Below are 141,880 nucleotides of genomic sequence, written 5' to 3' on the forward strand. Positions count from 1 at the left end.
ATTATTGACCAATCAAGGCTGAAGATCTTTTCTGTCTGAAATTAAACAAGAAAGATTACAGAAATTGATAGGGACAGGTTGGTACTCCGTTTGACCATTCGTTCCTTTATCTCAGTAGCTGATCCGTAAATGTGTTCACAGCTTACCATCGAAATGTGAGCTTTCAAATCCACGTGTGTCCAGAATTATCTTGGAAGGAAGTTAATAAAACGACTCGTCATTCTTGAAACTATAACATGCAGGAAAGAGCAATTGTTTTAGGTAGTTTGAAGGAGTTATACGATTTTCAAATATTTCTAGTACTAGTATTCAAAACCCCGATCAACTTTGAAAATGGCGAACCTGGTTCTGATGCACAATATAACTTAAAACATAACATCAAGTTGCCTTACCATCCCGTCTAACCAAATATAGCCATTGAAAGATGGTAGGATCATTATCATGGATCACAGAAATTCCCACGATCAGATAGATGAAAAATACCGGTCTGTTCAATTATAAACCTTAAGGCGAAAAACAATATAGATACATTTTTATTGTTTATTTAGAAAATCTTGGATTCCATGATATTATCGATGTTTTCTTCATTATCAATATTGTTTGCTCGTTGCATGAAATTCTATCAATGAAAAAACCTTTTGGTATATCCGTGAGTGCAGTAACTTGGTTGAGATATAATATTTACCCTGCACCACAATATGGCATTATCATCACTAGCACCAAGCATATATATTACATCATATTAATCATTCTAGCAATGGGATAATAATAATAAGCATATTTTACATCATGAGATATCTTAAGGTGAATAATTTGCATTTTATTCAAGTTATCTCTAGACTATGAATTAAGATTAATTACACCACCAGTCACACAGTCACATAAAACTTATCTTTTATAATAGTGAAGACCCATTTCACAACTCAAACACATCAGAAAAGGACGATGACAAAGATATATCAGAAAATAATGACAGCCAGAAAGCTACAGATTCAGAGAAGTCTACAGCGGTCGAGAAAACAAAAAACACCGAAGAATCGAAATATCAAGAGAAAACTAAAAAAAAGTCTAAAGATAAATCTAAAACCGGCGAGAAATCTAAAGGCAAATCTAAAAACATAGCGGAAACTAAAGATGGTGATAAATCTAAAGATAACGAGACATCTGAAGGAGGTGAAAAATCTGAAGGCGATGATAAATCTAAAGACATAGAGAAATCTATTGATGATGAAGTAGAAAGATTATTTAAAGCTATGGATGGTTTAGGTACTGATGAACAAACTATTATTGATGTTATTGTAACCAAGAAAAACCAACAAAGACAAGAAATAAGACAAAAATATAAAGAAAGATACAATAAGGTAAGATCTTTGATTTGTATCAAACAAAACAAGAAGATTCTAATCCAATTTTTAATCCCATTATTTTAAAACGACGTTTCTCATAATCTTTCAACAGGGTCATACTTATCTACATGATGCTTGCTCCTTTGGCAAAGAGGATTGACGATATTATCTATTGCATCGTTCCCATTTTCGATCAGACGTCTGGGGCTCCTGCAAATCCACTAAACCTAAGTGTCTTTTATGAGGTCACTAATCGAGATATACGCTTCATAAGATCCTTCGCGATTAGTGACATCATCAAACACTTTGTTTTAGTGGAATTGCATGGAAATGGCGTCTGATTGACAATTGACCAAAATGGTCAAAGGTACAAATTGACCTCTTTACAATCCCTTAAAGCAATTATTTTTTTGCTGATCTCTCCTTTTATCCAGATGATAAATCGCGGAGATACACAGTAATTCATTATTTTTTTTTCCTATCAGGATGTGATGTTAGATCTTAAATCAGAATTAAGTGGAGATTTACAAGAAGTAATATTAGGATTAATGATGACTCCATCAGAATATGATGTAGATTGTTTACATGAAGCTATGAGTGGTATGAGAACTGATGAATCTATGTTAATTGATATCTTAGCAACACGAACACCAGAGGTAAAAGATATCATCTATAATCAACAATCTAAAGTACCCTGAAGTAACAGACTGACACGTGAGATGTAGGATCCGCTTTATGCGCTTTAGATCGTCTCGTTTGGACGACATGTATATAATTTGTTATAATTATGTTTGATATGTGACAGAAATTTATACTCACTCCTTTTCAGGAACTAAGGAAAATAATAGAACTGTACAGAACTGGTTAAGTATATTATACAAATACTTTGAGAAGAGGGGGGGGGGGGTGAAGTCATATTTTAGTATTTGTTTTAAAAAAAGGATTTTTAAATAAATTTATTATAAGTTATATTATTATTATAGAATATAAACAAAAGATTTAGAGAAGGATAAAAAAGAGTTATACTATTTTATTGTCGAATATAAGAAAGATTTAGAGAAGGATATTTGAAGTTGTATTATTTTATTGTAGAATATAGAGAAATATATTAAAGTTATATTATCTTGTTGTAGAATATAAGAAAGATTTAGAGAAACATATTAAAACTGAAACTTCCGGTGATTTTAAAGAATTATTATTAGAATTGGTAAAAGGTCAACGACCTCAAGGTGACAAAGTTGATGACAAAATAACTGATGATGAGGCCAAAAAGTTGAATAAGGTTTGTATCTTGAGACTTAATGCAAGTAATGAGTTAGTGAAAGAAAATTATAAAATGTCACTATCAAACATACAGATAACTGTATTATCTTACAGTTTCTTGTAAATTTATATATGCTCTTGTAACAAAGTTTAAATCTAGAGATAATTTAACCATGGACACCAAACGTTCATCTATTGACCCAAATTAGAACTTATTATGAATATTATGACGTCATAAAATATTAAGCACTGTAATCGACTGAAATCCACTCTCCTCCATTCTGTCTAATGATGGCAATCATTGTGTCAAGCACCATCTGCAAGTGAAATTATAATGATTGACGGTTGTAATCAGCTATTTTCTGTACAGTAGACCTGTCTCTAAAGTCTATGAAATTAACACATTTACATCTTTACGTCTCACAACCATATTTATGTTTCAGAATGGTAAAGGAAAGTTCGATAAGAAACATTTTAAATCAATTTTCACAAAATATAATAATAAACAGGTTCCAGCAATATTTGAAGTGTATAAAAAGGTATGACTGTCATCTCTCTTTCTCAATTGTTTAATGATATCATGCATAAATTAAAGCCAAGTTTCATCAATTTAACAATATTCAACCGCGGTTGACCATAGGTGTGTCATCTTTTCTACTAGTACCCTCCATACATGAAGAAATTTGGTCACTAATATTTGGTCCATTTTTTTAGATATCAGATAAAGATGTACTTGAATTGATTGAAGAGAATATGAAAGGTGATGTGAAAAATGGTTATATCTGTTTAGGTATGGTTTTTATTTCATTTTTAAACTGTTGATATTAATTGCCAGAAACCGAAATGTATATTAATTTTAGAGAAGGTTTGACCCTTTCTTAAAACTTATGATAGTAGAGATTATATACTTGCAGTAAAATCGTATGAAGATCCAGTAGATTATTATGTAGAAAGATTACATGGTGCTTTTGATGGGATTGGTACCAATGATTCCAGATTAATAAGAATATTAGTTTCTAGATCGGAGGTTCGTATAAGCTCCTGATATTGGATTAATAAACTAATTTTAGATAAATATTCCGTTATACTTGACCCCTTCTCACACCTAAGTCAATGTGTTTTTTTTTTTGGGCCAGCTTGGCATATAGGTACATTTGGGAAGATACGTTTTGCGCTTTTACGACAATGACGCACATTGCGAGAACTTGTGTATGGTACTTTTACCAACCGATATTACTTTAGCTTTCTCAGAGTACTTAAGTTATCATAGAGAACTTTAATTTAATTAGATCGATCTACCTGTTATCAAAGAGAAATATAAAGAAAGTTATGGTAAAAGTTTAAATGAAGAAATAAAATCAGAATGTAGTGGAGATTATAAAACAGCTTTATTGTTATTAATTGATGAAGAGTAAGTTACTTTTATATATTCAACAATTATTTGACTGGTCCGATCATGCCACTTCACAATAGAGTAACTCTTTTGTCATTTTCAGTTGAAATTTTATCTTCAACTGTGGAGACAATCAAATAAACGATCAGCATAACTGGATATTTAGTATTTTTGGATAAATCTATATCACTTTATTATTTAATATAATACTATTTCAAACAAAATGTGATTTTAAGTGAAAAGAAAGCTGAAGATGATGACATCAAACAAACTGAGATGAAGAAAGCAGAAAACAAGGACGATAGTAACAGTCACACTGGTGTTAAAACCGAGAAAGATGAATCTCAGGAAAAATCAATTGATACTAAAACAGAAGGTTCCGAAGTAGATAGTAGAGAAGTAGAGGTCTTTGAGGATCTTCCAGATGAAGTAGATAGGTTATATAAGGCTATGGATGGGATAGGAACTGACGAAAGATCAATCATATACGTTCTTGTGACAAAAACAAACCAACAGCGCCAAGATATAAGGCAAAAGTACAAAGAACGATACAAAAAGGTAAACAACTTTGTTGGTAACCTTCAAATCTCTAAGTCGAATAAATACTTACTTCTTTGGCTCAAGCAACGCATAGATTATCTTTGGTTGAATTTCAAGAAACACCCTTTTGCCTATATATACATTGCTTCTTTTGCATAGAGGAATGAAAACGCTTGTGTGATACAAAGTAATTTAACCATCTTTACTTCTTTATCATTCAGGATGTGATGTCTGATCTTAAATCAGAATTAAGTGGAGATTTACAAGAAGTAATATTAGGATTAATGATGACTCCATCAGAATATGATGTAGATTGTTTACATGAAGCTATGAGTGGTATGGGAACAGATGAATCTATGTTAATTGGTATCTTAGCAACACGAATACAGAACGTAAGATATAATATTGCTTTTTAGCACTTTTATGATCATTATATTCGAATTTTGAATAATTCATTAGAATCCGAGTAAAGAGTTTTTAATCAGGATTTCTAATCATTTCAGGAAATGAAGAAAATAAAAGAATTGTACAAGAAAAGTGAGTTATTATTTATTAAAGAAACAATAAAATTATTTCACAGATTGCAAAAAAAGGAAAACAATATTTCAAATTCCTTTCTTTTTTGTAGCATACAAAAAAGATTCAACGTAAGATATTAAGATTGATTTTATGTAGAATATAAATATTTATAGAAATAATAATAAATTTCATTAGATATACTATTTTCTTCGAAAATATAAGAAAGAGGTTAGAGGAAGATATTTAAAGTTATATTATTTTTTTTTATAGAATATTGCAAAATTTAGAGATGAATGTTTAAAATTATATTATTTAAATCTAGAATACAGAGAAAGATATTAAAGTTAAATTATTTTATTGTAGAATATAAGAAAGATTAAGAGAAAGATATGAAAAGTTATATTATCTTGTTGTAGAATATAAGAAAGATTAAGAGAAAGATATTAAAAGTTATATTATCCTGTTGTAGAATATAAGAAAGATTTAGAGAAAGATATTAAAGTTATATTATCTTGTTGTAGAATATAAGAAAGATTTAGAGAAAGATATTCAAAGTTATATTATCTTGTTGTAGAATATAAGAAAGATTTAGAGAAAGATATTCAAAGTTATATTATCTTGTTGTAGAATATAAGAAAGATTTAGAGAAAGATATTCAAAGTTATATTATCTTGTTGTAGAATATAAGAAAGATTTAGAGAAAGATATTCAAAGTTATATTATCTTGTTGTAGAATATAAGAAAGATTTGGAGAAAGATATTAAAGTTATATTATCTTGTTGTAGAATATAAGAAAGATTTAGAAAAAGATATTAAAAGTTATATTATCTTGTTGTAGAATATAAGAAAGATTTAGAGAAAGATATTAAAGTTATATTATCTTGGATTTAGAGGAAAAGATTAAAAGTTATATTATCTTGTTGTAGAATATAAGAAAGATTTAGAGAAAGATATTAAAAGTGAAACTTCTGGTGATTTTAAAGAATTATTATTAGAATTGGTAAAAGGTCAACGACCTCAAGGTGACAAAGTTGATGAAACGATTTCTGAAACGGAAGCAATGAAATTATATAAGGTTTGCTCTAAAGTGGTATTTAATCAATATTGTATTCAAGTAACGAGCTCTTATTTATTACGACGAGATTTGATTTTGTTGGGACATGGGGTTAAAGGTGTACTACCTCTTAGGATGACCAAAATGAACAGAATCGTTCTATAATCAAATAAATTCATAAAACTAAGAAATAATCCATTAAACTATGTAATTTTGTTTAATTTAGTTTAATGGATATATCGAATTATATAGAGATTCTGTTCTTTTGTCATAACACCTTTTAAGTCCGACTGCTGAATATATAAAGTTATTAACCAAGTTTGAGACTTTATATATTATGCCTATTCTGACAGGTAGTATTCCTTTAAGCAGTTTAAGATACTTCAGCTTACTTTGAGAAACAATATCACTAAGGCGGAAAATTCACGCATTCTGCTGTAGTAGGAAGAGATGGTTCTTTCGAATGCTTATGTTACTCCCGCCACAGTCTATAGCTTTTAGTTGTTTGTAATGGTAGGAACCATGTATATTATATTTTTCATTCAGAACAGTAAAACCAAACTTGACATCAAGCAATTCAAGAATATTTTCACTAAGCACAATGGATCACAGGTCAAAGCAATATTTGATGAATACGAAAAGGTCGGTGATAATTATTCAAATGTTCAGAATTTAGCATTTTGTCAAGTGATCATCGCCGATATTTTACTACAATTTGCCTACAATTCAGAATTTCCGAGTGTGACGTTTGCAATCAATGAAAACGAATAATTATCCCCCTATACACTTAAAATAAACAACAAACAAACCGGGTAATCTTATAGAAAGTCTATAAAGACGAGTTTCTTTCCCAAATGTTTTCGAATGTAGAACTACGTCCCATTACATCAAATAATGGTGATGCTGCGCATTATATATCAAATTCTGACCACTAACACGGTGCAACCAGACAATGGTTAAAATATTCTTGTTAAAATCTTGATAAATGTTTTCCTTTTCAGCTATATGAGAAAACTTGCATACAATTGATAGACGAAAATATGAAGAGTGATTCAAAATCTGGTTATAATTGTCTGGGTAAACAATTTGCGTTTTTCCTTTATTTTCCAATTCTTTGTCTTTTCTAACGTTCTTGAATTGAAATGCTTCATCTTTAAGTCGACACTATTGTTTTTCTTTTTCAGTAACGTTTCTGTTCGAAGATCCAGTAGATTATTATGTAGAAAGATTACATGGGGCTTTTGATGGAATTGGTACCAATGATTCCAGATTAATAAGAATAGTAGTTTCTAGATCGGAGGTATTTTTGGCCTTAAACACTGAATTATTGATAAATGGGAGATAAATTCTCTTTTCCCGTTTGATTAACCAAAGAGAAGCTCAACAAAGCTATGTAGGCCTACATTTTTATTTACGCAAACTATTTGATTCAATCCTTGTAAGACATTTAGACGTATCACAGCACATTAAGTAACAACAGTTTTATTGATATAGACTTATATTTAATATATATGTTTTTCGATTGTGTCTCATCTCCATATTGATGTCGAATATACATCAATAAAACTGTTGTTTATTAAAGTATTTAATTATTTTTTATACTGAACGGTTTTTTTTTCAGATTGATCTTGCCGGTATCAAAGAGAAATATAAAGAAAGTTATGGTAAAAGTTTAAATGAAGAAATAAAATCAGAATGTAGTGGAGATTATAAAACAGCTTTATTGTTATTAGTTGGTGAAGAGTAAGTGTCGTGTTACTTATTAAAGTACCTTCACGTTCCTGGCGTTATGAAGTTTTGGTTTTCTTATACGCCCACATTATAATGTGGTCGTATATTGTCGTCGCCCCTGTCCGTCGGCCCGTCGGACTACAGTGTTCATCAGATTTAAATGAAATTTTGTGTGATCTTTTATTACGATGAGATCTTAGAAAAAGTCGAATTTGACGATCTTTCGATGAATGGTTTTTGAGTTATTAACCTTTACTTACGAAAGGTGCGCCATGTTTATAAATATTCTGTCACGTTTTATGCATTATATAAGTGTTTTGATCATTATATTGTTTTATTTAGTACAACTACTGAATACCAGAAGCCAGCAGCTGTCGATAGTTCGTTGGAAGATTTGTCCTCTGAAAAGAAACAGGTTAGTTTGTGTATTTCCCTATCATTATGATCACATTTGTTAATTTCATCGAACATAAAAATAGATATACAGTGGCTGAACTTATAATAGGGACTGGTTGAACCAAGTCCACGGGCCCCCGTTCAAGACACAAAAAATCAATATATAAAATGTACTAAAGTAAGTATCTAAAAGGTTAACACACAATATAAAATGGTTAACAAACTTATGTTTTGACGTACCACGGCCAATATTAGGTCCTTATTTCCTGCTGAAGAGCTCCAATTTACTCCAACCTAACTCCTTCAATTGAACCACTTTGTATGTACATGCCAATATCCAAATTTACGGTCAAATCTTGTTACTTAGTATATATTTGGCTAGATTTTCAGCATTTATTTTAGAAATCACACAAAAGTCAATAATTAACCCAAACTTCAAAATCTAGTCATAAATGATTCCGAAAATTTTTGATTTAGACTGCTGATGAAAAAGATGAATATGATGCTATGGATGACTGTAGAATACTGTGGAAGGCGATGGATGGCTTTGGTTAGTTGTATTTGTTCCATTTACCATATACAATACGAGTTCAATGATGTTTCATACAAACAAATTGATACTTGAGTTTTTAAAAGCCTGATATAAAAAGACAAACTAAAATGTTAAGACTGATCATCTTAAAATGTGCCTTGTGATAACAGAAATATCACCCAGATATATTACACTAGTAAGATGACAAGGACAAAGAGATAAACTGAAATGTCGTGGGTCGGTATAATCTTGTTAAAGCTGATTAATTGAATTCTTCTCTAGGAACAAACGAAGATGACATTATCAAGATTCTTGGGAACACAAATAAACATCAAAGGCAGGAAATAATCAAAACCTTTAAAAGTAAATATAAAAAGGTAAATACTTGTCTAATACATTATGTTTACGTATTGAAAATCTGTATAAAATTCTTATGATATAAAGATTTAAAATTAAGCTTTGCCTTGGGTTGTTATTTTTCAGATAACAATTCGTGTCAAGTGCATAGAATTGGAATTTTAAAGCTACGTTCCACTCATTTCTAGGTTTCTTTTCTGTATAAAAAGGCTGAGCTATAAGTTGATCTGCATAGATATGTTCACCGTTAGGTTACTAATGCTGTGCATGGTTATCTTTATATTAAGGATCTAATGAAAGAATTAAAAAGTGAATTAAGTGGTAAATTATTAGACACAGTACTGGCTTTAATGACCGACCCTTTACAATATGACGTCAGAACACTCCACACGGCATTTAGCGGATTCAGCACTGACAACAGAATGGTTTTTCATATTATTGGAACGAAATCCAAGGCTGTAAGTAACTGTTGAAATAACTAAATAATTCTTATCAGAAATATTCTTACATGAGTTATGATATTTGAAGAAAAAATAAATGCGATGATGGAATCTGCTCGACTTGTTCCGTCAAAAAACTCTTAGTATCTATCACTCTCCATTATCTCCCGACCATCTATATTTACAGCTTATCAGAGCAGTTGCACTTAACAACGAAATATTAAGGTCGCGGAAACTTATAATTAGGAGCAATTATTTTACGATAGACACATGATTATTACTTTCCAGAAACATTTTTAAACTTGTAACAAAATAATTGCGTCTGACATTCAACGTGATTCTTAAATGTTATTTGCACATTATATCGTCTTTTTAGTTTTTAGACATAACAACCTGCTGATGAGGTGGCTGATGACAGAAATCATACTTTATGTCACACCAATTATTGACAAGATATATACCACACTATTTTTCTAGTTACTTTTTATGATAATCTGATATAGCCATATTAATAGTGTCTGGGGCAAAAAGTAACTTCAGTTTCAGTTTTCTTACGACTTTCATGTAATATAAAGTATGTTATTAAGCCTTGCCTTCACATTTGACTTTCATTACTGTTAAAATTACCTTACTGAATTTAGGCTTCATTTATTAAAATTGAATTATCTTCTGATTTAAATAAAAAGTAATGTCTTGATTGACTCGAATATAGAATAGGTCGATTAAGATTATGGTCTAGGAATTGAGATAGATTCATTTTTGCAAAATTGCTTTGTATAGGTTCCTGAAAAGTGAGCTGTATCTCTTTAAGATACAATTTGATATTGATTGATTGCATTTTTGAAGCGAAAAGAACTGCAATTTATATATTTTCCGTTTCAAGAAAGTTATGAATATCTCTCAGCATATTATTCTAGTATTGATTTCCTATCACATGCAGAGTTTAATGTTTCTGACTTGTATTGATCAAGCATTATCACTTTTACATCTGTTATAGGATCTAATTGATATGGACAAGGCATATAAAGCAGGTATGTTTAAGATAATCCAGAATCAACTACCAAAATTCTCTGTTCCTGAAATACAATAGGGTATAACCATAAATAATACACTGTTCGCTTGTGTTGCCTGTAAGAAATAATATAGAACATTTTCACGAGGGTGTTCTTCATTCTGGCAGTCTGATTAAAACGCCACTGGTTATCATCTCACACCTTATCTGGAATATGTATTACTGCACATTAACTTGGTTGATGTACATCATATCAATCATGAACGGTGAAGTAAAGAGTTTAGGACGAGCCAAGATATATCAAACTCCACTTTAATCAGTTTGTCATCGTGTTCAAAGCATTTGAAATCACGGAGGGTATTGCGTGGTCGTAGAAAACAAAACATTCAGGATATTAATGAGTAGCAAATCAATTAAGTTAGGGTTAACTGAAAAGTTACAAGCCAAAATTTGAAAGACCAGTAGCAAGTTTTCAATTTATCTCTGCACAGTCCCTTTTCAAGTCTATATACTGTTTTGTAAGGGGTGCTGCAAGACCTGGATATCAGTTACAGCATCATCATTACTTGAAAAATAGCGATCGGCGAATTCCTTTTTCGTTCTAGGTCTCACCATGGCTACAAAAAATTCATCGGGATCTGTTTCAAAACAAATTAAACTGTCAGGAATACAGGAATCTGACAGGTTTCTGATCGGCCTGTCAAGAACTTGGCACCCATCTCACCCACATTACAAGGATCTCTTCGTCATGCTTAATTCCACAGCCCACTTATTTACAATAAGAAAAGAAGGAGCATCATCCATAAGGTGGAAACAATGTCATCACGTATCATCTGTGTTTGAGTTAGCCCTTTCCACAAGATGGTCTGGTACAAAGACAATAATAAAATGACGTTCCTATGTCTATTATTCATTAAAATAGTACAAGGTGGCATTTAGGCTTAGAACTTTTCAGCCAACCCTAGCAGGTTGAAAAAAAACTATAGCTTGGTCAAAGACCATCATTAAATCGGCATTATAACTATACTAGATATCTCATTGATCTAATTCTAAAACAACAATCTATATAAATAATTTTAGCCCACAAGAAAACACTGAAGGACCATGTTACGAAAGAATGTAAAGGTGTTGTACAGAAACTGCTTTTGGAGATTTTAACCAGTGATGATAATGATGTATACCAAAATAAATCGCTCACAGAAATAGTAACAATATTATATAATGTAAGTTCTTAACAAAATAATATAATTTTCAATAGACAATAGAAAAACGAAGGTTAATTTCAGTATTTTAATATTTTCAGCAGGTTCATCTTAAATCTTAAACTCTGCTAAAAATGTTCATATTGCAGGATGGTAAACCAATATTTAAAGCTAACCCTGAAGTAGTGTACAACATTCTTAGCAGCCTGGATGATCCTACCTCTTTGTTTGAAGAGTTTTCAAGACAAACCGATAAAACATTTATAGAAAGTTTAAAACAGACGCTCTCTGGAGATGATGAATGTGTGATGCTAGCCTTTGGTACGTTACTTATGTTTATATTTTTCTCCGTATGGATGTTATTGTCTGCTATAAATCCAGTAATGAAAATAAGAAATAATCACAAGACCATTGTATTAAAACCACGCTCCAGTTCGTTTTATATTTATATATATATATCTTTATATAACCTGTTTAAATGACTCGATGATCTGATGCAAGTTGGTATACATGTACATTTAACATGCAAATTACCATTTCTATGTTAATTTTACAGATAGCCAAGTACATTTGATATTGGTTTGGCCTATTCCATTGCTTTTGTAGTTCTGAAAGCCCTTCCAGTCTCGACTTTCCACCCTTATGACCACAACCCCCTGGCCATGCAGTTGATGTATCTTGTAATATTTCGCTGAACTTTGCTATACCTTTGATTAATGATGCTGAAAATCGGGTTTACTGTGTAATATTTTGCAGTCAATTGGTTAAATGGTCCAGTGAAGTATTATTCAACAAGTTTATATGAATCTATGGCTGGACTGGGTACTAATAATAGTTTATTGATACATATATTGATTTCCAGATCAGAGGTAAGAGTAGTGCTTTAAATTTTAATCTAAATAGGTTGCCCTCGATTTTGTACTGATCCCAGAAAGTTATATCATGCCAGACTTATCTCATGATTCTTTGTATGTGTATTTATTTCGAATGGGCCCAATCTGCACAATATTCTAACCTCCTTCAGGGTTTGTCACAAATTAAGTTATTTTGTAGATTGATTTGAAAGATATTAAAGAGGAATTCAGAGAAACTAATGGTAAAAATTTAGAAGATTGTATTGAGAAAGAATGTAGTGGAGATTTTAAAAAGATGTTATTGACAATAATGAATAGACAATAGACTGATATATTGACTTATAACATCGTTTATATTAATATCAATGTGTGTCTCCCTAACTAACTACGCGAATATCAAATGTGTGCCACTCTCATTTTATGAATAGTCATGTGTGTCACTCTCATTATATGAATAGTTATGTGTGCCACTCTCATTATATGAATAACAATGTGTGCCACTCTCATTATATGAATAACAATGTGTTCCACTCTCATTATATGAATAACAATCTGTGACACTCTCATTTTATGAATAGTCATGTGTGTCACTCTCGTTATATGAATAGTAACGTGTACCAATCTCATTATATGACTAACAATGTGTGCCACTCTCATTATATGAATAACAATGTGTTCCACTCTCATTATATGAATAACAATCTGTGTCACTCTCATTATATGAATAGTCATGTGTGTCACTCTCATTATATGAATAGTAACGTGTGCCACTCTCATTATATGAATAGTAACGTGTGCCACTCTCATTATATGAATAACAATCTGTGACACTCTCATTATATCAATAGTAATGTGTGCCACTCTCATTATATGAATAGTAACGTGTGCCACTCTCATTATATGAATAGTAATGTGTGCCACTCTCATTATATGAATAGTAATGTGTGTCACTCTCATTATATGAATAACAAAGTGTGCCACTCTCATTATATCAATAGTAATGTGTGCCACTCTCATTATATGAATAACAATGTGTGCCACTCTCATTATATGAATAACAATGTGTGCCACTCTCATTATATGAATAACAATCTGTGACACTCTCATTATATGAAAAACAATCTGTGACACTCTCATTATATGAATAGGCATGTGTGTCACTCTCGTTATATCAATAGTAACGTGTGTCACTCTCATTATATGAATAGCAATGTGTGCAACTCTCATTATATCAATAGTAACGTGTGCCACTCTCATTATATGAATAACAATGTGTGCCACTCTCATTATATGAATAGTAACGTGTGCCACTCTCATTATATGAATAACAATCTGTGACACTCTCATTATATGAATAACAATGTGTGCCACTCTCATTATATGAATAACAATGTGTGCCACTCTCATTATATCAATAGTAACGTGTGCCACTCTCATTATATCAATAGTAATGTGTGCCGCTCTTATTATGTCAGTATCAAATGAGTTTCATTCAATTGTGTGATTAAATAATATGCGCCACTCTTTTAACGTCTATTTCAAATGAGTATTACTCTTATAACGTCAATATCAAATGGGCGCCACTCTTATAACGTCAATATCAAATAGGTGCCACTCTTATTACGTCAATATCAAATGGGTGCCACTCTAACTATGTAAATTTCAAAAATTTGCTCCTATTATGCGAATGTCATTATATCTTTCACTCACATTATGTTTATATTAAATATATTTGCGTATTTCGTTTTGTAATGTTAATGCTTCATTATGTACATAGTTCATTTGTAATTCGTATGCATTATTATATAATACGTTGTTGGCATAAAAATGCTCTACTGTTTAAAGGGACATTCCACTTTTTTTAGTAAAATAAACGCCTAATTGTAGAGAAATATGTCTCCTATGTATTCTTAATATATCGAACTGCTTAATTAACAATTAGTACTCTGTTTTTAATTAACCTTTTTGAAATATATTCAGTTTGATCAAGAAGATACATAGATATAGCATACTTTACAGTCATTGTCATGAAAACTTTTTACAAAAAGCGGAATACACCTTTAATTCATGTAATTGGTTATAAACTGAGTCAAATAATGTAAGTTATCGTCACACTATATTATTAACGAAATATGAAATTGCAACAAGAAAATACAATTTTGAACTTTATACTGTTTTAAAGAAAATACATAATTGAAAATTGCTTTTTTCTACTGTGGATTTTGATATGAAACTGATACTTTTAAATACATGAAAACCTGTTTTAATCGGAAACTCTGGAATATGATAGCCAGAATTGATTTCTCAATGACGTCCTTCAAGAGTATTTATAGCCGTCTTTTGTCATATAGATTATTATATAGACATAAAAATATGATGATTTGATTACCTATAGTTGAAATCTCTTGGTAATGATTATTCTTTGTATAATTATAGATTTTATATTGGTCTAGTATATAATATTTCAATAAATTCTATATACTCCTCAAGATATGGTTCTTCTTTTCTTACTGTTCTGAGTTTAACTCTATTGGTATGCATTGATTTGTATTTTTCTGTAATTTATTGGTTGTGTCAACAGTTTTGGTTTCTTTCAACATAATCAAATGAGAATTATCCTTCGCCATTCCATTGCACATATTGTGAAATATATAGTTCATCATTTATAAAAGGCATGAAGAGTACGTTTTACCATTATTTCTAATCTTTTATCTGATCAAAACAAAATACATATTTTAACTGATAGAAACCCGTTCGTCAATCAATTGCTGTAAAGGCATTAAATATCAGGACTTTTCGACAAAATTGTTTGTTATCTATTATAACAAGTTCGTATGATTTCTAATTAAACATCCAATATATCGACGAGTATTATCGGAAAGGTACAACAACTCGAAAAGATTTGTATCCTGATAATTTCCAGATAAATAATTTAATAATATTGTTGAATATAATGATTTAATAATTGGTTGAATATTTAGCTGATCAATTAACATTCTTGATACTATACTATACGTTCATAATTTTCCGAAAACAGACCTCAGACACATTTTATAAGCAATAGTACGTTTCTAAATAACAAAAAATTAAAGACAGTTTGTGAACCAAGGTTCTTTTTTTATTTTCAAACCAACTAAAAGCAGGTTTAACAATAAGACTAGATCAGATCAAACAAAGAAAGGTGAAAGGAAGAACATAACATTTCTAAAAGTTCTGTAGAAGAGTAAACTAATTGAAAGTGGCTTCAATTACTAAAACAGATAATTGAAAACAATGCTATATACTGATGTACTGCTTCTATTTGCAAAGCAAATTGGAAATACAATAGTGATTATTTAGTACAAAAATATATCTCATATATGATCGGCCACTATCGGCCAAGTTTTTTACAGATTAGAATTAGGAATGAAAGACACAGAAAATGATAGTCAAATAAACCCTTCTGCCAATTGCAGATTTAATTGTTTAAAATGTAATATTAGGATTGAAATAATTAAGCAGGTTCAAATCTAACATTGTGTTTCAATATAGTCATTATTGGCCTTAATTGATTTTCGGATAAAAAGTATATAGTTTTTAAGAGTTCCCGTCTTAAAATACTATGGCACTTTGGAACGGGGCCTGATGATGTTTCAAAGAAAGAATTCTAAGTACAGTGGTGCTTTATAAGACAAAATCAATTAATCAATCAACAAGACAAAGATTATTAAAACTCAACCAGTTTCAACATTAATATTGTAATATTTAAAATAACAATAAACAAGTTTAATGATAAAAGATTTTTAAGTAGACAACATGATCACAGCTTTCCTTACATGAAATAAAAACAATTTAAAGTTTATTGCCAACAATGCTTTTAAATGCTCCAATAATTAGTATATTTCTCTTATATATTTTACACCATTACTTTCAAAATGTCAGTTCTTATGATTTGAAAGGTCAAATATGCCCAAATGTCAATATGTAATTTCTTGTTTCTGATATTTAAAATACTTTTGAAATACTGTCGTTTCTTTTTTAAAAAAAACAGGACCATTTCAGGAGCATAAATGATAACTAAGCTTAGTTATTAGGGCACATAACAGTGCTTCATTTATGCTTACAAAACGGTCAGAAGTTCAAAGGAAATCAAATAAGTAAGAGATTTTTCAATGAATTACAAATCTGATTTCCCTATCATAACCAACATTGGTTACTTTATTATAGAACAGTAGTTCTATGAGTTCTGGTGGTCTACTCGAATACCACACCAGCTTCGTGATGTTTCTTCACCATGAACAGCTTCTCGTGACGATCCTTACTAGCTGGTTGGTCCTTGTAGGGAGCTTCCTTTGTACCATGAAGTACGAGTGTCCATTCCTTAAATACACCAGTCTCCATGTTGGATTTCAATCCAAGGATAGGCTCCATGACTACCTCCAATGTCCATCGGCCACGTGGTACTTCAGCCCAAGTGTGGGTTGTCATGAAGGGCCATCTGGTAAAACCATTTTTGCTGTCATCATCCTTTGGTCTTTGGCTCAGGATCATTGATCTGTAATAGAAGCATATAGAACAAATAAGCATATAACTTGTTAGAGTGTATAACGTTATCTTATGATACTTTGATTATCATTTTACACACTAGAAGGACTAGGTTGAAATATAATTTTTCATTGTGCTTTCAATTACGTTCATTGCAAGCCATAATATGAAAACAAAGCTGGGTACAATATCATAGGAAACAAAAAAGATCCCTTCCAACCATACTGGTACAGCTTCGAATTGATACAAAGTACGCATGAATGGAAGAGTGCAATTTAAGATCTCAAATTCGTGACAGGCAGTAACGGACCATAGATGTCCAAGGTATGAAAAACGTACAACTCCAAATATCAATTGTTATTGACACTCCGGGTAGACCTCAATAGATTTTTCTTTGGATTATAAATTATCCAAAATATCATCTTACGTTGTGTTCATTGGTGAAGTCAAGTAGAAAGTTACACAGCCACGGAATGTTGAGGTAACAGTAATGAATGATTGAACATGTTCCAAATAATTTACTTCGTTCTCACTTCCGGCGCAAGCAGATGTATCAATGGTCATTCTCAGCGATTTGTTGAAACTGAAAGATCTGAAATCGAGACAATAATTTGATAATGATACTTTATCTTTTAAATAAATGTCGCTAAAGGATTATTATCTTTTAAGTACTACGTTGAACAAGTTAAGAGGTGCAATTTATACAGTATGCTATGAGAGAAGCCCGAGCAGCACCAGAGACTAATTTTTATTTGATAATAGTTAGAGAAGATGGATAGTTCTAAAAGGCGAGATGAGAGATTCCGATAAGTAAACTTAACAATTCATGACACTATATCATGTGTACTTGTTCATCTAATATGTAAATTACCTAGTCTCAGCAACAGTACCAGCTGTACAATGGAAGCGTTCTGGTAAACCTTTCCAGGTACTGGCAAGATCAACCATGGCAGCAGCATCCAAAACACCATATCCAAACAGATGATTGAATTCTAAACGAGCTCCATTTAGTTTCCACTTGTGGATGTTGTTGGAATCGTGTAAAGAGTTCTTCTTTGATGTCAGAACTGTTAAATGTTGGATATCTCTCCACGTCAAATTTCGACTGAAACGAAAGAAAACATTGAAAAGTTTTATTAACGGATAATATATTTTTTATGAAACGAATAGACACATAGCAAAGTACATCTCTGTAAAGAGTTTTTCGAAACCCAGACTGAAGTTTTAATTAAATCTTGAATACATGTACTGCAGATATTTAATTAGCGCTAATCTAATTTATATATAAGAAAACGGCATTGGAAGCTTTCAATATGCAAAAGTGGTGTCTATATTGAATACTAATTCTGAGAATCATGTCTGGGACAGATATAGATTGCCTTGAACTTTTGTCACATAATCAAAGAATATTCAATTCCAGCGAAATAGTTGTAGACGCAGGGTACTTGTTGATCATGTTCTAATACAGTTACGTATGCTAGTCACGTTTGAATTATACTGTCAAACACCCACGCCGCTTTTATTTCAGACACGTGTTGGGAATTGGAAGAAAGCCATTAAGCACAGATCGACATGATGTCATGATATACTACTCACTTGGCTTCAAGGGCTAGGGCGAATACACCTGCGGCTTCTGGTGCAGCCGCAGAGGTACCAGAATGACTTGCAGTGCAGTTATTGTACAGATCGGTGGTGGCCTGAAAGTAAATATGCAATATTCATATAATCAACCTTCAATGTTATTATAATTTCCTTATGCTTATAAGAGATTATCTCACAAAAGACACAAAATATACATTTAACATGAGATTGGAATCATAGATTAGGAATTACTAATAACAAGCTAGTGGTTGCATTTATTACAATTTATTTCTTGTCAATTTTTCAATAGATAATATAGTTTGTTTCAGGAAATAACGCATCAATTCATTCAGACAGACAATCTCCGTTATGTCAGAAGAAAACAGCCAGTTTTAATGAGAGAATCCCCAGAATGCCATCCGCTTTCCTTTAAAATCAATATTTTAAATTTCATAGATAAATCTTGCATTATGAACATTATAGGTTACCAATATTTTCTGTAAAATGCCAAATGCAAAACGAACAACACTGACTGAATATCCTTTTAAGGATGGCTTACATTAAAATTAATAAAGCCAATAGCATACCTACGACGAAAATCATCGTTAAGAGTAAATTGATATTTTATTATGTATATTTCCATGTTAAGAGATAAATCCATTTGATAAGGTGCTTGGTTTCATCGTAGCCTATTGGTATGTTAATGGAAATCTCCTGATTTGTGTTTCCTAGTCACATATCAGGTTACACCTTTCCATAAATCAGCGTAAATGTAGTCTTGTATGGATCTAAGATCTGGGTTTACTATGTTTTTGTAATTATTCTGACATACAGTAAATCAACCAAGTCCCATACAAATTAGTCGTGAAAACCATAAGACATTGTCTCATTCAATTATCGTTAAAAATTCTCATTATTTCTGATCGTCATTATATCCAAGCTGATAATTATAGTGATAATTATTTCCAATATCCCTTGACGACAAATAACGTGTATGTTAATGGAATATTTCCATGTAATCCTCCAAAATACTGTGTGGTACTATTGTCTCCGGATATTTTTCAACCGGAATGGAATGGTCACCGCAGTACCGACTATGATCACAACTCTTTAACAACATACTTCAAACATCCTGGTTAAATATCAATACAAGTTTATCAACAACTCTTGAACAACACTCCTAAAAACATCCGAGTTAAATATTAATACCAGTAAACCAACAACTCTTGAACAACACTCCTTAAAACATCCTGGTTAAATATCAATACAAGTTTATCAACAACTCTTGAACAACACTCCTAAAAACATCCGAGTTAAATATTAATACCAGTAAACCAACAACTCTTGAACAACACTCCTAAAAACATCCGAGTTAAATATTAATACCAGTAAACCAACAACTCTTGAACAACGCTCCTTAAAACATCCGAGTTAAATATCAATACCAGTATATGAACAACTCTCCTAAAAACATCCGAGTTAAATATTAATACCAGTATATGAACAACTCTCCTAAATTCATCCGAGTTAAATAAAGATTTTAATACCAAATCACCAACTTTCCTATAACATCTATCCTCAAAACATCTTAGTTTAATATTAATATAGCACAACAACTCTGCTCGATATCTACTAGTTCAGTACATAAGCTCTATTGAAGCCATTGTCATAAAATATATAGGCATAATCATTTATAAACCCAAGAGAGCAACAAAATACAAAAATGTAAATACTACAACTGTTCTCGGAACTTCTTAGTCTTTTATGTCTTAAAGACCACCTCAATTTAATGATAACAGATGAGTATATCAATACCCTTTCGTCTGTATAGTCGAATAATTCAATAAGTTTATCAACATTATTCAATCTATCTGGATACTATTTATATGTCTAGACAGTATTCTTTAAACCCTTATGATGAAACACAGGCGATAGTATTATATTGTTGAGGTGATGAATTCAAAAACACTTCAGGCAATAAGGGATCGTTACTTTATATAAAAAAATATATTACAAATTGCATTCTTCTCCAAAACGCTGTTAATAAATTGAAGTAGTAAATCTAAATCAAAGAAGAAAACAAGAAACGCTGACATTTGTGTTTGGAATCGATACTTTTGAAAATAAATACGTGTCAAATACGAGACAAATTAGGTAAAATGTTAAAAGACAATGAAGGGAAACAGTAATCAGATTACTAGCTGGATCAATAGTAAAGTTGAGAAACCCGATAAAAACGAACGACCGTACAAATCCCACGTTCTTTAGGTAATCCCGAGACACATAAATAGTTTTCCTTATCAAATCAATAAATTTTTAATGTAGTGTTTTGTTGTCAGGCAAGAACAAGAAATGTACGATATGCGCGGAATAAATAATACATTTCAGTTTGTCACGATTACAATTAAAACTCGGCAATAAAAATAGAAATAATTTCCAATTCATTCTATTTGAATGAATAAAATCGCATGTTATCATTATTTTATATACAACATTAAAATATTATTTGTATTCATATTAAACCTACCACACCAGCATCCCTTGAGGAACTCTTGCCATTACTGAAAGTAGAAGCAATGGTCGAGGAGCAGGACTCGTCGTAACCTGCTGTTTGTCCATCATTGGTAGCTGAGTTGATGGATATTGTCCACATACTGGCTGCATAACCATCACAGTTACAGTCATCATTCGGTCCACCATCTCCAGATGCCCATACATAAATATTACCTAGTCCATTACGTCCCTACAATATAAAATTATAATGTAATGTACAATTTTTTTACGACAAATATTTCAGGTAAAAAGGTTTTTCTTATAAATTTGAACTCTATAATTTTACTTAATATAGTACGGTAATGTAATGTAATATAATGTTATTGTAATGTTATGTTATGTTATGTTATATAATATATACAATAAGGAAAGCATTTGGCAGGAGGAGAATTTCATCTTATGAATAAGACGCCTATTACCCTTCGATATCCCAATGTACACTGCGTTTATTTTATGTACGTTTCCAGTTCTTTATATCATGTACTTAAATTTTCCACCAAATTAGATTGCATCCCAGACTATCCCAGCATTAAGTGTGTCACAAACACTTTTATCTACAGACCGCAATATATTTACTTTGTGTTACAACAGCAATCGAGATTCAAAGTCTTTTTAAAAATCGATAATTTCTCAATTAAATTCACTGATTGAAATGTCAAGTTCTGATAGATGATCCTTATAGCATGTATTTTAAAGGGAATTCTATAGAAAGCATCAATATAAAATGTTTTGTTGGCTTCATTCTGTGTAAATGTCAAAGTATGATGTTGGTGACGATCAATACTTGATTTTTATTTTATTTACATTAGCACATTTTCTGACGACCATTACTTCTCTTACCTATTACATTGATATTTTATATGATCCAAAAGTATTCAACCAATGTTTTATACAAAATAATTAATTTGATTTAGTTTACGATTGAGTGGATTATCTAAATAAATCAATTCGTTATATCGATATTTGAATACCTAAATAGTATTTATTGTATCATAAAATAAGAAAATGAAATTACTAAGGTAATTCTAATTTTAGTTTATTAAATATATAACCAGCACTATAAAAATTATCTAAATTTCCTTCATTTGCCGAAACATTAAAACCTTTCTTTGTGCTTCAAGTTTTATACCTGAATATTTCCCTACAAGTCACGTTTACGTTACCACAGTTCCCCTTATTCGCCCACTTTCTTCAGTTGTCTCGAGACATACCTATTATACAAGTCGGGGAACTATCAGCTTGATATAGGATTTCGTGCTGTTTCCAAATTGGTTGTTGCACGTCATAAAATTGTCAAGGGATCATCATAAACTTCATCTTGTGAAAATGTCGATATTTTGGCTTTTGTTACAACAAGTCCTTTCGATGTTCAATGTCCTCTGAAAGTCATTGGGAATGTCAAATAGACTTATTAAAGAAAGTTTATACTTCTGCTAATGATCTTCATTCCCTTGAGAATTATTTAACCAAATCTATATTTTACCACTGGAAACTTACTGATTTCGTGCAGGGCGATATTTGGATTGTAATTGACTGTCGTATATCCTATTTATCAGTGTCAGTGATATTCCAATGGGATATTAATCACCATTAACCTACACTGGTATATTCTTATTCGTGAGCGCTTCCGTGTTTAAGGTAAAATAGCTTCAATTTTTAAGAAAATAGTGAACAGGTATGTTTTGGTTACTTACTTCATTGACGCCCTTGACAATGGCCCTCATGGTCAAGTTTCGTGGTCCATCAACAGTCTTCCCATCATCAGTTGGTCCCCAGCTAGCACTGTAGATATCTATCAAATCTGGTTTGTGACCCATGGCATTAGCTTCAATTAAATCAGTCATAAACGGTTGATCCAACATTCTCAGACCTGCAATAGAAAGTTCAACAAAATAAAATGCAGACATTTAGTTGCTTCTGTTGCTTCTTCTGTTAGTGTAAAGATTAAGAGAAACATACTAAGTTTGGAATTTGCAGCGGCGATATAAATCGTAATTTTCATTATGTCGTGTTTAGTTTTTATCCGACCACGGTTCCTAGTTATTAATGTGGTATCGATGGATTTGCTAGTCTTGATCAATATTCCTCTATAACTTATCAAATAGTTTCCAATTATCAGATCTGCCTAATGTCATATATGTCAATTAAGTTTCGGATACGTTTATATTTTGTAGTCTGGTTGACTAACAAGAAAAAATCATTAAAGAAAGTGCCAGGTCTATATTGTCAAAGAAACAGAATAAAAACCATTTTTTTATGACCAACACTAAACTATTTCAGAACTAGTGGCGTGATAGATTCCATATTGTTACGAAAAATTCCATGATAAAATAAGACATTAAAACATTGCCTTTCATTTGTAAAGGGATTAAAACTTTCTAAAACCGAATGAAATGTAGAATTAGATTGGTCATTTCCTTTAAATCTAGTTATTTTTATATAGATTCTGTCTGAGAGGTAACGGTAGTGTTAAATTATATGTTTTCTTTCTAATGGAAATTCGTCGGAATAATTGTACATTATTCTTGTCACTGTGGGTGGTATATTTGTCACAGAATAATCTGATTTCGAAAGTTCCTAAAATGTTTCTGGTAACTTATTTCCTTGTTGAAAAGTTTATCATTATTAATGATCTTGTTGTATGTTTGTTTTTGTATATACACTTTGCACGTTGGAAGTCTTGTCAACCACTTTATATAATCGCTTTTTCTCAAGTTCGGAAAATCTATAACTTTCACAACTTGTAGTAGGTAGCATTCGCCTTTCTTTCCATCAGCATCCTTTGGAAATACATCACTGAATATACAATGATGCATTGGAAATACATCACTGAGTATACAATGATGCAGTGGAAATACATCAGTGAGTATACAATGATGCATTGGAAATACATCACTGAGTATACAATGATGAATTGGAAATACATCACTGAGTATACAATGATGCATTGGAAATACATCACTGAGTATACAATGATGCATTGGAAATACATCACTGAGTATACAATGATGCATTGGAAATACATCACTGAGTATACAATGATGGAAATACATCACTGAGTATACAATGATCGAAATACATCACTGAGTATACAATGATCGAAATACATCACTGAGTATACAATGATGCATTGGAAATACATCACTGAGTATACAATGATGCATTGGAAATACATCACTGAGTATAAAATGATGCATTAGAAATACATCACTGAGTATACAATGATACATTCTTCCTTTCTTGTAGATAAAACCTTGTTGAGCACTGCTATTTATAGTATTCGGAGACAATGCTATTTATAGTTTTCAGAGACGTCAAGAACATTGGAAAGATGAAAAGAAATCTCCTCGCTAATTGGTGGTAAAGCTTGGAGTGGACCTTTAACTTTCATCTTGAACTTTTCAATGACAATAATAATGATTCAAAGAAATCCAATTAAGTTACAATTTTAGGTTAATTATTGAACAAATTTTCGAGTATCCGTTGACAAAGCTACAGGTCACGTAATTTTAGGTAGTAACTATAGATAGGCATTTTGAATGTCTATTCAAAGTCTGAAGCATACTTTCTAAAATTCATGCTTACAGTTTGTGTTTATGTTAAAAAAAAATTATTTTTATAATGTCGTCTGTATATATAGTTTTATGGCCTAATTTGAAAAAATAGTAAGGATATTTTAAGCACTTAATCAAACTGTTTTGATCAGATTTGTTAAAATACAGATTGACATTTAAGCCTTGGATTTCAGGTTTCTTAAAAGGTTTGTCTTACAGCTATTTGAGAACATGATAAAACACATTAAGTTAGATCCGGGGCATTATTTGATATGCTGCTGTGCCACATCACCCTGGTGCTTCGTCTTGGAATTGTTACCGGTCGAATGAAATAACGACTATATTACATTCAGGATCACAGAAATTTCATTCGCCAAAAGAACTAAAAAGTGACAAAAGCATTGGCCAATCTTGTAATTTGAAACAACATCATAAAGAGTATCTATCCACATCAAGTTTCCCCTTGGGGTGGTGCAGTCGGTGCAAGATGAAGGGACTGGCATACAGACGATGGCATTGAAAGAATTGAAACCCCATATGAGAAGGAAACAGACGACCCAATAACTTACCTGCTACTTTAGAACCATAAGCAACACCAACACCACAAACATTGTTATCTCTTGCTGCTGATACTTCTCCAGCACATCTTGTACCATGACTAAGAAAAATAATATTTTATATTAACTTATACATATGTGTATGGATATAGATTGAACAATTTGCTCAAGAGACAAATTTTAAAGAAAAGTACAGTGGATTTTTTCGACATTTTTCCACCGCTGCCCGGAGGCATGTAAAATTCAATATTAATTCACCTCGATTAAAAGAGTGCTTCTAGCATTTAATGTAATTATATCTCGATAAGACAAAAACAAAAAGCATGTATTTTAATCTCAGTGGAAATTAACAAAAACACTGTAGCCGGGGAGATCAGACAATAATAATCAATATACATTGTATTCTCAATTACCTGTTGAACCATGTATCTGTATATCGTGGGTATGGGTAAGGATCATTACTACTGAAATCATAACTGGCATTGGCGTTCTGAAATAAAAATCCAGATCATATGGGATGCAGCATTCTTAACAATTGCTCTTCGTGTAAAAAAAAGATCACTTTGAGTCATAAGAATCATTTATTAATCAGGATGAAGTTCTGATTTTCCCTACCATATCAAGACAAGGAAAATGTATAGTGGATCGTTACTTCTAGACCGTTTAAACGTCGACCTATTATATGTACTTGAGAACACCGTGGAAAATACGTTATTTTAACTGCTTGGTGTATGTACTCCCATGTCACAAGTTTGACTATTAAGAAAATAAGTAACGTGAAAAGAAATATTTATCTATATTTGAGACTTTTATATTGAACTAAATCTTTTTTATCACGACAATCACGAATAGCCATTCTAATTGCTTCTGATTACCATCAATGTAAATGTTTAATTAAATCAGAAATACAATCTCCATTAATTTTTCAGTTTTTAAGAATTATTTCGTGATGTAAAATTAAATTATTATCGGAAATAAGATAGTGAAAACTATTTTGTTCGGAATCGTGACACTGTAATGACAAATTATCAAGTTTCTTATTTTTCAAATCTTAATTTCAATACTTACATAATTGTGACGTAGATCTTCGTGTAAGTAGTCGATACCTGCAAAAGATTTTTAAAGATATTCTTTAACTTAGTAAACTTTAAAAAATACGTCAGAATTAAAGTAGATAATAAGTCCGTATTCAATAAATAATTATTCATTATTCAGTAGATAATGAGTCAGTTTTCGATAAATAATAGGTCAGTATTCAGTTGAGGATGTGTCAGTATTCAGTACAAAACGAACCAGATTCACCAGATAATGAATATGTATTCAGTAGATAATGAATACGTATTCAGTAGATAATGAGTCGATATTCAATAAACATAAGTCAGAATTCAATAAATAATCAGTAAGTCTTTGATTCATAACGATTCAGTTTTCAGTAAAAAATACGACCCAGTAGTTAGAAGATAATGAGTCGGTATTTATGTAAAAGATAGATAGGTAACATACTCCCATTGGCAGCTTTCAGAAATTTTTAAACAGTTTTATGTGACTAAAATACGATTTTTTTCTGATTTTAAAGATCCTCATAATATATTTGTATTCCCCGAAAACCAAATATCGGTACATCAAATTATTAAATCACACATGTCTAATGTCAAGAGCAAAAACTCAAAAATAATTTAGCGCGAAATTGTCAAAAATTCAAACTTGACCAAGAACTCATCAATATAAATAAGAAGGACGTAAAACTCGCTTCACTTCATTACATTTATCAACATAAATCATCACACAAAATTAATTTTCATATGAAAACTAGTCTCTATTGTACTCATGAACAAACGTTTTTCCGAGGTCAAGGGAAATAACTCAAAAATCATTCATCGAAAAATCATCAAATTGGAACTTGACCAAGATCTCATTGATATAAATGATCACACCAAATTTCATTAAAATCAGTTGAAAACTGTAATCTCTTTTTTGTGTTCACAAACTAATTTTGATACATTTTTCCATGGTCAAGGGCAATAATTCAAAAACTGTTCAATGAATAATCGTCAAATTCAAACTAGTCCAATATCTCATCAAATGATCTCAAAAAAATTCATTAAAATCAGTTGAAAGCTATAGTTTTTTTTGTGTTCACAAACAAACTTTGACGCGTGTTTTCTAAGTCAAGGCAATAACTCAAAAAACGTTCATCTAAAAAAGTTCAAATTGATCAAGATCTCATCGTTATAAATAATCACACCAAGTTTGATTAAAATCACGTTCCTGCGTTCACAAGAAATGTTAACGGACTGACGGACAGAAGGACAGGCTTATATGTAGGGGTATAAAAAAGGCGTTGACCAGTATTCAGTTAAATGATGAGTCAGTGAACAGTAGAAAGTGTTCGCCATTTTTTTTTTCATTATGAACTGATGGTTTCTTTTTTCATCCATTTCGACAGATAATGGCTCATATTTCACACAGCCTACCTTATCTTTTAATAGCTATCTATTCAATATAAGATACAATTTAAAATACTAAAAGGCCACAGATAAAAATTGTAAGGAGAGAAAATGGTAGAGATCCGGTCTCTCGACTGGAATTCTCGAGTAACTATTAACAGTAATGGTTTAGACAATTATTATATTTTACCGAACATTGTGGCAGTTTTACTACTCAGTGTGATTAATGTATTACTGGGAAAATGATATCAATTAACGTTTTATATTTAATTGCGTAATTTGAATAGGGTTTATGTACATGCAATGGCAAACTTTTCAGGGATCTTGAAAATACCGAGGTTCTTTAGAACAACAAAAACTAAAACTACGAAAATCGCATATTTTTATTTATGTCGTACACATCTGCTCTCTGAAATGTGGAGTCTCAGACATCTTCTGTCTCAGCTCTGCGTAGACGAAGAGGGGCAGGACGATTGAGTCTACTGTACACACATGACGTCATCAACGGATATTCAAAATATTCTTAAAATGACAAGTCGTTAAAAAGAATCATTCAAACATAGATAATGATGGATACACGCGGATTTGACGGTCAGCTGTGAACATTATTGCTGATTAGCTTAGCGGAACAATTCACGTTTCTGAAACCATTTAGGCCTATAATTAACTACCGGAAATGTCGCCTCTGTCCCTTTAGTACATTAAAATATACAACAAATTGATATCTCATTACATGACCCACGCCCTCATCATAAGTTCATTTTAATTTAGTCCATATTAATACAGATAGTTCTTCGAAATGGTTCATGCATATGAATGTTGGTGAACTGAAAGGTTGTTGACAAACACCAGACAATATCAATATATCTCAATAAGGCTATAATTTTCCAATCGAGTACTCGCCATACAAGAGGAAAATTACTAAGTTGAAATTATAGAGCAATATTTCTGATAATCTCTCGTCTGAAAATAACATAGCCTAGTTCTGTAATCCTGTCATCAAAGTTAGAAATATCCTAACACTAGAACTACGATAATTTAGTGCAATTACCAGAGGCTTGCTCATTAAAATTTCAGCTTCAAATACACGGAACGGTTTTGGAATTTATTGATATTATTTCAAAATGAAAATTAATGATTAAAATGTACCGAAATTTGTTTGTAAATAAAGAATACTAAGTCAGTGTTAAATAATAACTAGTACTTCATGAATACTGGATCAGCTTCAGAAAATAATTTGTAAATACGTAAAATCATTTAATTATAATCACTTCATGGATACTGCTTCAGTGTTAAATTATGAATAGTTCGTGTATGTGATACTTGTTAAATAATGAACATTTCATGTTTAATAATAATATGCTTCACTATCAGAATAAGACCTACTTACCATCATCCATAATAGCTGTAGTAACTCCCTTTCCTGTATAACCTGCGTCCCATGCTGCAAGAACGTTTAAATCTAACCCTACAGTTCCTCCACTCTGGCCAGTATTCAACTGAAAATAAATACATGTATACTTTAGAATTTCATTATTATGCACTATTTCATAGTAGTATTAGCTTTTGTAAAATTCATAGATCAAATTTCTAAAATCTTCAGATATCTTCAACAAAAAAATGTTGTATTTCGTGTTTTTTGCATTTGTTTGTGTAGTGATTTGGTTCTATGTGGTGGGATATATGTGATGTTATTTTGTATTTAATGGTTGCTGTTGAAATGTCCTTGTTAAAATTAAACTATAAGTACTTGCGCTTCTGCACCGAGTATTCACTGAGATTGTATTTGAAGATAACAATGTCTGCAGCATAATTTTCATTGACATTTGGCTAAATTCGTTCAAGGCTGACTTGCGGCAACATAAATGTAGACGGTTTTAGATCTACTGGATAATAAATGCCTATTTTAGCGCTGTAAATGTATTTATTGCTTCAGATATTGCTCTGTTATTGTTTTTTCCATAGCTAAAGTGGCTGGTGTTTACGTTGTTTACATTATTAATGTATTTGTCAATGTCCAATTATTGCTCTAGTTGTACTGTATCTTTTGTATTAATCAAGTTTTGTAAAGAAAATTACTTGGCAATGGCCATTTTTTGGTATGTCTAGATTTTCACTTTAGATGCAAGGAAACTAATATTCCAGATTCAAAAAATCAACCCAAGGTTTAATAAATTTGTTCAGAAAGAAATGTGTTTTACTATCGATGAATATCCTATGCTAGCACTCCATCGAATTTTCAGACAACTCTGTCATTGCTACTCAGTCAAAGAGGCAAAAAATTTGCTTGACTTGTTTCTATGAGACTGATACATGATGCTGTACATAAGACGAGAAATACATTAAAGTCCATTTAATTAACGTGTTATTAATCATGTAAATTAAATTGATTCTCATAAAAAGAAATCATGATAAATGATTCCATGAAAATAAAAATGGCTGCTGACTTAGATTATATCGTATCAATTTAAATTCAACTGTGATTTAAAAGCTGTCATTCCCATTTAAAAGACACAAATACATTGAAAACAGAATGTGTAATGGTAACGTGATGTGATGTGAAGAGTGTTGATGTCGATATTAAAGCCCCGCCTACAAGATCATATATTTGTTCAAAACATCATCATACATTTGATTGAACATGTCCACGCTTGTTGTGGATTTCTGTCTACACTGTCCAACATCATCGATCCAACATTTGTATGATGATGTTTGACTACTATTTTTAGAGGGAAAATAATTCAACATGGATGCTCAAAGCAGTCTGCTTACTATTATTTTGACAATTCTTCATTTCCAAAGGCGAAAGAGGAGAGGTCGAAAAGTTCGCCATGGGGTCAGAAACTGGATCCAAAAAAGAGATCAGCACAGCCTTATTGATTGAGCTACAGGTGACAAATCAACGACTCAGAATAACCTTACATTTTCTTTCATGGACTATTAGAAAATGTGGTCTGTGCCGTAACTTGGTCTTTTTTCTATGAGTCAGAAATCCTGGTGTCTTTCATTACAAGGCCTTTGGGTAAACTTCAAACTTTATCCACCTTTAACTCTAGACGTTAAATAAGCGATGTATTTAGCGGATATAATAATTATCTTTTTAATTTTTTTACATTCTTTTATTTGGCGTCAAATTCGGCAAGATGAATTTTTCTCATTTGCCTTGATAAATAACTTACGGTCCTATTTGAACCCCCACTTCATGGTGCCATCAGCTGGTTCGACTGGAATATTGACAAAGGATGATAAATTTAACATTTTAATTACCAGTATAGACTTCTCTGCGTCTCGTCAGCTAATTCTAACGCATGAGGTAAACTCTAATCTAATTACGGAGTAAAGGTGTCCCAGTGTCGCCAATTGTCAAGTTCATTTTGTCTTCAAGTCAATTTCTTGGACAGCAATATTCTAAATGATTAACGAAAGTTTACACAAGAGATACGCTCAGATTAAATTCTGCATTGTCTTGTCATTGGGTGTTCTGGAAGTTTACTCGTTTAGTAGAATAAAGAATACTATCTCCATCTCTACTCTATGACTTTACTTAATAGATTCTTTTAATTGATGACACCATAAATGGAAGCCCATTTGGCCAAAAAACATTTAAAGCTAATGTAGAAACGTTAATGCCATCATTTCAGTAACAAATCACATCATTTCATCTCAATTTGTATTCTCCAGTGTCTCTTGTAAACCTGGTTTCTTTAAGATATTTCATATATTCCTACATTATCCCAGCGATTTCTTATGTTCTATATTTCTACTGTAAAGTTTTACAACGACATACAGAACAGAAAACACATCATTAACCTTTTCCATAAACATTTTTGTATTTTCTTCTGAATTCAAGATTTAGTTGTTGATGGTGATAAGTTAATCTTTGGATGACTTAAATGTTGCTGATCTAGGATTCATTTATTTATTCTTAGCTGTGATGCAGAAACAAAAATAATATCATGATGGTTACAAAATGCATTAATGAATGTCAATTCCATTTGTTTCGTCTTGAGTCAAACTTCGTTTCTCGCTGGTAATTCAAAGATTCTGTTTTTATCTCACGTATCCGAGATACTTAGTTTATCTGTTCGATATCAAGAAGTGAGAGCGTTCATTAATCAAATTTATTTCACAGTATGGATCTTAATGCCTTTCGGGCTCGAATTAATGAATATATTCACTTGGGTTGTTGTGAAATCAAATATATTGAACTGGAGAACATCAACTGAAGAAGCAGCGAACATGACTTAAGGCTATAAAATGGTTAACATGGTGGTAAATAACTTCACCGATCTCAAACACACTTTATTGACTTCATTCGATATATTGCTGCTTCATTGCGTTAGAAAGTTATATTTCTATTCTAAACTCGAAATGAGTTTCGCTTTTATTGGCTTCCAAGTATTGTGATAACCTTCATCTGAAGTGATTGAAAAACACACTGCTTTATAAGACAAGGCGAACGTTTTTGTGATTTTATGGTTGTAAACACATAAGATATACAGCTAAGTGGGTGCGTTTTTGAATGTTATAAATCGATTTGAAAAAAAAACCTGCATACTGGTCGTTTGAAATGCTCTTCGCAAATGATCGAAAGAGTGAACGACAATGATGTATGCTGTCAAGTAATGTTGTTGTAATGAGTGATTTTTACGTTAATTTTGTGTGATAAATGTTGATAAATGTTATTAATAGACAATCTAAATAATAGTCTTTTTGAAATTGTTAGTGTTGTTAGTGTTGTTAGTGTCTGATATATATTTGCAGAGACGAGCTTGCCTCGTTTTTCAAACGCACGTTGATAAGAATACAACACGAATATTCATGAGATTAATGAGGTTTATTTGATGCCTGCTACACTTCAGATAGTCACTTTATTGGCAAAGTTAAATGCCAACTCGTTTTTAATGATGCTATTAGATGCTACGTCACGTTTTATTGAATGTGTCAAAAGTACCGTAATCCTTCTCTATATTAAGTGTTACATTCAATACGTTTCAGATCCTGTCAATTAAAAATCTCACTTTTTCTTTCAATATTGTTTTTTCAGATCACGATATTAAATCTAAAAACTGTTGTCATTTATAAAGAAAGTCATCAAATGATATTAAATATTTTTTTGGTCATCATCTTGCCATATTTTACATGTCCAATATTTTGTTTTCGCAATTTTTATATTTTGACATTAGCATTACGATTTTCTATCCCGAGTATTTTTTTGAACAAATCTAAATGTCAGTCAACCTTTTCTCATTAATTATTTAAACTCCGGAGATTGATATTTTTGCACAAAGTGTGAATATGGAAAAAAATCAATCTCACGCTTGGGTAAACATGCTAAGCTTGTGGGTTGATAGAAGCACTTCATACAGCTTTCCAAATTTCAGCAATTATTGTACATTATTTATGATGTTCCTGACTAAGTCTGGAGGGAGCCTGTCAACGTTTTGTTGTCAGTTTGAATCTATATCGAGGGTGGCTTTCGTGGTTGGCCAAATTTTCATGAAACTTGAACACATTGTCAATTTGACTGTCTGTTCGCCAACAAAAGATTATTGAGCTGAACATAAAATATCGGTGGAAAATATAGATTCATTTTGAAAATAGATAAATATTCTAGTATAAAACTCTAATCGGATTGTGTGATCTCAAGGGAATATTATCAACGGAAAGTTCTTGAGATTTGGATCAATAATGTTAATATTACCGCCCTCTTCTATCATAGCACTAGGGAGAGTTGATATTGTCAATGATTATTGTTAATATAAAGTCTATTTAGATTCAACAATGTCTACTTCACTCTCAAGCGAAAAATTAAAACTTAACTTATTTGTCAATCAAGTTGATTCGTACTAAAGAATGTAAGTCCGAGAGCTTTTGTTGAATTTTTCAAGTGCTGGTATTCAAGCATGAGTAACATCTCAAAACGTAAGAAACAAATGTCAGATCAAATATCTGACATACCATGCATAAATTTGTCTCGTACAAACATGTTTTTCATGGACAATATTTCGTCAGAGAAAAAATTAAACAAAATTAAGGTTTCGGGAGTAACGGAAAAGGAACCGTTGTAATATCGAATACTTTTGTTTAAGAATGAGAACATAAGTGCGAATTCAGAAATCTGATTTTTATTAAGGTTGATTTTGGTTTTTTGTATGTGTTACTCTGTTTACCACTTAAGATCTTAAGATTTTGTTCATAGCGAGTTCTTGGAAACCGAAATATGCAACGAATCAAATGACCTACTTAATAAAAACACGCGGTATTCGTGATATTCATTGTAAAGCAGACATATTATATTGTTTACACACAAAAATTTACGATGTTTTTGATTTGGTAGCGTACATAGCGATAAGCCGTGACGCTGATAAAAATTCAATTGAATTCCGTCAGATTATGGGTGACGAGTAAGCAAGTAACTGTCATAATCAAATATTACACATGTCAGAGTCATTGTATATGCATGCAATATGATCAGACGACAGTAACCCAAAGTATAAATAAAACATATCAGAATATATATGGTGAACAGTGTATTTTATGTATGAATATTGAATATAAATTGTGTAGAATATAATACAAGAACGTTGTCTACCACCCTCTATTGATATCAATTTTTAATTAATTATTCCATGTAATGTTAACGAATAACAACACAAACTATTGTTCAAACATTAATTTATTACGTTGGGACTGGAATAGCAATGATATACCCGAGATGAAAGCAAGAAGATAATTGTTTAGTTTGAATTATTAATCCAACAATCTATTTTGGTTTTCTTGTCATGTCTTAGAAAAAACATGAAAATCCGAAAGCATTATATCACAATATAGTATATTTGTCGTGTAGCAAAGTTTCAATGAAAGTTTTTTGTCGGAGAGCCCAAGTCTGTAATATTCTGTAAAACTAAGTTGGTTTTCTCGGACATGTATTAAGAAATTTGAAATATTTTGTTATCAGTAACGATAGTGCCACATGTTTGCCAAAATAAAAATGAATTTCAGAAGACCAAAGCTAGCATCACGATCTTTTATTAACGGCGCAGTATTTGGTTCTTTTATGATCTTTATGTATTATTATATAGTAATTAATTGCCCTACAATGCAATGAACTCTTTGACTCCTTAATCCTTCTTCTTAAAGATGTCTTATGAAAAATAAATGTCACCATCTTGCTATTATTGTTATCTATGAGACCAACAAGGTCTGCTACTGTATACACCTGCCCAGCGGTCAATGCGGTCAATTGTTGATTTGTTTACGTTATATTACAGCAGTTATATTTCATTCAATCCCAATCTTGAATCGTATATATGATCAAATTACATTGACTAATCTAAGACGTACAGAATTTTTCTCTCAAAGAAAAAAAGAATTTTCATAAAACTCACCAGATACCATTCTTTATGGAATTCAGGATCTGTGGGAATTCGTCCTGTTTGTCGTTGACCTACATTGTCTGATGGTGTATCTTGTAATCTGTGATAACTCGGTTGTTTAAAGTCTAAATTGGCTAATATACTGTCTAATGATTTATATCCTCTCTTGGATCGAACGTAACCTGTTTGTTGTACGGCAGATCTTACCTGAATATCATTAAATATACATTATCATACAAATATAGTATTTACATAAAGTTATTTCTGTTCACTCATTAACAGAAATTTTATGCTTCAATTGAATCTTTTAGACGTTCAAACAAAATCAATATACATTCGTCTATGATACAATACTGCATTTACATGTGAATGTATACGTCAAATGCTTCGAATTCGTATATGCTTAGCACACAAACTGTTACTTACTAAAGGATGTGCTTTTAACACTCTTGAATGTGGAATGCTTCGTTTTCGTCTGTATGTAGAAACACCTTTATGTTTAAAATGAAATAGACTATCTGAACCCAAAACCTGAAAAAGAAGAAATGATTGTTATGTTACTACGTGGAGATATTTAGTAGGACTAAACTCTGATGTAAAAAAGAATAAGATTGTTTTGTATATGATGAAGTATATATCTAACTTTAGTAGGGACGCAGGCTGAAATAGGTCAATTGTCTGATGTCTGAAGATCCAATAGCGTAAAACTCGTGAGTAACAACATCATGTTTTTAGGTTCTGTTTTAATATTTCTAAATGTATTTTTATGTACATGCCTTTCCAAATGTAACAACCGACATAAAGTAATCAAGATTTGCAGTTTTTCGAAAGTACTGTTTAGCAAAAGCTATCGCTTGGATCCGAATCCAAACAATTCAATTTCTATATTGACTGTGTACAAGTGTGCTTGAAATAAAGTTTTATATACAACTCAACTCAAAATATGAATTTGATTCTGCTTAAAAATCTCAATTAGAATTGATAAGAACAGAAGATTTTATAAATCTATCAGACATTTAAATCTTACATATATCGTCATTTTGCACTCTTTTTCGGCTAAATTTTCTATATTTAGTATTTGTGACGGGATTCCAACCATAAATTTATTTCTCTTCTATTTTATAGCGGGTGTATGAACCGATTTTGAAATAACTATATATATGTAGTCTAAATTCTGAAATATCTGAAAGTTCTGAAAAAAAAAACTGCAAATTGAACTTTTTTTTCTCAAAAATAGTTGTCAGTTCATATGGAAATACTTGAGTGAATACTGTGTCTATTGAAATTAATGGAAAAACTAGGAATTGTAGCCTACAAGTTTAATAGAAATTGATGAATCTGTGAACAAAAAGAGACATGCTTTTTTCCCCTTACAATTTGTGTTATTTTTTTTAACAATGTTTGATGTTAAGTTTTAACAATGATTCTTCATTACAAAGAATACTGTATTATATTGATTTTCATCACCTAGATTTGACTAAATTACTACATAATACGTATTCAGATCTGTCAAATTCCAAGAATAGGAAAGGTCAGTTTGTAAAAGAGAGCTACAATGATGTCAATAGTGATTAAACCAATTGACCTACTTTTTACAGGTATCAATATCTGTGGAATGAAATATATATTGACTTTATCTTTTTGTCGACTCAAATAACCACTGACAATATAACTAGCAGTAGGCGTAATGAACAATTTATCTAAATTTTTATGTATTGAAACCACACATTTCTGCAATGCATTCTATCCAATTAGTAAAATTTGCGTGGAATATAGGTTTGCTATACGAAGAAATGTTCCTCGTGGAATTAGAATGTGTCTTAGCTATATTAGATAGTAAAATTTGGATTAAGGTGTACCAAAGGCGACAAGTTAATACATTCGGATTATGTTTGATAAAAGAAGATACCTGAATATTATTACTTAAGACTCTTGTGATGATATTTGTCATGAGATTTGTGTAGGTCTATTATATTTATCATCTTAAGCTCCTAGAACACGTGGGCGACGTTCCATCATCTTAACCACTTTGACGGATTGTATTATCAACGTGATGGTTTGTTATTCTGCATGACAATGCATGTGGCGGAGTCAGCTCTGTACCGCTTTTATCAAATGCCGAGAAGTCTCTACTACAATGGTACTGTTGGGCATGTAAAGGGTTAGCTGTAATAAGGATAATAAGGTCGCTTAAAATATTTGTTTCAGCGCTTAACTTCCGCTACCAATATCACTTTCTATAGTAGTACGCACGTTGCCTTCACTTGAAAAAAGAACCTACTAAATGTCATTTTTGATTAAAAAAGACTATCGTTTTTAAACGTTTTACCAGTAGCCGTAATCAATTTGAAAAAATGATGACTCTAAGGCTGATGGTCTACTTGTATATTAATAAGCATTCTGATCACAGGAAACTTTCATTGTGCCTTATGCCCATCAAAACTACCTCAAATTGAAGATGATTATTTCGTATGTATACGTCAGGTGATGTTTTGACTAACAACAGTTCATTGTTAATAAATTATAAACAAATCTTTCAGAATGATATTCTCAGTTATATCAAATATAGATATAGATTCAATCATCCCATGTACAATGCTAGTAAAAGGGTGTTAAACACGCTGGTTTTAATGATGATTACACAGTGAGCAAATCCTATTAATTGTCTAGATTATCTCCATTAATTCTCTCAAAATATATATTATAATTAATAAATAATCTGTAGATCACATCATTTATATCATATTAATCACAATTATCATTACAAAATATCGTGATTAGAACGTGACAACATCCTACATGCAAAACGTGTAAAATTAGGTTGTGGAAATTTGAAAGAAGTGACACCTGATAGTCAGTTTCAAGATGGAGATGTGGCAATAGTATATACTATAATAGTGTACAAATTTAGTGAATGTACAACTATTTCAATTATGTTGCGAGCAATTTTAATCCAGATCGTATGCATTACTTCGTATGACAACTGATACAGGACTACCATTGTGTTAAGAGATTGCATCGTTGTTTCCGTCCTGACAAGTAAGAGGAAGGTAATTTATGTGTTGAACATAAAGACGGCTTACTTTGAATCGTGGGTACCATGCTCAACGGAATATAACTTGCAGGCATCAAATCATCTCATTTCCCTTACATTAGTTATGTCAGCAAGTTCTTTGTATGAATATTTGATCAAATGAATTACTTAAAACTGTTCGATGTTTGGAATTCTATTCTTTAAACAACCACATCTATAATCAGAACAGTGATCGATTCGTGTTATTTATAATGTCATTTACATGATAACATTTTATCTTCATGATAGGTATTGAACAGTTCTACAAATAGATGGGAAGCCATCTCTTCCGTTGGAGCTAGACAACCATTTACCATACTAAAGGTTACATTCATAGTCAATTTCCATTACGACTTCACCATTTCCCATTAAAAGCAGGCAAAATTCAGACATCCCCTGATGAACATTTAGCTCAACACCTCATTTATATAAACAGTATAGAAAGGGTAAGTGATAATTAGGCTATTTAGGCCCTACAATAAAGACTGAGAGCTCATAGACTGTATGTTCAATATAGAAAATATTTCCATATGTCCAATGATAAAAAGGTAATTTCAATTCTTAACATGGCATTTGTGTCTGGGTGCCAAACCAATTCGATAAGAAATTGACGTAGTAGCCTATAAAATGGCATCGCCAGAACATTCACAAGACATACTTTAAGGCGGACACCATCATAACACAAACATGTACTTTACATGATGAAGAGCAATGGTATATTAAAGCTGACTCTGGAAAGTGAATGTGTTATAAAGTAGCCAACGCACCAAATCTTACTTCTTGAAAGACAATAAAGCAACCCTGCTGAAAATCAAAGTGATTTAAAGCACATCCACTGAAAGTCGTAGTGTTTTAAACAAGACTCATTGAATGTCGAGTTGTCAAGAGTGTTATAAGGCTGATATCATGAATTTCCAGATGTACCAAAAACGGCAATTTACCGTTTGAACGGGAATGCAAAATAAAACAAAAGTGTTTTTTGTCGAATAGGCTACTAATAGATTGATTTCTAATAAAAAGTACATCAGAGTCATAAATAAGCAGTCTTTTATTCAAAAACACGCTCAAAGTAAATCAAAAGTCTTTCACAAACAGATAAACAGCTTTGTTTACATTAAATTTTGTGTCTGTTATGCCATTAGAGGCCTTCTCTTTTATACATAATTTTCTCCACATTGCCCACATTTTATTAATATTGACAGAAATTCAAGGGCCTGTGGTCATATTTAGAAGGAGAGAAATTCGTAGTTAAGCGATTGACTAAATGTGTTTTAAGTCAGACCACCAGTCGGCCTTCATCCTTGTGAATCTTGATTGCCTATAAAAAATTAAAAGACGACACGTGTATATTGTGTTGAAACGTTATGTGCCCTATACCTTATTAAAGAAGTGTGTTATATTCCATAATATTGTCTTGTGTTTTGTGATATGTTAAAAACGAGGTGTTAAAATTTAATTTAACCTTCTTTAAAGATTGACGAGAAAGTGAAGGTAATCTAAGTGAAATAGAATACATGTAGATGTTGTAGTGCTCTGGGGCTGTGATTGAATGATATTACCAGTCTTAATTAAACTGTGTAAAGATTTCTACATGGAATCTTGTTTCAAACTTGACAACTCTTCAGTTCCAGGTTTAGTTTAGTAACCTAGGGATATGGTCTGACACAGACTAAAGAATGGTCGATTTCGATAGAGGCAATATCTTATTTTATACTTTTGCATTCAAATTGTATTCAACCATACCCTAGCCTCACTCTAACACACCTGTACTTGTGTTAGATCTGTTACCCACGCAATGATTGCATGATCAACAATTTCCACTGCGTTCGCTTCTGGAATATTTAGAAGATTAGTCTCGAAACAAAATCAGCATGTATATAAGGATATAAATGTATTGAAATAAGCTTATGTCAAAGAATGAGAAACACAGTAACATATATCCGGTCGAAACAATGCATCTATCATCTAACTAATATATTGTTAAAATTATATTTGTTTCCGGCATGTTGTCGTATGTGTTCTTTAAAGAAGTGTTTTGTAGTGGGGCTCTGTCTGTGGGATCATAATAGTATCAAACAACGTGTAATCTATTTTGGCTCGAAGCGAAGTCTCAAATTCCAGACAAAGGATTTGTATGGTACCACGAAGAGGTTGTTCCGAAACAAGACTATGTTTGCTATATTTTGTTATTGTTTGTATTTCTATTTTTTAATCAATGTTGTTACATTTTGTTTTTGCTTTTTCTTCCATATTTAAAACTCAATGTTTTGGTAAAAACAACAAAATCAATAATTCAAGATGTACCAGACTCAGACACAGAATTGAATAAATGTAATATTTGAAATGTAATGAAATTAATAGAGTTTTATGTCCTACTTTTCTGCACCTGATGGCCAATAACAACGCGTCGCCATGCAGTGTGGAATGAGGGAAATCTTGCAGCATTATTCTAATTTATTATTTTCAACCGTCGAAGAATCTTTATGTTTGATGTTGAATATGAATTACGTGTATGTTTTTTTTATAAACTATAGTACGATATGTTTCGTTTATTTTGCAATTTAACCTTCGCTAAATAATGAATCTTTTGAATTTTCACCTGGGTCGTAATGTTTCAACCGTCTTAACAAATCGGGAGTTTTGATGAAATGTTATCAAATGTTATGAAATGTTACTCGGCATTAGAGCTCTAATTCTGTGTAATAAAGCAGTTCAATGCCACTAATGCTTTTTGTTGTGGTGTTCAATATCAGGATAAGATACTTAATTAAACTCTTTAAGCGCGGGACTTTTAAATATCAAGGTTCATTAATAATTCGTTAAGGAGTTTTTATTATACTTGTCGTCATTCTGAAAGCCAGTACTCAACATTAGGTTGTAGAAAAGCTTTATAAAGGTCAAGTCGGATGAAAGTGAAATATTTTTTTCATTATAGAAATCAAATTCTGACTTCAGACAAAGTAAATAATACCCCATAAATATATATCACAACTTTTTCCCTTATTCCATTATATTCAAATACAAAAGAGAATGTCTCAATAAAATGTTAAATGTTTGTTTTTATGGTGAAGAATTAGTTCTAACACAAAAAGACTGGCTCCATTACACTTATTTAGTCCTTGAAGGAGAGCTGTCTGTAATCACGCATTCGTCAAAATAGTCAATCAAACCTTTACCAATGGGTCCAAGGTAACAGGAACCTTATCAAGAACAGGATTGGCTTCAAGGTCACCATAATTGTAAGAATTGTGCTCAAAATTAAGTTTTACAGTAGGTAAATATTGGCATTTTAAGACTTCGGAACAATGTCAAATGAAGAAATCATGATGGCCTTGCTTCGTCATAAAAATGGAAATGTGTTTTTATGAATATAATCAAATTTCGTTTTATTTGAAATTTATTGCTATTTTCTATCGTGCTTCACGTTTTTTTAGATGGGATATAGTGTAGGCTATATACACAGTTTTCTTTATGTTGAAATTTCTTGAGGATATTTCCTATCTTAGTATTACGGAAGGTGATTGAGTGGTTGCTTGTTGTATATGGAACAATAAATTCGGTAAGTCATAAACAATGGATGGTTGATAAATAAACCAAGTTGGCATAGGCCTACTAACGAACCGAACCGTAAAAGAAACCCGAAATCCAAAACAACATTTTGGCAAAATATTGGCAGCAGCTAATGAATTTTTCACGTGAGGAAGTAAATCAATCATAAGTGAGTAAGTATTTCATAATGAAAAGTGGATGAATTTAAAAAGTTCAAGGGACGTAACTGATGAAAATACACTTCTCCCATTTCAATAATCAAGGGAGGAAACTGATCACAATAATCTACAAGATGCGAGATGGAGTATATCGCAGCCTTCAAACCTACTTTCTGTGAGATAATATAATGACCAATATTTACAGATTGCTAAAAATGACCAAGTTTTCTTCTGCAAATTTCTTCTGAAATACCACAGGAGATTTAATGATCAAAATGACAACTCGTCAAACCTTGCTAGAGCTATAATAAAAGAGCTCTTAAATTCTCTCGTGCCATCACCAAATAATATATATGACGTGAACAAACTGAACAAAGAACAGAAAAGCTTCTTTAAGATTGCGTAAAGGTATTAGTGTAATGCGCTCTAAGTATAACTGTATGAATACAGATACTCAAAGTACAATACCGACATAGGCTGAATGCCCTAGCAGTAATCGAGGGAATTTGAAGATGATTGGCTGTCTGGAAGTGAATGTCTTGGAGATCACTAGGGAACTTTTTAACCTTATAAAAGTGGATAACAGTTTATCTAAAGCCAGAATATCATTGAGTCTACTTAAAATGAATTTGGCTTATAGCAAATACGTAGGGGAAATTAAAGTATATGCACGATAAAATTATTGGTCAAAGAAAAAAATTTCGATGCTTTTTCAAGCGAATATTAACCTAAAAAATATGCATCATCATTTCACACGTATATTCCTAAAACGAAATTATTGTGTACAATTGACAATATTGTGCTTGTACTAATCGAAATTTCTGTAATTGGATTCGCGTATTATTCGTTATTTTAGTTGGAATTAAGCGTGGATTGTGTAATATTAAGCATCCTTTTCTATCAAAATATTTAAACTCTTGTATCGCGTTGTATTTAAGTCGTCAATAGCATTAGCTTATGTTTCTTGTATCCTTCTAAAAAGGTGTGTGTGACAGCTTAATTTATCTAATGGGTCTGTGAAGTCAGTTTCAGTTCATATATGTCAGTAGAGGGAGTAATCCCTGTTTTGAAACATAAGTCATGTAAAACGACATCAACACTTATAAATAAGTTACTAATGGACGAAATAGTCAAAACCAATAAATAAACCATTATAATCTTTCTATTTAAGCAGAAAACATCGGGTTTTATTGGAAGTTATGTATCGAAATATACCATTAATTTGAATAATATATAACAACAAAATAGGCCATTAGGATTCTTTTTAAAGGGACAACTGGGGTATCCGAAAGATGAACGTCTTGTTTATATAATCTGACACCTTGACATTTTCCGTCACAGCTGTGCGTAGGCTAAACGAAATGGACAGGATGATTGAGTCTACTGTATACACATGACGTCACAAATAGATATTCAACGACTTGGATTTGAAAGCTGAAAAAAAACGACCGGAAGCCGTGAACGTTATTACTGAATAGTCTAGTGAAACAATTCACATTTCTGAGGCCAAGGTATGATTTACTCCCAGAAATGCCCCATCTGTCCCTTTAACTGTTTAATATAATTATGACATTTCCATGCAACTCCTTAAAATACTTCAATTATACCCTAATATACTTCAACAACTAGGTACTTATAGTCGTTATTTGCGTCACACCTTTTGTCACTTACTTGAAACTATTGACTGTATCAAGGGATGCCGTTAACAATACTTTAGATTTAAGTTCTATATTTTCTTCTTTTGATCACCTCAGATAAGATCTCAGACCTTTGTCAACATTTCGGCATATATGATACCAGGAATTAAGGAATAAATAATAAACATATAAAGGTCGAGTCGACATTGCCTTTCTATAAACTTCAAGAGGAAAAGTCAATGATTCAGAAAGCCCAAGCGACTTCTACATCTATTACCAAACTATGGAATATCGCTGTACAACCATTAATAATCAATAAGACGAAATTCTAGCTGACTTTCTGGTCGTCCCAATGCACTGGATAATACAGATTCAATTATGACAGATAAAAGCTTTCCTCGCCATATTCCTTAACGGTTTTGTAAACAAATCACGTTTCAGTAAACAGATCAATATACACTGTTAATCATTGTAATGAGGATATTTTTTCTCACAACGACATGCATTAAAATGTAAAATGAACATGACACTGCTTTCAGGAATTAAAATGTCAGTAGAGAGAGTAATGTTCTTTATATAAACCTGTAAATAGTGTTGACCTATACAGAAATTTTAAACATATCATATTTGTCATGTAACACGACATCAAAATTTACATCAGCATGAACATCGTACACATTTCAAGCATTGTATAGAGGTTTTTTAGTGTATCTTGGAAACAGCTTCTATATGCATCAGTCCATATTTCCAATTCCACTATAAATATGCCTTCAGTGTCGTCACTACCACTAAACTGGTAATTTATTATCTAAATGCCTTCACGATAGTGACGTATATAGTACTTATAAAAAACGAAACGACAGTTTGAAAGACATAAGTATCTTTTTTTATTTATCTATGAGCAAACCATTAATGTACACTTTTAAGAATTGGAACATTTTACAAATTGAGAAAAGAAAAAAATCAATATATATGGACTAATTAACAAGTTTTCTCACTACAATAATCTATAATCTCCACACCATAAACAATGAAATGACAGCAGCATAACAAAACAAGAGAACACAATAAATACACTCGTTTTTTAAAACAGAAGGACTATAAAACAAAAATTATTCAATACAAAACTAGTACGTATAGGCACTAAGTAACCAAATATTCTTGTTGGCAAGTACACCGCACAAGCGCTGAGCGTTCCAAAAATGATTCAACGTTTTGGTATCTGAAAAGTTTTTTCTTCTTTATGTGTGAAGGAAGTTGTGAGATGTAAAACTAAGCGAGAAAGACATCCGATAATATTTATGGACTATTCATATCGACCAAAATTCATCAACAGTCTAGTCACAAAAACAGACAAAACATTCATTAGACGTAGAAACAAAATTATCACATTTCTCAATAAGGATCAATTCGAGATTAAAATCGTGACCAAGCTGTGGATATTAGGTTTTGTTGAAAGAAAAGCTAAGTCCATACTACCATCCGTTTTATTGTTCTTCATGGCTTCATTATTATATTGTTACCGGTTATAAATATTGGAAATAATAAGGTTCCATATTAAATCCAAAATTCGGTGAACCTTGTATGTCCTTATATGTATTTAATATTAGTTCGAACAAATGACAAGTCATGTTCGATATGAGCTTAATAAATTACAGGGATACAGTAAGGTTTAGAAACAAATAGCAATCGGCTTAGTTCCATAACTTTTCAGGACCTTTGATATCATTCGTCAAAGCAAATAATACTTTGAATACATCGGTTACCTCTGGATTGAAAAATTTGATACATGATTCCAGCAAGTATGAAATCCCGACAGGCCTTAAAAGCATATTGCAGAACAACTTCAAATTCCAAGTAGCCCTAAGGCTTGACCCTTTGATAATGTGTATTTTCCATTCTTAACTAACGTTATAACTTCAAGGAAAGTAACTTGATTGAAATTTAAAAGTAGGTCAAGATACATGAGGGGTGATTATGATGGATTTTTTGTTGTTCTTGTAAATGATTCATGAGATGTCTAAAAGATTTTCAAATTCTTGGAAGTGAGCACCGTGTTTATAGGAAATGCATTTCTTTATTGTATTTGTATGATTGTAGTTATATTTTAGTGCGCATCACATGAGTTGGATAACATAATACGTATCCGAGCAAAAAATGAAAAGATATAGCCAATTCTTGTATAAGTTAAGAAAAGCTATTTGACTATAAAATGTATTCGTCGTGAGGTCTTCATATTTCGAATCGCCGAGGGCACAAGAAAAACTAAAAACAGGAAGGTATCTAAATAGTATACAGGATGACTGATAATGATCAGCATATTAATTACAATTTTAAAGTTCTAAGGTTATCGACATCTCTCAAACTCCTATTAAATACGGTCAATATCATATCCGAGAACTTCAGTTTTGTTTCAGATCACTAGCAACCATGGAATGGAAATGTAAGTGAAAAGCAAATCTTGATAACAGAAAGTGGCCATTTCGTGCCAGTCTTGTCTTTCGTAGATTGGGATATAATTGAACATTGATCTTTTTCAGAACGTCATTAGGCTTGAGGTTCGATATTTCATACGTCTACGTCCATTATTGAAGAATACCAATTTCTCTAGGTAAAGGTCGTCTATCTGATATTATTTACATTAGGCAATAAGATAGGAATCAATACAGCAGCTCAAGGCAGAAGATTTAATGAAAACAAATATAGCCAGTGATTACCTCTAGGTCTAGGAAGTAGAGAGAGAGGACTAGTTTGTTGATAATTTCTATTTTTAATAAATCTGCGTAAACAATTCTTTAATTCAGGGTAAAAACCTTAATGCTTTTTGATTCCAAAATCGGTGTTGCAAGACATATCAATTACTCGCGTGAATGCAAACATAGCTTTTCTTGTGTGATGATGGTAAGTATGGTGATATTACTTTTGAAAGTGAGATAAAATAGTCGCCTTGTTCTCTTTTGCTAGCAAGTAATAATTTTATTACATATTGCTCATCGAAAATTTTAAATAATGTCCAAATAGTGCTAAGTGGTGTCTCCAAATTAATGGTGTGTGAGTAATAATGCATTTTTTGAACAATTTGTATGGTTCACAGTTGTTGTATGACATGAAAAACTATCATATATTTAATATCTTTTGTGTTATATTTTTGTATATCTGTATAAGGAAAGGCTGGGTTGATCTACGATACAAAATTGAAAAAAAGATAACTTGTTCGCCGTTGCAAAAGGCTAGCCATGGTCTTGATAGGAATGGACATTAGGAATAGAGAAACCAGAAAACGTTAGTAATAATATACTTTTATCACTTTCAATATATAACCAGAATAACAAATAGATTCTCTTTTATACAGAATTATCTTGTCAAGTAGAACACTGAAATAGTTTCCGATTCCGTCATTATCAACATTAAATGGGAAATTTGTCTATATCATGTGACGTTATAGATCTTGCGTTACAATATTTATCACGTTACTAGTGCTGAAATGGCAGTGATAAAAGCACAATCTACGATCTAGTTTTTGTAATCTAGAAAACCAATCATATTCGATAACGTAATCAGAAATTAACGGAAATAAAATGTGTTTCGAATAAAATGCTTCCATTTGCAAGAAATTATTTCAATGACGTCCATTTCCTATCAGCGAGAGAAATGAAAAACATTCGATATAAAATTTATTTAATTTAATCCAAAAATATAAATCTCTTTATATGAATCTTCCTCGAGAAGCAGATTAAATACTTTCAAGTTACTGATTTTAAATTTTGTTAACCATGTAATCTGATTAGAAATTTGTCAAAATCGTATCGAAGCTTAAATTCCATAAAAACAGTTTTCAAATTAGTTTATCTAATTTTAAAGTATAGCCATCACAGATATATCTTATGTCCACAATATATGTATTTAAATCCATGATGTACAAAGAAATCAATATTCCGACCCTTTCAAGAGTCCAGCTAAAAAATCAACTTCACTGTAATAGGTTCTGTTGATTTGGAACGTTTTTTGAGCCTTGAAGCGAACAATAACTTCAGTCTGGTTAATAATCTGAAAAGGCCTAACAATGGCAGTAACGCTCTAGAGAACGTCCAAATCAGATAAACCAAATTAAAAACATTATTGGTTAGTACAGTTTTTCAGTTTGATTGATCTGTAAACAACTTCATGATGGTGATGACGTAGTAATCTTTGCCTTCTATTTACTCTAGAAAATTACCAATATGGCCTCGATAGAATAGAATTCAATGTTGTTTACAAACCTAGGATGGATGAAAGCCAAAATGCTAACATAATGGAAAAAGAGAAATTAATTTGTGCGAAGGATTATAGAACCTGCTTCGTTTCTTTAGTGTATTGTGTTGGTATTAACTAGAACTCTTCAAAACATACAGAATTTGAATAAAATATTGAGTATTTACAACACGTCTATCAAGTAGCTTAAACTGGGACAATTAATTTGATTTGAATTTGAATTTAAATGTCCTGCACAACCTGAAGGCTCATCTTTTGTATGTCACTATCTACGGATAGACTCACTGTTATGATAAAAGGTGAATAAAGTCAGCTGGTTGTTGCAGAATTATTTTGTGGAATGAAAAGGAATCATTTTCCGTGATACCATTCATCGACCAAATATCTAGTTGCCAAATTTCCTGTGATCAAATGACCTACAATCGTTACACTTTATTTACAGGACAATGTTATGTATCTTCATAATCGAGATTAATCGGATATTGAGTACTATTCGATTCAGTGACAAAAAGACGTCTCTTCGCGGATGAGAAATATCATGGCCTATAAGTTATGGTTCTAAATGCACGAAAGGGGGTTTTCATATCATGTTCTGTGTGTTTGTGGCTATCAGAAGTATAATTTTAAAACCAACAGTCATTGTAGCATGATTATTCATTAAATTATTGCTAAAATAATTCTCGTTACAAATACAGTAGACTAAGTTGCCAGGAATTAACAGGGGCGACATAATGATGTATCATCTGTTTGCAATAAAACTTGACAAGAAAGTGTAGGCTGTAGATCCTTAAGATCTGTTAAATCATCCAATCTTGATAGAGACAAATCTTTAAGGGAAATGAATGTAACTTCGTTTTGTAACAGATCCAAATCTTGTTAAGCAATACTCACTAAAGAACAAATATTGTGATAGGATCAAAGCACTGGACAAGGTCGCAAGAACAGAAATATGATTAGTCGATATATACTAATTATCGAGTATTAATTATTAGATATTAATTATACTCCGGAGGGTGTGTTAATAAGCGTTCTTCGGCAAGCTGTAATATCCATTTTAACAAACAAGAGACATAGGAATTGATAAACCAACACTTATTAGCGGGTTATTTTATTAAAAAATGACATTGTCTGGCAATTAAATACATTTTAACCGCAATGTGATCTCGTGTAAAGCTATACATAAAACAAAGAGAACCAAATTTCCTGCTGAATCCTACCAGTGGATTTCCTGCATTCAGAAAAATCCTACAAATTCTCTCTCTTCTTAATAGAGAAGATGCAATGTGGCTAAAAACTTGGCTTGTTTTAGTATATGAAAATTCGAAATATGATAGTTATGTCATAGAGTGGTATGTCCTTTTTAAAATAGAATAGTTAACATATGGAATATAAATATGTAAAGGTTTTTATTATAAAATAAGAGAATAAGCATTTTATCATTAAAGTTTTAATTTTTACCTTTCTACGGGTGCAATTGGACTCTACTTCACATAACTTCTGAAATGAAACCGGAGCAAGAACCTTGTCTCCTTTTCACTTATTAAACGGCTACAATTTGTATGTATATATTTTTGATATTCTCAGCACTGGACAAATTTGGTATTTATATATTGTAGTTGATTAATTGGGTTTATTATTTTAAATATGTTAAAAATAGCCTAAAGAAATTCATACAATTTTAAAGGTTAAGAAAAAACAATGCCATAAACGTGAAACGAACAATAAGAACATCAAAACATATTTTGAAATAACCATTTAAAAATGATTTCAACTTTATAGATACCAGTAGAATTGTTTCCGACACGTTTGATTCTCGTCATATTTCACGATACCCTACGTTCCTTTACAGAACTCTTACAAACGTCATGAGATATGTAAATAGCTTTATAAGAGATCATCAATTATCATTTTATAATGGACAAATTCTAATCACATCCGGCATGATCAGTTTTCTTGATAAAGTAATAATATCTGTACCACACAAACAACCAGACATTTAATAATTAGTTATGTTATATACGTTACTTACCGGTGAAACATAAGAGAATCCTGTTCTTTTGGCTATTTGTTTGGCCATGGCTGGTCCACCAGGATGGTCGAGTTCCACAAGCCATTGGTTTGTTAGTACTTCGACTGGTTCACCCACAGTCTGTTGTGATCCGAAAAAGGAAAATAGGACGACTACGGCTAAAATAGTTCTATATTTCCATATTATTAGATTAATCATCTCAATTTGAGAGATTAAACAAGTTGAAATTTATCTTGGTTCCTGAACACGTTTCAAATTCCTTATTTTTTATCTTCTTTTTTAGGTTACTTGCTTCAGTCCTTATTGAAAATATAACGAACCAAATCTATCCCAGAAGCCAACTGCTCATCAAATATTCCAACACTGTCCAAAGGTTCTATAGATTTATTTCATGTCAAACACTGATCATGTGACCATTGACGTCACTAGGAAATAGAAAAATCGATTCTGGTAATGGCAACAAGAATGACGGAGTACTGGAAGTCTCTTGTAGGTTAGCTAGCAGTAACAACGCTTGCCAATCAATAACAGTATCGAGAGAAATTGCCTGCTGCGTTATATAGTCAACCATTCCATTTAGTGGTCGAAAGCTTGAAGCTCTTTTAGAAAATACTTGAATGTTTGTGACACAGTTCTTGGTATGGTGGAAGGTGTTGATTAGAAGACAGTTGTACAAAAGAGAAATAAATCCATTTATTGACTAACAGTTGACCCATGCCTCGTTAGTTTACTTAATTTAATTAATCTATTGTCAACAGAAAACCTCTCCATATGGAAAGACCGTTCAAGGTGCATTAGGCGAGTGAATAACTTATCGATACGTTAAATTAAAGTAAGGTTTAGATGATTAAGAGCTAAGAAGAAGATTGATCAGAATTAACACATTTCAAACAAAGTTGTTAACCGATTATGACATTATTGGTTTCTGAGACTAAAATGAATTTTCACCGTGTAACCGAATTAGCAGTCTATTTTCATTAACAATATTTTAGTAAGAAAGTCTTCAAACTGTTAAGTAGAACTTATATGATATATTTCTCTGACATTAATTAGCTGCTGATTTTTCTGTTGATCACACATCATATAGCCTAACTCTGGACTATTGTAAAAAAAAAATACGACGAAAGAAATTCTTTCCAGCATAAAAATTTATGAATTTAAAAGTGTGATTCTGATTAAAATATTTCATTGAGTTCAGTCCAACTTTGACACATGTCGTCAAAAATTCTGATAACCTTAAGTGATACATAGTTTCATATCCAGTTCTTTTAAAAGAGGTATTTCGTGATTAAAATTAAATTTCATTTAATGTATGTTAAAAATGATGCAGTGTTGTCTCCCTTCATAGTGATCTAATAGTAAAAAACTTAATTCCGTTTCGGATTGAACATATCCTTGCAGCATCTTATGAGTTCACTTACATGACATGACATAAAATACAATATCTATAGTATCTTTTCGTTGTCTTATCTGTACTATTTTCTAAGCCAAATCTGTAAGCAAACTCCTGCATAATCCTTTTCCTTGAAACAGTTTCTGCTTGCGATCAATGAAGTGGGATAAATATTGAGGCTTCGCAGATCGTGACAAGTTAAATCCTCGAAATAGAATTGTCTGACTAAAATGGAACTGGATGACAGACAGAGAAGACCATTATTTCTATTTATGTCGAAGATTGCAGAAGGTTTCTTTTGGAAATAGATGGATATGAACATTTTTCAACTTTCAAAATACATTTTCACTACAAGATTCACGTGTGTCGAACAGATCTGGTTGCATTTGATGCATCAAGGTCAATAACCTTTGAATAAAGGTGTAGGATCTAGCAGTCTCGAGTATAAAAAATATTTAGGAAAACATTCTATCATATTAAAAAAAAATTCTCTCTCTTTTTTTTCTTTTTCTTCTATAGAAAACTCCATAGGGGCACCTCTTTTCTGCAGAATTATAAAAATCATGATCGGAAATTCGGAAACAAAACAAAGGACTATCTATACTTACTTAGGTAACCCATTTTTCTGAATCGACTTATTTTTATTTTCTTTGTATCTTTTTTTTTTATACCTTATGTTTAAATGTTTGGTAAACTGGACTTGTTAACTATAAGTCAAATGAATTGGATCATATATATGATATATTCACTCAGGGTTACTTTCGACATGTCGACGTTAATCAAAATGAGCTAGAACTGCAACTTTTGCTTACAATTAACTTTCGGTGAGTTTTTTTAAGAGCACTGACTAGAAAATTTCACGACAAAAAGATGTTAAAAACTAACCTGGAGTCATCTTTTTGACGATCTGCTCAAGTAATGGGAGATAATACAGCTATTTCACAATTTTCTTATTCTAGGATCAAAGAATTAAAGATGTTAAACGGGCTGCTTTATCTTAATAAAAAAAAGATATCTAAGCATTTGAGTATTGTTTAAATACTTGTTTGCTAAGCATACAATGGTGTAACCTATATATTCGTGCATAAAAGGATTCAACGCCGAATTTCGTGAAAATTAAAAAACGCTATTTTCTTTTTATGTCTTAGTTGTTTCCTTAGATATTCAAACAAATAATAAAAATTGTTTTGTTCGGTTTTATTTATGACTTTTCACTTCGACCCGTACTTCATGAGTAATCAACTCGACAACGGCTGCAAAATGCGTCTCCTATTTTCGTGTATAATGTTTGATCTATAAATAAGTCGAGATAAACCCGTTGTATGGATACCCAGTGGTATAATGAACTTCTAGTATTTATCTTAAATAATAATTCATTATAACTAATGACAATTCCTTCAAAGAACATTGATTTAAAAAAAAAAATAGTGACTCACAAAATAAGATAAGTAAAACGTAAGTGATTTATTGCTAAAAGTCATTGAAACTACATAAGAATTGTGTTCCACATAATTTTTCTGCCGACACGGGAATCCGCTAGTTTGTCACGTGACTTCGTTCACTGGAAATGTTCTAGCAGACGACACATGGAATTCCGATTACAGCTTGGGATTATAAAGGAAATTCGGCCGATAAAAAAATATGATATTTGGTAATAACCGAAATCCGCCATTTTGTATATGTTAGAAATAAATAATAGATTTGACGTGGCTATGAAACGAGAAAAAAAATTCTGCTAGTTGACATTGTAGGCTTACAGACAACTCATGTAAAATATAGCTATATGATCAAATCATTCTTTTTTTCTGGAATTTATATGTATATTTCAATCGATTTTAATGAAATTTTGAATGTGTATAGATACCTAAAATAACTAGTCCTATCAAGTTCGAATCTAAACGCTTTCAAGCTATTAACCCTTGTAATCCCGTTTATTAAAATGTGATTCAGACTCATTTTGGTAGCTATGAGATCAAATGAAGATTGCGACCAGTTCGAATTTTACTCCTATTCATCTTGAAAAGTGAAATGTGACAGTTCTTTAAGTTTTCAATCGATTATCATCGATTAAATGAGAAAACTGCAAGACGAAATGGGCGTTTCTGGACGTGATCCAATTTCATCTAGCAATTTTTGTTTTATGAATCTTTTATCGATGGTAAGGCATCTGTTAAATAGGCCAAGGTCTAAATTTCACAAACATCGCTCGGTGGCGTCCTATGATTACATACACCTTTATCTTTTTTAATGACTAGATTTCAAAATGAGGTCTATATGGCTTCTCTTACTTTATGAATAAAAAAAGATCTAAATATGAATAGGTCAGGTCAATATAAGAAATCAAAACCCACAATAATGATTAAAATTGGTTGAACATATCGCTCTGACAATCATCTATCAATAAACGTGTTCAATTGAGCGCAGAGTTTTGCGTTAAAGGGGGTCATTTTGAGATTTAGTCTATCCATCTAAATAAAGGGACATAATTCATAGAAAACAATCGGTACACTTCCCTCCTGCCCTCAATTATAAACTATATTTCATAGATCTGATGCCTTAAAAACTATGAAGTTTGAAATAAAAGAAGAGGTGCTATGACTAATCTATCTCTAGATTAGGTAAGTGTTCTTTATCATTATCAAGACAATTGTAACAAAAGTATACAAATTTGAAACACAAGATTCAAGCACGGTGAGTCTGAACTACCGACCTGAACAGCTGTTCCATCTGCAAAATGGTAAATTGAACATAAAATATTTATTACATTTATATTTCGCTCTAAAAAACCTAAAAGTTGAAAAGTTATGATAAAGTTGAACAATAAAAGATATGGTATATTACAAATTAAGTTTGTCATAAAGTGGATGTTGTGTAGGCTAGATGTAAAATTTCATCCTGAACTGAACTTAAGGATAATTGGGTTGGGTGATTTATGATGAATAGGCTACTCAATCCCTTCTTGAAATTTGAATTGCAAAGAGATAATAATTACAGAGTTCAAATTTCCTTATAATGGAAAATCTGTTTGACTGTTCGTACCTTAAGTGGCTTATTTTTGGTGGGTGCTAAAATCGCATTAGATGCATTCCCCGAGTTTCTAGATAAAAAAGTTTCTATGGCCAGTGATGGAAAAGGATATAGTACTAAGGGTTTTATAGTTTTAATACTTGACAGTTATCCATCTATCATTTAGAAAGCATATTTGCTCAGTTTACTGAGTATATCTCAAGTCTGGCAGTTGTAAATGTAGTAAACCATTTGTATTAGATCGTTTTCCAGAGACTGCCATAGTAAATTGAGGTTGTTTATTCCTAGACAAGTAGGGAATAAGTGTGTTGTATGTTATTAAATACATGTTATAATGTAATATACTACTAAACCACTATTATCTTTTGTTTTCTTCAAAATAAGTGCCCAAATGTATATAAATAGTTTCCCCTTAAATATTTTATGTTTATACATGTACCAGAGGGCAAAGGGGGAAACATATCAAAAGTAGCTTTAGAAAATCTGTTTGTGTGCAGTGGAAATTTTATTTGTATTTGTTGATATAGTGTATATAATTCTCTTTTCACTATGTATTTGGGAAAAGTGTGGATCATTTTTTTTTCTCTTCAATGCAGAAAATCCATTTTTATTAAGCTATTGAAAGTTTCCAGATATGAATAATTGAATATGTAGAATGACACAGCAAAATCTTAAACTTTCTGCTTGACTGATCCCAACTGTCCACTTTCTCTTTATTTTCAAATATTAATATTATTGGGCAATTAACTGAAATATGGGTCACACTACAGGTTTAGAAACAGATCTATAAAAATATTTTCCAAGTTAACAACATTGATTTATTATAGTTTGAGATACAGGCGATCAATTTATGATTGAGGGTTTGTATAATAGAACTCTTCATTGGTTCTTATTATATAGCTGTTCTTATATTTCATTGTCTAATTATTGGATATTGGAAGAAGTAGGCCTACTTATTTCAACTGTCTAGTTTTGTGTATTTTCTTGATTGGATATAATCTTATAGTAAATATAATGTAAGGTATAATTTATATGAAATTTAGTTTTATTCATCTGAATGTGGTCATATGTTATCAGTACTTCAAATTTTATTCCAGTTTTAATTCCTATCCTTAGGTCTCGTCTTGTTAAAGGGATTGTTTATGTTTTTTAAACTTTTTATGTGTATGACAGTTACTGATAGCATCCATTTGCACCATTCCAATTTTTAGTCTGATGTTTGTGGTTCCTGCAATTCTACTAAAACTAAGCATTTTATGACACCATAATCGCAAAAGCTACTATTGATATACTAGGACCTTTGCTAAAATATCTTGTTTTAATAGAATTACAAGAACAACCTTTAAAGGTTTCCCATAAGTTGCCTCTGAATCAATCTCATAAGAGCATAGATGTTGTAATGTTGTAAAGTGACAAAATACCTGTCAAATATTAAGTGATAGCTAAAAATGTAATTACTATGTGTGACATATATTAGGGTAGATTGTCTCATGAACATGATATACTTATACTTTTACATTACATAATTATATGATTCCTTTTAAAATATATTTTACTGACATGAGAGCTAGTGTTATTTCTCAATATCTTTATAAAATGTATTCAATAATGTTACTTTGTTCAGAGCTCTCTTCTCACACTAAGTGAGATAACTCACTATAACCTTAAAAATTTTTCATTTCTAAAAAAATAGTCCCCTAAATGTCATGAAAAAGAAAGTCTCTCAGCTGTCATTTGAATAATAATTAAAATTTCTATGGAATATGAAATTAAATTTCAAAAAAAAGTGTCACATGAACTGACCCTAAGTGAATATTCTATCAAATAATTACGTAAGCCATACCTAAGTGATGTCACATAATGTTAATGTCCTACAGTTCCAGGAATATACCGTTGAGATATTGACACATGACTTTCTGGTACTGTCTTCAAAAGGTAGCCTTAAAGTCGGAATGTAATATTCAGATTATTTACCATCTGGTGAAATATTGCAGATAGAAAATTACATTAAAATATATGGAAATTAGATAGGTAATAATCTTAGAAAATATTTAACTAGAGCTTGAGTCATGTTGTTTCTTCATCACTCTACAATTGTATTGAACACTAGTTTAACAGTGAAAATATTTTAGTATTGTAGGTAATAATCTAATTATGATTTAAAATGTGTTATTTAATATTAATTTTTATTCCAGGACAGATGTAAAGACCTATTGTAATGGTAACATGGATTACAAAATATTAAGTTCTCAGGTTTGTTTCTTACTTCTTATTATTTTAAAGGGGCAGTATGCAAACTTCTTACTGTTAAACACATTATAAATTATATATGAAAATATTTGTACACCAATATAAACCTTGAAATTGATTATGAATATATTGATTGAATAATATAGACCCCATTCATGCTTTGGCCAATGGCCATATTAAATCCACAACGAGGCTCATAGCGCAAACATCAAAAAGGTAATGTTTTGTCACTGCATAAAATCACCATCTTAATGTCTATAACGTTAAGTGCATTTTCCAGCTATGAGTTGTGTTTTTAGTGAAATTACACAGGCTTTAGCTTCCTATGAAGTCACCATCTTTGACATTTGCCGCAAACCTTATTAATTAAATTCCTATCCTATTGTTTGATATTACAGGGTCGATTTGATCAATATGGTAGAAAACATCATTTGAAGTCTCCCAATAGATTAATGTATATTGTAGTAGCTATTTTAATATTTGGTTTGTTATTAACTATACTCAATATCTATGAGTTACATCAAATGAAAGAAGCTCATATTAACCATTCCAATCAACTTTTTCCTATTGTTGAAGGTCAAACAGGAAAATCTGTTGACAAGCGGCCAGTTGTCTGGGTTGAGGGAAAACATGTAAGTATTTTGTATTTTTGATCTAATGCAATCTAATGTTGACCTCTTCCAGTTTGGAATATATACATGTTGCTCATTTAACACATTATATGGTAACAGAGTCCTCTCAATATTTGTTTTAATTCAATTATTAGTTAGTAATATCCAACTTCATTCAATACACCTGTTTACTTTATGACTATGACCATAATTATTCATTTGACCAAATGTTAATAATAACTGAGAATGGTAAAGAAAAGCTGAATTTAAGCTAGCTTAAAAATGTTAAAGGTCGTTTTTATAAAAAAAATTCATATGAGTGTAAAATAAAAAAAAAATGTATTTAGTAGGTATATGTTACCTTGCCTGACAAGCTATCTAAATGAGATTAAATGAATGGGGTTATACATCCTACTTTTCTACACCATGTGGGCTAATGAAGACAGGACAGGACAGCGGCGTTAATCTGCTCTTTTAATGATTCCCAGCTTTCGAGGGATCTTTAACATGCACAGTATAGCACACGAGGCCTCGGTTTATTGTCCCATCCAAACTATTAGACGCTTTTTGCATATCAGCCCCTCTTGCCTGCATCACTGACCGGTGGAAACCTGGTTGAAAAATCCGAAGGTATTATCTCGACCTATGCTAGGATTGAACCCTGAACCTTCTAACTTACTGATACTAAGACTATTGCATGCTCTAATTTATGTATCAGTGAGTCTTATGCCCGTACTAATATTATTTTGTATGATCTGTTTCAGCTGGAATCAGGTTATTTACAACATGTTTTTAACGTGTTTGAAAGATTAGGATATGTCAATGGCAGTCCTTTCTCTGATTGGGAAGTTTTATGGTCACATGATTATCCGTTTGTTTCTTTATCAAAGCATGTATCAGATCTTAAGCCATATCAAAAGGTAAATGTCTTTGCTTGCAGAGTATAGTTATTGACTGTTATTTCACAATAATCTTGGAAATAGCTTTCCATTCATCAAAACATTAAAATGGGAATAAATATATTTTCCAATTAAGAATAGAAATAGATTCATTGTTAGATGTTTTTTAGATGATGATTTGTGCAGATATCTTTCTTCAATAATTTGAAGATAATTTTTTTATTCATATAATTATGATTAGAAATATGTAATTTGAAAGTAACACTGAAAACTTTCATATTATAGACTTTTGTTTATTGTAGATTACTCGTGGTTGTTTTTTTAACTTAATACTAACTATGCTAATTTCACCTTATCTTGTATTGAACATTTATCTCTTTATTTGTGACCTTGGCCAGTGCCAACTTACATAGAAGTTTTTAGGAACTTCTTCACTCTTAACACTGATCAGCGTATAACTATTATCATTGAAAATATAGTATATAATTAATTAATGGAAGATAATGATTAACATTAACAGGTCAACCATTTTCCTGGATCAGGCTATATCACAAATAAAGCCAGTTTAGCTTCAACAAACATGCCTTTTATACCTAAAGCCTTTAAAATGCCTGAAGAAAAAAAGAAATTCCTAGAATATGTAAGTTCATTTAACCCAGACAAATCTTTTATTCAAAGTTAAAGATATTTAGGATGATAGTTGATAGAGCTTCATTTTTGCATAGCTCTGCTCAATCTAAATCATGTAGTTTACCTGCGATTAGATAAAACAATAATATTTTTTGACAACAAGAATGTTTCTATGATAATATTTGACTTTTATTACAAAACAATTCATCAAATATGACCTCAAGGTTTTTATATTAGTTATTTTTATATCTTTAAAAAGTGTCTATATCAATTCTTTTTTTTTACCGATGACAGGTCATCTTTCGGAATTAAAAAAATAAATATATAAGACATGGCTTTTGAAATATATATGTATATTGTCAGTATCCATCTAAGATTTATTAATGCTGTAAAATTGATGTCCTGTAAAATATATATATGATAATAAAACAATGGTTAGATTTGAATGCATTTTAAAATTTTAAGAAACAGTTGGAAAGGTTTGAATGTTCATTTCTTCAACATTTGTCCATTTATTAATTATTGCACCAGTTTCTTTAAATGAATTCAGATTTAATGTATTAATTCGTATAATATTCAATTAAAATATAGGATGTTTTATAAATTTTCAGGTAAATAATCATCAAGATACAATGTGGGTGAAGAAAGGCAATCATCATAGAGGTATTGAAATAAAAAGTGTTCAAGGTAATGATTTATCTCATTAATCAATTATAACAATATTCTCTCTGGCATACTTACCTTTTAAAAATATCTGATGCCAATGAACTTGTCAATTTGATTTAAAAAGTACCACTCTAAGATTACATCACAAATTTAATGGTAAAAGATCAATTTTAGAGAAAATTGTTTGGATAACAAAATAACCAATTTAAAACCAATAGTTTAAAGGGTCATGTAGGCCATTTTTTGACCTATCATATTTTAGTCTCAGAAACTGGAATTTTTCAGCTGAGCTAATCAGCAATAGCGTTCACAGCTCACCTTTACAGCTCGCCGTTGAGCCTTCAAATCCATTTCTGTCCAGAATTATCTCCATTTGAATGATAAAATGACGACTCGTCAATTTAAGATACTCTGATATATAGAAAAGATATATAGAGAAATAGTGGGTAAAATTCTTGGTTTGAAGTATTTTTAAAGGAATTATATGATTTGCATACATTTCTAGTACTTCTGCAGACTATCTAGTGTTTACATATATTCAAGACTAAAATCAACCCCACAAAATGGCCCACCTGTCCCTTTAATGTACATGTATCTTGACAATATTTAGATATTCTGGTGTTTATATTATTTCTTATGTAAATTTCAGAATTAGACCTAACACAAAAAGGAACATTTATACAAGAATATGTTGCCAAACCATATCTTATAGATGGAAAGTGAGTTTATAGTTTGTTTTTTATACCGTAGTGGTTGCTTATATCTAGATATATATTGAACTGGTGTTCATATTTACAAATCAAAAATGGCCAGGTGGAATAGCCATTATGAAAATGACCTGTCATCATCAATATTTATTATCTGTGTCCTAAATATACAGTTTAGTTGTTAAAAGGAAACACAATAAAAGTCTCAATTAAAACTTGCTCTTATACTGTGACTTTGATTTGGTCTCTGTCAGTCATTTAGCCACAAATATTTTCACAATTTATACATGATTATATTGTTATATTTCAGAAAGTTTGATATTGGTATATATACAATATTGACATCTATTAATCCATTAAGATTATATATTGTGAATGGTGAAGTACTTGTGAGGTTAGGATATTACAAAGTGTTCTCATCTCATTTATTTATACAGTTTGCTGATACTGCTCAATATATATATTGTGTATCTAATGGAAATCGTTCCAAAACATTTTATTACAATAATGTTTCTAGAAAGTAATATAATACTGGATAACTCCTGTGAGAATTTTATTGTATTAGATGATTTTTTAATCTAAAATGTAATACAGAGCTAGATGTAGCAAGGAATCTGGCATGCCATTATCTGTAAGCTTGTATCACATGAGCCACTCATATTAATGTACCTCAAGAATACAGAAACAATCTAGTTGAATAGGCTATAATTTTCATAGTTATTGTGACATTACTTTCTTACTATTACAGATTTTGCGCTAAAAAATACCATCCATTTGATCCAAAAACAAAAGAACAATATGTTGTTGGTGATAATTATACTCCAATGTGGCAGGTATTATTATAATATGTTTATTCCAAGTTACAATTTCTCTAATGGTGTTTGATGGAAGAAGAAATATCAACATATTTTGCTGTAGATCAACCAGTTGTACCTAGTATTTTATGAAGTCTGGGTATTCTGGAAAAGCTGCACATTTAACTGTAGAAATTATTTCTTTCTTCTTTCTTACTTGACTGAGTGAACACAAGATGGAATGTTTTTATCTTACAAGCTTCACAAAAACCTATTATTTTCAATTTAACAAATGAATTGACAATAGTAATCAAGTTTTTTTTATTGCATTTCAGGTGCCTTCATTGAAGGAAATATTTACTGAGATGGAATTTAGCTTTAAAAATACTCTACATTATCAAATCTCAAATAAAACATCAGGTAATATTAATTGTCTGAAAATATATTGTCTTTTCATTGGTCTAATATTATATTCACTGCAGAAGGTAGACAAACCTCATATTCACCATGTAATTATGTAATTAAAGTTTGCCTAGGTAAATATTACAACCATCAGGTTGATACATCTATAGAAATAATAATTTAAAAGGCTAAAGATCTTATTTTGGAGGAATGGTTGAATAAAAAGAAATAGTGGCTTAAAATTTTAACCTGTAAAGAATCAATAATATCACGTCCTGACCAATATTTGATATGTTTTTATTTGAATTTTAGAGAATAGAGCTAATCAAATGTGGTCTGATATTGAAGAAGCTATATTAACTGTATATAAAGACAAAGAATCTAAATTAATAGAATCTGCAGCAAAATACAAAACTACTAGGTAATATTCTTATTGGTCAGAATACATGTGTAGTGACTTCATAAAGTAAAGACTTTTTAACTACCATTCAAATTGTTTATGGTAACATTAATGTTTAATTTAAAATATGTTACTTAATTTATCTTGCAGGAATTTTTTTGAGATGGTCAGATTTGACTTTGTTTTAGATGAAGATTTAAATGTATATTTAATGGAGGTTGGTTTATATGATATTATAATCTGAGCATGTATTCTCGAAACGATCTTAGCGCTAAGATGTCCTAGAATCAATGTTAGAAGATAAGGACTTAGGACATCCTAGCGCTAAGATCGTTTCCAGAAGATGTGGCCATAAGTTTGATTGAAAAAAGATATGCTTCATGATATGCTGATTAAATTAAATTATTATCTAGTGCTGTCAAAATTCAACAAGACAAATGTTGAAAAGCTGCCCTTAAAAAATTTCCATTCTTGCACACTGCATGGCCTGGTCTGTTTTCAGCAACTTAATCAGGAGTAAATGCATTTCATTTTAAATCTTTTAAAGATTTTTAAATACTGGTATATTTCAGGCTAACATGTCACCTAATTTATCCTCCAATCATTTTAAAGAAAATAAAAGATTATATGAACATGTGATATATAATATGTTAGGTTTAGTTGGAATTGGTAGATCTGTTACTTCTCATTATCATAGAAGGTAAATCATTTTTATTTTCTATATATCATCTTGATGTCTTTTGTCATGAACATTGCAACTGAAGTTAACCCTGCTATACTATAATGCTATAGTTGGGTTGGAACACTGTTTTTGTGGCAGTCAAATAAATGTAGCTCATTTTGTAGAGAGTTGGATTGTCATCTGCTAGGGGATTAGATGCTGTTGGTTTTAAACTGCTTCAAGGAAAGATAAATTCTGATGCCCCAGCCAGTGCTGCTGAAAGGCAGCCCTGTCAGCCTTTAATGACAAATACCTATAAAACTAGAGACTATAAACTTTGCTTGGTTAATAAAGATAACATACTCCCTTAATTTGTCTGCTAAATTTTGATTATTTTAGTGCTGATGATGTTCAAGAGATGTTAGTATCTAGAAAAGATATTAGTGTTTTTCCTGAATTCTGTATTAAACATTGTTTACAGTCATGTTTACAGTTGGTAAGTAATCATATATTAATAAATAATACAAGTTACTACAAGTTTATTAAAATTTATATCAGGATACTTGGGTCTTAATACTATATGCATCCTGATATATAGGATGATGGAAGAAAAGTATCATATAACATAAAAATTTCAAACAACCAATTACATGTATATTTCCAGATAATAACCAAATAATATTACTAATTATTATTGTCAATAGGCTTACTGTTGGTATCTTTAGTTTTAAAAATGAAACTTTCATTTTGATTTTTCTGCATTTTGAATCCAATACATGTCTGTAATGCCTGCTATTGTAAAAATATTCTAGGCATGTGTTTACAATATTTTACTGATTAATATAATTCATACGTATTTAGGAACCTTTAGACATATATACTTCAGCAAAATGTATTGTTAAATTTTGTATTTTAGGAGTGTAAAATATGTTCACATTGTTTAACTACAAGTTTAGAAAGTACTTTAAAAACAGCATATTTAGAACATATGAATAAAGGTTCATGTAAAAGATTATTCCCACCAATAATGGTAGGTATGACTTATAGAAATATAACAGAGTTTTATGTTCATTCTTCTCAAAGATAGTACTAAAAGTTGACAATAGACATCAATTTGAAATACATACAAGAAAAGTTTATTCGTTATGATCTCTTAGTAAGATGTCCAGAAAAGATATTTATTTCTTAAATATAAGTATTTATTAAGAAATAAAAAAAACGGTTTGGTGATTGAATTCCCTTTTTTGTTCTAGACTCAGGAAGCTGCTACCAAATGGTCACTTAAAAGAGGTGACAAAGTATTCCAAAGTCTTAAAAAGACCAATAAATTAATGCAGATATGGTTTATTGGTAAATGTCGTCATAATCCATCCTTCTGTATTTAAATAAATCAAAATAATACTCAATTTTTAAGTATTTAGTAAGATTTTTTTACTATTGTTATATACATACACTGTCTGTTCTTTAATTTACATGTTTGCAACCAAATAACCTACTACCTAAAGTATTTTACCTGAAAGTGGTTTAGATTTAAATGTACATGTTATTGAAATTTTGTTTATGGATATATCTAGATTATACACCTTCAGAGTTAGGCTGAACTACTACAATAATGTATATTTGAAGTATGGCCAGGCAAATTTAGTAAATTAGGCATGTCAGATTTGTCCTTGTATAATGAAATGTATATTGAATCAACATTCTGTTTATAATGTTGAAGTATTTTGTTGTCAACTCTGTTGTCTGTCCAAAACTGGATATTCATTTGTATGTAAAATTTTGATAAACAATGTTAGGTCATTGAGTTAATGTTTACACTACAGTTTTGGTAAGATTTAAGGAATCTTGGCATGTATGTTATGTAAATGTATTGTGTTGATAATGATTTTCAAGATTTTTAAAGAAAAATTGATAAACTTGAATGGATTTAAAATAATTTTTGAAACTTTATTTTATTTTAACTTTTGTAATAGAATTATTTATTTTCATTTTCATATTTCTAGAATCAAAATTTCATATGTTTTCTACTTCCAACTGTGATTATTTATTATTGTATAAAATTTCATATTTTATATTAGAAAGAAAATAACAGAATAAAATCAGTAAATTAAGATTTATTGGATCAATAATTATCACAATAATTGTCAATATAATGTACAAGATGATGATCTTGAATCAAAATATCGGATAAAAGCCTTGCACATCAAGACTAGTTTCTTTCCTTGCAAACAAAATCAGAAAAATCGGTTATAAAATCACAAACTTTCATCATAAATAGTGACATGTGGTAGCAAATGAAATGAAAACATCAATTACACAAAATTTTACTTTGATAAAAAAAAAAGGGATGAGTGTGATAAATAACCTTTTGACCTAATCTGATATCTGCTTTAATCAATCAAATTCCTTCACTCTCTCACAAAATGCCAGTGCAGAAATTTGATTGATTAAAACAGGGTTGGTCAAAAGGTAAGGTAACTGAAACTAATAAAAAACGGAACGAAAGTTTGGTCAAATTTTATTAGACTGTGAGATTTAAGTGAGTAAAATAAATAAATTCAAAAGAAATTTAAATGCCCACAGTTGTGGCACAGTTTATACATTTGATGGCCCCAAAAACAAAAAGTTTTAATAAATGCAAAATGGAAATCAAGATACATATTTCAAACTTAATCCTTCAAATGCATGTATGAATTGATAGTAGACAGTAGTTACTGCTACTTACTCTACCACAAAATAATTCTAATGTGTTATGTTTATAAAGTTTTGGTGTTCCTAGATAAAAGGAATTTGCATCTAAACTCATGAATACTTCCTACATTCCTATTAATATCAAGATGAACTTGTTGATATCCTGAAAGATAGAAATTGGATTCTTGTAAAAATTTCTTTTTTTTTTTCTGTTTTGTTAAACTAGATTTATAATCATTAGAATTATATTGATCACTATGTCCTAGACGGCACCAGAGAGTTTTATTCCCTTAAAGGGATTGTAAAAAAGAAAAATTTGATGATGTCACTAATTGCAAAATATGATTTGTCACAAAAGGCCCTGCCGATTAGTGACGTCATCACTCACTTAGTCTTAAGTGGAATTGCAGGAATCACAGACATCTAATTCATAAATGGAATGGTGCAAAATGGTGCTATCATATAAAAAATTTAGAAAACCTCTTTACAAAATTTAGAAAACCTCTTTACAAAATTAAGAAAACCTCTTTACAAAATTAAGAAAACCTCTTTACAATCTATCAATATCAATTTCATTGATCAGACCTACTGGTTTTTGGTATTATTAGATAAAATATACTAGACTTACTTTGTTTTGTCAACAGTTGTATCTATTGATTTTGACCATTTTAATTTATCTTTAGTTGGTGGAGTAGGATGATAATATGTACAAAATCTATTTCTACATGACATTCCAAAACGACATGGCTGAAATAAATACACTAGTTATAACAGTTGTTATAAGAATGGACATTTTGTGGTTTTATTCGCTTGAAGCAAGAGTTGGAATAAGTTGAACCTGTTTAGAACTAACCAATCGAGCGCCTACATAGAGTACTTAACACCCAATAAAAACCTTAATATATAATCAGGTGTGTAATATCTCCAGAGCTTGTGTTATACCTACCGTTGGATGGTAAAATGAACAATTCATATTGGTACAATTGGGATAATATAAACATTGTTTTTTACTAGATGATGTTGGTGGTGGTGGTACTAATGATTGATGGTAAGACGGTGGTGCTGATACTATAACTTGATGAGGTAACGATAACACTGAAATAATAATAAAACGTCTATGTACAACACAGCTGTATATCATTTGCAAAGCAACGAAAATCGCCCCTAATTTTACAAATGAGATCTTCCATATATAGTTTCATTCATTGAAAAGTATGCATGTGTGGAAAAGTCAATAGAAAGTTGAGAAGTGACAACTTTATGACTGGCACACTATATATGATATAGCCATATATATAAACAATCAATTACAAGCTTAAAAAAGAGGTAGGCCTGGACACGACAATGGGATAAACAGTAACCTGTATTAGCTTAGTCAAACCACTCATACAGAGTGTACACTGGCTAATCTTACCTTGAGGAAGACCAACAGCTGGTGTTAATCTACGTGTAGCGTGGGTATATGGACAATCTGGTCTCGAACATTTGGCATCATATTTACAATTAGGATGTATATACAAACATTTGTCAGAGAATTTACATTGTGGAAATAATCTGAAAATATCAATTTCAACAAAAGTTAGGCAAATTGGTGCATTCCACATTTTCTTTATGTCAATAACATTTGAACTTATAGATACAGAATAAAATTGATCTGCTTTTCTAAATTTTACATTTTACAAGTTATACTGTTTTCCCAATTAATGAAAAAACTGGCTATAGTATTAGATATGATAAATTTAATTGACTCTGAGAGGATTGAGCCCATGACACTTATCAGTTGTAGCAAGCGACAGTTCATCTCAATCTAAACTGAAACTTCTCTCCTTGCACTTCTCAAGGTCTCAAGTCTTTCTATCTGAAACTGACAATTTGTATTAAATCATTCACTTCAAATACAAATTAGATTGTACTGTTCAAAGTTTATGAAAATACAGAATACACACCAGGACTGTAGGTAATCAATACATACTTGCAAGGTTGTGTTGGATGATGATATTGACAAGAATTACCATTAACACATGCTGGCCAGAATTTACATCTTTCTTTAGCTTTAACTTGTTTTAATGGTGTCATTTCAACACCTTCTTCTTCTTCTCCTTCATCTTTATTTAATAAAAGGAACACAGTTAGTAAAATATTACGGAACAGTTTACACTTTTATTGGTTTATCTACTGAACCATTTCATACTAATGCTGCAAATATTGGCATACTACCTACATTGTAGAGAATATCAGCATGATAAAACATTTTATTTTAACTGTTTTTTAAGAGCACTCTTATTTAGTATTTACAGTATTTGATGTTCAACTGATCTTTTTCTGAAAAGTTCTTCAAGAAAATTACTTTTGGAGGGTAATAATTGGGTCATAGAATTAGACCGGCTATGTAGATGTAATGTTTAATCTATAGTTTTTACCATCTGAATCTTTTAGTTTAATATTAAATGGTTGTATTCTGGGAGGATTAACTTTATTAACAGGTATATCTTGGGTTTGTTGTTGAAGTAAAGAATCAGCTTCATTCTCATCAAAATCTTCAGGATCAATACCATCTAATGTGACTACGAACTTTGGATTTGGTCTAAAATGATAACAGAATAAATTCACAACCAAGTAATCAAAGCACAAATTAGTAATAAGTAATGGAAAACCCAGATGCTTGATTATTTTCATTAGGTTGTATATGAACTACATCTTTTATATTTCAAAGTGCTTCTCATATTTAATTATTCATTACCTCGATCATAATTGTCCATAACAATCATTATTCTAAATTATATAAACCTACCTTTCTTTAACAGTTCTTTTGGCTCTAACATACACAGTGTTATCATTGTTCTCAGCAAGACTACTGTCCTCTAATACAATAGGTGATGATTGAACTTCTGGTGGTGATATTTCTACAACATCATCTTCACTAGATTCAGGTTCTTCCTTTATAATAACAACTGGTTGTGGTATATATTCTACAACACGGTTATCTAATGGTCGTGTTATATAAGCTGGTTGATAAACTGTAATATAAAAACATTTACATTAAAATAAGGCACAAAATTTAAAAACATTTCATTCCCATATCACACATCCAGGGGTCATTTCCATTGCACCTCTGTGGTCAAGCTAGATCTAATTGACATGGCATGTTGGGTCGCGATTGAATATGATTGATTTAAGGCAATATGGCAGACCCTTTAACCAATCTGCAATGTGCACTAACAAGTTTGGTTTGGTAATCTTTGCTCAAATTTAACTCACCAAATAATGAGCATACTAACTGAGTAAAATATTATGTCACACGAGTCTCAACTATAGAAAATATGACAGTTGGGTTGTGAGTTGCAAAACTTAAGTTAACCCACGCTCCGATTGAAGTTACCCAAAGACATTGCAATTATAGCTACTTGCAAATGTGAGAGCAATAAATACATCTTTGAAGTGTTGTTCTGCTTTAATTTCTGTGTGTAAACTGGACTTATTATGTGTGATATTATATGTATGTCCTTTTTATAGTTTCTATATGTCAATCTGGCAACAGCTATTTTAAACATCAAATTTTAGAACTGCTGAGTTAAAAAATACGACATGCGATGACAGAGTATTTCGAGCTACACACTTGCAACTCTTCACTTTTGGAGATACATTTGTTAAATTGCTGCTGATTTGTTATCAACAATTGGTCGTTCAACATACTTACGTGACCAGTTAAGACTTGTAGCCATTTGCAAAATAAAACTTTCACAAAAGATAAGGGGCCTCTTCATCTATATGTTGGTAAAAACCTTTTGAAAAAAGCAGAATGCCCCCTTGAGGTAAAATTTTACTAAACTAACCTTCCTCTCTGCGAATAACATATTTAGGCTGTTCCGGTGTATCATTATCTATTGTATATTTCATCTTTCGTATCATATCATTTTGTCTAGACTTAGAGATCAATTCTAATCTAGGTTGTTTATATTCAGGCTGGTAGGTTCTATCTTCAACATGTTCTCTTCTCATTGGTCTCACAACAACCTGACTTGCAGCAGCTGAAATTTTAAAAGCATCCATTTTCAGAATTCTATGCTCAAAGTGAGGCATGCTCAGAATCATACATATTCATGCCATATTTGTTGGTGATACATGTACGAGTACATGGAATTAATTTCAGAAAATTCGTAAATATACATATTTCATGAAGACTTTCACAAATACATTCATTTTAAACTTTTAAAATATTGTATTAAGAAATTCTATTCCTTACGTTTTGAAGTTGATGGTTTTTTCCTTGTCAATGATTTTTCGGCCTCACTAACAGCTCTCATTAATAATGATTTATTAGCTTGTAGAGATTTTGGTACACTTGATCTAATAATAGTGAAGACAACTCATAAGCATCCCAATATTAGCAAATTCTGTCATTCCCTCAAAATTTAAAATAAAATAAGTTTATGAAACTTAAGGTAGAACTGATTGAAGCTTTATCTAACCTTTTATTTAGTTTAAATGAAAACTTAATGAATGGGAGTTTTATGTCCAACTTTTGTGCAACTAATGATGATGAGTCCATTTTATTTGTTATTTATTTAACTCTCTAAAAATAATAAAAGAATGACCATGAAGAGTCCACTTACTTTCTGGCAGTAACTTTCACTACACTAGCAACATTACCAACGGCAGGATTCATTGGATCATATTCTTCTTCATCATCTTCTTCTGGTGTATTAATAACATTACCTATTATAGAGGTGGGTCCACGTCTTTTACTCCTCATATCCTACACAATATAATACAAACATTGGAATATAAAGCACAATCTAATTGAAATTACATAATGGGAGAAATGCACCATTTTTTTGACCAATCATACCTTAGTCTCAGGAACCATTGTTTCTTAGCTAAGCCAATCAGTAACATTGTTCACAGATCACAGGCCAAATTTGAGCCTTCAAATCCATGTGTGTTCAGAATTATTATAGTCATCTTTTCTTGAGACACTTTATAAATGTGAAAAGAAAATGTTAGTTTGTGATATTTTTGAGGGAATTATTCCATTTTCATACATTTCTAGTACTTCTGAAGACTAATTACATATATTCAAGATTCAAATCAACCCCCCAAATTGGAGCACATGTCCTTTGAATATATTAAATTGGCCTCAAATTGGCAGCATCAATGATGGAATGTTCTATATCTATATGGCCCTACTTTAAATTCAGTATTTTTCACCATTTCAATTATTGCTACCTATACCTCAGCCAAAAAATCCTTACATATGTATTTCATTTTATAACCTCTAAGTATATATAACAATTATATAGATTGAAGGTAAATTCTTACCGTTGAACTAGAAGATACTTGTCTGATAGGTGATGCTATAGCTCGTGGTCTAGAATCTGGTTTGGAACCTAATCTAGATATTACTGAACGTTTCTCTGGTTGGATGTTTACCACTGAACGTTTCTCTATTTGAGTATCAACAACCGAACGTCTTTCAGAATGGGCAGTTACTGGGTTATTGTCAACTTGAAGATCCAGTATCTCTCTAGTAGGTATCACAGTATCTTTTCTTAATATTGATACGGCTATTCTTGGAGGTTCACTTGATGAAGCAGATAGTTTAGGCTTTAGTTGAGATTGCTTTTCGCATTTCTTTGCCTCTTCCAACTGAAGTTCTTCAGTAAATTCATCTGAAATGAAGAAAAGTGATTTCAACATTGTAAACAGAAAATAAAACCAGCCGACTTTTCACAAAAATAGTTTATAATAAAAACAAAATCAAAACATTAAAATTAGACCAAAGCAAAGATTTTTTTTTAAAGCTGGGACTCATTTATAAAAATTATAAACAGAAACTATATCCATTTTTAGCTATGCTGCCTCTCCTATCTTGAAATGCAAACAAAATATAAGCAATTTCGGGTGTTCATTTAAAGCAAGCATGTTCTGCCTCAACAACAGGCAAACAAAGTAGCTTGATTTGAGGGAATTTTAGTCTGAAGCTTGGATAATGGTATTGCGTCTGGTATCATGTGACTTAAAATCTGATAAATTCAAAATACCAACCAGTTTCAGCTCTAACAATGAGTTCTGGTACAATTTCATCTTCCTTAATACTTTCCTAACTAAGATGCAACTGGAGTTTCCTCTGATTTAACTAATGGCTCTTCTGAATTGTCAGGTTTTTGGGGCACGTCTGCTGATGTTGCAGTTACAACACAAGTGTCACTGTTGTCTATATCGTTGTTAATCTCATTATCACCAGTATCATTCTGTACCAGTTTTTCTGAGGTAGAGGCATCATTCTTTTGAATACTATTAGAGTCTTCTGATGCTATATCTTCTTTCCTATGTTTTGATGTGCTTTCTTCATCATGAGACTCTTTAGAATGGCGTTTTCTATGTTTATGTTTGTGGTGCTTCCCCTCGTCTTTGGGTTCTACAAAATCAAAATATATCAATTTCCACATCTAGCAAATGCAAGTAATACAGGATTCATCTAGAGCCATGAAGATTGAAGAATCATGTTTAAACATAACACAATTCCAGGAGTATTATAAAAAGACATTTATGTTTATGAAGCTTAGGTGCATCTTAATGTAAAGTTTTCAGCTGCTCTTTGAGCTATATTTTAGTTTCTATATTGCTTGGAAATTGAATGGACAAATCATTTTACTGTATGCAGAATTTGGCTTGAGCTAATAATAAGATTTAGCTTTACCTCCTCCAATAGATTGTAACTTCTGTAACAAGTCATGTAACCTGAAATTATATTGAACAATAACCTGAACAATCTGCCTATTATAATATTGAATTTTTTATTTTGATTATTCTCTCATCTATGTGTACAAAACTATTCCAAATTTCTACAACACGTACCAAGATGATATTAAAAGATTTTCAAACTGGCCAATCTACAGATTTTCACTTAACCATTTTTGCTTGATTGGTAAAAATCAAAATTTCTCATACGTTATTTAGCAAGTGAATTCCAGTTTATATTTTAATTGATTAGGGATCATGGTTTTAGTAAAAGTATTTTGATGTCATTAGAAAGACTGTCTTATATCAATTTTGATATAAGCTTACAGCTTTCAAAGAAAGACATTAAGCTTATATGTAAATCTATTTTCAGAACCAATTACTGACCATGATGTGAAAACTTCAGTTTTAGCTCCTAGAAATAAATCTAAATCATCTCTCATCTGTGACACTGATTTTTTATTGGCCACCATGACCATAATATAATCAGGTAGTTCCTCATCTAAATAAAGAAAATATATTACAATGGTTATTTAAGAGGTTTAAACTATGTTAGTTCCTAATCGCAAAAATATTGCTTGAATCACAAAAACTTAAATCTTTTCAGTCATTTATTCTACTTAGAAATTCTTGAAATGCAAATATCAATTGAAATAATTTTCATTCAAGAGTAACTTACCTACATAAGCTCCAAGTTCAACAAGCTTAGCCTTGATAGCAGACTGAAGAAAAAGATAAAACTGTATGAATAACTTTTCAAATGCAACATTTGTACTGGCAATCCTAATTGTTGAACTATATAGGTATAAATTTTATGTTAAAAAAACTTATATTATAAAAATTGATATTTCATGGGCAATACATGTAGCACAAAAAATGTGTATAATGTTCCAAAAACAAAACTTGATATTTCTTTTGCATATTATCTTTTATAAACTAAATGAACTGAATAAAGTTTACATGCACAAAAAGAAAGATTTGACTTTTGGGTACTACCACATTATCTAATTAATCATTGGTTAATCCCCTTTCTATATCTTAATCTATACAACATGACCAGATATAGTTAGATAATATTACATCATTCTGACACTTGGTCAACATGGTACCATCTGATAAACATTAAATTTGTTAATTCCTGACAATTTTATATCCCTTAAACTGTCATTTCATTGGATCGTAGAGATTTCAAACAAATCTAATTGGCTCTCCTGCTTAAAACAAAGAAATCTTCGAGCTTCATTTAAAAATCATCAACTCAGCATCCTTAAAACAGGTGTTGATTAAACACAATCCCCACTGGTTCATTGAATAAATAGACAGACAGAAAGACACTTCCATTTTAAATTTTGTGACTAAAGAACTCACAGGCTTGTTTTTTCATGAAAGAATTTTTGAAAAAAATTTAAAATGCGTCCTATTTTAACACATTCCAGACAGACTGTGCCTAGCAGATATCACACATTTAATAGGTAAGAGCTATCATTAATTTAAAGTCTTTATTATGGAAACCAAAGTGATAAATGTATATCCTTAGCTTAAAAATGTAGACTTTAATGATTAAATGGAACACTATACTAAATAGTAACTAAAACTACTTTTCAAACAAAAAAGGTAACTAATGGAACTGATGTAATATACTGGTATTGGCATTTCATATCTGAAACCTTAAATCCTTCAATACAACCCTCTAATGCTGGGTGGAATACTGTCTTTATGTGGAAGTTGAATAGGTCAGTCGGTAGCGAGTTGGTTTGTCATTTGCTACTAATAGGTGCAGTAGGTGTGAAGGTATCCAGTAAGGCCTAATGCACTAACAATCCAATCCTCCTCAAGCTCAAGATGACAAATTCTGATGCCGGTGCCAATGCTTTGAAGACTTGGCCAAATAATCATGGATTTAAGGCTGTGCTCTATATCAATGTATTGCCTTTTCATTTTGATACAATGCAGAAGGTAAAAAATAAAACAGGGGAAATTTTTTAATCAGTTTTCAGAAAAGAAATATTGCATGATCTAAGGGCCTGAACAAAAAGCAAATGGCATTCATTTCAATCAGTTTTTTACCCTGATCTTGTGGCTTATTTCTGTTCCAATTTCCATCCTGGAATCGGTAGTTTTGCAAGTAAAATGTAATAATTTTATCAATTTTATCTGCAAAACGTTGTCCGGAAGTCAAGTTCTTCCATTTGTTCAAGAGAAGACAACTCGCAGACTATAATTTGAGTCATGGTTTTCCAGAGCAGGTGTTACTATCCATAGAAATGTATCAAATACGTGATATCTGTATATTTATCTGTTAAGTGGTACAGAAAATTCATAAATGCAAACATATGTTTTAAATTATGATCATGCGAGTGTTGATACATATTATTTACAACTATTTCGGAACTAAAGAAGTGGGCGTGTTTTAATGTGACATTTCAATCAGCTGATAAATAACTAAGCATGCGCAATGAATATTTTGCTGCCAGATGTAAACAAAGCAATTCAAGAAATATTTTTTTTCCTGAAAACAAGTCATAACTTTACGATTATTAGTATACATCTTTTTGACATTAATTATATTCTTTCCACTCCCCATTGTGTTAAATTAAAGTCTAGAACTCACAGTGTTTCAGTAAGCTTATTGTCTACATAAAGCCCACAATTAATGTTGAACCACACTTTTCAATGTTTACAAAATCACATTTTGACATTTTCATCAACCAGTAAGCCTAGTATCTGACATTCAACAGCATTGATGTACAAAGTAATTTTCAGATGTATCAGGTTATAAAGTGACAACTGAAATCACATTTTGTTATTGTGATATATTACAATAAGTTTATTTTCCTTATAGGGACAACATGGCAGCTCAACTTAATCTGCCATTAGAGAGACCTGTTGTAAACAGTCCTGTAAGTGATGATAATTCTGATCAAACAGTGACAGTAACACCTCCATCCAAAACTCTAACATTAGCATTAAACAGTCCAGAGGGTATTGATTGCTATGGTAACGAAAGAAAAGCTTTATTAGATCAAGGAAAGTTCTATAATAACCCTGTATTGAGTGATATCAAACTGGTAGTTGGTGGACAGAAATATTATTCTCATAAATTAATATTGGTTAAATGTAGTGATGTATTTGAAAGAATGTTTAGTTCAGATTGGTCTGATGAAAATTTAAAGGTACTATCTCTTCTTTTTTATTGATTATAGTGATTCTTTCGTAATTCAAAACTTGGGTGACATCAAAAGGTATGGCATCTAGAATTATCAATGCTAAAGGGGTTTAATGATGAAGTTTATTTCAATTTTTCATAAGGCTTTCGTTTTGTCATGGTTTTTGAACCTAGGATCAGTACTAAAGTGTCACAAAGGATGGTTGATTGTTAGTACACTTAACATTTTAATATCGACTAACAGATAACTAAATAGAAGAAGATTAATTGTTATCAATGATAACCATGTACCATATGATATTTTTAATATATTTTAACTAGGTATTTTTATCTCCTATGCGTTTGAACTTTGACATCCATTACAATTATAATAAACTGATAGCTTGTAATTCAAAAAAATCTTACAAACTTATGAGTTGAATCCATTTGCATATTAAGCTTTTTATAGAATTTGCTAATACTTTATAAAATATGGTAACTTTTTTATCGCTTTTTATACTTCTTTTCAAAAGCTGTTAAATCTCTATCTGCAATCAAGCTGTTAAATCTCAATCATCTTGTTATGGTTAAATGATCTTACTCATTTACTCAGCTGTAGATAAGGTTTTGCTGCTGGAAACAATTTCAATGGAATGAATAACATCAAATCAATGATAGTCTATATTGCCAGTGATGTTTGATGCTTTTCTATCTTATTTTAGGAGGTTGAGTTAAAAGAAGATAGTATTTGTATTGGTGTGTTTCCCAGATTTCTCAAATTCTTATACACAAATCATATTAAACTAAATACAGACAATAGCTTACCAATACTTATACTGGCAGACAAATATAATATAGTAGATTTAAAAAATGTCTGCATAAACTTTGCTAGTACATGTATCATACCAAAATTACAATTAAAAGATGTCTTCCATATTTGGTTTCAATATGCTACTAAATGTTACCATCAAACTTTGATAACATGCAGTGTCCAGACATTATCAGACAAAATGGAGGATATCACATCAACCGTGGAGTGGGAAACAGAATGGATGAATTTAGATCAGGATCAGTTAATAGAATTCCTTAAAAGCTCTGAATTAATCATTAAAGATGAATATGCCTTGTGGAAAGCAACAATAAAATGGTTAAATGCTCCACAGAATGTAGAGAAGATACAAGAAAATTTGAAGAAAGTTTTGTGCTATATAAGATTTCCTATGATGGTACCTGAACAGCTGTGTGAAATAGAATCAAGTGCTATCGTTGAACAAAATACTGAGCTTTTTCAACACCATTTAAAATCTGCTTATAAATATCATTCCTTACCACTTACTACTAGAGCTAATATGAAGGAATTTTCATCATCTGCTTTTCTGCTGAGAAATTATTCTGATTTACGCTGGGATAAAAGACTAATCATTCCAAAATATTCAACATTACCAAAAGGTGAAGAAGTGAGTCTGAGATTTGCTACAAGAGCATCTTCATTTCCAGCACAGACCTGGGAATGGGAATTAAAAATCAGTCCTAAAGGATTTTCACCAACTTGTGATGACCTAAGAACTATACTTTATTCTAATCTTATATTAGATCAACCACGTCCAGTGGAATATCTCTTATCAGTGGTTGGAAGTGACCAAATCTTACAGTCTGTCTGTGGTCGCAAAAACTTTACCAAGGCTCGTTACTCAATTGATACAGAATTAGAGAAGAAAATATCTGTTAGTGATTTAATGACATCAAATTCACCTTTATTAGTTAATGATTGCTTACACTTACAGATACACCTTAAACCTGTTGAATAAACAATTTAATAGTTTCCTGGTGAATTGTAAGCTTTGGACAAACTTTCGGTAACTACATTAACTTTGGCATCATATCATAAGTAAAATATTAAATATTTTCTTGTGTTCTTTGGTGGATTGGTTAGGACATTCCAAGATTTTTTCAGACCTTTTTTGGTATTCAAGATGAAATTTGTTATGTTGCACATATATATTTAGGCACATTATTATGGTTGTAAGGTTGCACTCTAAAATGTTTATTTCTGTGAAATTATGCTCCTGTCTTTCTTATATGTATGTATGCTAAAAGTTGATTATATTGGCATCAAATAGCCATTGTTTTGCTTAATATATTTGGTTGCTGGTTACCGATAGATGTTCTCCAATTTCTAGTCTCAATTGTGATATAAATCATATTCAAATCAAAGTGTAATTATGGTTGTGATAAAATTTTTTAGTAACTTTTTTTATGCTTTATTTTGATAAATGTGCTCATTTTCATCTAAGTGCCTTATTATAGATTACTATAGGAATTTCATCATGTGTTCATTTCCAAATAATGTTGTAAGGGAAGTTTAACATTTGTTGATAAATAGTGCTATTATTAAACAATAAATAAGTCTTGATGATTTTTCTCAGCATTAATTATTGTAAAACAGATTAAAGAATCTTCTTGGTATTTTCTTTATTTGCTATTTGCTTTGCTTGGCATTATTCATTATTTTTTAAATGCTTTTAGATTCTTCTAGAACAGTGGGTTTATAATTACTTCAGAATTGATATCATGACTCGTCTTCATTTGTCCTTATCATTTTCATTTAGATGCTTTTTCTTCTGTTAAGTTTTGAATAAAGTACTTTAAAGTTTAATTACCAGAAACTATATTCATTATATTCCTAACCTAAATGTAAGGTCCATATTGAAGAAATGTAAGAGTCATACTGTATAGTAATGGGGTTTCTATGAATCATTAGAAGGGGGAGGGGGTCTGAGAAGGGGCCACATTATTGTAAAGGAATGACTGTATTCACTAGCATTATACAACTCTGTGATACACGAAAGATGGCTATTGAAGTCAAGGTATTAGACACAGTTCGTAGTAGCTTAATATTGTGCTTGATGAGGGGGTTGATGACAAGGCTATGGAAATGAGGGCTCTCCTCTTAAAGCCCATGAAGCACCATTATACAGAAACATTTGTAGGAATGCTTCGATGAATTTTTGAAAACGAATTCAAGGGAAATCTTAGATTCCACTATTAATGTGTATTTATGGTATTTTAAACTGGTTTTCATTGTCTTAGTGGCCTACGTGTACCAGAAATTTAGATATTAACCACCACAGGTTTACTACCAGACCACTCTGTAAAATCGTCCACCAAGTGGTGAATATATATTTCTTACTTTCATGGTTTATGGACCTATATTATCATAAAGTAATTATACAAATATATCGAATTGAAATCGAATCAGGTGATATGGACATTAACCTTTATTTTCACCTATAGATTATAGATAAGCAAAACATTTCAATATTATTAATTTTCTGGCTCACTTACCAATTTAAACATCACGAGGATAAGTCAAACGTGAATAAGCAAACAAAATGAAAATATTAACAGGAATTATAGTAACTTTAACCATAGGTAAGTATATGTTTTGTGATTGTGTGGATAATGACCTAATAAAGATAAATTCTGCAATACTCTCTTCATTTGCTTGTCTATTCCTGAGGCATTATGATTTGAATATTACCGACACAAAACTATCTGGGAACCCTTCTTTAAATAAGGACTGCATATTCCGTGAGGATTATTTGAATAAAATACTGTCAACATTAATTGTAAATTTTTTATTAAATTTGAAATACGTCATGCTGTATCAAAAACGAATAGGCATTTATAGATCTTCACACTGCAGGCAATATTGTCACGATAAACGTTACCAATGGACAATAGGATAGGATTAAAACACAAATTGTCTTAAAAAATTATAATTGGAGGAATTTTTTGGGACCCAAAGATCGATTTTGAAGGTTTAAAAATGACTGACTAACACCTTTGACAGGTAAAGATGTCAAGATAAAACAGCTGAAAACGGCAGAAGAGGCTTGTGTACTGGTCGATCAATTCCGAAAAGTGTCTGATAAACAAACTTTGATCAGCATCAGAATGGATGTTTTATTCAAAAATTCCCTAATAAATATATTTATTCTAGCTTATTCAGTCCATAGCGAAAAAAGCTATGAAGATTTTATCAAAAAGGCCGGTAAACGTCCTTTAATGAGAGAAAGTTTTAATAAAAATAATAAAGTTTTTGGCGGAAAGGTAAGTCAATTACAAAATTATACAAAAAAGGATTCCTTTGTATATGCACTAGGGCCTTGCTCTTGGATGCAGGGTCTAGTACTGCGATGAAGTTGAGATGTCCTAAATACAGGACATATGTCAATTTGACTATTTCACGGTGGGTCAGCCTTTGAGTGTTTTTGGCGGGCACAATTCAGCAGGTAATTTGTCTGGTAGTGACCATTCTACATGCCAAGAACGAAAACTAGATCTAGTCAGCCCAGTCCCCTATACATATATGATCCTGCATTCCGCAATTGGCACCAAGTTCGTTTGGCCACACTTCTGACTGCTGCTCCTTCTGTACCTGGTAATACAAGGACTCTCAAGGTTCTCGCAGTTTTACACTTATTTATTCCCACTGGTTACAGAACCAGAGCGACCAAGCAAATCTTGGCTCACTTCCTTACAGTGGGTTTCAATACTAAATCCTAATATCCCAGATCTTCTTTTTTTGTCAAATTGACAAATACAGCCGAAATAATTATTCCTTCTTTTGGCAGAGATCAGCTGAACCGTTTCCATGTGAACCTATTGCACCATCCAATCCAGCACCGATATCAGGTTAGTCTGGTTTTGTTTCTATGATTTGAGGGTAACCAGAAAGACAATGATCAATGATTGCCTTTATTGTATGTTTCTACAGATATTTCACTTTTTTTGCAATTGAATACCCAGAAATTTTCTTACATTCCGGACAATTTATTAGGTAACCACCCATTTACTGAAGGTGAAGACAGGCCCCTAACTAGCAACTTATTAAAGGTTAAGATATTATATTTTTTTTATCCAGTGCACAAATTGAGACCGGGTGATATTAAAATTGTAGCCGCTCTTGGAGATTCTCTTACGGTAGGTCAATATATCCGTTTATTGCATTTAAAGTAGTCATACTGAAACAGTTATTGTTGCATTGGTCAAAACTATGCACTCTTAAAGAGAGTTGAACGGAATAATATAATAGTTGTCGTTTCTGTCTTATATTTATTTGTTTTACCGCTAAGCTTTTATATGCTCTTGCTAAGCTCTTACATGCTCCTGTTATTATGTTACGGTTGTTCCTTGAAATGATAGAAGACAGAGTTTAGATAATATAACTTGTATTGCTTCAGTTGTTAATTCATTACATGATAATAATAATAATATGTTATAAAACTATACATTAAAATACAAATGATAATTATGAAGAATTAACATAAATTCAATATAAATATTCAATACTCAATGCATACATAATATATAAAGTTGGGGGTGTTTATATAAAATGTCATAAATATAATAATTAACTAATATAACATTGTTTGGGGAGAGTTTACTCGCTTGTAATGTCGAGAGGCACTACTTGCCAATATTCTTAGGGCACGACATTATCTTGAGCACTTGTGAGTTAACGCATTGAGTCCTGATGCAGCCTTGGTAGATAATCTAAGGCTCAATTTAATATAATTGAATAGTTGCTTTTATAGATTATCTACCGCGTTGCACCAGTTGGGGCAGTCAACAGGCAAGTATGGAATCTAAGGCTCAAAGTATAATAACGTTTGATTAATTCATTTTATAGATTCCCTATCAGGCTGTGACTACCAATGCTCTCATATAATATAATAAATGTATATAAACTGAACCTTTTTTTTTTTTTTTTTTTTTTTTTTGAACCTTACCTTGAAATGATAGAAGACAGGGTTTAGATAATATAACTTGTTTTGCTTCAGTTGTTAATTGAAGAATATGGCAGAGGCTGGGTTATATAGCCCATTCTAGGACGCTGTATCTATAATCAAATACAGAGCTAACAAACAGTTTGTTTGTGGCAACCCAGCATAGTAATTAAAACTATAGCCAAATCCCTCTAATCAACAACCAAGCTTAATTAGCGATAATACCCTGTCTTCCATTTCAGGTGATAGTTAATCTCTATATGAGATTTATAATTAAACATTAATACGATGAAGGTTAATCTACTACAATAAGGCTTTATGATGAATTTCCAGGTTTCATAATGTACATTGGTTTTCCACGAAATATGACTATACTGCATGACAAGTACGATAAAATAACAATGTTATTTATAAATCAATTTAAAATTATTTTTTAGGCTGGAGTTGGCATCACTGCAAAGACTATTCTTGATCTACTGACAGAAGAGAGGGGAAAGTCGTTTAGGTACGGTATGATTGTCGCCTACCATTAACCCATATACTCTATATCAACAAAGCATTTGTCCCCTAGAAAAAATAGTTTTCACCCCAATTGAACCCCCTCTTTATTTTCAACAAATTAAAAAAAAACCTGACGTTTTTTTACGTTTATGTCCCAAACTATGTGTCAGAATGCGCCAAATGAATTCAATTTTTCGAAAAGTTTCTTTGGAAAACGCCACCATAGATGCTCTATGAGTGGCTTGCGACTATGAAGCCTCAACATTTTGAGTTCAGCCTCCGCAGTTGTCAATCCAGTATCCCCCACTCAGTTAAAATAGTTAGTAAAACTTGTTCCCCTAGTCTCGGGAGGCTGACACTGTCACAGACCAATCGTATTATGTTTGTTGCTGTAATCTCAATTTCGATCAAATTCCATGAATATGCATAGAGACAATTATTGATGAGCTATTACTATAATCACATTGACATATAATGTATTTTTTTATTTTATTTTATTTATTACAGTATCGGTGGTGATGGGACATTTGAAGATTATGTAACAATTCCTAGTGAGTTTTTTCCTTGTTATATCTTATTCTGAAGTCTTTTAAAGTTCATCTAGCATGTCGTCTCTTGCTAGTCAATTTAAATGTTATTATTTGCTCCTCCGAACAATCAAGTTTGGCTACGGGCCTGGTCGTTACATAGTTGCAGTCCAATTGTATTGTATTCCAATTGTATTGTATTGATTTTATTGTATATTTTCAGACATTTTAAAGAACTACAGCCCGAACATCACAGGGTTTTCTGTTAAAACTGGTGGTTTATACAGTAAAAATGCCAAATTCAACGTTGCAGAAGCAGGAAACGTTTTCCAGTATGTTGTGTAAATTCTAATTCTCTCCGTTATGAATGGTGATCCGAGAGAAAGTTTTATTAGGCATGCCCATAGAGTTATATAAGTAGAACATTCTATTTTTAACTCTATCGGCATGCCAATATTAAGATTTTTGACATCACCTTTACCTTCAGACATCCTTCCATCCAAAGATTTCGATAGTTTCTTAAATCATTTTTTTGAGTATGTAAGTGTAAATGTAATGATATGATATCATTTGTTTTCAGAGACCTTTCAGACGAAGCTAGACTGTTGATAACTAGAATGAAAGCTGATATCAATATTGATATTAATAATGACTGGAAATTAATAACTATCTTGATTGGTGATAATGATTTATGTAAATTCTGCAATGAAGATGTACGTACATGTATTGTCATAATTTTAATAATAATAATAATAATAATAATAATAATAATAATAATAATAATAATAATAATAATAATAATGATGATGATGATGATGATGATACAGAATCAACCGGTTTATAGCAGAAAGTCTTCATTGCTCATGAACGAATAACCCCTCTCTCCTAATTTGAATATAACGGACAAATCCATAATATAGTTGTTAGGAGGTATACTTAAATGTTTTAGTTACATGTATTTGTAGAAGATATAGCTCGAATAATTTCCAAAATGGTTATATAGGTGACAAATCGTAAAGGAACATACAAAATCTAAGCTTCAGACACTTCTGCTCTGAGATAATAGTCTAGATGTGTTGCATGAGAATATCTTTATCACAAACATAACGCTGAATAAATACTTATGAAAACCCTATCCCATATCAATTTCAGGGCCATGAAGCCGAGAGATATAAATCTCTGTTAGAGAAAACTATTCAAATTTTACAAGATAGTTTACCTAGAACTATTATCAATCTCATGGAAGTTTTAAATGTTGAAATAACCAAAGATTTAAACAAAGGTCTTTTTTGCTCAGTCATTCACTTGTAAGTTATGTAAATAGATGAATTTAGAAGAAAAGCGCAGCGTCTATACCTTTGGATCTTGCCTTAGAGATAGCGAGTTTGATACTGTGGTTTTTTATCTCCTTGTTACTGCAAAGACCTTAAGAAACAGACATGACTGCATTATGTATATGCTAAATGGTTAAGAATTAATGATTAAACTATATTTTACAGTACCCTATGTGGATGTGCTTCCTATCCTAAAAATAAACAAGATGAAATCGACCTGAGAAATGTAACCAGAGTATATCAGAATATAGTCAATGATATAGCTACTTCCGGTAAATTCGAAAAGGATGATTTTACTGTAGTGGATCAACCATTATTTAGAAATACGTATCTACCAACAGTGGTAAGATAGTATTTCAACATTGATTTCGCCGAGGATGTTTCCTATTCGAGCTTAGTTTTAGTTTTACCCAATAGCTTTGTGGTATGAATGTATGTGCTTCAGCTTAATTCATGAGCTTAAATATTTCGACAATCGCTTAACTCTAGCTCCAATTTGCAAGTAGCTTTAAGGTTCGCCACCTTCCACCGAAACAATTTGTTGCTTCTGCACACCAGATATGCCATACATGTCAAGTCGCAAGTGCGTCATCATTTCACTATTACGATCTAATTCTTTTCACTACATAATTTGATACGTTTCAGGAAGGAGAACCAGATTATTCTTATTTCGCACCTGATTGTTTCCATCTGAGTCACAAAGGTCAAGCAACAGCCGCAGTAGCCTTATGGAATAATATGGTAAGACTCTTACCACCAACATATCAGTCATTTTGTATTCTCAAGCGTGGCAGGCAACAGCCACCAATAACATTGTGCCTTTTTCAATTCCTGACTGTCAACAGAACAGACCTATATTGAAATGCTGTCAACAACGAACACATATACGAACATTATCAAATTTATTTGTGTTCTGAATCCAGAAACTGCACTTCTTTTGGATATCTGTTTATAAATGTTCGTGTTTTATTTCAGTTTCAACCTGTTGGTAAGAAAGATACGAACTGGGGAATTGGTAATCCAATATTCTGTCCAACAGAGGCAAGTCTTAATATTTCAGTTCATCAAACAATATAAACAAACAGCCATCCTCGATATAAGTACCATGTAGGAAATAAGCTATGATCATCGTAGCCGATTTCGCTGATAGAGGGAAAACATGATATTAGAATTTGCTATCCTACTAGTATAACATGCAAAGTTCCTATGTGATAAGCAAATTTGCGGGGATGACGTATTGCAGGAACCACAAACGTTTGATTGAAAATTGGAATGGTGCAAATTGATGCTATCAAGTGCCCCCGATAATAATACAAAATAAAGAAATCCTCTTTACAACCCCTTTAAACCTTCATTATCTTGTATTTCAGGAATCGCCATATATCTACACCAATAAAAACAGTGTGAATAGGACAAGTAACAAATCAGTTTATAGTAGAGATCATACTATGAAATTTAAACTGGATAGTTAGGTTCAATACTTTATAACATTTCTACTTCATAACCTATCTTTCTCTGTTCTGTTATAAGATTTACCGGTGGTGTATTTTTATGTTATTAAAATCTTTTTATAGTATTTGTGTTTCTCTAAGGCGAATAAAACTGTGTTTTTTTCGTTTTTGATCCATTTCTTTCGTGTTTTTTTCTGTTATCGGTGATTTGAGTGTCAAAATTGAGTGTAGAAATTGAAATTTGAAAGTTAAATGGTATTAAAAGATACAGGACATAATAATTTTCAATTCGCTGGATTATTTTCTTTTTTAAATGAAATCTAAATAACCTTGATTGCAGAATGACATTGTAGGTCTCTGTTTCCAAAATGTGTACCCATCGTAACATACAACCACTATATTTATTGACAGGTTATAGTAATTGTAGGTCAAAACATTGGCGGTGAACCAAGAAACATTGTTACATAAGGTAGAAAAGTTATGATTAATTTTTGGAAAACAATCACTTCACATTGCAAAATTTTCTCAGTAGAATATCAAACCCCATCCCTCTTTGAGATGGTGTCTCCAGCACCATTTGTCCCCAATGTTGTAGACTTCACAATTGCAAATTTGGCGTCTTTCGACCAAACATGCTTCTTTACTTGCTTTCTCACTTCTAATTTTGTCATAGGCAAATGAATTCCCACTCACAGGCCTCTTATGACGAATTATTGCCCAGTGTGCTCTGGCAAGACCAAACCCATTTATTAGAATGGCTGCAATACTGGCGTGGACAAATTGATAAAGAGTTGAGTCTGTATGGACTGTCACAATATAATAAAACACCTGTCAAACCAATTTAATGGAAATATAAGATTCCATTCTTATCAATGATTGTCTTATTTTTACCTTGATAAGATTTTGTCTGTCACTTGTAATTTTACAGTCACTGGGAAAGGTTGTTTTCTCAATCATGAGAACTTTCTTATTTCTTATCTGTATGGTCGCCTTGGGTAAGGTTTATTATTATTTCATTTTATCATTTTATTTTTGTAAATCTTTATGATCCGGAATTTCGATGAAACTTTTGTCTATTTATACCTTTTTCCTGTTGGTGTAAGGGAATCCTACCCAGTTAAATTAAACCCTTTTTGTAGACAACATTACTATATTTATGATAATGCTCCTGAAACTGAAAACTTATAATGCACTTATTACATTACATTGTACTTGCAGTGGACCACAATCGTACTTGAATCAAATGATGCAAGCTAAAATCAGTTTAGAATGTGCTTTTCTACATAAAGCGGCATTTTTTCCCCTGTGCATAGCCTTTTTTGGTATTAGCTGAGTGGTATAGCAGTTACCATTGATTTAAATTGTCAAGGCATTATACAATGTATGACACAATCCTCTTACCTGAAGGACATGGCTACCGAGTTATACTTATCTCAAAATTAGATAAAAAAGATATAGGTCATTATTTTCTCCAATTTATCTAATTTTAGCTTATGTCAATCATAAGGCCACAATGATGAATATTTTTTCTTGTCATAATCGAAATTGCCTTCATGCATAGAAAATTACTGATTTTTATTAGGTACCGTATACTCCAATCGGTTATTGGGTTAAATGAGACGCAAACAGATTGCATTGAGAAAATACTCCCCAACGACTGTTTACTTTTACACGGAAGGGGCTGGGGACTCGAGAAGCTGTTCAACAATAAAATCATTTTGTTATTTTATTTTAGCCCACAGCCGAAACCGACATGAGAAATATGAACAGTTAGTGAAGCATGTTTCTAAAAATCCTCTTCTCGTGAAAAGTTTTGAGCAGAATCTCAAGGAATTCGGTGGGAAGGTAAGTTTCTAAGAAACATTGCTATAGGTCTATATAAGACAACCTCATCTTGTGTGACGCTGATGAAGAAAATGTAGCGAATTAAGATGTAATATGTATACTTGAAAATGATAACTTGACAGAATGTTAACGGACATATCAGATGGGTGTATCTTGTTGGCACCCATGTCCAAACATTTGCACAAATCAAACCTGCTGAATCATTTGAAGAATGTAAGACCTATATCATAAAAATGTATTATACTTTTAGCCCACGAAAACAGACTTTCCCTGCAATGTTTTAGCACCATCCCCGAGTGTTCCAACTTCAGGTATTGTTTTTCCTGTTTTTTTTTCTTTTTCGTCTCAGCCCATCCTCCTTTCCAATTCGGGCTAAACATTAAATCGTACGGTGATCTTTTATTTTCTCTCGGTTGAATTAATGTAACATTAAAGGGAAGCTCTAATGCTAAAACTTTTATTCCAATTGCAGACGAACCAGATATATGGACGTTTTAAAGGCATTGTATTCAGATGAATGCATCACTTTAATATAATTTTTTCTCTATCAACAATTTAGATCTAACAATGACAATCTGGACGGACAAGTCTGCTAACTGACCTTAATTAAATCATGTCTTTGAATATATTTCAGTACATAAGTTAAGACCAGGTGATATCAAAGTGGTTGCCGCTTTGGGTGATTCAATTACTGTAAGTATAGACTACAATGAAGAATATACCACTGTCAGATCATAATTATTACAGAATCGTACAGACCAAACCTTTTTTAATTTAAATATTTGTGAAATAACATAAAAAGTTCAATTCTGAACCAACTGTGATCGGAGATTATTTTCTAGGTACATTTACATATTAAGACATGTATAATAGTCGCATAATTCGGCAAAGCAATTTACTATTTATTACCGATTTTAGGCAGGAAATGGTATCACAGCTAAAACAATATTTGGGGTATTAAGAGAAGATAGAGGACTTTCATATAGGTAAACATTCTTTGAGCGTTTTTTCATAACAATTAGACTCCGTCAAATCGAGTTTAAATGTTTTAATATATGATTATGGATAGTTACTCAAATCTGATTGTGGGTCGTAAGTATAGATAAAGTCAAACTTGAGTGTGGTCAATCTGCGAATAGATAAACTGTAATATGAATATTAATAAATAGAACTCTAACTGAAATCTGAATAGATAAACTCTAATCTGAGTATGGTCAAACAGAAATCTGAATAAATAAACTAAACTCTGTTCATGTGTAAACTAGCATTTGTATAATAGTCTACATAATATCTATCAAATGATGATAAGTCTAAGCTTAGATTTCGTGTGATGGATAAAATTGTAAAGAGTATTTCTAAATTAATTATCAGGGACACTTATAGCATCGATTTGCATCATTCCATTTTCCAATTTTTAGTCAGATGTGTGTAGTTCTTGCAATTCCACTTAAACTTAAACTGAAGCATATAAAAAAACCTGGTTTTCGTGGAATTGAAAGACCCACGGACGCCTGATTAAAAATTGGAATGGTTCAAATTGATGCTATCAGTGCTCCCGATACACTTAAAAGGTTCACGAAACCTCTTTACATTCCCTTAAACTAAAATCGTATGAGTAATATGGAATCTTGTTGTTTTGTATGATTTGGTCGAAAAGAAACGTCTGGAAGATTAACCATAAATAGAAATCAAACTGTTTATTTTGATCGTATTGTTATTTTGTAGTATTGGTGGAGATGATACATTTGAAGAAGCTATAACAATACCAAGTAAGATATTTTGGGATATCTATAAATCGGGAAAACGCTAAAATAATAGATTGTTCTATATAGTTCTTTCGTTCACTATCAAAACTGGAATTATTCCAGAGTACTTTTCCCTTATTTTCAGACATCCTTAAGAAATATAATCCTGGAATCACTGGTTATTCCATCAAGTCTGGAAAGGTTTCCAGTAAATATTCAGCATTTAATGTCGCCGAGCCTGGAAATGTTTTCAGGTAAGTGGAACATTTACACATATTGAAAGGTTCAGTACAACTATAGGAAATTCCAAGTAATTAACCAAAGAAATCACTAATCTTTGATGTTTTAAGCACACTTTTTATCTCCATATTCAGTGATTTAACAGATGAAGCCAATAAATTGATAGAAAGATTGAAAGCTGATATCAATATTGATATTAATAATGACTGGAAATTAATAACTATCTTGATTGGTGATAATGATTTATGTGATATTTGTGATGAAGATGTAAGTATGTATAAGTATGATTAAATGTAATGATTGAATGGTAAGTAAAGTTAACCCAAGATCGTGACTTTTGTCATTGTGAACATGACCCTATTATATGTAAAGTTTATTTCATAATAGTTGTGAACATGACCCGATTATATGTGACGTTATGTTATGATTATTGTGAACATAACCCCATTATATTATGAAGTTTATTTTATAATGATTGTGAACATGACCCGATTATTTGTGAAGTTATGTAATGATTATTGTGAATATAACCCCATTATATGAAGTTATATAATATATGTTATAATGATTGTGATTGTTTGATTTTAGGGTCATGAAGCTGAAAGATATGTTGCTATGCTAGAAAAGACGTTAGATACATTAAGAACTAATCTACCAAGAACTATAGTCAATGTTGTTGAGGTATTAAATGTGGATATTGTAAGAAAGTTAAATAAAGGATTGATATGCACTGTGGTTCACTTGTGAGTATACTCTTTAGTGCTCATATTCATTTCGTCAGATTTCAATTAGTAATGTGTGTCAGCTAGGCATAGGTGATTGAAAACATAACTAAATTACCAGGGGTAGCCTATGAGAGTAAAGCAAGGTAAACCCCTGTTAAAAAAAAATGGAATCATTCCACTTAAAGTCGAACAATTGTACAGCTCCAGGCCCCGTATTCTCAGCGCTAGGATGTCCTAAGTTCTTTTCTTCTTACATTGATTCTAGGATATCCTAGCGCTAAGATCGTTTTCAGAATACAGGGCCAGGACACACTGTTACACCGTTTTAAGACTGGTTTGAAACCGCGACACCCTTTACCTTTCTTTTTTGGTAATATAGACTAAGTCATCTACGCTCGGATAAACTATTTTGAACTTTTCATCCAAATATCTTTCGTTGGAAATATAGTCATTCACTGAATTCCCTATCGGATAACTTAAGTCTAAAATCACTCTTCTTTCATTTGAATCACTTTTTGGGACTGTATTAAGGGACGATAACTTATAAAAGGAACCGAATGGATTTTGTTTGAAAGGTACGGAATCTTCTGAAATGTTCTGTACACCGTCTGAATTCTTACCATCATGATTTATGTCGAGGGGTCGACTTTTAATGGAATAGAACTTGTTTATATCAAAGTCACAAACTTCATTTGATTTACCATTCCTCACACTGCTTCTCAACCACTTCTCTCAGACATGATGTCTTTACTCATCCAATATCAAGTCAGGTTCTTTCCAAGATATTCAACTGCCGTATAAACCAACATTAACCAGAAGAAAAAATACTGCTACTTGGTTGAATTTCAAATATAAACTGATTTGTTCACGTTTTAATGAGAGGGTTAAGAATACTTTACTCGATCACTATCGAAAAAGAGCTCAGTATTTTAAAACAACTCACAACACAGGTCAGGGTTAATCAACAAATTATAACTTAAAGCTATCATGCCCTATATAGTACACAAACTAAATATTTACTTAGTCATTTATAAATAAAATTAAAAAATGCCACGTTTTTTTTTCTTTTCAGCTTCTTATGTAAATGTGCGGCTTTCCCGAAGACTGATAACGATAAGGCAGAATTAAGAAATATGACTCGAAGATACCAAACTATCGTACATGAATTAGCCACCTCAGGAAAATATGACACCACTGAAGATTTTACAGTTGTTGATCAACCCTTCTTCAGAGATACTTATGTTCCCAGAAAGGTATGATCTAAAGTTTCAAATGGTTCATTTCACCTGTGTGAAAACTCAAGACTTGGCAACGTGTAGACCTATCAAAGACACTATATTAAATCGAAATTTAGAAAGTTGAAGTCAACACCATGTCCACAGCAATTCAAGAGATTTTCTGATGCTATTGTTAGTGATTTTAACTATTTTTTAAATTATTGCTCGGATGGTTTATTTCCAGCCTGGAACTAATGATGTGGATCTTTCATACTTCGCTCCAGATTGTTTTCATCTTAGTGAGATGGGCCATTCTAATGCTGCCATAGCTCTCTGGAATAATATGGTAAGTAGGTCGTATGCGCAAAGTCGACGCATTGGCGTACGGTTGATGGATTACGTTAGCCATCAGTAGGCCTATATTGACAGGATTTTGTCATAAGTGGTAAATAAACGGGCATTATGGTCTTCAATGCTTAGGCTCATAATTGTTATTTGAGTTCTTGATTTACTTGATTTCTTCTGTGATCACAGCCTGTGATGGGGGCGCCTTTTTTTAATAAGGGGCACATGAAAATAGAAATACCAAGGAACTGGCAATAAATGTTTTTATCTTTTTCATTTTTTCAGTTCGAACGTGTTGGTCAGAAAGCAACTGAATGGGTTCTTGGTGAAACCATTAGCTGCCCGTCTGAGGACTCACCTTATATATTTACAAACAAAAATAGTCTTATATAATAAAATATAAAAGGACAATATATTGTATTGATTCTGTTGTATTTATTTGTAGACTTACAGTCTGTTTTATACAGGCCTATAGCCTCTGATAGATAGACCTATAGCCTCTGATATATATATAGCCCCATAGCCTCTGATAGATAGGCCTATAGCTTCAGATAGATAGGCCTATAGCCTCTGATAGGGAGGTTGGATCAATGAACAGTGTTTGTTTTATCTACAAATTATGCCACATGATAGGTATTTCGGTTTCGAGACTTGTTGAGCCTCACCGGTTTCTCTTAGCATTCAGACCAAAATAATGTCCACATATAATAATGTTGCAGGTTATTAAAGCATACACAAATTTATCTCGAATCCTATATCTGTTTTGTTCTGGTCCAAGTCTTGTCGGCCTCTATCAGCTATTTTTGACAGAAACAACATAATTTTCCAAGTCCAGTGTGTTGGGCTGATTTTAAATCTTCATTTTAGAAGTGATTTTTGTTGTGGTCTGACGCCAGTTTAGCGGAAATAGTCAAGCAGTTATTCCCCTTATCAAACATGGCAGCCTCCATGCAACAACAATATTTACCAAAACAAACCGTAAAAAGTGTTTTATATGGAAATGTTTTGAAGATTGGAATTAGTTCTTTGTTCCTTATCACACCTTTTTACTTTGGCCCTTTCCTAAGCCTAGTTCAGAACAATGACACGGCCATTAAAATACATATTCTCTCAGTTTTTATTCTGGAAGTGTTGTTTCGAGTAATATTACCTGCTGATAAATCGCTCCTTTCCAAGGTAGTCTGTCTCTACCACAATTTACAAGTATACAAGAAATTTTCTTGATACTTACACGGATAATTGATTTTTGTGTGACTGAATAAGACAATTCTTCCACATGTAACGCACTACAACCAAACTGGCTTTCAAAGATCAGGAAGGTTGCCTAGGCCAACTGGCTATCTGATAAAAAATGTGTTTTACATAAAGCTATGGAAGTCTTAGGATAATTAGGAGCTACTATGTATTATGTCATGCTATAATAATCAGTATTATGTTTCTATTTGTTCCTTTTTTCTAATGTTTTTTTTTTGGTATTTTCCAGGGTACAGATGTCATAAAATATATACTCATTATTCTTATCTCCTGCATATTTTATTTCTATACATCAATTGTTTATGGTGCTCCTTTTTTATCGTAAGTTACATAAAGACTATGAGTCACTAAGCAACTATTGTCTTTGAACAATTTTGTAAAGAGATTACTAAGATAAGATAGAATTTTATTGTGGGTTACACCATATTTCTCATAAGGTCAAATGGTACAGAACTACCAAACATATTATCAATCTTGCCTGAGCGACTTGTAAAAATAATCAAATGCTCATCAAGATAACAATGCAAGTTAATATCGTTCAATATTTCTTTCAGGAAAATCAATGAAACTTTACATTTCTCAGCTCTGTTGACCACTACAACAGTTATTCCATTATGTTTAAACCTAGGTCCTGATATCAACATCTGGATAAAGTCACTTCATTTACACAGGTATTATGTTGTTATTTTTTCTGTCTGACAAAATACGTTTATTGCACACTGCATGATGATTTAATTTAGTAGCCCTTGTCATAAGGGCAGTGGTATCTAGGTGACTCTTTATAGTCATTATATAGTAATCTGTGAATCTGTATTATTGTTATTTCTTTACAGCACTGATGAGAGTTCCTGTTTAAATGTTGTTTATTCCATCACATGTATGTCAAGTCTATTTGGAGCATGGCTTGGTGCCTTTCCAATTCCTCTGGATTGGGACAGACCTTGGCAGGTAGAGTAGCTTAAACCTTTTTATTTTTTTACACATAGTAGTTCATTACAAGTAAAGATTCACAACTGGATGCATTGACCTTATGATTTGGAATAATATTCCAGCAGATGTTAATATCAAATATTTATTTACGTTTTATCTAAGTATGGTAATTAAATGATAACATTCTATTCTTATTTCAGATATGGCCTATAAGTTGTGTTATTGGTAATATATTAGGTTATATAACTGGTGCTTTCCTCTCTAGTATTTATATACTCTTCAAATATAGACAATTAAATAAACTTAAATTAACATGAATAAAACATTGTGGATAGTTTAATAGATACAAAATCTCAGTCTGAGAAATGTTTTCAAACGTTTTAAAATAGTAAAGAGTGAAATTAGTAGCTATTGAAAGACTACCATCCAAGCCTCTTGTTCATGGACTGTTAGTGCTTATGTATTGAATCATGCCCAAATGTGTATAAAATCTATCTAAACAATCAGGATGGAACAATGGCTCATATAGGTCACCATTTAAAATGTTATCTATTCCATGAATTCACTACTGTATATAAAGCATGTTTAAAGAAAGAAAAATTACTGATTGATTTTCTATTTAAGTGCATATTTTTTCATAAAGAATTTATCTTTTGTTCGATAGCATTAGCCTCTGAATATGATAGGTCCCTCTGCACACTTCTGAACCAAAAAAATTTGACCTAATATGATCTAATTACATAACTAATATATTAATCAACAATGTTTATTTACATATCACAGTTATTATTTAACAAATTAACAATCACTCATAATTAATACAAAATATAACAATTTCTCATCTTACAAAGTATCATTAATTTTGATAAAAACTTGTTTATGGGATTATTATCTTTAATATGAGCCTTACAACTTTGGTAATACAAACAAACATAATCATTTTCCTGTCATGGAAAGCTCAATATTTCGAAAAATCATATCAAAACACAAGATAAGAAATATGTACGCAACACTGTGAATTTATATACATGTTATAAAATGTAAAATGAATAAAAAGACCAGTTTTTTATATAAAGTGACAACATTACCAATAATTTTGATAATTATAAATAAAATGCTTGAATATGGGCTAATTTTAGATTTGCTACTAATTTTCAGCATGACTCAATGAAAAATCTGTAATTACTAGCTCATTTTCATAGAAAATATCCATCAACTGAGTCTGGGACCTTCCTACATGTACAGCAACATAATAAAACAAATGATTGAAAATATTCTGGGGTGTAAAAAATTAATTTGGAAGATCAAAGTGAACATTTAAACTAGGACGTCTGTTACGTATAGATGAGGTATTTGTGGCTGATAATAATGTTACGTCTGATGATTTTAAAACTGTTTCCTCGCTATCATCAGGAGATAAAGCTGCTATACTTTCCTCCTGTACATCATGATCAGTGACTAGTATACCAACTGTTTCTGGTTGTATGTTCATTCTATCAGCTTCTGATAAATCTTCATTATTCTCCTCTTCTTCCGATTCATTTTGTTCATCTTGTTCATCTGTTAAAATATAGATATCTACATTCATGTCTTTCTTTAAAAGCCCAATAGGTTCTTTAGTATTACACAAAATTTCTAAATTTTCCATTGGACTTAAAAACAAAACTTCATGTACCATACAGTAATTATATAGTTAAAAACTTAAATCACTGTTTTTTACATCCCAGTGCTGCTATGGAAGGGAGATAACTCTTTTTTAGTTTTTTCAATAGAAAAGTTTAGTGTTTAACACCATAGATGCCAGTGCTTTTGAGTTGTCTTTCACCCCTTATACCATGTTAGTTGTAAGGAAATGGTTAGAAAATTAGAAAAATTTGGGTTAAAAAGGATCCTCTTACCTCTTTCTTGATCCAGTTGTGCTTGTATTCTAACTCTACGATCAAATAGAGAATATCTTCTATTGAGTATAACAGGGTCTATCATAACATCTTCTTCTTCATAGAAATATTTCAAGTAGGATAATAATGTTATTATAGAGAAAAATATAAAATTAGTCAATGTTCCAATAATACCACTAACTACTGGCCAATAGAATAAATAGTACCTGAAATACAAAATGTTCAAAGTAGTAAAAAGGAAAGTATTATATAATGACCTCAGAGGTCCAGTCAAAAGCAGTTTCAATATAAAAATCATTCACCTGGACTTACTTCAAGAGCTTTTAATTTGGAATACGAGAGTCAATAGTTCTAGTGAAAGATCTTCACCCTCGTTAAATTCAATTTCAGGAAAATTTGAGCTGTGTGCAAATGATAAGTTCTTATACTAATTTATCTTACTGTTATTATAATAGTGTCATGTATCAGTGTGTTATAAGTTATATTTATTTTGGCAGAATAGATTCTTGTTTGTTAAGACAATTAACATGTTGATATGATTGAAGACCAATTTTTTGTTGTCATTTTCAATTAATTGTAAAATGTATTTGGCAATACCTCAGTCCTGTAAAATATGCATAAATATTTAATGTAGCTGTATATAACTGAATCTTTTTACTCTGGATTTCTACCATAGCACCAGTTGATGGGTGATTCTGAAAATAAATAAAATCATCAGAGTTAAGACATTGACATTTTTAATAAAATTGAAAAAAATAATAAGACATTTATTAAAAGAATGAATAAAAAATTGAAAAAAAAAAACATACACATCACGTCTACTGTATTTTGGTTGATTTTTTAATTAGTTTAATAATTGTTGATTGATGTACAGAATCGTATTTTTTTTGGAGTGAAATACATAAATTTTGAATTCGATTACTTACATAATTATCAATATAGGAAGGGAACATTTCTATCTCTAATTCCTGCTTTTCTTCTGTGGCACCAGATATTAATAATGGTGCCAAGACAAGTGTTTTCATTATATTTAATAATACTGATTGGTAATGTAGAACTGTCTGCAATAGAAATGGCAATCATTAATAATATGTGAAAGCACATTTCTAAATATTTGCTTTACAAGTTGATAGCTAAATATCAGCTTTTAAATAAAAGTCTTCAACTTGTTATCCAGAGGATTGGATCATCCCAACAAGGTTTGCAAGTCAACAAGTCAGCAAGACAAGCAAATTTTGTCCAAATGTGTGTAAAGGTTGTTTCCAATTTATTAGGCCTATATGAGAACATGTCCTTCTGAAAAATATCTTTAAACCATTTGATATCTTCCTTTAAGAGATCTAAAAGATAAGAGTTCAAGACACCTACAATGACTCATATTTCTTCATAATTTCACACAGAATTTTGTATCAATGCCAAAATACTATTTTCAGGAGATTAACATAAATAAGACAAGTAGGTTAATCTGATATTATTCTAGTATATTATTTATAATTTAGGTCTAAAGGAGACATTATATAATTTAATCCTTTCTGACAGGTCATCCATATTTTGTAAACAAAACAATTACAGGATTTGATTTATAAAATGGCAACAGACTAAAAAAAGAAATTTTGTTATAACTAAACAAACTATTCAAAAAGTTGATTACCCCTTGGTATAAATACATCAACATTCTTGATAGTCATTAGATATTAACAGTTTACATTAATTAATTGGATTAAACACTTAATATTGATATGATATACAAATCTAATTTGACCACTGCTGATTTTCACAATCAACATGAAATGCCAAGTTGACTCTAGATTAAAAATTCCACATCCATGGAATGTTTTTTTTCCAGAACGAATATGTAATATTAAATAGAAACAAGTTAAAAATATATCATGAGAAACCTAATTCTAATTTCATAATAAACTTACAGAACGAGATGATTTTGATGTTACTTTACCATTTCTATCATACATCTTTAATCTGACCATAAACATTCCTACAAATAGATTTACAAATCATTATTACAAATTATATTTTGTGTACAACTTTAACAAAGAAAATATCAACACATTTGTCAAGTCTTAAATTTTCTCTCTGGTGCTACACTAACAAGGATTTATTAATACAGTCCTCTATATATATTGATTAATTAAGCTTCATATTTTGTTTCAATGTTGTCTTAGCAAGGAACATGGTGGAACATAAACACCTAGATCATTTTCAACAGCCAAGACACAATTTTGTTTTACAAAAGGAAATTAAATATTTAGTGATTTCAATAAGGATGCCAAATCTAAAACACAATGGTCCTACAGAATCAGAAATACGATTATTAAGAACATGTCTTTTATTTTACTCAAAAATATATTTTTAAAAGGTCTACCTAAGTCATGATTTACTGGGGATTCAGGAACTTCTAAGTTTATTAAAATTCTATAAACTTGTCCAGCTCTCAAAATCTACCAAAAAAAAAAATGCCATATTATGTGTCTGTTGAGTTTTAGGTTCAAACCTGACAAGGATATTTACACTAGTCAGATTACTCAACCTGGTTACCCTTGGTTAGTAGTGAATATAAGAGAGGCTGACATGATAAAATGTCTAGTCAGTTTGGATATTTTATAGATAGTTTGAGACTAGTTACAGCTTTAAATGCTGTAAAAGATAAGGAAATTGAGGGACTCCCCTTTTATTTTATTTCACCACAATGTCTCCCAAAGAACAATTACATATTGTGACTGAAGATAAGTCATATAAAATAAAAGTACATACTTCTTCTCTATTTCCATCTTTACCAAATGATACATTTGCTGTAGGAAATGAGCACAATCCAATACCTTCATCACAGACTCTGTAAAATATACACATTACACAGCTGTATTAGAGACATGCAATGGATGGCATAGCCTATCTATACTCTTCCTTACATATGTTATTTTCTGACAAGGGAAACTTAAATGCAAGTTGAGAGTAAATTTTTGGTAGAAATATATTAATTGATGTGTTTTCAATTTTACTAAGAAATTATGAAATGTTTATTTTCTTCCTTGAAAGGCTTGGTTTGTCATCTTCTAAAATTGCCTGCTAGATTCGTCTTCATTTTTCTGATAGTTAGGTCATAGGTCAAGTATTGCTTAAATTACTTTTGATCAGATACTATGTTAAGCTCACTACATAAAATATATGAAGAGACACAAATTATAAAAGAATCGTTCGAACATCTGATAGAATAATGATGGAAAACATCCATTTTTCCATCTACATTGTCACTCCAAAAGCTTCTCGAGCAATAATCCAAATTTGAATTACATGTATATCAGTTCAAGTAAATAATCAAATGATCGTCAACTGGTAAACATAAATTTATCAAACTTCATACTTACTCAAAGTCAAAATGCACCTTGTTGATATGTGAAGAAGAAGGCATGTAAAGCCAATAAAAACTTGCAAATACAAACACTGATAACCATAACAAAACAAGAACTATTCCACTTAAAATTGATAACCTTAGCACTGTATATTTCAGCTTAGAGACTGTCCATTGCAATATAAATCCAGTCCATTCGAGGACATTGGTAGCTAATCCTACTAACTTGTTGGCCATTGTAAAAATCTACATACAGTGAAATTGTCGACCTATAGAAACCTTTCAAATCCCTTCAACCACTAATCCCATGTCCATTTGTTTTGATCTCTATTACCATCGCTTAGGTAATTAAAAATAAATTGAGACCAATAATAGGCTTAGCTTTCAGAGACTTTTGTAATTAGTATATTGCATCTAAAATCAAATAAAATCGCAAATAAAATGACATAAAATAGATTTTCGATAGTAATATATAATAGAAAAGTCATTTTGAGTTCAACTTGCCTTTGCCATAAGCGACAGAAGAGACGGAATTACTGAGGAATTGTGGGAAGATTACCTTGCGCCATGTTTTCTAAAAAATTGTTGTTTTGATGAAATTACCAGAATATTATTATTTGCCATTTATAAATTGATTTATGGAACTTGTCGTGTGCTTTTTGAGGTCAATTGTAAGTTAGATTCTTACATGACTTAGGTCAACTTTAAACATGATCACCGTGTTATTTTTTTTTTATCATTCTTTCTTCATATTATTAGGATTAGGCTGTCCATCTGATTTCTTCTCAGCTGGGTTTCTCAGACAAGTAACTTTATAAAACTTCACTACTCTTGGAACTTTTATAGCTACTAGACCTTTGCAAGTATTATTTGTATCCAGTCAATGTGCACTGAGCTCTTGGCCACATTGTAAGAAGCAATAATCAATGGAGATCTTAAACCAACTCAAGAGAGCACCCCTTTTTAGGCTTTCATCCCATACAATATTAATTTTCATGAGCTTTTTAAATGACTTTGACAGTGCAAGATCTCAATGCAGTAAATATATTTAAGTTTCTCTAATAAAAATTGTTTTTTCTTTTACAGGTCATTTGTCTTAATCAGACATCATGATGTCCAGTGAGGTTGCTCTGTTGACACCAATCAGTGTTGCTGATCCTAAAGCAATTGACCTTGATCTGTCCTTAAAATTAGAAGAGGCCCTGAAACCTCATGGCATTTTTGAAAGCCCAGAAGAATTGGCTCATAGGTAAGCTTTTACAGTATTTGTGCTTTCTCCAGTAACTTGGATTTTTGATTATATGCATGAATATTGTTTAAAAACAGTACAGATATTCTAGAAAGTTTTTGTGTCAATAAGATGTTATAAATAAAATGAACTTTTTTACTATTTCAGAATGGAAGTTTTAAGTAAAGTAAATTTATTAGTCCGTCAATGGATCATAGATGTTAGTAAAGAAAAGGTTAGTGTCATTAACAATTTATGAGATCCATAACATTTTCATCAGATCATGGATCTGTATTCACCCAAAGATGAAATATGAAACAAAACTTTTAGATTTGCATTTCTATCAAATTGTGTCATTAATGTCTCCAATCATAACATGATAGTTATATTTGCTGGAATAAGCTCACTAACTTCAGTTCTCCAGTTCTGCTCAATATTTTTAGTGTGAAAGATTATGGATGAAAATGTTCAGTTAGCAGTTTTCAAATGTATGCAGCTGTTGTTTCTTTAGTAAGAATCTTTTTATTTATATAGTACTCATTTACTTAAATTTATTTCATATCCATTACAGAATAATATACCAGAAAACAAGGCAGAATGTTTTGGTGGAAAGGTGTTCACATTTGGGTCATATAGATTAGGAGTTCATACTAAAGGTAAGAAACATTATCTCATTTTTTAAAGAATAAGTATAAAATAGATATTTCAAAATAATGAATTATTGTTTTTTAATCTAACCAAATTTCCCTTTGTTCCGCATGTTACTATCATTAATAGTACCAATGAGTGTTTTTAGACCTCAACCATTTTGAATTCATAAGCTGATAATGTATAGAAACAAATAACAGGAAACCATATGACTTTAAAGCAATTGTATTTTCTAAATTTTCCTGATGCACATGAAAAATTAAGAAAACCTCTTAACGAAAATAGGAAAATATATCAGGTTATGTATAATACTTCTAAAATTTTCTAAATTCGATTCTATTATTATGTTTTGATCAGGTGCTGATATTGATACATTATGTGTGGCACCAAGACATGTTGATAGACCTGATTTTTTCTCCTCATTTCAAGAATTATTGCGTCAACAACCAGAGGTCAAAGATCTTAGGGTTAGTAAAATATTCCTCAGAACTATTTGGTCTACGTCCTTTAAGATTTTGGGAAGGAATAATGTAATTATTAAGTAATTTAGTATTTTGAAACTTTCAGAAGACCTCTTCACTCTTCAAAGATTAAGACTTGTTTTGTGCTAAAGTGTTGTTTTACTAGCTTCTGATTTTTTTAAAAAATTTAATAGATATTTATTACTAATAATGTCAAATATTTTGTTTGAATGACAATGAAACCACAGTGACAACAAAGATTTTTTTTTGCCTGTAATTCCTGCATGCTTTCATTATTTTAGGCTGTAGAGGAAGCCTTCGTACCAGTTATTAAAATGGAATTTGATGGTATTGAGGTAAGTAATGAAAACGTTTACTTACAATCTCAGTGCTTTAATATAATAGTAGAGAGATATTAATGTCAATTGGATGTATAAACTTCTTAAAAGTTTCAGATTTAAAGTAAAAGAGACAATTTGTATTTAAGATATAAAGCAAAATACTTTATTTTTTCAGCTTGATATGTTATTTAGTAGACTTGCTCTACCAATCATACCTGAGGATATAGATTTAAGGGCTGAAAACTTGCTTAAAAACTTAGATGAAAAAAGTGTCAGAAGTTTGAATGGTAAGATTAACTATTACTCTTCAATTGTCAAGTAATGTTGAAGACTTTGTATAGTACGGTATATTGTATTATGATTTACATTCTAGTAATATGATTCAATGTAAGTCCAAATCTTCTATTACCGCATGGTAGAATAGATAGAATATGTGTACACGCTATATTGCAGCAATAACAAATTTTTAACAACTTCCAATTAACTTAATTTGTTCTATAATCTCTTTTCTAGGTTGCAGAGTGACTGATGAAATTTTATATCTGGTACCAAATAAAGATAACTTCAGAATGACCTTACGTGCAATAAAACTTTGGGCAAAAAGTATGTATTTACTACATCATTGTGTCTAACTTAGATAACTTATTATTTTGAAGCATGATTTGAAATGATAATCCCAGGTTCCTGCTTATGAAAATGTTTCCAAAAACTGTTTTATTTTCTGCAAGATCCACTCATCAAATTGTTCTATGTCTATCTTTTATAGAGAAAGGAGTTTATTCAAATGCACTAGGATTTTTTGGTGGTGTATCATGGGCTATGTTGGTAGCTAGAGTGTGTCAGCTTTATCCTAATGCAGCACCAGCCACTCTTGTACATAAATTTTTCTTAGTCTTCAGTAAATGGTAAGTAAGTATAGGATACTATTTTTAGGCCTGTTCTCTGTGTGCAATAATATTTGTTGTTTAAAAATGTAGAACTTTTGATGCTTCTGATACCTGCTCATTAGAATCATTGATCTGAAATCTTTAACAAGCCTCAAGAAAACATGGGAAGAAAATAGGAATCAGTAATTAGATAATCATGTATTATACAGTATTCATCAAGGCTTTGCTGCATAGTTTATTGCCTTGATTACTATGGTTGAAATCATGATTTCAGGGATTGGCCTCATCCTGTGTTATTAAAACCTATAGATACTTCAGAAAATAAACTTGGTTTTCCTGTCTGGGATCCTAGGGTAAGATATTAGATTATTATGTATGTTTATAAATCACATAATGATTAATGAATGTAATACACACAGTATTGATGATTTGGCAGGTTTGCTCGATTATACTTTCATTAGTCAGTGAAAATAATTCTTATAACCTATGAATTTTACAGATCAATCCTGCTGATAGATATCATTTAATGCCTATTATTACCCCAGCCTATCCTCAACAGAATTCAACATATAATGTAACTAAATCAACACGTACTATTATAACAGATGAACTTGTTGAAGGTATGTTTTTGCCATTATTTTTTTGTGTGGTATAGGTATATTTTGAGATACACTGAAAATGAGTATATTTTTTCACAAGAGAAACACTTATTCATATATGATATTTATACTCAAATCCATGCGCCAAACAAAAAGAAAAACAACCTGCAAGAAATGCAATTATTTATGTCCAATATTTCTTATTAATTTCAAGGTTTAGAAGTAGTTAATAAGATATATGAAGGTGAAGAAGAATGGGCCAGAATATTTGAACCTTCCAATTTCTTTCAAAAATACAGGTAAAAAATTTTAATTCTTAGTTATGTTTTTGAAAATTTTCAATTATACTTTTATAATGCCATAAACTGTTTAAACAAGATAGTGTCTTATAGCTGGGTTATGTTGATGTTTTTTTTTCAATTACAATTATGGTATATTGCTTGTTTCCTATTTAGATTTTTTGTCAGTGTTGACACCCCAAGTGTTGATATTAGAAACTAAAGCCCCATTCCCTACAGATTTTTCTGATGAGAATTTTGTATTCAGCATAATAATAACATATAGCATATTGACTCATTTTTATAAATGAAAGAAACCAATTTAAAAACAACTGGTCAATGGTAGATTCTGCTGTTCTGGAAAAAATGTCCCCGATTGAACACAGAATGGTTGGGTAATGAAAAAGGATTTGAGTAGGATGTAACCTGCTGACTCTGATATAATTTGTATTATTATTTTATTTTTAGACATTACATTGTACTGACTGCTAGAGCAGAAGAAGAAGAACATTATTTAGAATGGTATGTTAATACATGTTAATTGTTATATAAAATTCTTTTAACCTGCCTTGCAGTCATGACCTACCTATCTGGCACAGAAACCATGGCTGAATCATAATGTAGACCTAGCATGAACTGTAACTTTGTTTGATGTCAATGTTGTTAGATATTATGTGTATACAAGTGACAATTGTATTATCTGAACTAAACAACTCTAAAATGTCAAGCGCCTTTTTTTAATACAAAATATTTCTGTTCTCAAAATGGAATGGATGAGTTTCCAAGCTTTCTGAAATCAGTTCCAAATCTTTATATCTTATTATTTCAGGAAAGGTTATGTGGAATCTAAAATTCGATTGTTAGTAGGAAATTTAGAAAGAAATTTATTTATTAAACTTGCTCATATCATGCCTGAGTCATTTGGTCCCTTTAGTGAAAGGTAAGAATATTAGATGTAAATATTATGTTAGGTATATAAATTCAATTCAGACCTAGACCCTACAAATGTCTAAAAAAAAACCTGTGGTGCACATTTTAGGAACTTTTATTGAGAAAGCATCAATCATTGAATAATCAGATAAGAAAGTGTGGTCAATCCCATTTATTTACCTTATTGCATAGTTCATGGCTAATACTACTACTAATCATTTCACAATGGACATTTATTATGTATTTTGACATTTCAGTGAAGGCAAGTTCATGTGTAAATGGTTTATAGGGTTATTATTTCATGATACTAAATCAGCTAATGTAGATTTAACATTTGATATTCAGTCTTTCTCTGATGTAGGTAAGTGGATTAAATTTTTTTCTAGTATACATTAGAGTCATTGTCATATTAATTAGTAATAGTGTTTACAGCTCACCGTTAAAATTTGGTCCAACAAATCCATGCGTTCAGATTTATTCGCTTTGTAATTTGTCTTTTCTTGAGACTCGACCATATATAGAAAAGACATAGAACCTTCAGGTTACTATAAAAGTTCATGTCTATTTTGATCATTTCAGTTCATAAAACAGCTATACATATTAATTTATTTAAAGAGGATATGAGAGTTGAAATCTCCTATGTCAAAAGGTAAACATACAAGTGTTTGATTTTATTTTATGAATAATATGTAATATATTAGATCAATTTGATTAAGAAAGTAAAAGTAACAACTTGTATTTTGTAAATTAACCTGTGAAATTCCATATAAATGATAAAGATAGATACTGGCATTCTGGCAACTATTATTGTCAAAGTGTATCCTTAAAGAATGTGCAAGAAATATCAATTCCAACTTGGTGATCATGGGTTATAAAAAGAATACAATTATTTCCATTTGTAGGAAGCAGCTAGACCAGTTTGTTCCACAGGAAGTGTTAACTCGAGGAAGACCAATAATAAAAAAACGGGTAAGATTTAAAAATGACTCTCATTTTGTGCATTGAACAATTTATAACACCTTTGAATACTAAATAGTCATATTTGAGAAAATATACTAGTATATTGTTTTTTTTTTTTCAGGAGAGTTCTAAAGGAGTGAATAGTGCTGGTGATTCAAGGCGTGAAAGTATAGAAAAGAAAACATTACCAAATAGTAAATCAGAGACAGATTTAATAAGAACATCAATAGATGGTGATTCACAGGACTCACAGGCGTCTAGTAAAAATATGCCTCTTAATTCCTCCCAGGTAGGCTTAAAAAATGTTATAGGTTCATTGAGAGATTGGGAGCATGCATGGCATTAATTTTAAGGTTGAATCCTAGCCTTGATTGAGAAAAATCCATCACACTGTTAAACATTACACTGACTAGTTATTTAAAGTGGGGCTCACCAGAAATAGTCTTAAATGGGACACTCAATATACAGTATCTTTAAGTCTAAGAATCAGTAAAATTTGTATGAAATAAGATGAAGTATTCACTTAATGACATTTTTATGACTATTTTTTTGAAGGAATCAGTTGCAACCACAGATTCAGAAGTAAAGAATGGAGTAAGTATTATTTTTTTAAGCCCACATTTGTTAAGGAGAAATATATTGTTGGCCTCCATATCCATCCATCAAATAGTGTAAATACTTTAGATCCTTTAAGGTGTGGGCACACAAACGGTCTTGGTCAGAGATTTTTGACGCCATCTAGAGTCTTGTCAAGAGTTTCACAGACTGGCACAGGCACATGAGGAGATTCTCCAGTCGCTTGTTTTCAACCATGTGGATAATCACATGCAGAGCAATCAATTGAAAGGAAAATGAATCTGATTCGATCATAACACCCTGTCTTGTCTAACGGAGACAATTATCCAACTTGTTTAGTATTACAAATCTTGTCGGGGACACAATAATCTTGTCATGGAAGCAGAGGCACATGCAAGATTTTAATCAAGAATCGTATCAGCGACAAAAATCTCCGACCAAGACCGCTCTTGTGCCTGCACCTAGTTTTCATTATATATTCCTAAAACTTTGTATAAATGTAGTATTATATTTAATTAAACCATTGTATTTATTTTAGGCTGATGTTGATGGTGAGAAGGAACCAATGGAGGCTGATCAGGTAAAAAAAATTTACCTGGACCTAAACTGTCCAAACTTGGAGTTTCATGATTTTAATTAAGATGAAGATCCTGCTTAATTATATTGAGCTTATATCTGCTTTTTTGATTCTAAATCAACTTTCTGCTGTTCACTTGTCTAAAATTTTCTTGTATTTTCTTTCTTGTCATTTATTGTATATCATACCAGAGCTAAACATATTGTTGATATATAATTACAGCCTGAACTTATCACAAGAAAAAGAAAGAGTTCTGAAGGAGGACAAGATCAAGCCAAGAAATTACGAAATGAAGAAGAAGAAAGTATAGAAATAGATGATACACAACTTACCCAGCTACAAAATGTATGTAATAATTTTACACTCAGTCTTGCAAACTCATCACATTTCAGTAGTTCACTTTCTTGACAATTATAACAATGTTCTCAGCTCAATATTAAAGATAGCAAGTTGAGATTTGAGGCTTTAGAAAGTTCCACAGTCATCAGGAACTTAGATTTGATATGATTACATACTAAACAGCTGTGCTGACAACTAGTAAGCCTGGGGGCTCCAGGCTGTATACGCTAAGACAGTTGGAAATGGCACACTTCATGGTGTTGAATGTCTTTGTGCCCAATTAGGTGTCGAAAAGTTAGATCTGCAACTTAGATGAGAAGCTTTCAACTTGTGTTTGTCTCTCTCTTCTTTTAGTGAGAGAATTGTATTTAATGCGTTTTTGTGTGATAGTTCAACAGGATAACCTGTACATGAAAACCAGAAAACTACAAAACTTTATGTATAACCTCTCTATGGGACTTATTTTTTTCCAGAAGCACACAGAACGTTTGCCAAGTAATGACCTACCTGACCTCACAAGTCCTCAACCTCCAGTTCCAACAGCAGGTTTTCAACTCATGAAAAATTCTATTAAATTAAAATTAAACCGATAACATAAAACATTATCTCATTGTTTCATCATGTACATTATATCATTTTATCATCACTGTGTATATTCTGTATCATTTCAAATATTGTCATAATCAACATTTTCAAACAAACAAAAAATGGCAGTCTATTTTCTGTCAGATGTATCCTTTCATGATTTGTGTCTAATTAGACCCTATCAGTAGATTTTTTAATGAATTTATCTTCAACATTTAAGAATATTTTAAATAGAAAACAACTCTTCATAGCTTCTAACATTTATCTTTTACATTTGATATTGTGAAACAGATGAAGTCAAATAAAACACATGAGTATAGTTAGTTATGTAGGGCCTACTTTGTAGTAGATTCGAAATATTCTAATTTCTAAGTTATTTTGTTACCCTTCTGATGTGTTTAGTTCAAGGAAAATATGGATAATTTGACAAAGGGTCATTTTACAAAGCTTTTACATGTCGTATATAAAGTTTTTTTTTCAGATTGTGATGTTAACAATTTAAAAATAATCATCCCAAGACTACTTATATTTTGTAGTTAAGTATGCATTTTATCATTTCAGTATTTATGTGATTATTGACAATACTGTTCTTTACCATTTAGTTAGATATTATTAGAAAGTATTCGCATTCATTTTATGCATTTGACTACTGCAATGGTTTAAAAAATAATTATAGGGTATCATTAAATAAAAATAAACAAAAACCATGTAATTATGTAAATATTTGTGTTGTCATAATGATTTTCTCTCATTTTGTTAAACTGTTTCGTTACATAAATATTTTGTATAGATATGGTTATTAGTGCTAATTTTCATAAAAACTTGTTATAAGAGGCAACAAATCTTGGCAGCTGGAAAATACAGGAAATTCTAGGCCTAATTCTATATTTTGTCTGAGAAGCTGAACAAGTATATGACCAACTCAAATAAATTAGAACTGGAAAACAAACAGCTTGAAACGTACCAGTTCTAATGCAAAAATCATGAAGACTGTAGATGATATTTCTGCTAGTGCCATCTAATTGGAAATCATTGTTATGCTGTAAACACAATTTTATCACAGTTGTGTGAGTGATGAGAGCTTCCAGCATAAATTTAGAATTAGGCTTCGTATTTTCTTTATCTATTTCAATTTATGACCTCATTATTTCTAAGATTACGTTAAGGCATATACCAATACTTCAAAAACTCAATCCTGTATAAATGGATTCATATTTCAAAAGACAATTGTTGTTTAAAAAGTCTAACTTTAATGGAACAATCAGACAGTTATCATCTTAGAAAAAGTATTTGTCTGAATCAATCAATTAAATTCAATATTGATGCTCCAAATGCTCATGAAAATTCACAATTGTTTAACTTTTAACTATGTTTTTTGAATGAAAGAAAATAAAATAAAAAAGTTGTTTTGTTAATGTTTAGTAATGATTGGGTTGTAAATATTAATTAATTATGAAACTAATAAATAAATGACAAACAGGTCCTTGTTTATCATAAGTGATTTACCTATCTTTTCTAGGAGCCATTGTGTTTCAGACAGCTGCTTTGCTTATATGGTTAGGTTAGGAGATTGACTTTAGTATACGTCGCCATCCTAAGAAACTAAGTTGGAAAATCTGAGACCCAAGACAAATTGCTGTAGATTAAGGTACAAGAGTGACTTTACAATAGTGATTATTTTGTTTGTTTTTTCATAAAAGGAAACCTGTGATATCATACATATACAACTTTCCTGCTTCAATTGTAAGATGTATATCTATTTATGCATATAACATTAAACTAAGATATTATTTTTTATACACAAGATACAGTAAAGAGAACCAGAAATAATGCTGAATATGATATGTGGCAAGTCCAATGATTATGTACCATCACCCGTCACTACACTAAAATCACTTTGCTTGTAAAAATATAACATTTTAATCTTCAGTTACTGTTAAATCACAACTTATATAGGGTAATATATCTTCCTCCATTTCACTCTTTATAAATGTTATTAAATTATCTACTGGTAACATGGCAACTAAAAACTCTTTACTCTTCTCTTCTAGATTCTCTAAAAATATATCTGACTTCACTTTATAGTTGGAATGTGAACTGAAAAAACAAAAATATTTGATGTGTATCGGGAATTATTGAATTCTCTGGTTAACACCATGCTCTTTCCGAGTTTGGTTTCTGGATTTGCTTTACTTTGCTAAATATCCCTGAATCTGCCAATATTAATACACTTAAAAATCACTACCTTTCATTTTGTTTAATTTCTTGTATACTAATCATCACACTAATTCCTTTATATAATATATTAAACTTTAATTCTGGCTTATTATATTTTATATAATCTATTGTACAGTCACCATCTGAAAAGAAAACACTTACAATTCGTTTATTCATAAAATCATTATGTCATTGAGCCCTTTGACTCCTTTTGCTTTCAGTTCAAAATATAAAATGAAGGTATACAAACATTACAAATTTCCTGCTTCTACCGTCATGCAGTGTGTCAAGTTTGATTGGCAAGTAATTCCATGCATTGGTTGTAACAAATGCGGTTTATCGTCTCAATTGACACTATTTCATTTGTTTTGCTCTTCCTACATGTATAACTGACAGTGAAACTGTATTAGGCATCAAGAGGCATTATTTTGATCAAGAATACTACCCCTAATTTAGCTCAGTTTAATCTTGCTGATGTATTACGTATGGATAAAGATTGCTCCCACCTGGTTTTAAACATTCTAACTCTTTATACCAATCTGATAAATGACTAGACCTATCACTAACTTTATCATCACCTATAAATACAAAATATTTCATAGAACTGACAAATCAAGAAATATTTTTTTAACTGAGTCTACACTACAAAAACAGCATTGCCACAAGATTTTAAAAGATTCATCTAATATTGAAATGCTCCTGTTCATTTATAAATATTGAAATAAAAAAGGTTTCTACTATCTGAAAATACAAGAGTTATTTTTTCTATAATAATGAAAAGAATATAACTTACTAGTTTGAAAAGACTTAAGTATATCTTTTACTTCCTTTTCTATTTCCACAATTTTTAACTTTTCATCAAGTTCTAATGACTTTAATTCTAAATTATGAATATCATTTACTAACTGAAAAATTTCTCTGAAAAAAATGAATAAAATGTGCTTGAGCTTATGTCATGCACATTATATAACCTACTAACAGAATCATTTTGACTTTGATAATTCTTTGACCTTTGTCACAGCCAGGCTGTTAATCATTTTCAATATCTCAGAAAGCATTCAATCCTGTTATTTATATTTATTATCAATATTTGGTAATGGCATCATACCTATTTTCTAAAGAATCTATTACTGATTTCTTTATAAAAAATTCTTCTATGGATAGAATAGGACCAATTTTCTTTAACACAAGTTCTTTTCTCTCATTTAGCAAACTCTTTTTTTCTTGGAGCTCTTGTAATTTCATGCGACACTGAAACAAATAAATTGAACCATAGATCTTGATGTTTAAGCAAGGAGAAAAGGACCAGTGGGATGAATTTTGATATAAGGACAAAGAAGCAAGTTGTTGTCAAGTTTCAGCAAGATGACAAGCATGTATAATCAAGTGTCCTCAGACACTTTTTGACTAGGCCTACATTGAATATCAAATCTCATTTCTTTTACAAAAAAATTATGTAATTTGAAACATCAAATTTAATAGGGAATTTGTCAATTTCGTGGACTTCTTTCAAAATAAAAAATGTGATAGTCATGCCCCCATATGGTCAAGTAATAGGACAGTTATATCGCATAACACATACAGAGCCAAGTTTATCCGTCCAGGTAAATATGTCTTCGTGGATATTCTGTTCAAGATTTTGTCCAGACATAACAGCCAACTTAGTTACATATTAAAGTAACTGTACGCTAACTTTAAAAAAGTTAAAATTTCAACAACGAACGAAGATATTTCGCTAATCTCCCTTTTTTAAGTAGCTTTGGTTTTCCAGATAACGTAGAAATCTCATCAAATCTGAAAAATTGAAATAATATTTACTATAAATCAAAAGTCATTGTGCCTAAAATTGTTTGTGTTAGTACCTTTTTCCTTCATAAACAATTATGAAAGTGATCCATATCTGAAAATACAGGAATGGGGCTACTTCATTCGGACTGGAAGTTGGTCAGATCAAGAAAGATTTCCTGTATAGTGTCTTGATAACCAAGTCTTGTTTTGAAGGAAAGCATGGCCAAGACGAAAAAGCACTCTAAATCTTCGAACAGTAAACTCAGCCTGAAATCTATTATAGATCTTGGCGGAACTGAGGTAATTGAGAAGGTGTCTATTAGTGTGAAAAAAAATAAGTGAAAACTAATGAGCAATGCTGAGAAATGTTTTATTTTTTAGACCCCTACTCTGTTTCCAGCCATCATCATTGAAGGAATGAATGTCTCTCAAACTCAAAGCAAAGAAAGATTTGGGTTTGAAGCAAGAAAGTTTTGAAAATTAGAGTTGATCTTGCATCTCTGAGACCCTTTTGTTGGACAGCATTCTTGATGACGACACATGACGCTTAGGCCTACGCTTAGCCAGTTTTGGACTATCATCATGATAATCATAATGGTATCAAGAAAATTATTCTAATTAATCAGCACTATACAAATCAAGTAACCTAATTTCGTGGAAACCTATTATTCGTGGATTTCCGGAAAGGATTAATAATTTACATGAGCGACCTTGCGCGACCTCCGCATTAGTTTGTTTTGATAAACATGGGTTTTCTCTACAATATCAGCTAGTAGAATGAATCCAGTAGTTTCAAGCAAGGTAAAATGTATTAATGTATACTTTGACAAATACAAAATGGCGGATTTCAGTTATTACCAAACGTCACCATTTTTATCGGCCGAATTTCCTTATAATCCCAAGCGGTAATCAGAATTCCAACTGTCGTCTACCAGAATGTAGTCCAACGAATGAAGTCACATGATCAACTAGTGGATTCTGTGTCAGCAGAAAATTTCTATGGAACACAAAGTGGACCATATTCTTATGTTGTTTCAGTGACTTTTAGCAATAAATCACGCTACGTATCATATTTTGTCAGTCACTATTTTTTTTTAAATCGTGGTTCTTTGAAGGAATTGTCACTAGTTATAATGAATTGATATTAAAGATAAATACTAAGAGAAGTTAATTATACCACCTGGTATCCATACAATGTGTTTTTATAGACTTATTTATAGATCAAACATTGTACACGAAAATAGGTGACGCATTCTGCCGCCGTTGCTGAGTTGGTTGCTCATGAAATATGGGTCAAAGTGAAGGATTCATAAAGCAAATCGAAATAAACCAATTTGAATTATTTTGTAGAATATCTGAGGGAGCATCTAAGACATAAAAAAAACTTTTCTTTTTTTTTATCTTTGACGAAATTAGGTGTTGAATCCTTATATCCACGAAAATAGGTTACACCACTGTAAATATCAAAATAATTAAATAATTTCTGTTTTTGTGCACTGGTGTTACCACCTAAAGGATGAGATTTTGGAACTGATTGTCAAACCATTTATGGCACAAAATAAATTGGTTTAAGGGAGAATTATAACAAACATTGATTTCTAAAGTCCCAGCCCTTTATATCATTATATGGCAAATTATTTTTTCTGTGTTATGTATAGGCTGATTTGAAGATGTTAGAAGGCATAGATTCTGATGTAGAAGATCTCCAATCTATTAAAAGCGATGGAAGTGATTCAGGGAAAGATGTAAGTTGATTATACTGTTATCAATGGTGAACTGCTATAGTTACATTATTATGGCTTGAAATTAATATTTTTTAGTTTATAACATATATCTTGAAATCTCTAGTCATTTAACCATGTTAAATGGACAGATGCAAAAGAGCTGTTTTACATGTACTTGCAGATATTATCAGAAAAAAGTGACTCACCTTTGTATTGAATTTCAAAAGATTTTTAGTTTTGAAAAGTAACATGATAACTGAAATTTAACTATATGATGATATCCCTAAAATTTAATTCTTTTTTTTAAGATAAAAGACTTCATTCAAAAATTAGGATTTGGAAACTTTAAGAAAAACGCTAGTTATACTGAAGCTGATGATGAGAATTCAGATGATGACAATCTTCAATCAAAGAAAGAGAAAAAGAAAAGTAAGAAGAATTCTAAAACTCTGCATGAAAAGCCAGAGCTGAATCCAAATAAAAAGGAAGTAAAAATTACAAAAGCTTCCAACATGCCTGAAAAAAGTGTGAAAAATAAGCCTGCAAAAAAGACTGTTGGTAATTCATTGAATCAATCTACCACACCAACAGTACATGAGGTAAAGAGTGAAGATTATAGTACAGGAAGTAAGAAGAAGAATAAAAATAAATTTAAAGTACAACATAGTGAAGTATCATCTAGTACCAGTAGTCCCGAAGAAGCTATTAGAAATCATATAGCCAGTTATAAAGTTAGAAAACATGTTGTTGTTAAACCTGATGACAATATACAGTCTATAATGAAGGTAATATTTTATTATATTGAAGCTAGGCCCTTCTAATTTTATATATTATATACTGATAATTGTGAATGTTCTGGTGTGGATCTTGTATCAAAAACGTGTTGTCAGTTTATACATCATCTTATGCATGAATAATTCATTTAAATGGCCAATAAACAACCATACATGTATGTGAAGTAAGAACTTTCTGATCTTCAATTAAAGTCCAATATTGGTTACTGAAAAAAAGTGTCAATTATATTTGTAACGTTTGATTTAATTTTAGAATTCAAAGCTAGAGCATACCAAATCATTACCATCAGATGTAATTAGGGAAATGGAAAATTTTGCTGCTAAACTATTGGAAGATGAAGTAGCTACATTTAAGAGAAGTAAGTTTTATATTTTAGGAAATGACATTTTCTGTCGTGATATTTTGTTTAAAACAATCCAGTATCTTTATGAAGTTGCAATTAATACTAGATGTGAAAATGTACTACATTTTAATGTTCAACACTCTGGGTCTAGCTCTTCCATAATTAGTAACAAGCAACTCTCTTATCTAGTTGATTTCTTGAAATCTGATCGGTCAATTTTATCACTGCAATAGCATCAACCAACCAATGTTTGTAGTAGTAGGAGATTTGAAGTAACAACCCTGGAAGAAGAGAATATCTTCGTTCAAACTAATAATTCATTTTTTTTTTTTGACAGAAAAAGATGCATCAAAGAGTTCTGAAGCTAGATGGATACAAACTGTGTTAAAGTCTGGTACACTCAGTGATAAAATGGCTGCCCTAACATTGTTAATACAAGAATCACCAATACATAATTTGAATTCATTAGAATCATTAGTAAATATGGCAAGGAAGAAAGGGAAAAGAGAGTGTATCTTAGCCACAGGTATACATGTCATTTCATATTTGATATTTTTTGAAAATTCTCATTTACATTTACATGAAGTATTTTGATTTATGATTGAATATTATTCTTATTGTTTGATTTCAGAAACATTAAGTGAATTGTTTTTAACTGAAATACTGCCATCTAACAGAAAGTTAGTCAAGTTTTCTAAAGTAAGTACCATGTATATCAATAATATTAGCATATTTAAACTAGACTGATTATGAGAAAATATGTGAAAATAATTACATAAACTAGTGGTAAATATTGAATAATTCTGTTTTAGAATCCAGCATTAATATCAGTAGTAGAGAATATGCCTGGTGAGAAAGATATGGTAGATAAAAAATTGATATTATGGTTTTATGAATCCCAATTAAAAGATATATATTCTAGTTTCCTCAAAGCATTAGATGTATGTATTTAATTATGAAGTTTTTTTTTATAATATATTAATATAAATATATTAGAAATACATATATATCCAAGGAATGTATCAATTGTTTTTTACAACATCTTAGCTGCTTAAGCTTTGAGGGGAATTTCAGAAAAAATTGATGGAATTTGAAATGTTAATGGTTGTTTACTCTTTTAATGGAAACTTATGCATTGATATGGTTGGTGTATTTTGAAATACAAAATGAATAGTGACTTCTGTTTAAATTTACCATTCTTTTGACAATGCAGTATTTCTTGTTTTTATTGTAGACAATGTCACATGATACAGTCTTGTCACCTAAACAGAAAGCAGTCAGTAAGTTATGTCATATTATTTGTTTAAATTGCTCATAATTTAAAATGCTTTATCTATTCCAACCTAGATTTAATATGCTTCTTTTAATTGTGATTTATATTTCAGCTTCAATATTTAAGTTATTAACTCACAAACCAGAACAAGAAAATGTAAGTACCAATTCCTCTCAATTTAGTATATTTGAAGACACTTTACATACAAAGACAATGTATTTTGGTACTTTTGCAATAATGTCCAAAAGTTAAGATGTTTATTTTTTGTTTTATTCTCATGAGCAGGGCTGGTTTGATAGGTGAGCAGGGGCACTACTGAATTCATTTGATGTTAAACGTCTAATGATAACAAATCTTAATTGAATTTTCTAGGTATTGTTACCACTTCTCGTAAATAAGTTAGGTGATCCTGATTACAAATTAGCTTCTAGAGTTTCTCATCACTTGACTAAACTAGGTAAGTTATCATCTCACAAAATTTGTCATATTAAAAAAAGATCCTTTTATTTGTAATGCAAAATTGTTAGTTTTACCTAAATAAATTTGTTTATATTGCAGTTGAAGAACATAGTCAAATGACAATGGTTGTACTACAAGAAGTAGAAAGATTACTGTATAGACCAAATATTAGTACTAAGGCTCAGTAAGTATTCAATTTAAATATCATTGTTAATTGTAGCTGATAGTAGAGAATGTAAGTAAACTTTAACAACCATTGTCTGAAATATAAATAATATGAAGCTAATTTCTATATTTCAGATACTATGCAATGTGTTTTTTAAGCCAAATAGTATTATATATTGATGATAAAGAATTAGCTAAGAAACTGATTGACTTATACTTTTCTTTTTTTACTGTAAGTATTTTAGATGAACTTTTCAGAGGTAATTCAGTTTATGTTATGAATTATTTCACCTCAGGTTGTGCTATGTTTGAAGCAACGTCGATATGAAACATAAACTATCAATCTGTCTTGAAAAAAAATGGTGTGAAAAATAATGTGATTTGCCGAGCATTTCAAATTGTGTGTATATTTGGGTATAAAGGGCTTAAACTCTTTGTGCTCAGTGCCATATTACTAATTCTGTACCAAGTATGGACCATGTATGGTTCAGCAATGTAAGCATGTTGTGTGGGCTTGGCATCAAGCTATTTTCAAGTGGACTAAGTGGAAGAGGTAGTCTTGGTGTAAACCTCATACAGAGCAGTAAAATATCCGGATACTCGCCAATAAATTATGAATATTGTTATTCTACCTGTAGATGTATGTAAAGAAAGGTGAAGTAGATAATAAAATGATGAGTGTTTTATTAACTGGTGTTAACAGAGCTTATCCTTATGCTAAAGGTAATAATAATGTTCTTTATTGTCTTATACTCAAATTATCCTTTTTGTGAATGGATTGTATATCTAACATGTACTAACAGCAGAGTATGGGCTTCTTGAGGATGAAGTATAAGCATAGAAATATCTATATATTTTAGTTGGTAATGCCTGTTCTCCAGTGGGCTGTCGAAATGGAGATCAAAATAGCTCACTAGTTGGTGCTGAGGTTGAATTTAAAGATATAATACAAATTTTGATAGATTATAATAACATGATATTGTTCTACCTTAAACAACTTTAGATGATTAAGCTATAGAATTATTAAGCATTACATGTTTATTAAATGTAACTTGTGTTTTGTAGTTGATGAAAAGTACATAACTGACCAAATGAATAATCTACATAAAGTTGTACATATTGTTAATTTTAATACTGGTTTACAAGCGCTAATGTTATTGTATCAAATTATGGATGCTTCGTAAGTTTTGACTTTTATTTTATATGACATTACTACATGGTTATACAACTCAATGTATTTGAGCTTTGACTACTGTGTATATCTGATTATTTTATTAACAACTTGTTTGTTAGCTCGCAGGAATTGCCTTTCATAATTGTTTGTTGCCTTTTAAGTATTATTGAAATTAGAGATGAATATACTAGTGTGTTGTCATGTCACATGACAGTTTGAAATCTGAAATAAGAAGGCCAATGACCTCCCTCAAATTTTGTCAACACCATTTGCAGGGTGCTCTTTGCCCTCAGTGGTTTAAGAAAAGTAGGATGTTAGATTTTATTCCATTTCAATAAGTGAAGAAGACCAGTTCAAAATATAAGTATGTGATATATTTTATATTTTTTCAGTGAAAGTATATCAGATAGGTTTTATGTAGCCCTATATCGTAAACTAGCAGACCCAGCATTAAAAACCTCCTCTAAACAAACTATGTTTTTAAATTTACTGTATAAAGCAATGAGAAGTGATGTCGCTGACAAGAGAATCAAGGTAAAACCTGAATGAAGGCTTGATCAGATATCATGATTTCTTAGTCAAAACTGACAAGGATTGAAAATATCAAATGAATACGAATAATTGTAATCTTGTAATTTATCGTACTTTATTTTTAATTTCATTCAGTTTTCTTATTGTTCCATGAAAATTCGCTTTTGGATTTGAGAAAAAGAACTTAGACAGTTCATACAAATTGTTAATTAAAGATAACTTTATTTGAAATATATTTCTGTAGGCATTTGTTAAGAGATTATTACAAGTATGTTCCTATCAGTCAGCCCAGTTTGTATGTGGTGCTCTAATCTTGGTGTCAGAAATATTACACGAAAAACCTGGTTTACTCAATTTAAATTGTACTGCTGAGGTAATTATATTATTAATAGTTGGTTCCCCATGTGCATCATAATGAAAACCTGATATGATGAGATTATGGACTGTTTTGACAATTCCATCCTTGTTTGAGATGAATTTCAGAACTTTGGAAAAGGACCTTGGATTTATATATTCTAAACTTTCACGATTACAAACTGATACTGGATTTTGTGCATTTGAATTTGAATATTAGTTTCAAAAAAGCAATGATTGTCATTACATTGATAAATACAGACAAAGACACCTATTATTTTTTGGGACATATCCAGACAGCATTATTGCAATTTACAAAAAATTGAAGTCATTTTAGCTACAGAATTATGAAGATTTCAGTCTGCATACATTTTATACTTGTCATGTTTTTATATTACATTATTATTCTATATCAAATATTATTTCACCTCTATCAGGATTCTGATGATGATGAACATTATGAAGATTTACCTGAACCAGAAGAATTTAAGACAACACATTACCATAGTGAAAGTGAAGCAGCTATGTCTGAAGGTGAAATAGATCTTGGTGATCAACAATCTTCTTGGCTCCATAGAAAAAATCTTAACAGTAAGTATACTTCTTTATTGGTAGTATATAAACTAATGACTTACAGGACATTTCAAGATAACATTAAAACATCATGGAGTCTTTATTCTAAAAATGTAAAAATAACTGATATAGGTGTTGATAGTTAAATAATTCCTACGTTTTTTTTATTATTTTCAGCTCAAACTGATAAAACAACTTACGATCCATTTTACCGTAATCCACTATATTGTCGTGCTGATACTGCTTGTATATGGGAATTACAAAAATTAACATCTCACTTTCATCCTTCAGTGGTAGTGTTTGCCAATAATATACTTAAGGTTTGAATTTTCACTACTTTTGTGAAACAATTATATATATGAATTATATTTAAACATGACGTCAATTTCAGCAGGCCTTTTAATAAGACACATTGCTAATCAATATTTTGAAGTGATTACATAATATCCCTTCAACTTTTGAAAACTGCACACTGCCTAGTGTTAGACCATATTTATTTCATGGATTAAGAGTCATAGAAATATCACTTTATATATGTGTCCTGTCTTATTTACAATGTTTATTTCTATTCTACAGGGTGCTAAAATAAAATATAGTGGTGATCCTTTACAAGATTTTACACTTATCCGTTTTCTAGAAAGATTTGTTTATAAAAATCCCAAGAAAGTTGATGAAAAAGGTACATCCTTGATACATTTCTTACTAATTTCTTGAAATAAGATGTTGTTGGCAAAAGAAATTTTGAAATGGACAAAGCCATTTTCTTTCTGTCATATAATTAAGAATCATGGAAATTTGATTAATGATATTTTTAGAAACACCTATCATGCAGTGATTGGTATAGTAATGCAAGTTTCAATTATACTATATTTTTCAATATTTTATTTTTCATTCATCCTTTTGTCTTTTAACAATATATGTATGTGTGCTTTTATTTCGATAATGATTATTTCTTAGATATAGAAGATTCCTCTAAATCAGTGAGTAGATTCCGTTTAAAGCCCTCACTACCATCTGGTGTACGAAAATTACGTGTTAATGAAGCTGCCTATATTGCTAAAGATGAAAAGAAAATTCCTGCTGATGAAAAGTTTTTTCATAGGTAAGATGCTTTTATTGATAGAATAGTAGGTCTATACATGCTTCCATTTGTTATCTGTGGTTTTGTTACTATTTTTATATTTTTAATCCATGAGTTCTCTGTGTTTTTGGTATCAATTTTCATCTCTGTTCATCTCTGATTTTGGTACCAATATTCATCTCTGATTTTAGTACCAATTTTCATCTCTGATTTTAGTACCAATTTTCATCTCTGATTTTAGTACCAATTTTCATCTCTGATTTTAGTACCAATTTTCATCTCTGATTTTAGTACCAATTTTCATCCATGAGTTAGTTCTCTGTGTTTTTGGTATCCATTTTCATCCATGAGTTAGTTCTCTGTGTTTTTGGTATCCATTTTCATCCATGAGTTCTCTGTGTTTTTGCTATCAATTATTCTTCATGAGTCCTCTGTGCTTTTGGTATCCATTTTCATCCATTAGTTCTCTATGGTTTTGGTATAAATTTTCATCCATGAGCTTTTTGTGGTTTTGCTATCAATTTTCATCCATTTCTCTGTGGTATTAATTTTCATTCATCTCATATATCATGATGGTCCAATAACTTGTATCCCTTAAATTTTAGATATTTCCAACAGCAAGTAAAATTAGGTAAAAAATTGAAGAAAGGTGATGAAGATGTAGAAGATGTTAGTGATGATGAGTTCGAAGCATTTTTAGGTACATTGTTTTATTTAGAAATCTACAAATCAGGGTGCCCTTGTCCTCTTTCCATTCTTTTGATTCTGATTGCAAAACTTTTACTGATCAGAATTTGATTCATTCTTTCAGATAACTTCGAAAAACAAGCTGATCCTAAAGATGTGTTTATGAAGAAAGATCTGGATTTAGATTTTGCAGGGTAAGGAATGAATACTAAACAATTCATAGTACTGGACACATCTTGCATCTTGCAACATTATAATGTCTTTACACAGTAACCTAGTATTCCTTTTCCTTTAATTTCTTACAGAGAATTTAGCAAGAAGAACAAAAAGAAGAAGCAGCAGGATGATAACAGTAGTGATGATGATTTGGATGATGATGATGAAGATTTATCTGATGAAGAACCAGAATTTGATGAAGATGAGATGAAATCAGCTTTTAAAGAATTTAATGCTAATGGTGATGATGTAGATTTTGATGAGGAAGATGTTGCCTTCTCAGATTCTGATGGTAAGAATGTAATAAGATAAGGTCAGATTGTTTAAATATCTTATAGATTGTTATTTAACTGCAGTGAGTGACCTCTAACCTGACTGAACATGACTAACAGCAATCAGTTTTAATTGGGAAACTTAGCAATTAAATCCTTCTCTAAAACCATAGTAAAGCTGATCATGTTCAATAAATTTTTCAGATGACAAAAGCTCAAGTAAGAAAAGAAAAGCAAAAGTAGATGATGACGTCTTAGATAAAGATTTCCTTTCATCAGGAAGAAAGAAAAAGAAGAGGTAACAAAATGAATCTTCCAAATAAAGCAACAGGCAAATAAAGATACATATTTGAGGATGTTCAGCATAGATACTGATAAAATGCATCAAACATTAAAACTTTCAAATGTTCACGTCTATTCATGCATGATTCAGTACCTCTATCATGAAAATATTAATTTATGTTAATTAAACAGTAAAGAAGTAGCAGATCTATATGCAGCAGCAGATGAATTCTCCAGTATAATAGATAGTAATATGGATAATGTTGATATAGAAACACTTGGTTCTCAAGCTTTATCTAACACAGCTAATAGTGGTAAGCATAATCTTTATCAGGTGTAACTTTAAATTGAATTGATGATTTACTGCATAAATACCTCTGTGAACAGAGGGTTTAAAGATTTATTCAGATATATATATGTTGGATTATTCGACGACTAGTACTTATATCAAGGGAAAGTAGAGGTATTCTAATGATAAGGAAAATACGAGTTTGTCTCTGTACAGACATATATCATATCATTTAAATTTAGCTTGACCAAGCAAATTTTTCTCTGAACCTTTCTACGTTCACATTAAATGATAATTTATTATCACCAATAGTCAAATAGATTGGTTAATTTCACTCTTCAAAAGCCAAAAAACCATCTTTAATTAGTATTAAGATAAGAAGATAACTGTGAGATATTGTGCTGTGATGAAGATAATATATAACTAAAGATTATAATATTCTAACTCAACTCTTTATTAACTTCATTATCTGTTATACTGCTAGAGGATATTTTTATATTCCAAGTGATAACAACCTTACATGTTTATTGTATTTCCTATAATTCTTCATTCTATTTCATTTCTATTTCAGATGTGAAGCAATTGAGATGGGAAATTAAACGAGATAAATGGATTCACGATAAAGATTGGAAATCAAAGAAAAGGCAAATGAAAGAAAAAGGGGGAAGGAAGAATTATGCCTCTAAACCAAAGTCAAGTGGAACATTTAAAAAAGAAAGTGGAAAGATGAAACATAAAAGGAAATAAAAACCATCCTTTCATCATGATTGTAAATTACCTTATTAAATTGAACATCAAATTGTCAGTGTGAATTGCACTGTTTTATTTCATGTGTAACATGGATTCCATTGCAAAAAAGGAAAGTTCATGCATTCATTCAAATCAACTTAATCAAGTAAAAACTATATCTATCTGATTGCCAGAGGGCCTGTATGAAATATTTCCACTTAGTAAATTTGCTAACTATGGAACTGCTTACAGGGATGGCTAGGTCCTTGAATTTCATAAATAATTTCTAGGTAAAGCTAAACATCTATGGTTTCTATCGTGAAAAGAGACTCTTTTTAGACTAGAGTCAATCTTAGGAATCGAGATTCAATCAATCTGGAAATCAGGAGTCAGTCAATCTGGTGAATAGAGGGTTGGTCAATCTGAGTAATCAAGAGGTCAATCTCAGCAATTGCGACTTAGTGAATCTGAGGAATCAGGAGCGGGTCAAACAGGAATCTGAGGAATAGAGAGTCATTCAATCTGAGGAAACTGGAGTCAACCAATCTGAGGAAACGGGGCCAGTCTAAAAAGACTATCCCTGAAAACAAAAAAGCTCATGTAAGAGTGGTTTCAGAATAAATACCGAAAAACTTTTCGATATTCATCAAAAATAATACCAGTAAATGAGTGTTAGCTACATACATTCCCTTTTGCTTAAACGTACTTTCATCCTTTGGCTTTTGCAGTAGATTTCCACGGTAGCGTTGCTACCATATACAACAAATCATTGGCAATTAAGAGCGTTTTGAACATTTCCGTATAAAACTTCATAATGATATTGATATTGCTCATTTTATGGTGACATTGCATTGGAATAATTTGGACACCATTATCTGAAACCTGCATAAAGGATGATTAGTTTAGACTGTATTTTTTCTTAATAATTAATAGGCCTAATAATAACTCCATAGTGATGTAGGATATCTGACTATCCTTATTATATTGAAGACGTGATTATTAGCCATTTAAATTACAAGTACAGATGAAAGATGTAGGCTTGTTTGCGCGGGAAAACATGAAAAATCGATATCCTTCCTTGTTAGATTTGAACAACAGGCGGTCAATTTGGTGTATTCTGACTACATTTTAATTGTCACTTAAAAATAATCAATTCCATTAGCAGAAATGACGAACATTTCTTTAATGGGTGAATCTTCTATAATTCATACTATTTTCATAATACTTTTCCATGGCTAATAGATTCTTGATGTGGGGGGGGCTTGTTTTCTTCTTGTAAAGCATTTTAATTGAATTCGGAAACATTTAAGTCTTGTCTGATAGCATGTAGGGCCTATTGCTGTGACAAAACAGCAGTCATCTACATCAGATATTAAAGCCTTCTGTGCCCAAATTTTTAAAGACGCCATTCATATCATTTAATCTTCTTAAATTACCAATACGCGACTCATTTTTTAGCTTGAATTAGTGATGGTATTGTCAGAATCAACCACGCTTTTATAATCCTATATAATGAAAATGTATACTTATATTGACCCTGTCTATCCGTCAAAAATATATATCTTTAGTAAAATATTAGTTTTGTTGGCTCGATTGAAGCTCAAATTATATGGATAAAATTTAGTATACGTTACAGTTTTGATCGGAATTTGAAAAAAAACTTGGTATGCTTCTGTATGTTGATAAGACTGCGAATAATGAGAATTTGTACTCGATTTTTAATCGCGAGATTTGATGAACCTTTTTCGAGTTATTGCCCTTGACTAATGTTTAAAGAAAGCCACAGAGAACGCGTCCACTAATGTGTTTTTTCTGCAAGTTACTTTTGAGAGATCTGTCAGTGGCCTCTCCATTTGAGAGTACATTTTATTGAGAGTTACTCTCAGATCGTACGATCTACGAACGCGAGAAGCTTTCGAGTTCCTTTCCACATGAGAGACAAATTACATTCGCGAGCTGTTCGCGGGTATGGGATGCTAGTTGCAACTCATATCGCCAGTTTGTTTGCAACACAAAAATTTTGTAGGTCTGAGTTTGGAGCCATGATTAAGTGAAGAGAGACTTTGGGAACTTTTCGTTCCTTGATGAATATGATCAATATATCTACCTAAAGTTCAGCTAAAATCCGTTAAGGTTTGTGTCTTCTGTTACAGAAGGAAATGCGCTATATACACATTTAATATAGTCGACGTCTGCAAAAGTGTCCTAACGGGAAAAAACCTGCTAGTTTTTGCAGACATAGAACACTGTTCTATTCCTTGAGAGCACTCTCGAACAGAAATTTGCTTTTTGAGCAGACCCCTGTCCAATAGACAGAAAACCGCCCTCGGCAGTTCTATCGACAGTTGGATTTTGATACGTGACATTATATAGCAGGCCCCCTTCCACTTAAGGAATAGTCGCTCTCGACAGGTCTATTGAGAGTTGGTTGCGACTGTCTATCAGTTGCTTTACTAAAAGTACCAGCACCTTGGAGTTATTCTCGGAGAGCGACTTTAACTTAAATATTTACATCTCGCTTCAGCTTGATTAACACGGATTTTTGTAAGCGATTTTCGAGTTATTACCCTTGAATTGGCTAACAATCATCACCCCCATTAGTCATACTACCTCTTACTTAATAAGCCTATGTAAAAACCCGTATTCGTGATACGGTGGGCCAAAATATGCCAAAATTGAACGTGAAAGGTGATTTTGATGTTGGTTTCTTTCTGTGTTTTCTTTTTTATTATTTTTGGACAAAACCTTTTATTCTACTTTTTCTAATGATTTCCACCCAGAATAATAACAATGTTTTCAATATTTTGTCTTGTTGATGTGACTACCGTCCGCCCATTGATTTTGTTGGGCAGGTGGATGTTAAAAATCTAATGCGACAGAAAAACATTAATCAGTGAATTCCATAATAAATAATGACTTGGCTCTCATAATTAATACCTTAATCAGAACATTGGCAGAATTCATTTAGTGTAGGATTTCGCAACATATAAAGTCTGTGTTTCTTTGATTACATTTTACGAATAAACCAAGTTAATTAAATTTGGGATTTTCCATGCATAGAGGTCGAATATAACGACCTTAAAGGGATTGTAAAGAGGTTTTCTAAACCATTTCTGTCTGTTGGGGGCACTCCAATTTTCACTCAGAAGTCTGTTGTATTTCACTAAAACTAAACGTTTAAAAAAAATGCAAGTCATTGTCATAAAACGCCTAGTTTTAGTGATTAGGGAGGTTGAAAGAGTACTATCCAACAGAAGGCACTGGCACAAGGTTAAAGCAATGTTCATGAATGTTAAGGTTAATATGTTAAAATGGAAATTCGTACTCGTAGCCCAAAAACCTATGATACTTTAATTCTTGCACTGAAGTTATCATTTGATGTGAAATACAAGAACCACAGACTTACGACTAAAAATTGAACTGGTGCAAATCGATGCTATCAGTGTCAGAAAAAAATCTCATTACAATCCCTTTGGCGGTCTTTTAAGATTCTTATATTGTCTGATTGTCTGATACCATTTTCAAGTGGAATATTATGTCTCATTGATTGTTTTGTTTTTCACTGTCTTCTAATCTAATCTTTTTCTACTTAATTTTTTAAACCATTTTAGACAACTTGTTTGATGTCTCCACAATAGGATTGGTTTCAGATCTAAAGATTGCAGAAAAGCGATGGAGGCGTTTTGTAATGTTTCGTTTAAGCTTAGCTTCTTATGAATAATTTCAGATTTCCATGTGTCCGCTTTTAGCAAAATTTGATCAAAGACCATCAAAGAATTCATAGATAAGAGGCTAAAATAATTGAAACTGATCAAAATGTAGTGGCATACTATCCTTTGATATATCTTATAGTCTGGCCAATTTCTTGTCTTAAGAACATCTGCTACGTAATCTTCAATTATTTCTAGATGTCTTTGGCTGACCAATTTCGAGATTAGACCTAACAGTGATTATTTCTGAAGAAATCTAGGTCTGATTATTAGAGAGATAGACTCAGAAATAAGACCACAATTAAAGACTTAGTCAGAATTGAAATCTGTAATTAAGCAAACTTTAATTCATGATCATAGCCTAGCTAGACAACGTACAGATTTACTTAGTTTTAATAATCTTTATATAAAGGTCAGAATATCCTACTGATTCTAATGGCTATTGAATCGTCCACCATTATATTTCAGAGAACAAATTGGGCCAGCATGATACTAATAGAAGATGATTAGAAGAGCTAACAATCAGTCTGTATATTCTCTACACTTAATTTGTTATTTCTAAATGCCCTTTACAAAAATAATATGTCAAACTGACCGATTCCTTATTATTGTCGTATATCTTCATTGTTCTTGGAGCACAGAATTGGCACGCATAACCTTCAAAGATAAAATTTATCAAAGCAGTGAAGTTAAGCACAGCACGTTATTTGCAATATGGAATATTATACGATCTGACCTGCAATTGGAAGTAGTTTTTATCCGATATCAGCGGATTGAAGAGATTTCACCTTGGTTCATGGTTTTTTGCTGGTATGAAAAACAACTGCTGTCATGGATGTATTTTAATTTTCACCGCAAGTGCTCTATAACTACAGTATCACAAGGTTGTCATTACTAAATTGATGCAGATTTTAAGAGTAGGTTATATCGATTACTATGTTATAAGAACTAGATATAGGAATAAATAGGAAACAAGGTAATGTTATAAATTGAACATTTCTGTTGGACGCCATTAGACAATGAGATTTTCTCGTCATCAGACCTTGTTCTATAATAATACTATACTCCCACATCCATTATGGATCAAGAGCTAAAGCCTTATTGGCTCTATGATAGCAGAGTGGCCTTAGCATTCAGAGGGGCCCCATTCACTGCCTATTCTGTTAAGATATCCCAACAAACAAATTTGCTTTTGTGACTTTTGAGACAGAAAATGACAATATTTTACATGGATAACAACTTAGGCACGATGTTCGTTCATTTTATAGATATCCTCTCTGTATTCATCTGTACTTGAATCCAGCATACTTGTGAATAATATAGATAATACTATAAAGAAGGTGCTATCTATTGATGGTCAGGATTAATTTCCTGGAAGCTGTCTATACGTTAAGGCGTTTATTACATTGGTCCACTACTATACTATTGTAATATCTTCATTCACTATCACGATTGTCTACTGATATTAATAACTAAATACTATCTATTGTTGTCATCTTGCTTACCAAATAGCTCCCTAGATCAATCAAATATCCATTATCATCTAAAGTAACACTTGTTGTCGGTATTATTGACACCTTGATTTTCTTATTTTGATATGTCGATGCCAGTATGAAATGAGATCGCTCCCTGAAGAAATGCAAATATTCTCAAGTTACTCGTAAACAACCTAGCCTTCAAAGGAAATGAACGTGAATTTCATCAGGAAGTCAGTTCCAACCATTTAAAAACTGATCGCAAAACATGCGTAAGTCGTATGAATAAAATAAGTAAATGAAAAGGAACAAATTTAAACTGCGGAAGAGATGTTAGTTTCAAGATCGTTATTAGTATCTGTATTTAATCCAATTTTATATTCCTGTGAATCATTGGATCAAAGTTTACGATATTGTACCTTTACTTTGATCACATTATATTTTTATCGGAGTTTCATTCAGTGTTTCAACTGAATCCTACGTTTCGTAATACGAGGTTTGAAAAGTTCGAGTACTCTTAGTTTGTAGATTAGATTCAAAATAAATCTGTCGGGACACCAATCCTGGTACTTTTCTGACACACCTCGTATGTGCTAGATACAGATCTGCTCTGTGCCAACCTATCAGTCAATGGTCAGATCCATCAAAATTTTGATACATATTCTCCTACCAAGTGTCATTTTTGTGCTGGAACAGTTTCTGTCACATCTATCATTATTAGACCTATAAATATATATTCTAAACACGCTAGCTGTCACACTGTACATCGTCTTAATGGTCTTAACTTCCTTTCTAGACTCTTTAATGATTGACACCACCACTTAAACAATCGTAGTCGTGGAATCTCGGTACTTAAAAGCTTCCTGAGATTGTTCGTTGATGTCTTTTCAATTTCAATGTATGTTATATGATGAGTAGGTGGATTGCTTGAAGGCATATTTTATTTCAAGACTGATGTGTGTAACATATTTTTCAGAAATTTTTGTTTAATATTTCTCAACTTAACTAAATTAACAATCACGAACTGACAATCTGAAATTTGATCAAATAAATTGCGAAAACAATATTAATAAAAATAGAAAAAATAATGTGAAGAATATAAAAAAATGTGTTAAAGGGGCATATCATTTGTTAGTAATAGTGTTAGTAAACATCGTCGAAATTTGAGCTTTCAAATCCATGTGTGTCTAGAATTATCTACATTTGAAAGTCATCTTTTTTTGGAAAGTGCAATAAATAGAAAATACATCTATAGAAATAGGAAAAGAAAGTCCCAGTTTGAGATATATTTGAAGGAATAACAGTATGTGAATTTTGTACATTTCTAAAAACTATTTACATCCAAATAATTGAAAACAATCTGGTTTCATGTAAATTCAAGACTTCAATCACGTATAACTATTCTGAATTCATTAATTTTGGTTAGTTAAGAAGATTTAAAAAATTTATAGTTCCCAACTTTCGGTATGGCGGTTTGGATTTAATACCAGCCTCTCTCTCTCTCTCTCTCTCCATCTAAGGTTATAGTGAGGTAGGCTATGATTTGATGGGAATAGCTTGATAGCATGTACATTGTTTTTTAATCTAAAGGGTCAGTCTGATTATTTTGAAAAAGTAAGCTCAAAAAATGAAAACTATAGACTAAAATAAAAGCCTGTGTCCAAATCCTTAACTGAATAAAAATTCTGTCATTAATTTCAAACGCCAAAACTATTTAAAAGGTTTACTAAACTTCGTTCGTTTTTGGTAGGTGCTAGAAAAAAATAAACGTCAAATAGTAGAGAGTAGAGTCTTATAACAGGTATTCTAAAGGTATGAGTTTTATGAGGTCCAACACCAAAACTAACTTATGCTGCTAACTAATTAATTAGTACTTCCCTTTTAAAACAAATTCTGTTTGATCTTAAAAATATAATTTCAGGTATAATTTACGAATATTTCAAAACAGAAAATTTACTGCCCTTTCACAAAATCGTAGCTTTTAAATTAGTGTTATGGATATGCCAACCCAAGAAAAGGCAGAGAGACAAATAATGTTCTAGACAGTTAAAACAGTTGGATCAACTTTGTTTCTTTGTATAATTAAAGATAAAAGAATTAGTTATTATCTGTCTAATAGAATGAAATAACGATAATCATCCCACGCTATGAAGAACAAATAATAACCCACCAGAAGACGCCTGATAAGACACTTTCTATCTTGGCCAATTTAGCACGAAATGTATATTTGATCAATTTGAGACTTTGTTGGAAACTTCTTGGAGATACAATCTGTTTTATTTCTTCTTTAAATAATGTGTCAAAACGTCAAAAACTCAAGACAATGAATGAATAAATGAGAATAGCGAATATTTTAAAAGTAAATGAAGTAAACTCTTCCCAACTAAGGTAATCAAATGTATCTCGGTATCTTAATTATTCCAAATTGTCACCCGTTCAGAAGGAATAATGATATGTAGATATTGGCGTTATCTGTTGATACTAATGATAGAGATACACTTATTAATTTTCACGGATTCTGAAAACAGAAAACTACCATTGTGCCACAGAAATCTGACTGTAAATAGGATGATGATAACGCATTTGACCCAACCTTCGCAAATGTTCGTAGGTAACTAGCAGCATTCTAGTCCGGAAGTTGGTACGAGTGGGTAATAACGACACCGTTTGAGGCTCGATAGTGATAATCTTAAGTCTAAATCTTGTTCAGTCAGTCTGTAAATAGAAATCTTTCAGCGTTGGTCTCGTCGAACCGGATGTTAAAAGGGTATATAAATGGAAGCAATCTCAGTGAGATCCTCCGAGAAAGAGTTCTTCAAAATCAATTCCTTCCACAATGAATCATTCATTTTGAAACGTGTTTCATTTGAAAAATGTATTCAGCGATTAACATTAATGGATATAAAATCATACTCCACATATCGAGATAATTAAATATGGCCCTTTTGCCGAATGTTGTCTATGTCCGGGGTGAATGAAGTCGATTGCCAATGTAGACCCCCTTGCCTCCCATTTCCTCCTAGGAACTATGATTCCTCCCCATTTCCCCGCTTGGCAATGATTCCTCCCCATGGTCTTCCAATTCATCCCAATCCCCCTCTGCCCCCCTTTGGCTCCGCCACTGGACGTTTATCAAATCTAACCATTGCTTACGAAAGATAGCTGAACGTAGGTTCTATATGAACCTTTCTTTTGTTCTTGTTCTGTTTCAATCTACAGATATTATGGAATCTACCCCATAATTTAAGAATTTCTCTTTTATTTCTTTAAATGATTACTGAATTAGACTTTCTCGTTCTTTCTTATTGCCATTTAGAACATCCGGTCGTTTGATACTGGTAGCTGATTATAGGCCTTTATCTTCATTACGAAACAAAAAATTGGTAACTTTTCGTCATTTAAAAGATCAATTACAGACATTGATTTCGTAAAAGTCCTTCAATTTTATCTTCCCACTCATTGACACAATTCATGCAATTTAAAACATGTCTTTCAATTTAATAATAAAAAAAAACCTGTCTCAATACAAAAAATCGTTGACTTGATCGCCTGCTTTGTCTTCAAGAGTTAATTCTCGCGGGTATTAATTATCGCATAGTTAATTCGCATATTTGTTTCATTTTAACGTAATGGTGACAATTCTGTGAAAAGCCAAGCACACAAAACGATCCAATCTAAGTAAAAGAAATATAATAACACAGATAATATGGACGATTATGACGATATGGTTCATAGTTTTTTTGTTTTGTTTTTTTTACCAACGCTTTTCTTTTTTTAAAAAAAAACAAAAAAAACAGTGGTCTGTGGTAACTATAAAAAAAATACCAATTACCTCAAAATTTTTAGCTTCCGGTTTGATCAGTCGGATAAATACGATCTTGAAACAGCTTTTATCTGATATTAATTTGTAATTTATAGTAATTTCCAATACTTTTAAAATATCATCTTGTTTAATCAATAGGTCTTTGAGGGTTGTAATATCACTATAAGAGTATTTAATAATCAACGATATCATCTCTTGTTATTACATGTTTATTTATTTCATGATTGAACGATGCTCTTTATGACCTTTCTTCGGCTCGTAAGTAATCGATTTTTATTCGGGCGTTGTTTGTTTCGCTAAATTTAAAGGGTATCATCTTACTATATATAATCCTCTCTGTTTCTAGTGCTGGTCTCCAGCTTTACGTATTAATATTTCAGTTTGATTCGAGCGGAGGACCTTGGCTCAATTAGATGAGTAGGGACCCCGGGACTTGGGTTGGGGTCCCCCGGGAAAACATATGAATCTACTGCATTCTGTGTGAATATGAAAGTCAATTTAATGTCAGCTAATGAAAGATTTAAACATTTTCAGCCTGTTAATGTTTTTTAACTTATTTATATATTGTTGAGAGTGGAGGTCTCATTTGGAGTGGAGGCTCGTAGACTTTCCGAGACGGAGGTGACAGTCTGAAATATCTAAGAAGATATAATTGAGGTTCCAACTTGTATAATAGTTATTGCTGATTATGTTGGTATCATGTATTGTATTAGATAAAAGATGTATTTGCAAAAATATAAGTACAATCGGCAATAAAATGCGAGAATGTTAGTATACTAACGATCTGGTGAAATTTAGACTGTTGTTCGGACTCTTTATATAATGAAGAAAGTTTCACACAACAGCATGATAATTTACGCTGATTGCACATGGTTTTATGAACGGAAATAACGTAAATATGTAGGCGTATTGATTGGAGTCCTTTTGTCGTCTATATTATATTTCCATTAGTACAAAGTTATTTTTTAACATGATTGATATTTATGTTTTTTTAATGAAATATGCTCTATGATCGTGTGAAGTGAACGTCTTATTTTGTATTCTGTGTTTTTGGCAGTAAAGCTGAGTTGAAGAAGAGGAATTGTGAATCCAGTCTTTAAATGTTATTGTGTGGGAAGTAAACAAGGAAACAGCTTGTTCAAAAACAACCATTGACACCTAAACAAATCCTTTAGATCTGCCACCAGCCAAGAAATAAACCTTGAGATAAAGGCCTAAAGTGTCTGTTTCTCTTAATGTTGATCTTCAGAATTGATTCTGTAGGCTATATATTTCTATTTTGATAACAACAGATCAATGTTATAATTTGGGAGATGTAAAATGATACCTCGGGGCCAAACACTAATAAGTATCTTTCCGAGTTTGACGAAGACCAATAATGACGTGACTAGTGGGAGTTTGAGATACATCGTTATTGTTTTATATCAGATAATGTTTGAATAAGGACGCCTAGCATATTAACACAGCTCGATATTCCATTTATTAACTATGTTTATCGTTCTAATTCGTTTATGACTTTAAATTGACATTTAGTTCTTTAATTAAATCTATTCCTAGCTACACCTCACCACTTTAATTAAAAATGTCTGGTTACGTTAGCAAGACATGGTGTGATTAGGCTTCTTTTTTCATACATCAACATCAACATCATACAATGAAATTCCTGGCCTACATTGCTATTTTCTTTTATTTCACAACGTATAGATCCCTTATGACCTTTCGTTTTTTCCGGAACGTGTGTGTCTCTAATGATTGTGACGGAAATCCATGACGGATTTACGTTCAAAGACATAATTCATCTGATTTTCAGCTTTTACAATCTGATAGTGGCGTAACAGAGTTGGCACAATTGATATCTCAAATCTTGTATTGTGTTTGCTGAATATCGAAGTTTTTGAAGAGACAAAATTCGAACAAAATCCTCCATTTGGAACAAAAAGAAGTTACCATATTATCGTCCATATGATAATCAATGATAAATATTTATCAAAGATATCATCCAGAAAACAATTTATCAAAACTTTGCCATTTACAAATATATATATATTCAGACCTGTTTTACTATTCTGAAAGGTATCAAAACATACGTCACTACAATGTCAATTCTTTTGAACTGAGTTTTAACTTAAAAGGGGAATTTGTAATGAAAAGTGATACAATTGATATATCAAACTTACATGAGGACATGTACATCCCGTTGTTAAACGTTAACATGATTTCTCGACAGACTTATTTTACATGTATGTATACATGTATCTTTCTGTATGATTTGAGTTGCTTGATGTCCTTGATAAGCTCATTTGGAGTACTTACATGCTTTGATCACACGATGACATATGGAAATATATAGAAAGTGATCACGAATAAAGCAGTCATTGCTTCTCCGGATATTGTATTGTCTGAAAATATTCCTATTTTTATGTAAATTATTATACTCTAATGGTGTCATTTCACTTTCTTGCATCCAAACTTGTTATCTTTCAAGTTATATTCAGTGATTAAAATACTTGTTCAATGTAGAAACAATTTGCCGCCTGCGTCAACAACTATCCAGATCAATAGCGGAAAGCATGCTGTGAAATTCATTTAACTTTATCGGTTTTCACTCGCAGGTTTTTTCCTATATGGTAAGTGGCCTTGAGGTGACTCCATTATTTTTAATGTAATCTAGCTAATATTTACGAGTTATACATTTGGACTTCAGGAGCTTTAGGAGACAGCTAAATTGAAAAAAGTTATTTAACATGATTGTACATGGGTGATTTATATCCAAAATACCAGAAATACAAAACAATAATGATTTCATTAAAGTCAGGAAGTGAAGAAATATGAGCTTGATACAAAATTGTGGAATGAATGTTACAGGCAAATCTATGGCCCAGACTGATAATTGCAATTTATATGATTAGCACCAGAGGTTGTGTCATCTTAATAGAGAAATATATACATATTTTACTAGTTAACAAATTATACTCTCGAAGATCCTACCGGACATCTAGAATCAGAAAAAAAGAAATTAGAAGAGAACGAGAGAGATCAATAATCTGACCTGAAAAAAGATAGGGGATACTTTTAAGATCACGCGTTTGCATTAAAACAAGGAGCTTCACAGATGATAAACATAGGGATGTTGATGGTAAATAATATGTAAAAAATAAACCAAATACTAACAATCCGAATCACAAGAAGAAACCCGAAATACATGTGTTTTCACATTTAATTTGTAAGCTACTGGAAGCCATTAGAAGATATTGATGGTGTTGATGATAAATATGTTTACTACTGGAGGATGTTGATGATAAATATGTTTACTACTGGAGGATGTTGATGATAAATAATATGTTTACTACTGGAGGATGTTGATGATAAATATGATGTAACTATTGGAAGATGTTGATGGTAAATATGATGTAAACTACTGGAGGATGTTGATGATAAATATGTTTACTACTGGAAGATGTTGATGATAAATAATATGTTTACTACTGGAGGATGTTGATGATAAATATGTTTACTACTGGAAGATGTTGATGATAAATAATATGTTTACTACTGGAGGATGTTGATGATAAATAATATTTTTACTACTGGAGGATGTTGATGATAAATATGTTGTTAACTACTGGAAGATGGTAAATATGATGTTAAATACTGGAAGATGTTTAAGATAAATATGGTGCTAACAACTGTTTAAGTTGATGAAAATATGATGTTTATTACTCGAAGATGATGATGATAAATATGATGTTTACTACTGGAAGATGTTGATGATAAATATGATGTAAACTAATGGAAGATGTTGATGATGAATATGATTTGAACTACTGGAAGATGTTGATGATGAATATGATGTAAACTACTGGAAGATGTTGATGGTAAATATGATGTTAAATACTGGAAGATGTTTAAGATAAATATGGTGTTAACAACTGTTTAAGTTGATGAAAATATGATGTTTATTACTCGAAGATGATGATGATAAATATGATGTTTACTACTGGAAGATGTTGATGATAAATATGATGTAAACTACTGGAAGATGTTGATGGTAAATATGATGTTAAATACTGGAAGATGTTTAAGATAAATATGGTGTTAACAACTGTTTAAGTTGATGAAAATATGATGTTTATTACTCGAAGATGATGATGATAAATATGATGTTTACTACTGGAAGATGTTGATGATAAATATGATGTAAACTAATGGAAGATGTTGATGATGAATATGATTTGAACTACTGGAAGATGTTGATGATAAATATGTTGTTAACTACTGGAAGATGGTAAATATGATGTTAAATACTGGAAGATGTTTAAGATAAATATGGTGTTAACAACTGTTTAAGTTGATGAAAATATGATGTTTATTACTCGAAGATGATGATGATAAATATGATGTTTACTACTGGAAGATGTTGATGATAAATATGATGTAAACTAATGGAAGATGTTGATGATGAATATGATTTGAACTACTGGAAGATGTTGATGATAAATATGATGTAAACTACTGGAAGATGTTGATGGTAAATATGATGTTAAATACTGGAAGATGTTTAAGATAAATATGGTGTTAACAACTGTTTAAGTTGATGAAAATATGATGTTTATTACTCGAAGATGATGATGATAAATATGATGTTTACTACTGGAAGATGTTGATGATAAATATGATGTAAACTACTGGAAGATGTTGATGGTAAATATGATGTTAAATACTGGAAGATGTTTAAGATAAATATGGTGTTAACAACTGTTTAAGTTGATGAAAATATGATGTTTATTACTCGAAGATGATGATGATAAATATGATGTTTACTACTGGAAGATGTTGATGATAAATATGATGTTAACTATTGGAAGATGTTGACGATAAATATGATGTAAACTACTGGAAGATGTTGATGTTAAATATGTTTACTACTGGAAGATGTTGATGATAAATATGTTGTTAACTACTCGAAGATTTTTTATGGTAAATATGATGTAAACTAATGGAAGATGTTGGTGGTAAATATGATGTAAATTACTGGAAGATGTTTATGATAAACATGATGTTTACTACTGGAGGATGTTGATGATAAATATGTTGTAACTATTGGAAGATGTTGATGTTAAATATGTTTACTACTGGAAGATGTTTATGATAAACATGATGTTTACTACTGGAGGATGTTGATGATAAATATGATGTAACTATTGGAAGATGTTGATGTTAAATATGTTTACTACTGGAAGATGTTGATGATAAATATGTTGTTAACTACTCGAAGATTTTTTATCGTAAATATGATGTAAACTAATGGAAGATGTTGGTGGTAAATATGATGTAAATTACTGGAAGATGTTTATGATAGACATGATGTTTACTATTGGAGGATGTTGATGATAAATATGATGTAAACTACTGGAAGGTTGGTGGTAAATTTGATGTAAGCAACTTCCTATGAACGAGTTATTATTTATTTTCAAATAACCTTCATGGGGGGGAAAACAAAAAACATTTGTTTTGAACAGGCTACATGATATAAGATATAAGTTGAATGTCAAAAAGGGAAAACATGTTGATACTCAGTCTTTGTAAAGATAGTAAGACCTACAGAAATGTTTGTTTAAATGACGACATGCCACTGGCATAGAAAAGAGGGACACAAAAAAAAAACATAAAACATATCATGAAAAGAACATAAAGAACATAAACTACAATAATAGATTGCTGGTTTTATATTAATGTTATAAAAATAGTTCAATGCACTAGGTTAACTGATAATGGAAAATTGACTTTCCATGTCAGTTTTTCTACATCTCTTCTTGTAATTTCCTGTAGAATGTACACGTAAGCATTGTTTGATTAGTCTTAGTTGAGGTTATCTTTTAATGATGTTAATGATTTCCTTCTTTAGCCACACCTTTAATGCCATTTTGCTTATGGCGAGTCTCACATGAAACTTAATCTTTTTCCTCGGATGAATTATTATGAATTATATTTTTAATTGTAAGAATTCTGTCATATGAAAATATTGAAAGTCCTAAGTGAGTTTCTTAATGCCCTGCACCTGTAGGTAAAGGTTTGGTGGACCATTCTGGTGAAAGAATTTGGGTTATTTTTATTGACAACCCAACAGTCCTTTTGCTCAGTTAACATCATGAATTTAGATAAACCATGTAATGTTATATCAGGTAGTGGCTAATGGTTTATTATTGATCTTTCATGTACATTGAGCTTTCTGCAAAAATACTATAGTCATTCCAATCTGGTTGAACGAAGATTTGGCGTGTTATAAATTCTATTTCATTCTGAAGATAATACATAGGTAATCCTTATCGTTCAAACTCTCTTTTGTAATGACGTCGTTGCCTTTCTTTGAAAATTTTAGTCACAATAACAGTTTCTACAACACACACAATATTACTAGTAAAAAAATACATGTATATTTAATGAATGTGTCTCTATTGTTTTTTCTGTACTCAAAACTATAGCAGAAATAGTATCTGTAATTGTATACAAATCAGTTTAATGTAATGAAATATGAAAGACTTTGACAATATAGTCTCTTAACGAAGTCATATTGAAACAGTTCTAATGATGTTTCCTTTGTTCTTCGAGTAATAAATAATGCACTGGACCAAATAAGAAAAAAAAAGAATTAATGTGGTAATCATATTATCATCTTAACGCATGATTTAATGGACAAAAACCATTTATTTTGAAAAAAAATCTTTTCTGTGGATAAAAATGTAACATAAAAATACAGGAAATTATTTCTTGTCATTTCCGTTCTGAGGCAGTTTTCTTGCGAAACCCACCAGCTTTTAAAATATTCTTTTTCTTTGTGGATATTTGTAATATTGGACAAAGTTCAAGATATTGGTTTAAGGGAACTGATAAATGATTTATTCTGTAATAAAAATTATGATAAACTGTCATTTTAAAGCGAAAGATGCATCCGTTTTAACATGTTGTCGTCAAAATGTCTCTTCACATTTATCTCTGTACAGGCAAGTCTTTGACGAATTTTTTGCAGTTTTCGTTTGTGGATTAGTATGAATGAAACGATGATAATCGTAGTTCGTGATGACCGATTATCAGCATTGTACTTATAAATGACGTACTTTATTGGTACCATCTCGGCGAACTATTTACATTTTTTGAAAGAGCAGAAATCGTGATGATCATCATGTCACTTGACATTTAAGATCTTTGCTGAAATTCTTTTGCAGAATATTATCAGTTTTTGTAAGTTTGTATCATTGTTAGATTGGTTGCTGTCGATTTTGGTGAAATTGTATAATAATACGTGCTACCCATATATTGCTAAACTGTTTTTTTTTTTTTTTAATTTCTGGTTTCGCTTTGCTGTTCGGACCTGTTGTGCTTTATTTTATTATGAGCTGACACTGCTATTTTTGTTAGTTGCGGTATTTCGCAATTATTGGAAACAATTATTCTGTTTTGACCTTATAGCATCATGCTGAATTTGATTATGCATGAACACATTAATTTCAATCTGAATTGGTCTCTTGAAACATAATCAAATGCTCGTCACTTATCTTAACAAATTATAAATAGATTAAATTGGTCTCACTGGATGCTGACGGAGGTTTGGTGAATGTATTAATAATAATCAAGACGAAGTATTCTCGAAACCTACATGTTTATTACTAATCTTGATATGTTTATTGACTTTTCTTTATTATGTGGCCAACTGTTTGGAAACTCATTTTAGCTTCATTCACATCAGAACAAAAGCGTATAATTAGATGGACACTCCGTTAGGTAGCACTGAAAGAGAATAAATGGATGATTCATATTCATATTACTCCTACAAATAAAGTGGACAAATTCAATAGACTTCATGTACTGATCATAAATATCTTGACAACAACACAATATAACAATAATGAATGATATTCCAACCAATGATACGTAATAACATACCATTATATATACGGACGAGAGAACAAAGAAGACAAAAAGCATCCTGTTACAACATTGTTTTGGTGAGAGGACATACAGGCACAATAATAGAATAAAGAATAAAGACAGGAAAAAGAAGAGACAATACCTAGATAGATACGAAGGTGAGCGGAAGGAAGGTATAGCCGAAAGAAAATTCATTATCAAAACCAAACGAGGAAAGGAGGACAACATGTTATTAGAGTAGACTAGTGGAAAATACGTGAGAAAAACGAAGAGTGGGTAGAAAAGAGACAGTGGAAGAGGTTGAAGATAAATATCAGAATAAAAGTGGTTAGAAAAGAGACAGTAGAAGAGATGAGAGAAAAAGATCAGAAGAAAAGTGGTTAGAAAAGAGATGAAGAGATGAGAGAAAAGAATCAAAAGAAGAGTGGTATAAAACGAGACTGTGGAAGAGATTGAAGAAAAGAATCAGAAGAAGAGTGAGTAGAAAAGAGACCAAGAGATGAGAGAAAAGACTCTAAAGAAGTATAAAATAATCAGAAAAGTTTGAAGAAAAGGAACAGAAGATAGTTTGAAGAAAGGAATCAAAAGTGTGGAGAAAAGAGTCAGGAGAAGATTTGAGAAAAAAGAGATAGTGAAAGACTTTGGAGAAAAGAATCAATAGAGAGTTTGGTTAAAATAGTCAGACGAGTATAGAGAAAAGAGAAAGTGGAAGAGGCTGGAGAAAAGAATCAGAAGAAGAGTGCGTAGATTTAGTGCTAGAGTTGAGAGAAAAAAATCAAAAGAAGAGTGGGTAGAAAAGGGACAAAGACTTGAAAGGAAAAAAATCAGAAGAAGAGTTTAGAGAAAAGAATAAGGAAGAATGGAGAAGAATGAGACAATGGAAGAGTTGAGAGAAAATGATCCGAAGAAGAGTGGGAAAGACAGTGGAAGAGTTGCAGAAAAGCATTAACAGAAGGGCCGAGAGAAAGAAGACAGTAAAATAGAAGAGGAACAAATAAAATAAATTGTAGTGGTTAAGAAGAGGGATGAAAGGCAGCGAGAAAAAATAGATCTAAAAGAAACATTGGAAGAGTAAAGAGAAAGAGTCAATGAAAGAATAGAGCAAAATATAAACTAAAAGAAAAGTGCAGAGTAAAAACAATTGAAGAGTATAGAGTTATTGGGGCGAGATAAGAGGTTTAACAGATTATTATAAAACAAAAACAAATACATATAATAATATATAAAGTGCTAAGGGCATCAATAAAATTGTTATAAAAAAAAATATTGCACGTGATCCGACTGTCTGTCATAATTTGAAAGTAAAAACAAGATGTGACAAATGTTTCATATAACAATAAGATTTTATAATTAACTTACAGTTAAAATCATCAGGGAAAATATATCATACATAATGCTGTAATCAACATGATATCTTATGATATATAAATAATGAGATAAGTCATTTGGGATGTTACCAGGTTGTCAATGTCCAATACACCATTGTGACAATAACGATTTATATTAATTATTAATACATTAAATACCACATACTCGAGAATTATCGTCACCTATCTTTTTAGTTGCGTGAAGATTTTAATACTATTCGGTGAAGGCTTATGCAGAGGGGGAATATACCGAAAAGAGGAAACCAAAGTAGTTACGAAGTATTCTGGTTGAACCATCATACCCAAATTCTTCATCATTAGTCTTCTCTTTTTCGGTTCTAGTCAACCACTTTTTTTATGTCAACCCCTTCCTCCTGCATCTCAGAGTTACAAAATTCTCTGGTATCATCTCGATCTCGAAATTGAACCCGGACCTGTAGGTCAGCGGGCAAGCGCAAAACACATACTTCCATCCACTGTCCTGTCCACTTCTCTAATATACACATTGAAATATTCAAAACCACAGTTTTCACACTATGATCTAGATTTCAGAGAAGTTTTACTTTAGGTTTTTCCAAACATCAGGCATCGCCAATATTAAGTCAAGTGCGACAAGAAGAATGTTGTTAAGATCATGGATTGTGTGACGTATAACCCTCAAAAAAGAAAGAACTAACATATATTGAGCTTTATTCAAATCATTTTACTGATAAACCGCAGGGTGGATGGTGAAGTGAGAATGACTATCTAGGTACCTAGACTGATCATTGTTGTTAATGAGGTGTTATCAACATTATGGCTCGAGGATATAACTTAGAATATTTACTTCTAATGAGAAGTATTTCAATATTTCATGTAAACGATTGAGGTAATTTGTTAATGGAATCCAGGCTCATTAAGATTATATTGAGCTACTTAACAATGACGTATAGAAGAGATTTAAATGTCATTTTATAACTTAGTCTATATGATGTCTCGTTGAAGTTTCAATAATTCAACATGAACTAATATCTAAATAGATAAGCATCAAATTAAAACCCTGACCAAGATCATCAATGTACATAAATTTATACCAAAATTGTATAATCTTTTCATAAAGTAAGGGCAACAACTTAAATATATCAAAAAGTATATCAAATTCGAACCAATCAAGAGTCACTAAACATACCAAATATTCGACATCTATAATTTTGTATTTCCTACAATAACTGTTATATATTATAAGATTTATCTTTAGATGATCATTGTTATATTAAAATAATGTTGATTCTTATATTTTCAGCTATTTCAGCCAAAGAAATGATACTACCACAGATAGTATTACAGAGACAACCTTAGTTAACATATCTAATTATCTTAACCGTTAACTTACACCTTGTTTTATCATAAATCTTTACTTTGTGACCAAGGCCAGTTCTTTCATGAAACTGTTCTCATCACCATCTAACACCAATTAAAATAGCATCTGCGAGGAAGTATAATTTTTATTTGTAAGGGACAGAGATCGAGATCAGATAAAACTTATGGAGAGTGTTACATGTTCACGTTCAGGTGGTTACTGCAGACAGCATCAAGAGGATGGTGTTGAATAGAGATAATTTTAGTTGAGAAAATTGGGTTGATTATTTGTGGTCGTTCATTGAAGTAGCCCTTGGAACTGACTGTATTTTCTTTGGTGAATTGAAATGATATCTGGTCTATTTTTGTGGGTATATTATGAAGTCATTTACTCCTCCAAATTGTTTATGTATATCCAGCCTACAATTATTATGAAATTTTCTACAGATTAGCCAATTATCAACTGTCAAAATATTGTTTGGCAGTCTTGGATTTAATGAAGTTTCACACCATTGTCATGCAATCTACCCATTTATTAATAAATATTCTAAACTGTATTACGTACAAATAATTGTGTTTCTGAGTGTCGGTGTAGATATGTTAGGTCTTATGGGGGTTGCAAGTTGAAATAACAAAGAACCTAATTGTCTTACATAGAAAGCAAAACTGAAGCTTTTAACAGGAATTTTGTGTAGGGGGGGGGGGGGGGGGGGGGGGGGTTTTACCCTTTTTTTTCCCCCCCCCAATTTTTGAAAATTAAAACG

At 31.3% G+C, this 141,880-nt stretch overlaps 12 protein-coding genes across 12 annotated transcripts; 8 read left to right on the top strand and 4 right to left on the bottom strand.

The window, feature by feature from the left end:
• Nucleotides 1–1,226: 1,226 nt before the first annotated feature.
• Nucleotides 1,227–7,862, top strand: LOTGIDRAFT_110615 (hypothetical protein; the record flags this gene model as incomplete). The annotated part of the gene is made up of 7 exons (XM_009048130.1): nt 1,227–1,361; nt 1,832–2,002; nt 2,446–2,628; nt 3,053–3,148; nt 3,324–3,399; nt 3,524–3,636; nt 7,737–7,862. Coding segments are annotated over 7 exons (900 nt in total), but the record flags the coding sequence as incomplete, so codon positions are not given.
• Nucleotides 7,863–16,872: 9,010 nt separating this feature from the next.
• Nucleotides 16,873–50,129, bottom strand: LOTGIDRAFT_212426 (hypothetical protein; the record flags this gene model as incomplete). The annotated part of the gene is made up of 14 exons (XM_009048131.1): nt 16,873–17,173; nt 17,591–17,755; nt 18,035–18,268; nt 18,760–18,860; nt 21,272–21,487; nt 22,992–23,167; nt 25,421–25,509; nt 25,822–25,898; nt 26,477–26,514; nt 29,246–29,354; nt 35,247–35,290; nt 35,345–35,441; nt 35,661–35,765; nt 49,932–50,129. 14 exons carry the CDS (start codon nt 50,127–50,129, stop codon nt 16,873–16,875), a joined length of 1,950 nt encoding a protein of 649 aa, XP_009046379.1.
• A 7,847-nt stretch (nt 50,130–57,976) lies between these two features.
• LOTGIDRAFT_110692 (hypothetical protein) lies at nt 57,977–63,756 on the top strand (the record flags this gene model as incomplete). The annotated part of the gene is made up of 13 exons (XM_009048132.1): nt 57,977–58,132; nt 58,632–58,751; nt 59,353–59,428; nt 60,057–60,126; nt 60,425–60,508; nt 60,863–60,947; nt 61,244–61,328; nt 61,623–61,731; nt 61,861–61,927; nt 62,283–62,410; nt 62,771–62,867; nt 63,288–63,405; nt 63,662–63,756. Coding segments are annotated over 13 exons (1,290 nt in total), but the record flags the coding sequence as incomplete, so codon positions are not given.
• Nucleotides 63,662–67,157, bottom strand: LOTGIDRAFT_212433 (hypothetical protein). Its single transcript, XM_009048133.1, has 5 exons — nt 67,035–67,157; nt 66,477–66,616; nt 66,009–66,157; nt 65,691–65,809; nt 63,662–65,225 (listed from the first exon to the last, which is right to left on the bottom strand). The coding sequence occupies exons 1-5, from the start codon at nt 67,136–67,138 to the stop codon at nt 65,204–65,206; spliced, it is 534 nt and encodes a 177-aa protein (XP_009046381.1). The 5' UTR covers nt 67,139–67,157; the 3' UTR covers nt 63,662–65,203.
• Nucleotides 67,158–74,652: 7,495 nt separating this feature from the next.
• Nucleotides 74,653–76,756, top strand: LOTGIDRAFT_177842 (hypothetical protein; the record flags this gene model as incomplete). Its single annotated transcript, XM_009048134.1, has 2 exons — nt 74,653–74,976; nt 75,671–76,756. 2 exons carry the CDS (start codon nt 74,653–74,655, stop codon nt 76,754–76,756), a joined length of 1,410 nt encoding a protein of 469 aa, XP_009046382.1.
• A 3,118-nt stretch (nt 76,757–79,874) lies between these two features.
• On the top strand, nt 79,875–84,179 carry LOTGIDRAFT_111011 (hypothetical protein; the record flags this gene model as incomplete). The annotated part of the gene is made up of 9 exons (XM_009048135.1): nt 79,875–79,934; nt 81,178–81,245; nt 81,749–81,792; nt 81,992–82,100; nt 82,349–82,485; nt 82,931–83,075; nt 83,268–83,445; nt 83,748–83,843; nt 84,078–84,179. Coding segments are annotated over 9 exons (939 nt in total), but the record flags the coding sequence as incomplete, so codon positions are not given.
• Nucleotides 84,180–86,648: 2,469 nt separating this feature from the next.
• On the top strand, nt 86,649–91,063 carry LOTGIDRAFT_111188 (hypothetical protein; the record flags this gene model as incomplete). Its single annotated transcript, XM_009048136.1, has 10 exons — nt 86,649–86,709; nt 87,033–87,091; nt 87,317–87,384; nt 88,124–88,167; nt 88,289–88,397; nt 88,518–88,650; nt 88,972–89,126; nt 90,181–90,361; nt 90,570–90,671; nt 90,956–91,063. Coding segments are annotated over 10 exons (1,020 nt in total), but the record flags the coding sequence as incomplete, so codon positions are not given.
• Nucleotides 91,064–92,183: 1,120 nt separating this feature from the next.
• Nucleotides 92,184–93,171, top strand: LOTGIDRAFT_110699 (hypothetical protein; the record flags this gene model as incomplete). The annotated part of the gene is made up of 4 exons (XM_009048137.1): nt 92,184–92,245; nt 92,479–92,595; nt 92,758–92,872; nt 93,055–93,171. Coding segments are annotated over 4 exons (411 nt in total), but the record flags the coding sequence as incomplete, so codon positions are not given.
• Nucleotides 93,172–94,675: 1,504 nt separating this feature from the next.
• LOTGIDRAFT_212437 (hypothetical protein) lies at nt 94,676–98,361 on the bottom strand (the record flags this gene model as incomplete). The annotated part of the gene is made up of 7 exons (XM_009048138.1): nt 98,133–98,361; nt 97,522–97,600; nt 97,133–97,208; nt 96,678–96,745; nt 95,679–95,813; nt 95,350–95,447; nt 94,676–94,958 (listed from the first exon to the last, which is right to left on the bottom strand). Exons 1-7 carry the CDS (start codon nt 98,351–98,353, stop codon nt 94,676–94,678), a joined length of 960 nt encoding a protein of 319 aa, XP_009046386.1. The 5' UTR covers nt 98,354–98,361.
• An 867-nt stretch (nt 98,362–99,228) lies between these two features.
• On the top strand, nt 99,229–104,493 carry LOTGIDRAFT_110940 (hypothetical protein; the record flags this gene model as incomplete). The annotated part of the gene is made up of 16 exons (XM_009048139.1): nt 99,229–99,365; nt 99,513–99,579; nt 99,916–100,000; nt 100,350–100,459; nt 100,756–100,809; nt 100,970–101,081; nt 101,308–101,397; nt 101,561–101,699; nt 101,956–102,034; nt 102,181–102,301; nt 102,495–102,579; nt 103,027–103,080; nt 103,388–103,498; nt 103,746–103,849; nt 104,068–104,137; nt 104,391–104,493. 16 exons carry the CDS (start codon nt 99,229–99,231, stop codon nt 104,491–104,493), a joined length of 1,521 nt encoding a protein of 506 aa, XP_009046387.1.
• A 3,951-nt stretch (nt 104,494–108,444) lies between these two features.
• Nucleotides 108,445–109,987, bottom strand: LOTGIDRAFT_156871 (hypothetical protein; the record flags this gene model as incomplete). Its single annotated transcript, XM_009048140.1, has 5 exons — nt 108,445–108,622; nt 108,771–108,885; nt 109,249–109,320; nt 109,536–109,660; nt 109,851–109,987. 5 exons carry the CDS (start codon nt 109,985–109,987, stop codon nt 108,445–108,447), a joined length of 627 nt encoding a protein of 208 aa, XP_009046388.1.
• Nucleotides 109,988–113,730: 3,743 nt separating this feature from the next.
• LOTGIDRAFT_206059 (hypothetical protein) lies at nt 113,731–121,552 on the top strand. The gene is made up of 22 exons (XM_009048141.1): nt 113,731–113,918; nt 114,024–114,091; nt 114,205–114,333; nt 114,627–114,672; nt 114,778–114,821; nt 115,038–115,122; nt 115,224–115,308; nt 115,425–115,521; nt 115,928–116,012; nt 116,355–116,469; nt 116,856–116,997; nt 117,239–117,367; nt 117,786–117,939; nt 118,099–118,241; nt 118,498–118,600; nt 118,879–119,023; nt 119,608–119,702; nt 119,814–119,883; nt 119,995–120,197; nt 120,382–120,475; nt 120,652–120,773; nt 121,320–121,552. Exons 1-22 carry the CDS (start codon nt 113,804–113,806, stop codon nt 121,493–121,495), a joined length of 2,445 nt encoding a protein of 814 aa, XP_009046389.1. The 5' UTR covers nt 113,731–113,803; the 3' UTR covers nt 121,496–121,552.
• The last annotated feature ends 20,328 nt before the right edge of the window (nt 121,553–141,880 follow it).

The sequence above is a fragment of the Lottia gigantea genome (assembly GCF_000327385.1).
Source record: "Lottia gigantea unplaced genomic scaffold LOTGIsca_12, whole genome shotgun sequence".
NCBI lineage: Eukaryota > Metazoa > Mollusca > Gastropoda > Lottiidae > Lottia > Lottia gigantea.

Excerpts from the sequence above, each read along its gene's own strand:
- LOTGIDRAFT_212433 (XM_009048133.1), bottom strand. The coding sequence starts at position 67,138 with ATGACACCATTAAAACAAGTTAAAGCTAAAGAAAGATGTAAATTCTGG. Across the intron at positions 65,810-66,008 it reads GTTCATTTTACCATCCAACG|CCATGTCGTTTTGGAATGTC; the intron begins GTAGGTATAACA and ends TATTTATTTCAG. Across the intron at positions 65,226-65,690 it reads ACAACTGTTGACAAAACAAA|GATATCAACAAGTTCATCTT; the intron begins GTAAGTCTAGTA and ends TCTATCTTTCAG.
- LOTGIDRAFT_206059 (XM_009048141.1), top strand. The coding sequence starts at position 113,804 with ATGGCTGCCCTAACATTGTTAATACAAGAATCACCAATACATAATTTG. Across the intron at positions 115,309-115,424 it reads AATATTAGTACTAAGGCTCA|ATACTATGCAATGTGTTTTT; the intron begins GTAAGTATTCAA and ends TCTATATTTCAG. Across the intron at positions 120,476-120,651 it reads GGAAGAAAGAAAAAGAAGAG|TAAAGAAGTAGCAGATCTAT; the intron begins GTAACAAAATGA and ends TTAATTAAACAG.